General features: G+C 33.7%; 18 protein-coding genes and 1 non-coding gene across 28 annotated transcripts; 9 read left to right on the plus strand and 10 right to left on the minus strand.

The window, feature by feature from the left end:
- Positions 1-1,639: 1,639 nt before the first annotated feature.
- MIR399D (microRNA MIR399d) lies at positions 1,640-1,769 on the minus strand. The gene is given in 1 exon segment (NR_129318.1): positions 1,640-1,769. It is a non-coding gene; the product is annotated as a microRNA MIR399d (primary transcript).
- A 1,378-nt stretch (positions 1,770-3,147) lies between these two features.
- On the plus strand, positions 3,148-5,275 carry LOC102619943 (40S ribosomal protein S13). The gene is made up of 5 exons (XM_006490177.4): positions 3,148-3,313; positions 3,422-3,494; positions 3,604-3,742; positions 3,980-4,166; positions 4,978-5,275. The coding sequence occupies exons 1-5, from the start codon at positions 3,291-3,293 to the stop codon at positions 5,009-5,011; spliced, it is 456 nt and encodes a 151-aa protein (XP_006490240.1). The 5' UTR covers positions 3,148-3,290; the 3' UTR covers positions 5,012-5,275.
- Positions 5,276-5,944: 669 nt separating this feature from the next.
- Positions 5,945-26,610, plus strand: LOC102619652 (chloride conductance regulatory protein ICln). Of its 2 annotated transcripts, none has more exons than XM_052433089.1 (7): positions 5,945-6,203; positions 6,567-6,690; positions 6,943-7,060; positions 7,203-7,262; positions 7,372-7,431; positions 7,529-7,620; positions 26,312-26,610. In XM_052433089.1, the coding sequence occupies exons 1-7, from the start codon at positions 6,037-6,039 to the stop codon at positions 26,381-26,383; spliced, it is 693 nt and encodes a 230-aa protein (XP_052289049.1). In that variant the 5' UTR covers positions 5,945-6,036; the 3' UTR covers positions 26,384-26,610. The 2 variants fall into 2 exon arrangements, with proteins under 2 accessions (XP_052289049.1, XP_006490239.2); XM_006490176.4 differs by lacking the exon at positions 26,312-26,610 and adding an exon at positions 7,821-8,125 and having other exon boundaries at positions 5,949-6,203.
- LOC127899633 (ferruginol synthase-like) lies at positions 9,691-11,629 on the minus strand. The gene is made up of 2 exons (XM_052433088.1): positions 10,591-11,629; positions 9,691-10,502 (listed from the first exon to the last, which is right to left on the minus strand). The coding sequence occupies exons 1-2, from the start codon at positions 11,530-11,532 to the stop codon at positions 9,873-9,875; spliced, it is 1,572 nt and encodes a 523-aa protein (XP_052289048.1). The 5' UTR covers positions 11,533-11,629; the 3' UTR covers positions 9,691-9,872.
- A 1,707-nt stretch (positions 26,611-28,317) lies between the features above and the next one.
- LOC102620631 (carnosic acid synthase-like) lies at positions 28,318-30,941 on the minus strand. Its single transcript, XM_006495086.4, has 3 exons — positions 30,366-30,941; positions 29,213-30,182; positions 28,318-29,130 (listed from the first exon to the last, which is right to left on the minus strand). Exons 2-3 carry the CDS (start codon positions 30,152-30,154, stop codon positions 28,501-28,503), a joined length of 1,572 nt encoding a protein of 523 aa, XP_006495149.2. The 5' UTR covers positions 30,155-30,182; positions 30,366-30,941; the 3' UTR covers positions 28,318-28,500.
- An 11,049-nt stretch (positions 30,942-41,990) lies between these two features.
- Positions 41,991-44,028, plus strand: LOC102621104 (7-ethoxycoumarin O-deethylase-like). Its single transcript, XM_006495087.4, has 2 exons — positions 41,991-43,157; positions 43,245-44,028. The coding sequence occupies exons 1-2, from the start codon at positions 42,183-42,185 to the stop codon at positions 43,857-43,859; spliced, it is 1,590 nt and encodes a 529-aa protein (XP_006495150.2). The 5' UTR covers positions 41,991-42,182; the 3' UTR covers positions 43,860-44,028.
- Positions 44,029-45,946: 1,918 nt separating this feature from the next.
- On the minus strand, positions 45,947-47,944 carry LOC102621376 (40S ribosomal protein S20-2). The gene is made up of 4 exons (XM_006495088.4): positions 47,778-47,944; positions 47,351-47,487; positions 46,840-46,953; positions 45,947-46,373 (listed from the first exon to the last, which is right to left on the minus strand). The coding sequence occupies exons 2-4, from the start codon at positions 47,460-47,462 to the stop codon at positions 46,231-46,233; spliced, it is 369 nt and encodes a 122-aa protein (XP_006495151.1). The 5' UTR covers positions 47,463-47,487; positions 47,778-47,944; the 3' UTR covers positions 45,947-46,230.
- Positions 47,945-54,061: 6,117 nt separating this feature from the next.
- On the minus strand, positions 54,062-56,240 carry LOC102609348 (flavonoid 3'-monooxygenase CYP75B137-like). Its single transcript, XM_006490150.4, has 2 exons — positions 55,000-56,240; positions 54,062-54,790 (listed from the first exon to the last, which is right to left on the minus strand). Exons 1-2 carry the CDS (start codon positions 55,912-55,914, stop codon positions 54,164-54,166), a joined length of 1,542 nt encoding a protein of 513 aa, XP_006490213.2. The 5' UTR covers positions 55,915-56,240; the 3' UTR covers positions 54,062-54,163.
- A 1,778-nt stretch (positions 56,241-58,018) lies between these two features.
- On the minus strand, positions 58,019-59,911 carry LOC102618868 (UDP-glucuronate 4-epimerase 2-like). The gene is made up of 2 exons (XM_006490013.4): positions 58,296-59,911; positions 58,019-58,205 (listed from the first exon to the last, which is right to left on the minus strand). The coding sequence occupies exon 1, from the start codon at positions 59,554-59,556 to the stop codon at positions 58,315-58,317; it is 1,242 nt and encodes a 413-aa protein (XP_006490076.2). The 5' UTR covers positions 59,557-59,911; the 3' UTR covers positions 58,019-58,205; positions 58,296-58,314.
- Positions 59,912-73,449: 13,538 nt separating this feature from the next.
- Positions 73,450-74,808, plus strand: LOC102619166 (protein EXORDIUM-like 3). Its single transcript, XM_052434355.1, is given in 2 exon segments — positions 73,450-74,301; positions 74,303-74,808. Coding segments are annotated over 2 exon segments (1,017 nt in total). The 5' UTR covers positions 73,450-73,575; the 3' UTR covers positions 74,594-74,808.
- Positions 74,809-79,127: 4,319 nt separating this feature from the next.
- Positions 79,128-81,475, minus strand: LOC102619762 (protein LPA2). Of its 2 annotated transcripts, XM_025092149.2 has the most exons (3): positions 80,939-81,475; positions 79,401-79,583; positions 79,128-79,286 (listed from the first exon to the last, which is right to left on the minus strand). In XM_025092149.2, exons 1-2 carry the CDS (start codon positions 81,396-81,398, stop codon positions 79,438-79,440), a joined length of 606 nt encoding a protein of 201 aa, XP_024947917.2. In that variant the 5' UTR covers positions 81,399-81,475; the 3' UTR covers positions 79,128-79,286; positions 79,401-79,437. The 2 variants fall into 2 exon arrangements, with proteins under 2 accessions (XP_024947917.2, XP_024947916.2); XM_025092148.2 differs by having other exon boundaries at positions 79,128-79,583; positions 80,939-81,474.
- Positions 81,476-81,550: 75 nt separating this feature from the next.
- LOC102620220 (uncharacterized) lies at positions 81,551-86,078 on the plus strand. 4 transcript variants are annotated; one of them, XR_008051610.1, is made up of 15 exons: positions 81,551-81,959; positions 82,254-82,387; positions 82,492-82,641; positions 82,726-82,837; positions 82,992-83,295; positions 83,616-83,829; positions 83,978-84,067; positions 84,233-84,518; positions 84,580-84,692; positions 84,957-85,055; positions 85,145-85,192; positions 85,307-85,417; positions 85,547-85,637; positions 85,722-85,923; positions 85,970-86,078. XR_008051610.1 is itself a non-coding variant. In XM_052433228.1 (14 exons), exons 1-14 carry the CDS (start codon positions 81,707-81,709, stop codon positions 85,820-85,822), a joined length of 2,106 nt encoding a protein of 701 aa, XP_052289188.1. In that variant the 5' UTR covers positions 81,551-81,706; the 3' UTR covers positions 85,823-86,078. The 4 variants fall into 4 exon arrangements, 3 of the variants coding, with proteins under 3 accessions (XP_052289188.1, XP_006490082.2, XP_052289189.1); XM_052433228.1 differs by having other exon boundaries at positions 85,722-86,078; XM_006490019.4 differs by having other exon boundaries at positions 84,233-84,488; positions 85,722-86,078.
- Positions 86,079-86,142: 64 nt separating this feature from the next.
- Positions 86,143-94,040, minus strand: LOC102620869 (mitochondrial intermediate peptidase, mitochondrial). Its single transcript, XM_006490021.4, has 17 exons — positions 93,759-94,040; positions 93,315-93,396; positions 93,144-93,196; positions 92,961-93,015; positions 92,127-92,265; positions 91,986-92,040; positions 91,640-91,862; positions 91,254-91,349; positions 90,496-90,615; positions 90,259-90,384; positions 89,890-90,045; positions 89,388-89,504; positions 88,410-88,532; positions 88,248-88,315; positions 87,261-87,396; positions 86,984-87,149; positions 86,143-86,775 (listed from the first exon to the last, which is right to left on the minus strand). Exons 1-17 carry the CDS (start codon positions 93,938-93,940, stop codon positions 86,507-86,509), a joined length of 2,166 nt encoding a protein of 721 aa, XP_006490084.2. The 5' UTR covers positions 93,941-94,040; the 3' UTR covers positions 86,143-86,506.
- Positions 94,041-96,420: 2,380 nt separating this feature from the next.
- On the plus strand, positions 96,421-104,960 carry LOC102621160 (probable serine/threonine protein kinase IRE). Of its 4 annotated transcripts, none has more exons than XM_006490022.4 (17): positions 96,423-97,179; positions 97,373-97,440; positions 97,540-97,716; positions 97,909-99,246; positions 99,408-99,580; positions 99,826-100,075; positions 101,058-101,150; positions 101,234-101,374; positions 101,480-101,572; positions 102,283-102,484; positions 102,585-102,670; positions 102,874-102,962; positions 103,221-103,272; positions 103,353-103,409; positions 103,495-103,653; positions 103,918-103,998; positions 104,543-104,960. In XM_006490022.4, exons 1-17 carry the CDS (start codon positions 96,771-96,773, stop codon positions 104,630-104,632), a joined length of 3,558 nt encoding a protein of 1,185 aa, XP_006490085.2. In that variant the 5' UTR covers positions 96,423-96,770; the 3' UTR covers positions 104,633-104,960. The 4 variants fall into 4 exon arrangements, 3 of the variants coding, with proteins under 3 accessions (XP_006490085.2, XP_006490086.2, XP_052289814.1); XM_052433854.1 differs by having other exon boundaries at positions 97,099-97,179; positions 97,545-97,716; XR_003061934.2 differs by lacking the exon at positions 104,543-104,960 and having other exon boundaries at positions 96,421-97,179; positions 103,476-103,653; positions 103,918-103,953.
- Positions 104,961-109,872: 4,912 nt separating this feature from the next.
- LOC102621734 (MYB-like transcription factor ODO1) lies at positions 109,873-110,991 on the minus strand. Its single transcript, XM_006490024.4, has 2 exons — positions 110,612-110,991; positions 109,873-110,491 (listed from the first exon to the last, which is right to left on the minus strand). Exons 1-2 carry the CDS (start codon positions 110,872-110,874, stop codon positions 109,969-109,971), a joined length of 786 nt encoding a protein of 261 aa, XP_006490087.2. The 5' UTR covers positions 110,875-110,991; the 3' UTR covers positions 109,873-109,968.
- A 4,442-nt stretch (positions 110,992-115,433) lies between these two features.
- LOC102622017 (UMP-CMP kinase) lies at positions 115,434-119,191 on the plus strand. 2 transcript variants are annotated; one of them, XM_052433762.1, is made up of 9 exons: positions 115,434-115,661; positions 115,940-115,993; positions 116,591-116,630; positions 117,060-117,177; positions 117,270-117,426; positions 117,826-117,906; positions 117,991-118,098; positions 118,306-118,387; positions 118,667-119,191. In XM_052433762.1, exons 1-8 carry the CDS (start codon positions 115,593-115,595, stop codon positions 118,345-118,347), a joined length of 669 nt encoding a protein of 222 aa, XP_052289722.1. In that variant the 5' UTR covers positions 115,434-115,592; the 3' UTR covers positions 118,348-118,387; positions 118,667-119,191. The 2 variants fall into 2 exon arrangements, with proteins under 2 accessions (XP_052289722.1, XP_006490088.2); XM_006490025.4 differs by having other exon boundaries at positions 115,438-115,661; positions 118,322-118,387.
- A 230-nt stretch (positions 119,192-119,421) lies between these two features.
- LOC112499593 (pentatricopeptide repeat-containing protein At4g25270, chloroplastic) lies at positions 119,422-121,301 on the plus strand. Its single transcript, XM_025102856.2, has one exon. The coding sequence runs from the start codon at positions 119,502-119,504 to the stop codon at positions 121,080-121,082; it is 1,581 nt and encodes a 526-aa protein (XP_024958624.2). The 5' UTR covers positions 119,422-119,501; the 3' UTR covers positions 121,083-121,301.
- Positions 121,302-135,851: 14,550 nt separating this feature from the next.
- LOC107178608 (21 kDa protein-like) lies at positions 135,852-136,583 on the plus strand. The gene has a single exon (XM_015533970.3). The coding sequence runs from the start codon at positions 135,933-135,935 to the stop codon at positions 136,533-136,535; it is 603 nt and encodes a 200-aa protein (XP_015389456.2). The 5' UTR covers positions 135,852-135,932; the 3' UTR covers positions 136,536-136,583.
- Positions 136,584-138,752: 2,169 nt separating this feature from the next.
- Positions 138,753-141,197, minus strand: LOC127899719 (uncharacterized). Its single transcript, XM_052433432.1, has one exon. The coding sequence runs from the start codon at positions 141,195-141,197 to the stop codon at positions 138,753-138,755; it is 2,445 nt and encodes an 814-aa protein (XP_052289392.1).
- Between the last annotated feature and the right edge of the window lie 331 nt (positions 141,198-141,528).

Genomic DNA, 141,528 nt, shown 5'->3' on the forward strand with positions numbered 1-141,528 from the left:
TAGCTGAATTATGTATAGGTGTAGCGGCACAAAAATTGTGATGTTAGCTTTGAGCTATTACAATCTTGTCTTGGCTAGCTAGTTGATTGACAATATGTCTTCAATTTGATTATGTGACTGGAGTTGCAAGGTGTCTATAGAAACCTAGCTTCTGTTGAAATTAGGTTGGAATATTGCATGCATGTCTCGATGAAATTGATGATACAGCCTTCATGTTTAAGCCTTAGCTTGTCAGTTCATCACGCTATCTTATGTCTTTCCGTGATTTGGTCTCCGAGCTTTTGATACTTATGTGCAGGGTCTCTATGGACTTTGGGCTACTCATCATAAAAATATTAGGCTTGTCTTTTTCATTTAGAAAATTAGGACAATATAATTAAACACCTTAACGATTTAAGGTCAAATGAACATTGTTTCGACCCTCATCTTTTTAATTCATTTGTCGTCCTTCATTGAAATTTTTATCTATCAACTTAGGCTTTAGGTTAAGTGATTTCCCTAACAGTTTTCAAAGAAGAAAGGACTTCATTGGATCTGATTAATGCCATAAGTTAATTATAATTATAGATAATCTGTTGTCGCATAATTTCACAGGCTGACCTAGCTAGTTTGTTTTGCCTTTCAATAGAAATTCTCACGAGTGGTTCTTGAATGTCTTTAGCCTCTCGAGCAGCACAAGCAATTGACTTGCTTATTTACCAAGCTGAATAACGCTTCACTCCCGGTACAGAAATTATTGCTTTTTAATTTTGACACAGTTTCAAACATAAATTTGCTTTAATTTCTAAAAAAAAAAAATTCTTGTTCTTTTTCTTTTAATGAACAAAACAAATATCTTTTTTATGTTCCAAAAAAAATCTACATTTTTTTTTGTCTGAACCACAAGGTGGTCCTTAGTGGGCCCCAACTGTGGGAGGCACATTTAAGCTCGTACCACAACCCAGACTAATTCCCGCTCGCACCGGGTCGGCCCATAAGGGATAAAGTGCTGGCCAAAGTGGTGACTTCGTACAAGAGAGGGACTTGAACCCCTGATCTCTCTTAAGAAGTGAGAGTGCCGAACCACTCACACCAAAAAAAAAAAAAAAATCTACATTTTTAATTTAATTATTTGAGCAATTATCATCCAAGCTTTCTATAAGTGGTTATTCCCCATTTATGTAGCATTCAACTTGCAAAAACAAATCCGGAGACTTCATAATCTTGTTGTGGCAGTTTTTCTGTCCTTGTTTTCCGATGCCATCGAGACTTCAGAACTCCTTTTATGCCAGAACTTTTGCTATTATTTTAGCCATTGAAGCTAGCTAGGCTTGAAGCTGCTTAATTCTCAAAATGGTTAATTAATTGGCTGGAAAGTGATTCATGATCGCTGCAACGTTCGCTTTTTTACCATATAATTATGGAATTAGATGGCGCAATTCTCTCCTCTTAATCTCTAGCATGACATTTTATCAGTAGATGTAACATGAGTAGTTGAAGTAGAGAATTTATTAACTACAGAAAAGACGAGACAATATATGAAGTAATATTAAACCAAAGTACCTGAAGCATTATATGTTTGCTGAGCCTTCTTCAACCTTGGAATATCATCTTCATAACTGTGTAACTTATGCATGCATAGGATATTATATATTAAGCTGAAGCAGTCACAGGGCAACTCTCCTTTGGCATATCAGTGGGATTGGTATAGAATTAACCAATATAATGCTGATTATTGCACCAATAAATCACCATTGCATGCCAAGTAAGAGGTGCCCTAAAACTGCTTTGCTTATGATAACAGTATCAGAATATATTATAACAATTAAGTTTCTCTAATTGCTTCTGAGTCTTACCGTCAACCTTTGGACGAGCTTTATAAGCGCTGCAATTAGCTAGGGTTTTTGCAGCAGGCAGAATAAACCATTAATTGGCATATGCTAGGGATATCCTGTAGAAGCTGCTGCTTTTTTTTTTTTTTTTTTGGTTCGGTTCGGGGGTTGGGGGGTCTACACCTCTTGATTTTCTTTATCCTTTCCAAAGCCAAATGGTCGAAAAAATTTCAAAGCAAACATGATGATTAGATTCTCTTGGCTTTCTTTGTCCATGCTCAAGAGGTATAAGATGCAGAAAAAAGGCAGCCTAGAGGAGATGCTCTCGGCAGATGTAGCCCTTCATATGGTGAATTTAAATAAGATTATTGTATAGCATATTTCATATCATATTCCCTTCACTCTTCTCTTTTGCTTTTTAATGCTTACTTCACTGTTAGCATGTTGAAAGACACACTTTGCTATGATACATACCACTCATTAGTTAGATTTTCAAGTACAAAGAAGATCGCACTTTTATTAAAGATCACACTTTCATTATGAGTTATGATGACTAACAATCACTAAAAATTTCCCAAGTAAAATTGATTTGGTGTCCATTGCCATGTCTTTGATGATTAAAATCATAACTCATTTTCGTTTTCTTTTCTTGTTATATTTTGAACTTTCAAACTTTATTTAATGTAACATCACACTTTAAATAAAGTTTTGATCGCCCGTATTTAGAAAATAAAAGAAAATTATAAACATAATTTGAAAGCAACACGGTAATTCATGGGTAAAACAGAAGTGGTTAAGAGGACGAACGTGATTTTTTAATTGAAGATATTTACTCTAGAATATTGGAGGCATACAATTAATGGAGAGGATAAAAAAAAAATAGAATCTTTGTTTTAAGTTTAGTTTTAGTAACATTTTTGTTACAAAGGAATAGCGAAATTTCTAATATTATATTACAAAATACATATTGATAGGTGTATTAAAAGTCCTATCAAAACTTATATCAATGTGTTAACAGTTAAAACTTAACTCAAAAAGCTCGGCTTAAAACAACCTATAAATGAAGGAAAAAAAATTTACTCTCATCACTCGAGGAGTGATTGTCAATCACCTTTCAAGTGTCGGTCCAAAAAACTTCAAAGCGGACTACAACCGATTAAAATCGGATTAAGTTTTTATTTTGGTAAACTAGAAATGGGCTATAAAATTTCCTTTTTTGGGTTATCTGACGGGCCAAGGAAGATCCCTAACGAACCCATTAAAGTAGTACATGGGCTTTTTAAAACCTATAAAGCCCAAGGGAGTGCGGACATATTAGTCATTTAAACAAAAGAAAAGTGGTAAGCCGAAGACTCGTGAGCAAAATGTTGTATATTATATAAACCCTAAACTTATCATCATCTGATAAAGAAGCTAGGGTTTGGTGCGGCTTGTTGCAGTACAAAGTTGAACACAAAGCTCACCGCCGTCGCCGTCACCATGGGTCGTATGCACAGTCGCGGGTGGGTCTCTTTATTCACTTTTCCTCTACATTCACAAACATATGAATACGTAACCATTTGCAGAATCTGATTATGTGATTCTTTTTTTTTTGTTGTTGTTCGTCTCAGTAAGGGTATTTCTGCTTCAGCTTTGCCTTACAAGAGAACACCACCAAGTTGGCTCAAGATTTCCAGCCAAGATGTGAGTTTTATTTAAATTCAATTGAACTGGGATTATTTTATTTTATTTTATTTTATTGTGTGTGGGATTGTGAAATTTTGTTATGATGATGGTGTTCTTTGTATATTAGGTTGAGGATAACATCTGTAAGTTTGCAAAGAAGGGCTTGACTCCATCACAGATTGGTGTTATTCTTCGTGACTCTCACGGTATTGCCCAGGTTAAGAGCGTTACTGGAAGCAAGATTTTGCGTATCCTCAAGGCACATGGTAAATAAAAATAAACCTACTTGTTTTATGATTTTGTGTGTGCTTTTAATCCGGTAAAAGTTGCTAGTGTCACTTTCAGTTTCTCAGATTCGAGTTCTGCTTGGATTATTATTTCCGTGATTTCAAAATGGGAATGTTAATCATTTCTGTCTTTAAATTGTTTCATTAATTGATTAACAGTTGTCATTTTTTCCCCTGGAAATTTGCTTTGAAATGATTTTGGTTGTTGATTTTTAGGACTCGCACCTGAAATTCCTGAGGATCTGTACCACCTCATCAAGAAGGCTGTTGCTATTAGGAAGCATTTGGAAAGGAACAGGAAGGACAAGGATTCCAAGTTCCGCTTGATTCTTGTTGAAAGCAGGATTCACAGGCTTGCTCGCTACTACAAGAAAACCAAGAAGCTTCCTCCTGTCTGGAAATAGTAAGCCAAATATTCTGTTGCTGCGACACTGCATTTTTCAAAATTTTTTAAATTGATATTTTAGAATTGTGTGGTTTTGCTTGCTCTCAACAGTATTATATATTGTTTCTAATTGGTTTTGCTTGTGAGTATCTATCTGAATGTTGCTTGTTTGTTTAGTTTGTTGGAATTGATGCTTTGATTAGAAGATGCAATTAAGCTGTTATTAATAATCTAATTATGTATTTGGTTTCTGAAGCTTGTTACCTGTTGTTATGTTGTTATTTCTTTTTCTGTGCATTGGAACATGTTGATACGTGTGCAGAGCAATGATGCTAAAATCTATGACACACTTACCTTACATGAGCATTGGTATCCTATTGTCTCCGAGCTTGGTGCAAAAGGATTTCTCATAACCTAACTGCATTTTGAGCTTCTTTATGTATATTGTTTTGGCCTATGTTTTCTTTCAAAATGTGTCATGTGTAGGGAAGAAGTGATGTAGTGGTTGAGTTATTACTGTATGGAATTTTCATGTATGGCTGAGTGCACATGCATATGCCTGTACGCAAATGCTCATGTTATCCCTCTTATTGAAGGGTGGTTCCTTGTCCACATGGTTGTAACAAACATGGCATACATGTTTTGATAATTTCATGTCTGTATGTAACAATGTTTCTTTTTCAAAAATTGACCTTTGGCTTTCAATTAAGCTATGAAGCCTGCAGGGTTCCTCGTGATCGGTTCACTTTGTGATAAGTAAATATGCTGACCTAACTATTCTGATTTTAACTTTTATCATCAACTCACTGGATCTACCTTTGTCTTGCAGTGAGTCTACTACCGCCAGCACACTTGTGGCTTAGGCTAAGCAAGATGCTAGGCGTTGTTTGTGATACCCTTTGTTGGTATCACAACACTCTTTAAGGAGCCTGATGATTTTATGCTGGATTAGTATAAGTTCAGATGTAAGACCTTTATTCATAGTTTTTTTGGAAAGATTTAGTCTTGGAGAAACAGAAATTTGGAACTTGTTTTTGATTTTGTTGCCTAACGTTTTGTTTCCTTTCGAAATTTTGTATTTTTGATGCACTTTATATTCGCTAAGAGATGTTCTGTTTTGAGAGATACATCTGCCGTTGTGCATGAAATAGGTTATTACTTTTTAGTAGTATTATCGAATTGGAAGAAATAATTTAATACTTTGATAACTATACCAGCCAAAACGGTGCTGATTCAGATATTTGAATTTTCAAAAAGGACATTGTTAGAAAGGATCCATTCCTGGTTGTCTCCACTATCAACGCCTCAAATTTTCAAATACGTTCTAGCATGGCATCACTAGAAGTTGAAGAGGAATGGAACTGGAAATAAAATAAGTAATGCCGTAGCTTAAAAATAGAGGATGAATAAAAAATAAAAACAAATAAAGGCCATATGAAAAGCCAATTAGGCCGCCTATTTGAGGGAGAATTCTCCTCGTTGTTTGAAAGTAAATTTATAATTGCGCCGTAAAAACGTTTAAGAAAAATTGAATATTAAAAAAGATTGTTAGATAAAATAGAAGGTTGATATAATCAGATTCTCCGAGTGTTGCACTGGAATAGAATTGGCTTTGGGCAATCCTGAAGATAGAAGATTATTTTATCTTTGTTTAAAAGGCAAAAATGAATGAGCGGTGCGGTTGGGACATGGGCCTTGGGCCTTCGTCAAGCCCATAGCTACTATCCATCTTATGTTCCAGATCAACCACACACCGCAACTCCACAAAGGCGCGCGCATTTTGACAAAAGCGCAATTAGAGTAAAATAAAATAAAATAAAATTAAATTAAAAAAAAAAGCCAAAAACCTGGGCAACGGAATCGAAGAGAAATTAGGGTTTAAGTGAAAATGGTGGTAGGGCTTAGACAATTCACTCAGAGAACAGGCGACGGTGCCGGAGAGCCGATTCTTGATACCGAAAACGGCGAGGAGCTGATACGCGTGCAGCCCTCCGTCTCCATCGTCGTTGGAACCCGCGCTCCGGAGTCTCCCGGCACTCTCTATATCACTTCTAAGTACTCTCTCTTTCACTCTTCTTGCGAATTATTATTATTTTTTTGATAGAAAAAAAAATAAAGATTCTCTAGTTCACTATTTAATATTCAGAAGGTACCATTTTGCCATGTTGTGCTGAGGTTTTATTTAAAAAAGGAAAATAGAGTTTGCAATTTATTGTCTGTTCGGTAAAGTTTTACGAAGTTGTTTCGTTGAATGAAAACCAGAAATTAGTTTTTTTTAATCTTTTTTAATTATATTTTTAATATTTTAAATTGTGTGTGTCTGATAGCTTGACTAAATGATTTTGCGTTTTAATTCTCCAAATGCTGTTTTTGAAATTGTATAATAATAGACAGAACTGTGGTGATTGGCTTTTGCAGGCAGGTTGTGTGGTTGAGTGATGTTGATAGAGCTAAAGGTTATGCGGTTGATTTCTTGTCTCTTTCTCTTCATGCTGTGTCGAGGGATCCGGAGGCCTATCCCTCTCCTTGTATTTACACTCAGGTTTTCCTGTTATTTCTTTTTTTGTTATTTGTGTCAATGTACATTGGAATGCCCTATTGCATGAATTATTGTTTACTTGTTTATCTTTCTGTCGAAACTAATTTGCATTTTATATTTGTATTCTATTGTTATTTTACTCTGGAAAATGATTGGGCACCTTTAATTTATTTTTTCAAGTTAGTGTGAAAAATTTCTTTGCTTTCGGTGCTGCTATTTCTGATCAATGTTTTGCTTTTTTTTTTTTTTCCAAAGATTGAGACTGAAGATGATGATGAAGATGTGGATGAGGGGTCAGATAACGAATCTGTTGAAGCTTTAGACTTATCGAAGGTCACGGAGATGAGACTTGTTCCTTCAGATGCTAGCCAATGTAATTTTTCAATCTTGTCTGTGACAGATGAATTCTTTTTGTGGTCTTTATGCTGCTATCTCTATGTTTTCTGGATGCATCTTGCTTGCTATTTAATGTAAAGTATTAACCATAGACCATCGTCTTCATTGGTGTGTTGTAGTGGATAATCTGTTTGAGATTTTTTGCGAGTGTGCCGAGCTCAATCCTGAACCTATAGAAGGTGAGCTTGCTCTCATATAAATATTACAATAGTCAAGTAGCAAATTTTATTTATTATGTATGTTCATTAGTCGCACACTAATTTCTGCATCTTCATATGCCTTCATCAGAGGAAGAAGAAGGGCACAATTGGGTTTTTAGTGCTGACCAGCTGGAAAACGAGGGTACAGGTATGTAGTGGCAAACATGGTTCCCTTTTGAAATATTATGTTCCTTCCCGTTATTCTTACCAATGTTTTGTTCTTTAATAATTGTTATGTCCGTTAGGGGAAGATCCTGGGTGGCATTTTTTTCAGGATCCAACAAACCCAATTGGTCATTCAAACGGTGATAATGACCTAGCTAACAATGTGCTTCGGGTATGCCTTAACACATCCATTTTTCTTGTTGTTCATTCTTGGCCGTCAGATTTAGTGTCTTATTTTGTTGTTTGAATTCCAATTCATTACTGGTTTTCACCCCATTATCTATGACCTACGCAGCCAATTGAATTTGTCTGGAAATTTATATTAGACCTCAACTATGCCTTCCTCATTGATACCATTCAAATTGCCTGCAGCTTCAAATTAATGATCAACGCTTTGAGGATGCAGAGGAGATGGAGCAGGAGAATGAGAGTGACCATCAGTGAGCCTTCAACCATCATAGAATTCACAGAGTGGCAAATTTGAGTCAGGTGTTCCCTCTTAATCCATGTCCATTCTCTTGCTGTATACTGAGCGAACAACTTCTGATGTAAACATGAGTGGCATGAGGTAGTCACCTGTTAACATTCTAATGTTTTGTTGTATTAAATGATTAACATTATAAGTAGCAAAAGTTCGGATCAATATGCAATCAGATTGTGTTTTCACCTTGCATTAATGTGGCGCTTTCTACCTTCATGGGGAGGCAGGAAAAATGAAGATGGGGGCTTTTCTCCCCCCCCCCCCCCCCCCCCTTCTTCTGAATTTTGGAAAATAAACAGATATCCCTCAATGCTAATCGTAATTATCTTTAACCTACAGTACTTCAGTGTATTAAAGTTTTGTCTATATGCTTTTAAAATTACATGTACGTTTGCCGCCCTTTAAATATATCTGCATATCCTAATATATTTTGCAGCTTCAAGAATGCACCAAATGGTGAAGTTGCTTAGATTTTTTAACTTGATTTGCTTGGTTGAATGTCAGTGTCAATAAATGGCTAACTAGACACCAAACCTAAGAACCGTAATCAAAAAATGCAGACAATAAACAAATTTTATTACGCGTACAGCTAGTCCTTTGGTCAAAATTCCATTCGCTTCTCTTAGAATTATTAGCAGCCCTTTTTTTTGGTTATTAATAACGTTGTTATTACGCTTCGCAACACACGTTCCACAATTAAATAAATTATCCATTCTTGAATAAAATTATTACTGCGGAAAGTTGAAGTCAGTTCCAGGAAGTGCAGCTGTTGACCGATATGACTTGGAGATGATCCATTCGAACATACTGGATCCTAGCATATGTCGTTCTATAATTGGATGATCTTCTTTTTCTTTTTCTTTTCCAAGTTAATCATGAACATGAGATTCCTTAGCAGTGGTTATGTTTCATTTTTACCCAACCTACATCTATTAGGGATTCGTTTGATACAATTTTTCAAGTAAAGTTTATATTAGTAGAATTTTTATAAGTAGAGTTTTTATCTAAAAAACTTTAATTATTTGGCTGTCAATAAGAGCTTTTGTTAAAAATTTATGAAATTACTTTAATAGATAAATTTTTTAAAGTTATATTATAAAAAAAATAAAATAAAATTGTTAAATAAGTAGAGGGTGTTTTAAATATTTTAACATTTAAAAATAACTTTTCAACCTCTATTCTCAAAAGTCCAAAATTTAAGTTTTTTCTAGAGAATCAAAATAGCTTATTTAAGGTTGAAAAACTTTATTAGAAAAACAATTAAATAATAACAAAAATTATGATGAGAGCTTATTGAATTAAATAGACACTTATAACTATTCAAGAAACTGTACCAAAAAGGCACTAAAAATTGTTTCTGTATAATCCAAGAATAATTGACAACTAAATTATAATTGCCTTATTTAGAACAACTCTTGCGTGAATGTAAATTACATTATTTTGATCCCTATATTCTTTGTATTTTGAGCCAGTCAATTGATCCTACATCTCTGTCTTTTAAGTTAGTTCCTATGACGTGATAGTATTGATAACGGGTGAAAGCAGAGATTTGAACTTTATAAGCATGTAACGTACTTATACTAACATGAGTGGGGCGGGGAGCAAGATCAAAACCTCAAAATAGCCATGCCGACACCTCAAAGCAATTTTGGTTTAAGAAAATTCTTAGTTCGAGGTTACAGACAAAACAAATCTTTCAGATTTGATGAGCTTGTCCTGCTCAGATAGATGTCCCCATTAGGGCTTCATGAAGAGTGGTGAAACGAGGCAAAGCCACTAATATAAGAGTACATTAAATCTTGAAATCATGTACAAGCACAACAAACGTAGTTTATGGTAGAAAGCAATTTATTCGCAGTCTATAAAACAAAGTTTTTGCTTTCTTCCAGTACAAAAGCATGAAATGTGGTACAATATTTGCTTGAAATCGAAAACAACATTGACTAATTGCAATGCTCTAAAGCAGAGAGTGATCTTGGAGTTGGGATGACCGCAAGTGGCTCTGACTTTTTCAGTGCCATTAAAAGCTTATCGGAAAGATCAAGCTTTGTTTCCTCAGGCAAACTCCACTCAAAAAGATGCAACAGGTTGGCCAATACATGAGGAACAATCTTCTCTGCTAGAGGAATTCCAGGACAAACCCTCCTCCCCGAACCAAATGGAAGATAATTGAAATTGTTTCCTTGAAAATCACCTATCTTGACATCTTCCAGGAACCTATCAGGTCGAAAATCTTGAGGATTTTCCCATACCTCAGGATTCGTCTGTATCGCCCACGCATTGATGAAAATTGTTGAGCCCTTGGGAATTGTATACCCAGACAAGTTGCTTGTTGCACTAGGCCTTCGCGTGATTAGAAGCGGCGCGGGTGGATGCAATCGCAATGCCTCTTTTACAATTGCTTCCAAGTAAGGCAATCTGGCAAGATGAAACTCTTCCACAACACTGTCAGGTGCTACCACTTGCTCCAGTTCGTTGCGGGCTTTTCTCATTAGCTCCGGTTTGTGCAGCAGCTCTGTCATCGCCCACTCTACAGTGATTGATGTTGTATCCGTACTTCCAATAGCCATATCCTGTTGAGTGTTAACAATTCAATACAAAATCAAAAGAGGAAAAGACCGAAAATACTTCAAAGCAACCAAAAGTTGATAAGATATTAACCAAAAACATAGCCTTTATTTGGTCCGTGGATAAGGAATAATCTCCTTGCTGCTGAAGCTCCAACAAGGTTTGTAGAAAATCTTTGCTCGACTTCCCCTCATTCCTGTCCTGTCCAGTCTGACCAGGTCTCAATAATGACTCGAAAATCCTATCGAACCGAGCTGTAAGCTTTTTTGCTTTGGATTGATGTCCCTGTAAGTCAAAGCGAGCAAGAAGAGGAAAAAGATCAGAAAGGCCTCCCGAACCCAACAATTGAAACATTGCCTCGATTAATTCCCTAAATTGAATCGCGATAGGGTCCCAATCCTCTCCTCGCACTGAAGCCCCCCATAACATTCTTGTTGCTACATCTAGAAAAGTTAAGAACATCAGCTCACGTAATTTAATAGGTGAACCAACCCGTCCACTGACATCCTTCATTGATCTTAAAACTGCTTGTCTACGAATCGCAGAAGAAGCATTAATGCTTGTGTTACTCATAGTTTCACGAACAAGAACTTGACGCAACTTGGGCCATTCAGGACTCGCGGCTATAGACATCCCTCCGTATGCTAAAACTGATGCAGCTGCAGGTAGATCACGGTTGGCAAATACCACATCATGCTCTTTGAGGACTTGTTTGGCAAGTGAAGGTGAGCCGATCACAATGCACAATTTGCTGCCCAGATGCAATTTGAAGATTGGACCATAAATTTGGGACAATTTGCCAAAGTAATGATGCAAGTTTGGTTCAAGAGAAAGGAAGTTTCCGACTAAGGGCAGGGGTCTTGGACCGGGTGGCAGCGGCGGTGTGCTTCTAGTTGGTTTCTTAATGAGCCATGCATAGCAAGAAATTGCAAATGTTGCCGCCAAAAGAATTTGTATCACTCTGGAGCTGGTGATTGTGCGCTCATTGAATTCAAAGAATAAACCAACGAAATTATGGATAAGTTTTGATAACATGTTTGATACTATCAAGCCTGGAAAACAAACGAAGAGGAAGCGGTGGGACTTGTTTCGCTGAAAAGGAGTGCGAGTGTGGGTGCAAGAAATAATTGGTCAAATGACTGGTATAAATAAGTGAGGAGTGATATCGAAAAATTAAAAAATTAAAGTCCTTCTCGGACTTTAACAAAAAAAAAAAAAAAAAGGCTAAAGATGACTTCTTTTATTTTACATCATCACATGTTTCTTTTGTAGAATTGTGCGGGGCGTTGTCACTTTACGTTATTGTACATCTCAAGAAATGACATGCAAATTAACAGTATTACAGTTGGTATAACTGATTTGACCCGGTTAAAAACCAGTTACAAGAATAATCAATTCGGTTTAATCCCTTTTAATAATTTTGATACAACCTAAAAGGACATGAAAGTTTTCGTTCAACAAATTTCGGTGATACTAAAAATACTGTATTTTTCTAGAGAAAAAAAAGGACCATTTTATTTTAATCCTCAGTTTAACCTGTTCGACGCTCCGGTTGTCCCTTCTCTTTTTGTGCAGATATCCTTCATTCATTGTTTCCTCTTTGCCTTTCATTGCTTGCTCACCAACTCGATCATAATCTTTTAAATTTAATTTCCAAACTGCTAGTTCTAGCACCCCCCCCCCCCCCCCAAGGGGTAGCTGATAGAGAGTGCTTCACCATGGCACCGTGGTTGTGGCTAATGTTTCATTGATAGCCGTGATAGATGGAAAAAAGTCAGTCCTTATTTTCTTAAGTTAATTTAATTAATGAGAATGGATACTCAAAGGGATGGAAATTTGTTAATGGTTATGTCGGCATCTTAATTGCCGGGCTTGTGTAGTATCTTAAAAATTTGACATTTTTTTTCTTCCGATTCATGTTTAATCACCCAAACTCGCATTCCCTCTTCACGATTGCCCTCTTATTACCTTTAGTTGTGCAATTAATTTCCATTCGTCCGATTTCATTAGTTTAATTAATTTGACGAATGATATCTGCTTTATGTTAGTAAATCTATTATGTAAGATAATAAGGCCCAATTGTGCGGCTATGATTTTTTTTTTCTTTTAAATTTCGTACGAACTAAAACAATTCTTCTTCTACTACTACGGTACTATTATTACAAAGCCCGGTACTTTTTTTTCCAGACCCTCTTATAATTGTTTATGACAATTAAAAAACAAAATGAAATTTTAGTCATTCAACTTTATTAATACCAATAAAAGGATTTATAGATGAGAATTAAAATTAAGCGTGTAGAAAATGGAAGGTTTAATGGACGAATAAGAGTTGGGAGTATAGGATAATTAAAATTTCTAAATAAATAAAAGAAAGTTGTCCCTACAAAAGAAAAAAAAGAAGAAGGTTGATGCTGGTAAGGAAAGTTTGAGAGTAAAAACTTATTTACTCTCTATATTATGAGGTTAGTAACTATTCAGTTCCTTATTTTTATTTTTAAAATATATCGAAACATCCATACTAAATTATTGACATTTATGCCATTATTTTTTATTTGTTTTGATTTGTTTTTACAATAAAACCCTCTTTCAATAATGTTTCTTTCTTTTGGGATATTAATAAAAAAAATACCAATTAATGTATATTCTTTTTATTTTTATTTTATTTTTTGAGGTGAAATTGGTAATCTAATCTTTTTATTAACGTCCAAAAAATAAAAACATAATTGTAAGAATATTATTCTAAAAGCAAGCCAAAAGTAATAAAAAATAATGGCAGGTTATGGATGTTTTGAGTTATTTTTAAAAATACAGAGATTAAATGGCCCTAACCTTATAATATAGGGGACTAAATGAGCTTTTACCCTATCCAATCCATTAATATTAATAAGAGATAAATGATCTAAATCTTAAACTAAAAAAAATCAAGAAACAAATCTTAGCCACAGAACCTAAGAAATTGCAAGTGTAAATAAATCTTAAGAAAACTAAATAAAATAGAGTTCGCTCTAGTGAACGCCTTGTTGCGTAAGGCTTGTCCCATATAGTTGGAATTGTGTTTCGTTAGTCTCTCAGCGCAGGATAGAATTTTCTTCACATCCACTCCTTGCGAATATTTCTCTCCACCGACTATCCAGCGCCTTTCAGTTTTAACTCATAGAGTCAGAAGATTTAGTCAGGCACCAATGGGCCTTTGGTCCAGTGGGAGAATCCTTACACTTACAATATTGAGTGCAAGAGTTTGAGCCTCCATAAAAGTATTTATGAGGGTTATTTACAATCTTCCCTCAATTATCAAATAATTGAGTGGAGCCAGTTTATCCCTCACGAAATGTGAGTGGAGTGGACAACTCTCGAATATTTGAGAGGGTTTAAAGAATCTGGGCAGCGTTTCAAAAGAGTATATACCACGAAGAAAGTCCCAATTGTAGAATTTGTTTGTTAATATTAATTATAATACTTGATGTAATATCAGTAACAATTCTGTATAACAGTATTAAAAAAAAAAAAAATTTAGTCAGGCGGTGCCAGTCGCTTTCGCTGAAAGGGGAAGAGGAGCATTGATATAACCACATTGGGTAAGGCTGTTATTACCAGTGAGAAGCAAGTGTTAACCAACTCACTTGTGGGTAAGGTCTTTTCTGCAAAAGCCATCAATAGAGAAGGTTTTCGCTTGGCAATTTAAAAGATGTGGAACACTATAAAAGGGGTTACTGTTGAGAGTTTGGGGGACAATCGTTTCATCTTCCATTTTCATTCAAATATTGACAAGAAAAGGATTCTCAGAGCCGGCCCGTGGCATTTTAATAACTCTCTAATCACGCTGGTAGAGCCGCAGGGGCCGGTAGATATTTCTAAAATTTATTTCACAAAGACTCCGTTTTGGGTCCAAATTCATAACAGTCCCATCGTTTGTATGAATAAAGAAACATGACTGGCTTTGGGAAAATTAATTGGTGAAGTGGAAGAGGTAGATTCAGGGCAAACGGGAGAGTGTTTTGATAGATTTATCCGTGTACGGGTACAGATTAACATTACTCAACCCTTACAGAGGGTACTTGTTGGGAAGCTTTTTGTAGAGGAGGGAGATGTCATCATGCTACCTTTGCTTTATGAACGTCTACCAGAATTCTGTTATTATTCGGCATGATTGGTCATACTTACAAGGATTGCGAGATTATGCCCCACAATGCAAAAGAAGAAAATGTTGGCTATGGCGCTTGGTTAAAAGCCACCACGATGGCCATAAAGAATAAGTAGGGGAGACGCAACAGAAGGGGAAAGTTCCAAAACCACGTGAGTCGGAACAGGGGAACGATCATGGTGAGTTGGCTCACGTGCAGATAGGTACAAACGAAAGCAAAAAGGCGAGGGACTGGACGGAGGCACTCAACAATTCCAATTCCTTAGCGAGCTCAAAGATAATCTCCTAACCAAGAATTACGGAAAATCTAGCCGAAAGGAATGGTTGCGCAGTTGAAATCTCAGAGTTTAGTCCAGCCCATTCGCCACACGTCCAACAAGATAAGCCGTATGTTGTGCCCCAGCCTTGTTTGGTCTCGACCCAAATCATCGATAATTCTCAATCCAAATCCGGGAGTGCTAGTTGCCATGCACACAGACGGTGGAAATTACTAGCCCGGAAGCAAGCATGCTCCACGAACTCAACAACTTCTTTTTCCGCTGGCCAGGAATATCTGAAAAGACATAGCGAGGAGATGACGATAGATGGCCCAGGAAAAAAAGGGGTTAAAAGTACAGAAGATGTTTCCTCTGATGTTTCCATGGTGGTGGCTGGATTCCAGCCACGCCTAACACAATGAGGGCCTTATGTTGGGATGTTCGAGGCTTGGGGAACCCTCGAACATTCCATGATTTACAACAAGTTCTCCACCAGTATAAACCAAATTTTGTTTTCTTAAGTGAAACCAAACGAAACTCCTATCAAATGAAAATCATTCGAGTTAAGTTAAATTATGATTTTTGGCTTTAGGTGGGTTGTTTGGGTTATAGTGGGGTGTTAGCTTTACTCTGGAATTCTAGTATTAATATCAATATATTGTCTTATAATCTGCACCATATTGATATGTTGATTTTGCCCAATGATAACCTCACTCGGCGATTTACAGGATTTTATGGCCACTCTGAACAATGCAAAAAAAAAAAAAAAAAATTCCTAGAGCTTATTCCAAAGTTTATCTAGGCTTTCAATAGCCCCTTGGCTATGTGGAGGCGATTTTAACGAGATTTTGAAGACTGATGAGAAAAGAGGAGGTATCCCAAAAAATATAAACTTCCTGTGTGATTTCAAAGATGCTTTACAAGATTGTGACGTGTGTGACCTTGGATGCCAAGGTTATCCATTCACCTGGTCAAATAAAAGATATGGGGATGGGGATGTGTTAATTGAAGAGCGGATCGATTGGTTTTTATGTACTAGAGACTGGAATGACATCTTTACGGGGGCTGTGGTGTCTAATATTCAAGCATTCGAGTCAGATCACCTTCCAATCGTGATTGACATTTTTAAAAGGAAAATGAATTTAAGAGAAAAACGAGCTAAGTGGGGTAAACAGTTCCACTATGAGAATTATTGGAGATGATATGATGACAGCAAGCATTTAATAAGTGGAGTCTGGTGTAACAAGCATGTCGCTGATATCCTTAACCCGCTCGACAACTTCCTCAATAGAATAGAAATAATTAGAGCGACTTGGCAGAAGTGGAGCTCCCAGCGTTTTGGAAACAACAAAAATTGCTAAAAAGGCTCAATTGTCAGCTTATGGCCATCAAAAGTGGCCGCACATACATCCAGTGATTGACTGATATCCAAAACCTGGAAAGGCATATTGAAGACTTAATGAAGGAATGATGAGCTATATTGGTATCAGAGGTCTAGAATCTCTTGGCTATAGGCGAAAGACAGGAATACAAGATGTGAAAGCAAATTCAAGAAGACAACGAAATCTGATTGAAAGCATCCTAGATGGATATAATATATGGAAAGAGGAGCCTGAAGAAGTTGACGTAGAATTTATAAATTACTTCTAGTATTTTTCAATCTTCCAATCCAAGACCAGATAATGTAAAGGATGCTCTTGTTTTTTTACAGCCGAAAGTTATGAATGAGATGAATGAAATGCTTACTCAAGTGTTCACAAAGGAAGAGGTTCGGGATGTTTTGTTTCAGATGAATCCAAATAAAGCTCTAGGCCTTGATGGTTTTCCCGTCTCATTTTTTCACTCATACTAGAGCTTCATTGGTGATTCAGTGGCTGATGCATGCCTGAACTTTCTCTATGAAGGTGGAGATTTGCGCAAGATTAATCATGCCCAGGTTGTATTAATTCCCAAGGTTAAAGTTCCACTTAGAGTGGGCGATTTTCGACCCATAAGTCTGTGCAATGTCATTTACAAAATTATTACTAAGGTTTTAGCTAATTGGTTAAAGCCTATTTTGCAAGAGATTATCTCCTCAAACTAATGTGCCTTTGTCCCTGGCAGGCTAATTACAGATAACATTATTATTGGTTATGAATGCCTGCACAAAATTCGGAACCAGAGGCGAGCGAAACAATATTCAGTAGCCTTAAAATTGGATGTTAGTAAAGCCTATAACAGAATTGAATGGGGTTTTCTCAAGGCAGTCATGTTAAAGCTGGGCTTTTCTTTACAATGGGTACAGATTATTTACAGATGTGTCTCATCCTTCTCATTTTCTCTCCTGGTTAATGGGGAAGTTACAGGCCATATAATTCTTCAAAGAGGGCTAAAACAATGTTTTCCTTTGATCAATATTTCGATGCCATGGGTGTTCGAGATGAGGCATCGAAAGTGGGCACAACACCCACCTATCTTCGAGGCGCTGCACAACTATGGTGGCGTCGCAATCATGGCAAGATGGGCAAGGGCATTTGCACTATCGATACTTGGGCCGACTTCAAGCAAGAACTCTGAAAGCAGTTCGCCCCAAGCAATGCAGAGAAGGAAGCGCGAGCGCGCCTACGTCACCTTAAACAATCGGGTAGCATTCAGGACTACATCAACGAGTTCACTACCCTTATGTTGGAGATAAGCGACATGTCCGACAAGGATTCACTCTTCTACTTCCAAGATGGCCTCAAGGATTGGGCCAAGACCGAGCTTGATAGGCAGGGTGTTCAAACATTTGACGACACCATCGTCATTGCAAAGTCGCTCACCGAATACTCCACCCAATCCAAGGACAAAAAGGCCAACCAAGGCAAATGTGTGGGAGAGAGTAGCAAGGACAAGGGCAACAACCACAAAGATTGGGGGCAGAAAAAGCCGCCTAGCAACAAGAACGGGCAAGGCAAATCGGAGGGCAAGAAGGAGGCACCGAAGCCACGCAGCCCATGCTTCATTTGCAACGGTCCTCATTGGGTACGCGACTGTCCGAAGAAGAAGTCACTCAACGCTCTTGCAGCCCAACTCAAGAGCAACCCCACTATGTCCGCAGAAGAACCCCAACTCAGCATGGGTTCTCTCCAACACCTCGGCGCACTCAACCGCCAACAACCCACACTCACGAAGAAAGGGCTCATGTATGTAAGCGCAAAGATAAAAAGCCAGTCTGTTCGCGCGCTGCTAGACACGGGAGCGACGCACAACTTTGTGTCCGTAGACGAAGCCAAGCGCTTAAGCCTCAAGGCCACCAAGGAAGGAGGCACGATGAAAGCGGTGAACTCACCCGCCAAGCCAATTGCGGGGATCGCACAAGGCATGCACATTACGCTTGGGACATGTAGCAGAAAGCTTGACTTCTCCATTGTGCCCATGGACGACTTCAAGATGGTCCTCTGCATGGAATTCTTCAATCAAGTCCATGCCTTCCCGTTGCTTGCTGCGAACTCCCTTAGCATCCTCGAAGGGAGCAAAGCATGCATGGTGCCTATGGAATGAGGCAAGTCCAAAGAGAAGACACTCTCGGCCATGCAATTCAAAAGGGCTTTCAAGAAGAACCCAAGCTTCTTGGTCTATATTCGGGAACTAAACGAGGAAGGAGATTGCAAAAACAAGCCAAGCCAAGTCCCTCCGCAAATACAAAAAGTCCTCAACAAGTTCAAGGACGTGATGCCTCCCGAACTTTTGAAAAAGCTCCCACCTCGACGAGAGGTTGATCATACGATCGAGTTGGAACAAGATGCGAAGCCACCAGCCTTGGCGCCCTACCGCATGGCACCACCCGAACTTGAAGAGTTGCGAAGACAACTCAAAGACTTGCTAATCGAGAAGCTCAAGGCTTACTTAGCAACATTCGACAAAGTTGTCTAAGTGCCGCACGGGTTTGCTGTGCAAAATACTCATCCCGTGACAATATGGTGACTAATTATTGGTGGAGTCATTCTTCCACATCGAAAGGTATTCATTGGCTTCCATGGAGGTTCATTTTCCAACCAAAAAATGAAGGCGACATAAGTTTTCGAGATCTAATTGCCTTTAACCAAGCTCTTTTGGCCAAGCAGTGCTGGCAGATCCTTCTTCAACCATTTTCTTTGGTGGCTCAAGTTTTAAAAGCCAGATATTTTCCTAACTCGGGGTTTCTTGAGAGTAAGCGGAGAAGCAATTCGTCTTACATTTGGAAGAGTTTGCTTGAGGGCAGGAAGATAATTAAGAGTGGTTCGAAATGGAGAGTAGGTGATGGGAAAGATATTCTTGTATATTATCACAACTGGATCCCTCGACCTTATACAATCGGACCTTTATCTCCTCACACTCTATCTACAGACACCATTGTAGCCAAATTGTTAAGCACAAGTAGAGGATGGAATGTTGAGCTCATTCGACAATATTTTCTCCCAGTTGATTCTGCTAAAATCCTCAAGATTCCACTACCTAATGTGCTTACGAGAGATAATTTACTTGACACTTTAACAGAAATGGTGTTTATTCGGTAAGAGTGGGTACTAAGTTGCATTGAGATTGAGATTCCCCGACTTTTCTTCTAGTTCGACGAGTCTTGCTAGTTGGTGGAAATTTATATGGCACCTCCTAGTTCTTCCTAAAATAAAAATGCTTTTTTGGAGAGCCTTAAAAAACATTCTCCCCACACAATATAATTTGGCAAAAAGGAAAATCTTGAATAATGAATTTTGTCCAAGATGTCATGCCTGCGTAGAGGATGCCTATCATAGTCTTGTTGCTTGTAAATATGCGAGGAAAGTTTGGAAGCTTAAGCCTTGTTTTTCTTGGCTTGCCAGCTCAGCTAATATGTCATTCTCTTGTTTGGTAAAAAAGGGGCTGAAATTTTATCAAAGGAAGAGTTTGTTTGTTTGTGGGAATGGCTTGGTCAATTTGGAAATCACGAAATAAGGATTTATATGGTAGTTCAAGAGACGATTGCCACCAAGTTTTAAATAGGGCTGAAATTTTATTGGAATCTACCAAAGCTGGGCTACTTGGTCAATATATCGCATGCCAAAATGTTCCTCCTCAACCTGATATTTGGCACCCTCCAGATTCTCCTTTGGTATAAGCTTAATACTGATGTAGCTGTGGAAAAGGAAAGAGGTTTTTCTAGCCTAGGATGTATTATCAGAAATTCTGAAGGAGTTGTAATGGCTGCGACAATATCAAAGAAGCCTTGCTTAGGAGATCCGAAAATTGCTGAAGCTCTATCTATATTAAAGGGTTTGAAGATGACTGCAAATGTTGTTTTGGCTCCTCTAATTATAGAGTCTGATTCAAAGAATGTTGCAAATTTTATTCTCAGGTATTTCTAGTAGGGGAGAGTTGGATTGGATAATCTGTGAAATTAGAGCTTTGCTAGACCAGAAGAATCAGTATAAGGTGGTTTATACTCCGAGATCATGTAACTTCGTGGCTCATGGTTTAGTGAAAATGGCCTTGTCTAGTTGGGAATCTCGGGTATGGCTTGAGGAGGTTCCAAAACTAAATAAAATGGTGGGACCATTTGAACCCATCTAAAAGAATACATATTTGTTATTAAATTTTAATTTTTTAAAATTTCAAAGTTACCCTCACTAATTTCTTCCTTCTTCAATCTCGCTATAACAAAACTCTCTCTCTACTATGGTTGCCTCTAAACAACACTCTCTTAACTTTAGATAGAAATTAAATGGAAATATTTGTTAATTTATATTATTACCTTTAACTATAAATTAAGAGGTGTTAGTTTTTCTTTTTGAAAATTTAGACAAAAAAATTATTTATTCTTTATGGTGTGTGAAGATTGCATATAGATAGTGGATTTTGTTCCCCTTTATTCTTGATAAATTATAACAGAGTAAAAGCTTGTTTAGTCCCTATATTATGAGGTTAGTGTCCATTTAGTCTCTGTATTTTTAAAAACACCTCAAAACGTCCCTGCTACTAAATATTGACACTTATGCCATTATTTTTTTATTATTTTTAACTTGTTTTTACAATATTACATTTTTACAATAATGTTTCTTTAATAAAAAATTAAATTATCAAATTAAACTCAAAAATAAAATAAAAACAAAAAAGGTATATATTAATTTTTGTGGAAGCTCACGTATGTCTAAAAAATTAATATCGTAAAAAATTACATTATCAATTTTTTTAGAAAAATTAATATTTTAACTCAAGAGTGTGTTCCACAAAAATTAATATATATTTTTTATTTTTTTTTTATTTTTTGGTGTTAAACTGGTAATTTATTTTTTTCTTTTTAATAATCTCTAAAAAAATTATTATAATAGGGTTATTTTTTCTTTTTAATAATGTCTAAAAAATTATTATAATAGGGCAATATTATAAAAATAAGTTAAAAGGAACAAAAGATAATGGCAAAAGTGTCAATAATTTAATGATACGGATGGTTTGAGGTATTTTTAAAAATATAGAGACTAAACGGGCACTAACTTTAAAATATAGAGATTAAACGAGCTTTTACCCTTAAAATTAATATATATATATTTTTATTTTTTAAGGTTAAATTGGTAATTTAATTATTTTATTTTTATTAATGTCCAAACAAAAAATTATTATTAAAGGGTAATATTGTAAAAGTAAGCCAAAAGAAATAAAAAGTAATGATAGGGGTATTAATACTTTCACGACATGGATGTTTTGAGGTATTTTTTAAAATATAGGGACTAAATGGATACTAATCTTAAAATATAGGGATTAAATGAGCTTTTACCCATTATAACAATATCTATTTTAATTTTGAGTTGTTTGTCTCATCTATCAAAATTACTTGCAATCTATCAGTAAAAAGAAATGTAAAAATTTGTAGAAACTAAAGGTGCAGGAGAAAGAGAAAATAAGTTAGAGAAAGAGAAAATATGGTTATTAGGAAATTTCATCAAAAGAATATATTAATAATAAAAGATTAATTAAAAAGAGGGTACATAAAATAAATCGGTAGGTTCAAATAACTGCAACATAAATAAAAAGTAAAATTATTAAAAATTCTTGTTGAAAAAAATCATAAAGTGGAAGTGATCGTGATATTGCAATAAAGCTAAAGAACAAAACAAATATGTGATATTGGACACGGAATATAATAATATAATAATCCACTCTGAGATTTCTCTTAATGAGGAGGATATATTAAAAATAATACAACTAATAAATATATATATATAAATGACACGTATAAGTAAATTTAAAATAATTATTACTTATATAATACTTCTTTAAAATAATTATACACTTAATATAGTATTATTTATTTATTGCATAGTTAAACTGATACTACTCTAAAGTTTCTCCAGAATAATATAATAATCTACTCTAAGATTTCTCATAATTAGGAAGAAGTCTAGGATATATTAAAAATAATACAACTAATGAATATATATAAATGACACGTGTAATTAAATAATTATACACTTAGTATAGTATTATTTATTTATTGCATAGTTAACCTGGTACTACTCTAAAGTTTCTCCATAATCCGGACATTCTCAAACCTTGAATCAGCATTTAACGGTCCCTCCACTAATGCACCATTATATTACATGCATGGCCATGATTATGTTACCCCAAGGGTTAAAATATTGCTGTCACAGTTCTATAATGAGGAAGTGTCCAAACTCTCCACAGCTCCACTTGGTTATGTAAAACTACAAGCTTTTATTCATGATAACAAAAATTTCAGTATAACACCCGAAGTGAAAAAAAAAAAAAAAAGGGAAAAGACATTTGAAGCCTTGCAATAATTGTCCTTTTGGGAAAAAAAGATAAAAACTCGTTTAGTTTTTATATTTTGAGGTTAGTGTTTATTTAGTTTTTATATTTTTAAAAATGCTTCAAAACATCTCTGCTGTTACTTTATATTCCTTTTACCTTACTTTTACAATATTACCATTTTTGCAATATTGTTTCTTTTTTGGACATTAATAAAAAAATAAAACTACCAATTTAACCTCAAAAATAAAATAAAAACAAAGACAAATAAAAAAAAATTAATTACTAATTTTTTGGACATTAATAAAAAAATTAATATATTAACTCCTCGTGGAGTATTCAAAAAAAATAATATAATTTTTTTTGTTTCTATTTTTCATTTTTGGTTTAAATTGATAATTTAATTTTTCTTTCTAATAAAGAATAAATATTATTGTATGAGGAATATTGTAAAAGTAAGTAAAAAAGAATAAAAAGTAATAGTAAGGGTGTCAATACTTAACGATAAGGATGTTTTGAGATACTTTTAAAAATATAAAGACTAAATAAGTATTAATTTTAAAATATAGGGATTAAATAATATTTTATTAAAAAAAAGTAAAAAAGGATCAGCTAAGGTACATCGTCAGTATGTTACCTCCACGACCACGTCACAGCTTAAAACGTATTTCACGGATTTTCCGAATCCACAACCGCATCACAGTCATGTAAGCTTTTCAACAGTTGGGATTTAACTTCTAGTTTTTCCTTTTAAAACTTATAAAATACATAACAGAAATTAACTTCAAATTTCAGCTTGTTTCTCTGTCCACGTTTGTAATGCACTCTACGTCCTTTTCCTTTCTCACTTTTTCAAAACCTCAGGATTTCGTAATCATCAATTTTATCGAAAATTATGACCAATAATTTCAGTTTGTGACTTCATTAGCTACAATTCTATTCATTCAATAAGAGTATAAGTAAATTAAGATTTGAACTCTGTACAGATTTTTTAGAATTAAAATTATTTTATCTTTCTAAAATTAATTTGATTCAATTGATCACATAATTGTCAAAACTAACAAATTCAAATAAAAATAAAAAGAGAAGTTTAGGACCTGTTTCGTATCATTTTATGGGGTCTGGTTATAGTGCAACTGTGGTACCATACCACAGTTACTTTCAGCCATTAGATCCAGTTATGGTGACAACTGTGGTTGAATCCAATGGCTGGGTGCAACTGTGGTATGATACCATAGTTGCATCATAGTTTTATCCCATTTTATAATAATTATTTTCATTTTTGTTCTCGATTGACATAACTATCTTGTAATTTCCATTTCATTAATAAAGTTTTATCTTTCTGCCTTCACCTATAGATGTAGGTTAAAAGTCAAACTACATAAATTAAAATATTCCTATGTGATTTTGGTGTTTTAATATTTCTCAATTCACTTTAATAGTGCGTCTGGTTCACCTATCAATTTTCTGACAGGAATTACCAGGCAAAACCAATCTCTTAAATTTGATGAGTATGCGCAGATTGATATGCCCCCTAAGGCTTCATGAAGAATGGTGAAACAAGGCAAAGGCCACATTAACATTAAGTAAATTCAATCTTAAAATCATGCACACCAAATGAAGTTTATAGACAGAGCAGTTTATTAATAGTCTATAAAACAAATTATTGCTGGATTCCAGTACAAAAGCACGAGACATTATCTATTTAATTTGAACTTTGAAATTTAAAACAGCATTAATTAATTGCAATGCTTTAAAGCATAGAGTGACCTTGGAGTTGGGATGACCACAAGTGGCTTTGACTTTTTCAGTGCCATTAAAAGCTTATCGGAAAGATAAAACTTTGTTCCCTTGATTAGCATATAATATATACATATTTTACCCTTAATTATATAATTGTTAGTTATTTTTATTTGTTATTTTTAATTAATTAAATTATTTTATTGAATAGGAAATTAATTGGAGATTATGGATAAAAAGAATATGAAGAAGTTCAATTTAGGAAGCATTAAAGATGAATTGATTTTGGAAGCAATTAGACATACATGTATGAGGATGTGAAGCCGAGGAAACCGAAGCTAGTAAATTAATTGATCCAACCACGTGAAGAAGAAATTAACCACAACATAGGTGGCTTTAGCTTAATTGGAGTGCACGTGCAAGACCAAATCAAATTAAAAGGCCAAGCCTTTTGACTTGAGAATTGAAAAGATCGGTGGCCCATTTTCAAGGCTATAAAAGCTGACTTTGGCTTTTGAGAGGGCAGCCGCCAGAAGGAGCAAGAAGACGCAATCGCAAGGCAGAGAAGAAAATTGGTAGCAGCAGTTTAATTTCCTTGGTTGGTTTTATTTATTTTATTGTTTCCAATTCAAGTATGTCTAGTTAATTTTCTTATACCGAAGTTAAGGATGAAGCCATATTTAATGAAATAATTATCTTTTTTATTTAATTAATCCCCTATATGCGTGTTTTAATATTTCTGGTTCTTATTTTACATGATTAATTGGATGTTATTAAATCTTTTCACCAATTCCGTCATGCATTATTGTTCGCTAAGATTAATAGTTGATTAAATCTATGCTTAGATTTATGAAGTCTATACAAAATTATCTTTGATTTCGTATCTTTCATTAAATTATTTACAGAGAGTGTTTATGAAGTTTTGACTCTTTGTTATTTAATATGTTTACATGAGATGTTTAGATATCATACTATTAAGTAGAAAAAGAACATACACAAGATTAATTTTAATTGGGCTTAATTGTTATATCCATGAGATGACATATAATGATTTCGAGTTGTCACTCTAAAATTGGGGATTAATTAATAATTAGATAATTACTAGTTGAATAGTGGTGGATTTTGAAACCTTAGTAATGTTTATCTTATTGAATTCTCATTTGCTTTATTGTTTTCTTATTTTAATTAATTTTATTTCCCTTAAAAACTCAATTTGCTCAACTAGGTTAGTAATAATAATAATTTTAAATTTAAATTAGACTTTTCAATTTATAACAATCTCTATAAATTTGACTCGTTACCACTATTCTATTTCTAGATTCGTGTGCTTGCAAGTATATTAAATTTTTTCATAACATCCCTCAGGCAAACTCCACTCAAAAAGATGCAATAGGTTGGCTAATACATAAGGGACAATCTTCTCTGCCAGAGGAATTGCAGGACAAATCCTCCTTCCGGAACCAAATGGAAGATAATTGAAATTGTTTCCTCGAAAATCGCCTACTTTGACATCTTGACCAGCTGGATACGAGGGTACAGTTATGGAGTGACAAACATGATTCCATTCCCTTTTGAAATATTACGTCCCTTCCTGTTAATCTTACCAATGTTTTGTTCTTTAATAATTGGTATGTCCGTTACGGGAAGATCCTGGGTGGCATTTTTTTCAGGATCCAACAAACCCAATTGGTCATTCAAATGGTGATAATGACCTAGCTAACAATGTGCTTCAGGAATGCCTCAACACATCCATTTTTCTTGTTGTTCATTCTTGGCCCTCAGATTTAGTGTCTTATTTTGTTGTTTGAATTCCAATTCATCACCGGTTTTCACCCCATAATCTATGACCTATGCAGCCAATTGAATTTGTCTGGAAATTTATATTAGACCTTAACTATGCCTTCCTCATTGATACCATTATTTAAATTGCCTGCAGCTTCAAATTAATGATCAACGCTTTGAGGATGCAGAGGAGATGGAGCAGGAGAATGAGAGTGGCCATCAGTGAGCCTTTAACCATCATAGAATTCACGGAATGGCAAATTTGAGTCAGGTGATCCCTCTTATTCCATGTCCATTCTCTTGCTGTATACTGAGTGAACAACTTCTGACGTAAACATGAGTGGCAAGAGATAGTCACCTGTTAACATTCTAATGTTTTGTTGTATTAAATGATTAACGTTATAAGTAGCAAAAGTTCGGATCAATATGCAATCAGATTGTGTTTTCACCTTGCATTAATGTGCACTTTCTACCTTTATGGGGAGGGAGGAAAAATGAGGATTGGGGCTTGTCTTTTTGGTCTTTTAGGATGCCTCAGAAGTTTGGCGAAAACACAGCTTGATCTCAGCATGTTTAACCCTCAAATGCATTTACCCCCTCTGAATTTCGGAAAATAAACAGATATCCCTGAATGCTAATCGTAATTATATTTAACTCACAATACTTCAGTGTATTAAAGTTTTGTCTATATGCTTTTAAAATATGATAGCCCCAGTACAAAGACTTGGCTGTTTACAAGCCCGTTTGCTGTCCTATAAATATATCTGCATATCCTAATGTATTTTGCAACTTTAAGAATGCACCAAACGGTGAAGTTGTCTGGATCTTTTAACTTGATTTGCTTGGTTGAATCTCAGTGTCAATAAATGGCTAAATAGACACCAAATCTAGGAACCGTAATCAACAAATGCAGACAACAAACAAATTTTATTACGGGTACAGGTAGTCTTTTGGTCAATTCCATTCACTTCTCTTAGAAATTTGGCAATCTAAGGTGCAAGTCAACTCCACTCATAGCAGCATTTCACTATGGGGAAAAGAGTCTCTTGTTCGCATCACTTCAGAAATCCCTTTAAATCTCAACCATCTGTAGAAAACGACTCCCTAAAATCACTTGTAGATGTCAAAATTTGGTAAAGACAATTGAATTTATTTAACGGGAAAATTTACAGGACTCGCTGCGTCTGGTTCATTTGTAACAAGCGTTAAATTCGAAAATATTATAAGTATTAACTCCTCCCCTCTTTTTCTGGTTATTAATAATGTTGTTATTACACTTTGCAACACACATTCCACAAAAAAATAAAATAAATAAAAGGCTATGGCTATTTTGAAGTTGCTCTAAGGTAAAGTATAAATTTTAACCACACACGCAAAGTGATAAATAATAAAAAACTCATTATAACTTTGATCGTATAATTATGAAAGGGTGCTCTACCTTATAGCGATTCCAATATAACCAAACCCAAGAAGAAATTATACATTCTTAAATAAAATTATTACTATGGAAAAGTTGATATCAGTGGCAGGAAATGCAGCTGTTGACCGAAATGACTTGGGATGATCCATTCGAACATACTGGATCTTAGCATATGTTGTTCTATAATTGGATGATCCGACGTGGGATTTCCTTTCTTTTTCTCTCTTTTTTAAGCTAATCATCATGATAAGAAACAAAAGATTCCTTAGTAGTGATTAAGTTACATTTTTAACTAAGTTACATCGACAAAGAATTGTTCTCCATAATCCAAGACTATTTGGCAACCAAATTATACTTGGCTTACTTGGAGCAACTCTTGGATGAATGCAAGTTACATTATTTTGATCCCTGTATCTTTGTATTTTGAGCCAGTCAATTGATCCTACATCTCTGTCTTTTAGGTTATTTAGTATGAAGTGATAGTAATGAAGTATTAATAACGCGTGAAAGTAGAGGTTTGAACACTATTAATAAACTTCATAACCATATAACGGACTTATACTACATAAGTGGGGCGGGGAGGAAGATCAAAACCTAAAATAGCCAAGCAGACACCTCAAAGCAATTTTGGTTTAAGAAAATTCTTGGTTTGAGGTTACCAGACAAAACAAATCTTTCAGATTTGATGAGCTTGTCCTGCTCACGCGTAGATGTCCCTATTACGGCTTCATGAAGAATGGTGAAAGGCAAAGCCACAATAACATAAGAGTACATTAAATCTTGAAATCATATACAAGCACAACAAACGTCGTTTATGGTAGAAAGCAAATTATTAGCGGTCTATAAAACAAAGTTTTTGCTTTCTTCCAGTACAAAAGCAAGAATATGGCACAATACGTGTTTGAAATCTAAAACAACAGTGATTAATTGCAATGCTCTAAAGCAGAGAGTGATCTTGGAGTTGGGATGACCACAAGTGGCTCCGACTTTTTCAGTGCCATTAAAAGCTTATCGGAAAGATCAAACTTTGTTCCCTCAGGCAAACTCCACTCAAAAAGATGCAATAGGTTGGCTAATACATGAGGGACAATCTTCTCTGCTAGAGGAATTCCAGGACAAATCCTCCTCCCGGAACCAAATGGAAGATAATTGAAATTGTTTCCTCGAAAATCACCTATTTTGACATCTTCCAAGAACCTATCAGGTTGAAAATCTTGGGGATTTTCCCATACCTCAGGATTCCTCTGTATCGCCCACGCGTTGATGAATATTGTTGAGCCCTTGGGAATTGTATACCCAGACAAGTTGCTTGTTGCACTAGGCCTTCGCGAGGTTAGAAGCGGCGCGGGTGGATGCAATCTTAATGTCTCTTTTACAATTGCTTCCAAGTAAGGCAATTTGGCAAGATGAAACTCTTCCACAACACTGTCAGGTGCCACCACTTGCTCCAGTTCGTTGCGGGCTTTTCTCATTACCTCCGGTTTCTGCAGCAGCTCTGACATCGCCCACTCTACAGTGATTGATGTTGTATCCGTACTTCCAACAGCAACATCCTGTTGAGTGTTGACAATTCAATTCAAATTCAAAAAATGAAAACGCTTAAAATAGTTCAAAGCAAGTTGATAAGATTTTTACCATAAACAAGGCCTTAATTTGGTCCATGGATAAGGAATAATCTCCTTGTTGCTGAAGCTCCAACAAGATTTGCAGAAAATCTTTGCTCGACTTCCCCTCATTCCTGTCCTGTCCACTCTGACCAGGTCTCAATAATGACTCGAAAATCTTATCCAATCGAACTGTAAGCTTTTTTGCATTGGATTCAAGTCCCTGTAAGTCGAAGCGAGTAAGAAGAGGAAAAAGATCGGAAATGTTTCCCGAACCCAACACTTGAAACATCTCCTCGAGTACTTCCCTAAATTGAATCGCGACAGCGTCCCAATCCTCTCCGCGCAGTGAAGCCCCCCATAACATTCTTGTTGCTACATCTAGCGAAGTTAAGAACATCAGCTCACCTACTTTAATAGGTGAACCAACCCGTCCACTGACATCCTTCATTGATCTTAAAACTGCTTGTCTACGAATCGCAGAAGAAGAATTAAGGCTCGTGTTACTCATAGTTTCACGAACAAGAACTTGACGCAACTTGGGCCATTCAGGACTCGCACCTATAGACTTCCCTCCGTATGTTAGAACTGATGCAGCTGCAGATGGATCACGGTTGGCAAATACCACATCATGCTCTTTGAGGACTTGTTTGGCAAGTGAAGGTGAGCCGATCACAATGCACAATTTTCTACCCAGATAAAATTTGAAGATTGGACCGTAAATTTGGGACAATTTGGCAAAGTAACGATGCAAATTTGGTTCAACGGAAAGAATGTTTCCGACTAAGGGCAGGGCTCGCGGACCTGGTGGCAGTGGAGGTGTGCTCCTAGTTGGTTTCTTAATGAACCATGCATAGCAAGAAATGGCAAATGTTGCTGCCAAAAGAATTGATACCACTCCGCAGCTGGTGATTGTGTGCTCCTTGAATTCAAAGGACAGACCAACGAAACTATGGAACAGTTTTGATAACATGTTTGACACTTGTGGAGGAGAGTGAAGCCTGTGAAACAAATGAAGTGGAAGCGATGGACTTGTTTCAATAAAAAGGAGGACAATTCGTTGTTAATAGCTTAAGGACAAAATAAAGAGAGCACGGCTAAATATTTCTTCCACACAAAATCGTGCTCCCTTCGATATATATAATATGGGAAAATGCATGAAGTCTCCTCGGTGTAAGTCTAACCTGTATTCGCGAGGTGACTTTCCTAAGTTACGAAGACGCAAGCAGATAACTCTTCGAGGATGTTCAAGCAGGGATCTTGTGAAGAGACTTAAATTAAGCCAACCCACTAACGATCATGATTAGACGAGCAGGAAAACAATGTATTTGAGGGCATGCAAAGTTTCAAAAGCTCAAAACCTCCTAGAGGTGAAGTATAAAACCTGAGACTTGCTCAAATTTCTTGCCCATGGCGAGATTAATTTCGGCAATCCCGAGCTGACGCATGAAAAAGCGAAAGGACCAAAGAAAGCCGGAGATGTGCCAGGGGCGTACAGAGAAGAAGGCGCAAGAACCCTCGAACAAGCCTTTTGGACTAATCAAGAAGGCCTTTAAAAAGGCTTTATGGGATTTGCTCACCTCGAGGTCACTCCAAACTTTATAATTTCCACGATCGTTTACTTTCAATACTAGAATTTTGGTAGACTAGTGTTTGGTGGATAAAAAGGAGAGAAGAGGGAAGGTGGAGGGACCAGGCGCGAGAAGCTAAAGGAGAAGAGAAAGGAAAGTGGAGGGGCCGGGCGTGAGTTAAAAAAAAAAAAGAAGTATGAAGAAAAAGGAAGGTGAAGTGGACAGCAAAGATGGTTCAGCTGGCATTATACTTAAAAGGAGGACACGTACCACAATTTTTGTCTTTTTGTAACTTCAGCTCTTCACCGTCCGATTTAATGAAAAAGCAGCGCCCATGGTAAGGATATGTCTATTGGGTAATTAATATTATGGTCCCTACTTTTTTGAAAATTCAAAAACAATAAAGAGTTACAACTTTTAATGCATAAGTCCGAATTGTCTCAAAATAATAAATAATTAGACAATTAAAATTAGGAAAATTTTCATTAACATAATCATTGTTAAAAATACCAAATAAAAAAAAGTAAATTTAATTTTTGAATAAAATTAAAATTAATTCAAAAATCATTCCAATTTCTTCATCTTATCCATCTCATGTACCATGAACTAGAACCGGAAGTAATTAAAAGGAAGAATAAAAAAATAATCATAGAATGAAATAATAGATATTGTCAGTTCAAGTTAGAAAAGCATTAACCAATTACTCCTTTCATTAGCCTAAATCAGTAATTTGGTTTAGTACCTGGAGGCTGGAACTTCAATGTAAAATAATAAAAAAATGTAATTCCAGATTATTAATTTAATTTTCAACCCAAATTGTAGTGAAATTTTCCAATTACTACTATTTTTTATGATGTTGTGTTAGTATGTCAATGTTTAATATTCAAAATAGTAAGAATATGTTTAACATATTAACATTTGCAAAAGAGTAGAAGAATAAAATTCATAATTATGATACTTCGATTCTAATTAAATTATATTGATATGAATTAATTCAATAAGCCTATACACCCAAACAAGTTAAATACTAGGAGCTTTGTTATTCCTAAGTTATACATTGTAGATTATTATAACTTTGTTAATTAACATAACATTGTCAAACAACTAATTAAAACTCTTTTGCCAATTAAAGTTGGGAGAAAAAATTGAATCCCAAATCCCATACCAAATGATATATGATACAATATATGACTTAAAAGTAATTAAAACAAATAGGAATTTGAGATTAAAATTATTGTCATTAAAACTCAGGACTAGTCAGGACTTCAATTGGGATCCCGATGGAATCCTAATTATACCAAATTGTTTTTATTTTCTAACTTAATTAAAATGTTAAAAAAAATTCTAAAATTTGGCTAAAGCCCAAACTCAATGCTTGCTTGTGGACTCCTTCAGGCTAATCATTAATAGCTTATGGTTTATATTTTTGGAAAATTATCATTCGTATACCCTATATTTACTCTGTTATCAAAAATACTATAATACTTTGAGGGTGTATCAATCATCCACCCTTAGTTGACAAAATATATCAGCTGACCACCAAACCGTTAGTTGCCGTTTGAAAGTTAACGGAATTATAGTGAATTGACGATTTTACCCTTGAAAATTATCACTTATATACCCTTAAATTCTTTTTGTATCACTTGTATCATATGAAAAAACTAAATTACCCTTCTGACGTCATCATACTTAAATGGTAACTAACGGTTTGGTGGTCAGCTGATATATTTTATCAACTTAGGGTGAACGATTGAGACACCCTCAAAGTGTTGTAGTATTTTTAATAATGGAGTAAACTAAGGGTATACAAATGATAATTTCCCTATATTTTTTGATTCATTAGGTTATTTTAATTAAAATAACAATTAAGCAAATAGTAATAATAATAATGTCAAGTTGAATCTTGTTGATTTTAATTTGTTGATTAATGATTTGAAAATGGAAAAAAATTGGGCCACCTATGGAGTAGAGGGAAAGAATGAGAGAGGAAAAATAAAATTATAGTTAAAAATAAAAAAGAAAGTAAGGGATCAAATGAAATTTAACACATAAAAAAAGACAAAAGTTGTGGCACTTGCAACTGTTTTAGAGTCCTAAAAGAAGACAATTCAACTTTTCTTTTCTTTTCTTTCTTATCCATTATTGCAGAGGGTTGAATACTTGAAATGAAGGTGATAATTGAACAGAGTACTTCATCATTACTTTGAGCACTGCTAGGGTTGCTTTCAACAACGGAACAGAGTACTTCACCATTACAATGAACTCTGCTGGGGTTGCTTTCAATAACTGTCAGCAAAGATGGTTTAGCTGGCATTATACTTATAAGAAGACAATCGAACTTTTCTTTTCTTTCTCATCCATTATTGCAGGGGAGGATTGCATAAATTAAGTATAACACCAGCTAAGCCATCTTTGCTGACCTTTATGGACATTATACTAACAAATAATTGAAAGCTTAAACATCAATATATTTCCTGGCTAAATGTTCTCTATATTTTAATGCTAATTTTCTTAGCTGTTTGAGCCAAAGATACAAGGAAAAGATAAAGATGAACAAATATTTCCCTTACTTTATGGGGTCTGCGAATCATTTGATTTATATGCAATCAAACTACAGTTAAAATAGAACCCCTTTTTATTCAATTTCAAGAGGTAAGAAAGGGAATTAATAGTATCTTTAAAGTAGACCATCAACTAATACTAGTATTTTCATTCTATATCTATATAATGTAATAAAAAAATTAAAATAAAACCATTATCCACCAAAAAGATGACACATTATATGTTATTTGATTCACTTGCTTGGAACAGGTACTCCACCTTCGCTTTTCTGTTTATTGTACAAGTGTTTTTATCTTTATGGTATTTACAATTTCTTAGGAACATCTAAAATTTTAAAAAAAAAGTTGCGTAAAAACTCCCATTCTATTGTGATTAAGGTGGAATTTCCACTCATAAACAGACAAAAGAGGTTGTGTGAATGAAATTTATGGATTTGTGATGGCTAAAGCCGTCTTTTTACTATGACGGTATGACCTCTGCACCTCTTGCGAGTTGCGAGTGGCCGAGTGCTATTTGCGCTGAGAAATTTAAATAGGTTCGTCCCACCAAAGCGGGACCCATTCGTGGGTTCGACTCAGGGCGGAGCTACTTGTACAGCCCATCCAAAATTTTGAAGAATTTATAAAAACACCATTGTGCAAATTTTATAAAATTATCATTATTTTATACTTTTATTTACAATTTTATTATCTATTAATTTACAATTTTATCATTTATATAAATAAATAAATAAAAAGAGCATTTACTTTATTCTTCCAAAAAGGGCTCTCTTTGTTTCTCGGCTTTTTCATGCTGACGTGCTCTGCTTCTTCTTTAGTTATTTATCTTTTTTTTGGTAAGAATATATAACAGATTTTTTTATTATTTAATCATTTACAATATATTTATTAATTGTAAGGTAGTAAAGACTAAAAGTCATATTCTTTAGTTAGTTCTTGTTCTATTTTTATTGTGTAAGATTAAATTATTGCTAGGTCATATAATTAAATTCTAATAATCAAATTTTTAAATTGATTATTGATAGATCATAGATTAGAGATAGTTATCACCATAAAAGAGAAGAAGAAATGTCAGGAGCTAAACCAAATGACATGGTTTAGTGGGTTTTCTCAATTTATGTGCATAATGCATTGCCGTTGCCAGGGACGTAGCCAGGATTTTGATCGAGACGGGGCACATTTAAAATCAAACATGACTCGAATGCGTGATTGCTCGTGTGATATGTCCTCATTTGGGAAACTGTATTGTGAGCCCCATAAACTCCAAATGGGAGCTTGCTACATGTACAATTGTACTCCGTATAGAGTGCGTCTGTATGCATATAATTGAAACCCTATTTAAAATATAATACATTTCAAAAATTTAGCTAGCAATATATAACATTACAACTATAAAATTAATTGATAATAAATTTACTTATTACAATGGTTCTCCATGAAAACTCCTCAATAGAATTTTATGAGTTGAAAATAATACATTATCAATATAAGCAAACATATATTTTTCAATAGACAAGATTAGGTTATTACTTAATTTACTCTTAAAATCTTTTAATAATAACAAAAATATTCATATATTGCAACACACAGAACAAATATGAAATGCATGATAAAATTAAAAATTTTAAAACTAGACAAAAGATTAATTCGAAAATTAAAAATTAAAATTAGGTAGACTTACAACTTATGGTTCAATGTTGAAAGACTAAATAATTGATTTTACTTGAATAAAAAATAAAAAGATTAAAGATTGGTCCATTAACCATTATACTAACATTTTGTTATGATTGTTTTTTATTTTAATATTTGTTCCCGTGTCTTTAATCAATTTTCATGAAATTTTAATAACTAATTAAATTATTTATAACTAGAAATTTAAACTAGGGACAATATGAATATTTTAAAATTATTGGAGTCAATTTCAAATTTTACAATTCATGTGGGGTATTTTTCATAAATAACAAATAAAATACAATTTTTTAATATAATTATAAAAAAAAATTTAAAAGCCAGCTGGGGCCTGTGCCCCACCTCGTCCCATGCTGGCTCCGTCCCTGGCCATTGCTGGCTTGCAACTATGGCACTTAAAAACATTCTTTGAGAAAAAGAAGCTTATTTATTATGTTTTCAGATTAATGTGCTTCGTCTTGTTGAGTTTAGTATATTTCTTCACTTTCTGAATTATGTCGACAATTAGTTGAGAGAAGAAAGTATCAAATTTACTTTTTGATATACAAATTAATATCGTTTAGTGTTGATTCTTCATGCTTCGATTGCAACAACCGAGCAAGCGTTTTCAGCTATAAAACTTATGAAGACACCACTTCAAAATAAGATGAAGAAGGACTTTATACCATGTTGTATGGTTATCTACATAAAAAGAGAATTTGTAGACACTATCGATTTACATTCGATGATAGATGAATTTAATTCTCAAAAGTATCGCAAGGCATAACTTAAATAATACTTAATTATAATTTGAATTATTTTTTGGATTTGATGTATTTTCTTATGTATTAATGATATTTTTTTAAGATTTATATTTGTAATTGCGATAATATTTGGACTCGGAAAAAAATTCAGCCCACCTAGAAAAGTTTTTCTGGTTTCCCCCCTATCTTCAGCTATTCGTCTTCTCTTGGTAAGAATATATAATAAATTTATTTTTTATTTAATCATTTACAATATATTTATAAATTGTAAGGTAGTAAAGACTTATAGTTAGCTCTTCTTCTAATTTTATTGTGTAAGATTAAATTATTGAATTCTAGCAATTAAATTTTTAAATAGATTATTGATAGATCATAGATTAGAGATAGTTATTTCCATTAAAGAAAAAGAGGAAATGCAGGAGCTGAATCAAATGGCCTGGTTTGTTGGGTTTTCCTGTTTATATATGCATAATGCTCGAAAATATAGAAAGGCACAAATTAAATAGTAATTGTTAGCCTATATGGCTATAAATATTGATTTTGATGATAACAAACCACATGTATTTTAAAAGCTTTGATAATGTTTTTAAAGTTTTCGGATTTAGACTTATTTGAAATTATTTAAATGTTTTTGGGGTCATTATATAATTTCACAAAGTTTAGGTAAAGTCATAATTTCAAAAAGTTTTGGGATTATCGAAGCATTATTTAAAAATTCTGAAATTGGATTTATTTGTAAAGTTTCATAATGTTTTGGGCCATACTACAGTTTTTATAAAGTTTTGGGGTCAAACTGAAAATATGGGAAAAATTTCACTGTAGTAGGTTACTGTAGCAAGCAGCTTACCGGATACTGATAAACGGCAGGCCGAATTCGGGCAGTAAGCATCAGAACGAAAACGGCTTACCGGATTCCGAATCCGGCAAGCCGGTTAGGCAAAATTTTGAATTTTGCCTTAACAGTAACATAAATCCGATTTACCGGATTCCATTAAACGGCAAACCGGATAGCCCAGAATGTGAGTAACGGCTAGTTTTCGAGCTCAAGCTATAAGAACTCAAAGCCAACTCATTTTGAAGCTCTAAAACAAGCAAAAACAAAAGGCACACGTGATATCTTGAGTGTTCAAACTTGCGAAATACAAACATTGAATCTTTTCTTGTTCTTCATCATTGTATATCTACTCATTGAGTGAATTTCATTGTAATCATCATTTGTTCATCTCATTTGTAAGAATTTGAGTGTGTGAGACACTTGAGTGAAGAGATTGGGAGATAATCTTTTTGTTGTAAAGGTTTATTGACACCTCGAAGTCAATTGTAATTGTTGAAGCCTTGGAAAGGCTTGGATAGTGAAATTCTCGAGTTTGGATCGCTTGGAGGCGTGGACGTAGGCGGGGATTGCCGAACCACGTAAAAAATTCATGTGTTTGTTTCTCTTCTCCCTTACTCTTTAATTATTGTGCTATTATTGAACTTATTATTTTCAATTATTGTTAAAACATTAGATTGCTTGTTGTGTGGATTTGTTAGGATAGATTTTAAAAATCCAATTCACCCCCCCTCTTGGGTTGCATACTTGTATTTCAGTATTTAATTTTAATTGAATTGTTTTGGGATTTGATGTATTTTCTTATATATTAATGAAATTTTCATTAAGTTTTATATTTTTAATTGCGATAATACTTGGAAAAAATTTAGCCCACCCAAGAATTTTTTTCTAGCTCCGCCCCTAGGGGTGTTTGTTGATTGGATTTTGCGGATTGCACATCAATCCATATCCGATTCATAATTTTGAGGATTGTAAATTTTCAATCCAATTTAATCTAAATCTAATCCATATGTCTGCGGATCGGATGCGGATTTGACCTAATTCATATCCAATTCACTATTTTACAAATTGGTTTGCGGATTAAAATTTTTTTTATTATACTCATTTTACGAACTAATTAGATAAAAAATCTAATATAAAAATAATTTTACTACCAATCAAATTTAAAATTGAATAAGATTTAAATAAATTAGGTGTTTAAATAAAATTAGAATAGTACATTTAAAGTCTTAAAATATAACACATTAAAAAGAAAAAATCTCATTTGTTTAAATCAATACATGAAAATTAACTAAAATTATAAAAATTAATTGTTTAGAAAGCTATATTTGTTTATTTAATTATTCAATTATTTAATTAAGTTTATTATATATTACTATTGGATAAGATATGTATAGTGTGAATATAACTATATTTTAATTTATTTATTATTAGTAAATAGTAACGTTACATTTACAAGTTTTATTTTTTAATTAAATAAATAAATATTTTTTATTTTTTGTAAATTTGCGGATTTTTGACGATTTACAAAAGTAAATCCATATCAAATCCACTGATTGCGGATTTTCAAATTTTTAATCAAATTCAATCCACCAATCCATAGATCGGATTTTTGCGAATCAAACGGATTGAGCGGATCGGATTGGATTCTAAACACCCCTAGTCGCCCTTACCTTCAGGTATTGTAGCACTGCTTATGTTAAAATGGGATAGGCCATAATGCTATTTTGACAGAAGAAATGTTATAAAACTTTGACAAAAATTTTAAAATGCAGCGTTTCAACATGATGCTAACTAGCCAAGTTTTACGAAGATAATAAGCCACCATATTCTAAAAGCTTGTACCTTCACCAATCAAACAGTCCATGAACAACATAAATACGAGTAATACACATTACACCAGTATTTGTAGTTTTTACTAGGGGTGTTTGCGGATCGGATTTTACAGTGTTGGACATCAATCTATATCTGATCCATGATTTTACGGATTGTAAATTTTTAATCCAATCCAATCCACGGATTGACGAATTCAATCCAAATTTAATCTATATGTCTGCGGATCGGATGCGGATTTGATCCAATTCATATTTAATCTACTATTTTTGCTGATTAGTTTGCGGATTAAAATTTTTTAATTATGTTCATTGTACGAACTAATTAAATAAAAAATCTTATATAAAAATAATCTTATTACCGATCAAATTCAAAATTAAATAAGATTTAAATAAATTAAGTGTTTAAATAAAGATAGAATAATACATTCAAAGTCTTAAAATATAACACAGTGAAAAGAAAAAATCTCATTTGTTTAAATCAATAAATGAAAATTAACTAAAATTAAATTTTAGAAAGCTATATTTGTTTATTTAGTTATTCAACTATTTAATCATGTTTATTATATATTATTATCGGATAAGATATGTATAGTGTTAATGTAACTACATTTTAACTTATTTATTTATTAGTAAGTAGTAACGCCACATTTACAAGTTTTATTTTTTAATTAAATAAATATTTTTTTTACGGATTCGTGGATTTTTGCGGATTTACATAAATAAATCCATATCCAATCCACCGATTGCGGATTTTAAAATTTTAATTCAATCTAATCCACCAATCCACGGATCGGATTTTTGCGGATCAGAAAGATTGAGCGGATCAAATTGAATTCTGAACACCCCTAGTTTTTATGATTACACTTCAGGTTTTTTTACAAGCTTTATAGTCATCAAACATGTTAGCAAAGTTTCTTCACGAGTATACTGCGTTAGTCATGGAATATGGTTGCCGAGGTGGGATGTAGCTGCAATATTTGCTGTTTCTCGGTAGGCATTGTGGATTAAGAAATCAACTGGAAGAATTCAGCCATTGCCACAAGTACCGCAAGGCTTGCCCTTGGTAATAAACCTTCCATTTATTCAACCTGATGTTACATGTTTACGTTGCAAACTGTGTCAAGTTAACAGTCGCCTCTTCAAACTTTAACTGGTAGAAAAGTTTGCATTGTGATAAGCTCATTTTCAATTTTTTCACGTCACATGAAGAAGTGCCAGAACTGTTGAATTTCAGAAATAATCTGGAATGTGATATTTTCCAACCGCTTGCAGCAGCATTTCACGTCACATAAAGAATTAAATATGGAATGTGGTATTTTCCAACCGCTTGCAGCAGCATTTCACGTCACATAAAGAAGTGCAAGAACTGTTGATTTAAGAAATAATATGGAAGCTCACCCAAATAATGAAGATTGTTATAAACAAACATTCCAGAATGCGAGTGCGTGCTAGAGGACCTCCGTGCCCAATCCACAATTCCTGAGTAATTGAATACAAGCTTTTTATGCTTTATCTCTCTTTCCCATGTGGGATAAATGTACTTCCTTGAATTTTTTCAATTCCATGGGTGTAATCGGAGCGACAATTTCTCAATCAATCAAGCATCATTTTGAGATTATAGATATACAAACCCAAAGAACTTACCAAGTGAATCTCACTTAAAATCATGCCTCAAAATAGCCGTTTGTACGCTATTTGTCCAACAAAGAATCCTCGGGTATGGAAAAACCCTCAGGATTATCAATATGGCAGGTTCCTGAAAGATGGTGAAATTGGTGTTTTTCAAGGAAAAAATTTCGATTATCTTCAATCAGAAAAGACCAGGTATATAGTCATTTTGCTGGTTTCATGATATTGGTTCAGGAAACACGACTTTGGAAGTAACAATTTTTCGAAATGCAATAATCAACTTTGATTGATCACATTAATATTGTTGAATTAAGGTAAGAATTAACTAATCCTGCAAATTTTAGATGCTGTCTAATTTAAATACTTTGCTTCCAGTTGATTTTCTTTTATCACAAGTTTCGTTCACCTGGTATCAATCATTGCGTCAAAACTCAACAACAAAGTTGGTGGTTTAGTCGTCTTGGGGATGGGATGTTCTCAATATATGAGTAAAGTACTTAAGATTGAAATGGAAATAAAAAGAAGGGTAATTTTTCATTTTATTCTTTGGGTTTGGGCTGATTACCGAGTTAATTCCTATATTTTCAATTCAAAAATTAGTTAAAGCAAAACTACAGAAATGTGAATAGTCTTGCAACCTACCTAATGATAGCAGGGTATTAATGTACTGATTTCAAAGTAAAACTAAAATCAATCTTCGGTAATTTCCTTTTTACCTTCGATACAATTAAAACAAGAATACCAATCTGGCCCGGCATTGCTGAAACTCTCAAACGGCGTCATTTAATAAGAACAAACTTCTTCTAAAGATGCGTTTTCTTCATGTTGTTTAATACCTACAAAAGCTTGGCAGGTTATATGTCCGTTCATAGTCCTATAAACAGATATACATTTCCTAATGTAATATTTCTCTCATTTTTTTTATATTCTTACAAATTCAGAAGTTTCCATTATTGATATTTTGCAACTTTAAGAATGCACCAAAATAGTGAAGTTGTCAAGATTTTTTAACTTGATTGGCCAAACTCCTAATACAAGTGAATGAAATTGACACCGAATCTGAAAAAACAGTGATCAACTGGGACAAGATCAAAATGCAGATAAAAAACAAGTTTATACTGTTGGCAAATGTACTCTTTTAGCCAATTTATTCACTTCTATTAGGAATTTGGCAAATTATAATTTTGTTATCTCTGCTCCACAATAGAGAAATTTCGGCAAATCCAGCCCTCCAATCCATGTGCTAGCACTCGACATTTATGACTAATTACTTGTTCAGCAACATTTAGTTGCTTGTCTCACTGATTGGCTTACCTTGTGCAGTCTATAATCACATTGCTTCCACTTCATTTCTTTTACAAGCTAGCTTTATTCTACTGTTGTCAAGCATGATACTAGAACTTCTCAATGAGTTTGTTTACTGCCGGGTTTATTATTTCTTGAAATCTGGTCATGGAGGTGGGATGTAGTCAATGAAAAAAAGAAAATTCCGAAATCTTTTTGGATTTTGTATCAATAATTAACAAAAGTAAAATTGGATGAATAAATGTGTTCTATTTATTTTCACTGATATTGTGATGTTATGCAGTTGTAACATCAGTAAAAGTACTGTGATGTTACGTACTTGTAACATCTCGAAATCATAAATACAATAGAATAAAGATTACACACAAAAAGAAACACTCATTTTAACCCGCAAACACTCTAATTCTAGAGGTGTGCTTTTAACGGTTAGAAATGGGCTTACATGTAAATTGAAAAAAGACTAACCATCAGATCCAAATTTCAAAATTATGGACGCTACCAGATTAGCTGCTGCGGCAAGTTACAGCTTGGGGATCATTATCTCAAAGAGTGCTGAAGATTGATGCATATCAAAACAAAGCGAGCATATATAGCCAACAAACATAGCCGCATAGAGTCACACAATATGAAGCCAAAAACAGCAAAGGCACGGCCTTTGCTTACAATTACGCTTTACCAGACGTGTACACCAAGTGTTACAAAGATAACAAGCCACATTTGCAAAACCTTGCTCACCGAACAGCCAATAGGACTATATATTCACCGCTTGTAGTCTGTACCAATAATCTAGCACTAACTAGCACATTGCTTCCTCTTCAGGTTTTCTGCAAAGCTTTATGTTTTCGGTTATCAACATGTTTCCGAAGTTTCTCTCCGGGTTATTTGGGTTAGTCCTAGAAATCTGGTCACGGTGGTGGGATTTACTCAATAAGCACACTACCGTTTTGGCAGCTGCAATATTTGCTGTTTCTTGGTACGCATGGTGGGTTAAGAAATCAACTAGAAGAATTCAGCCACTGCCACCAGGACCTCGAGGCTTGCCCTTTGTAGGAAATCTTCCATTTATTGAACCTGATTTGCATAGTTACTTCGCAAAACTGTCTCAAATTTACGGTCCAATCTTCAAACTTCAACTGGGGAGAAAAGTTTGCATTGTGATAAGCTCAGCTCCATTTGCAAAACAGGTCTTGAAAGGACATGATGCGATATTTTCCAACCGCGGTGACCCACCTGCCGCAGCATTTCAAGCCACGTACGGCGCAATAGACATAGCATTTAGCCCTAACTGCCCTGAATGGCGTACGTTGCGCAAAGTTTTCGTTAGAGAAATGATGAGTAACTCAGGCCTGGATGCTTGTTATGCAATTCGTCAGGAAGAAGTGAAAGAAATGTTAAAGGAAGTGTACGGGAAAATCGGTTCACCAGTTAATATAGGTGAGCTAATGTTCCTAACTACACTAAATGCGACCACAAGAATGTTATGGGGGACTTCGCTTCGTGGAAAGGATAGGGACATCGGTGATGTTCAAATCAGGCATGTAGTGAGGGAAATTATCGACTTGATAGGAGCACCAAACATTTCTGATCTTTTTCCCGTACTTGCTCGATTTGATGTACAAGGGGTTGAATCAAAAGCAAAGAAGCATATGCTGCTGTTCGATAAGCTTTTCGAGTCCTCAATAGGCAGTCGGATGAAAGATGAATTAGCCTCTGGAGAGGAAAAGAAAGATGGGAAAGTGAGCAAGAACTTTCTTCAGTTTCTTTTGAAGCAATCTTCCTTATCCATACACCAAATTAAGGCTTTGTTTGTGGTAAATATCTATCTATTCCTCTGTTTCATAGATTATACTAATACAGTTAATGCCGATTTTTTTCTTATGAATTTGAATTGTAAACAGGATGTCATTTCCGGAAGTACGGATACATCATCAACCACAGTAGAGTGGGCAATGGCAGAACTGCTTCAGCATCCGGAGATAATGAGAAAAGCATGCAAAGAGTTGGAGCAAGTGGTAGGCAATGACAACATTGTAGAAGAAGTTCATACTGTTAAGCTGCATTATTTAAATGCAATACTTAAAGAAACATTGCGGTTGCATCCGCCATTGCCACTCCTATTACAGCACAGCCCAAGTACAACTTGCAACTTGTCTGGGTATTCCATTCCCAAGGGGTCAATAGTTTATGTTAATGTGTGGGCTATACATAGGAATCCTGAGGCTTGGAAAAACCCCCTGGAGTTTCAACCGGACAGGTTCCTAAAAGATGGTGAATTAGGTGATTTTCGAGGAAACAATTTCAATTATCTTCCATTTGGTTCGGGAAGGAGGGTCTGCGTTGGAATTCCTCTAGCAGAAAAAATGGTACTTCATGTGTTAGCTAACCTATTGCATCATTTTAAGTGGAATCTGCCAGAGGGAATGAAGCTTGATTTATCCGAGAAGTTTGGAATTGTGTTGAAAAAATCAGAACCCCTCATGGCCATTCCAACTGCAAGATTATCCATTTCATAGCTTTACTATTAATGGTTTTCAAATAAATCTTGCATCATGCTTTGGCTCTGGAAGGAACTTGTTTTCTAGACTACTAATAAGTTGCTTTCTGCAGTCAACTTCATCTGTTGTATGAGCTTTCTAGATTTCCATCAAGAAATAAAAAGTCGTGCGCATTTTTCAGTTTCTATTCCCTGTTTTTTGCTGTTTGGCTATGCCTAGTTTCACCATTTAAACTCCATACAGCTCTAGCAGGGAAGAAGGAAAATCTACATGCACAAACTCATCAATCCTGAGAAATTTGTTCAGTTAAAATACAAATGCAAGATTAAAAGAACTACACCTCTGCAAAGAAAATACGAAAGCAATAAGCACAGAACAGCAAAAATCATTTCATTCTTCAGCAAGTAATTTATAAAGAAAAGCAGGGCGTAGTACAACTGTAAATAAATCCCACAGTTTATAACAAGCTTGTTCCAGTGGCCGCTGTGCATTATCCAGCTGCATTTGTCTTGATTTCAATCTTCGACTCATTTTCAAGGGATCTAGAGCACTCTTGATCATTTGCTGAGCCACTTTACATGTCACCAACATTTGCTAAGTCACACCATGTCACGGCCTGAAGCACAAAGTATAAAGCTTCAGAAGCTTTGTACGGTTTAATACAAACTCCAAGAGTTTGGTATACATGATTACTTTAAAAATGACTACATACTCATTGGCTCCCTATATGTAGATAATCAGCATCTCATCTACGACATGTTAAAAGATTTCAAAACAATTAACGCATTATTTTTCTTACGATTGAAATAAATCAAGAAAATTACGACGCTTTCATATCACAGAAGAAAATACATTGAAGTATTGAACCACTCTCCTGAAAAATCAACATAAACGAAAACTTAAAAATTGCTGTGCCACTTGTGGTGAATGAAAAATTAAGAAAATAAGATTGATAAAATGTGTGAGGATGCTTCATGTTACATAAACCTCATTGAAAGTCAGCTTTATTTGTTTGCCCTACAGACACATATCATGTATGCCAGTTGCCACTGGTTATTGTCAAGATTTCTGTAGGACCCCAACATAAATTCACTATTATATAAGGCTGCAAAACAAATTCTAAGATGCAGAGATATGTGGAATCTGCAGATGGAATGAAGCTTGATTTATGCACCAAGTTTGGAACTGTGTTGAAGAAATCAGACTCACTCCTGGCCGTTCCAGCCGCAAGATTATCTGGTTCTGACTTCAGAGCATTAGTAATTTAGTGGTAATTTTGTTTTAGATTTGCAAACATTGTGTAATAAGCTGTGCGCTCAGTTTTTTTAGCAAATAAATCATGAATCATATGCTAGATTCCTGAGAAATTGCAATGCTTTCAAGCTTCTACAATTAACTCCATTTGTTGGATTCGTACATTATCTGCAGAATTCCATCAACAATCATATGTAAAGTGCATTATTGCAGTTTCTATTCTTCGTGCTGATGTGGCTTTTTGGTATTTTGTAGTTCCACTAATCAAGCCGCATACAACCTTACCAGGGAACATCTAAATGTACAATTACCTCAATCCTGAGAGATTTTGGCTCTGCAGGTAATTTCTAACTGAGAATTTAGTATCGGATAGTGAGAAACCACGTGAAGGTATATCATGTGACTTCTGGTTTGGATGGACACATTACTTCCAGTAAATATTTCCTCTGGCATAAAAGTAGGGGTGAAACTGAAGCTCAAAAACAAGTATTCAAATGGGGCATTGCCAATACAACAACTGTTAAGAAAGGAAAACTGTGCTTATATACAATATTCTAAAGAGAAGTAGAAGACGTCAACCCATCCATTGAGTTTCATCACAAACGATTGTTGTTCAGTAAACATGGCATTCCAGGGAAGATTCCCTATTACAATTAGTCTCAAGACAATTATTTCAGCGTGAGATAACATAATAACTAAAATTTGGCTCAAAGTTTATGCAAAATTAAAACTAGTTCAGTTGTCCTAAAATCATTATGATGCATCTTCAAGCAAATTCATGAAGCATGCACCCCCATACTAACAGTTACATATATCCATAGAATCCAAGCAATATCTCAATAGGAATGATCTTGTGGGAAAACATATGATATTAACGTCTATTAGAGATTCAAAACAAATATCCAAACATTGCTTAATATAAAATGAACAGTAAACAAAATCCCTCTCCACATAACCCAAAACATAATTTTTAACTTGCAAAATAGTATGACAAAAAACAAACTAACATCAACCCTACATCGATTGTTCAGTCTTAAATTCTTGACAAATTCTTCCAAGCAAACAGTGTCATGAGGGAAGATTACTTCTGATTTCACTAAAAGCTAAATGGACACAAAAATAAAGTGCCAGACATTTAAGAGTCGGCAATGGTAACCTCCACTTCCACGCCAGGTTCAATGGTAATGGAAGTGATCTGCTTCACGACATCAGGGGAGCTAAAGAGATCAATAACTCTCTTGTGAACACGGAGCTCAAATCTGTCCCAAGTGTTGGTTCCTGCAAACAGAGTATAAATGCTTTCATGACTAAATAACTCAGCAACACAGTTGTAATATAGCATTCCGAGTACATGTTAAAGGACAGTAGATCAAATACCCTATTACTCAAAAACAGCATACTTATGAAACACAGGGAAGACCATTCTTGACATTTAAACAATAAGTAACTGTACATCATTCAAGTGTCAATTCTATAAACAAATAATCAGATTATGCAATCCCACAAATGTTAACAAGAGAAACAAGAACAAGAGATATAGTGATCAAAACTGTCAAACGGCACATCTGTACGTCGAGAAAGTTTATGGCAGCATTTGAGGATTTTTTTTTTTTTATTGTTACAAGCAAGAAAAAAAAAACATAGAAAGCACATATGAAGAGTACAGTTTCAAGACTTAAATAAAATAAATAAGGAATTCAAAGGATGCAATAAAATGCTAGTTAATTAGACTTCAGGTCATTACCTTCACCACAAGGGGACTTCCTAGTGGTGATGTGAAGAACCTTGGTAGGCATCCTCACTGGACCCTTGACCCTCAATCTCTTGTCCTTGGCACCACGAACTAAATCCGTACAGACTAAATAAACAAAAACATAACCGTCAGAATAACAAAACAAAGAAACATAATGCAAACATAAAATTATATGAAATGAATCCAGGCATAAGCAACAATTAGAAAGACCATTCTGTGACCGCAATCACCCTTCATTGAGTGATAAGGATAAACAATGGCAACTAGTACAAAATAAAAATTTAAAATCATTTTCCCAACTAACAATTTAATATACCCAGCAGAAACAAACTACAATTGCAAGACCAAAATTATAACAGTCCAATACTTAAATGTGGGCAAACAGAGAAAATCATCAAAATTATAACAAACATAACCATTCTTAGTATACAATTACAATTATGTCAAACATAAAAAAACATAAGGGTATTATCTAATGATGAATAAGAGATAAGTGATGAACCTTTCTCAAGATTTTTAACATTCTTGGAGGAAAGTGTGATTCTGATCTTATGAATCTGCTCCTGGGCCTCCTCCAAACCCGGTTTGGTGGGCTTCATTGCTGCATACGCCATTGTTTCTTGCTTCTACTAGATTTTCCTGAAAAACAATAACCCAATTATTTTTTGAGAACATAGTAAAAAAATACATTTTTATCACCCAAAACCCTAGATTTCAACATCTTAAAAAAAAAAAACAACTACGAAGCACTATAAACCAAACCGTAAACTAAATTAAATCAAATGGGCTAGTGCTTTTTATACTTTGGTTTTATTATCCACGTATTTCACAGCAACTGATATGAAGAATTAAGCATGCCACGGAAACAAAAGCAGAACGATCCAAATATTCAGTTATGAGCAAATAGAGATTGAGAGCGAGAAGAAGACCTTATAGGATTTCGAGAGACCGGAAGAGTGAGAGCTGCTGCTGCAGTTGCTGCTTCTGCTGCCTCTTCTATGAAACAATGGCTTGTTTCGATCAATTGCTGCGAGTGTTATATATGTGTCGAGCGTTTAGGGTTTTTTTTCAATCTCAATTGGCTTCAGCTGAATAATGGGCCGTTTCGGGTCGGCTTCAAACATTTGAGAATTTGGGCCGGATTTTGAGCTTACCCAAGTTTAACGGACATAAAATATAAATGTCACGTAAATTACATGCAGCAGAAAAAAAAAAAACATATGTCAACGTGTAATACTTTTTTGATGAAAGGAATGTGTAATACTATGAATAATAATGTACACCCTTTCTAGGGAAAATTTACAAGAATAGCTTTAAAAACTTTTGTAATTTTTAAATTTAACCCACTTAATTTTTTTTTATCATAATTAGCCAAATACTCTATTTTTGGACTAAATTACCCTCACCACTTTCATCAAATTTACAAATGCATGCCACTCAATAAAATACAACACAACTATAATGCTCTCAACCATAAACAACTTAACAAATCTTCATCACTCTCAACAAACTTCAACACTCTTAATAACTCAACAAATTCCATCAAACAAACATTGCATAATTGAAGATATAATCATCAATTGGAGAGCTTATTAAAGTTGGTTTATACTCTTACACAATATAAACCTTTAATCTATTGATATCAACTAAGTACGAAATTAAAGTGGATTTTGTTACAAATGTTGTTATTTTTCATTTATAAAATAATGTGATTTCTTAAAGTACTTAATTTGAGTTGAGAAATGAAGAAAAATCATTGAAAACGCAGAAAAATCGGGCAAAAAACGAAGTCCAGAACAAGTGAGACAGGCAGTGGGACAGATGTCTGTTTCACATAAACGAACTGCGTTTATGTGCGATAGGCACCTGTCCTACTGTCTGTCGCACATAACTTGGTGAGGCAAGCACCTGTCCCATTGCCTATCTCACTAAATTTGGTGAGATAAGCAATGGGACAGGTTTCCGTCACACATAAACCCACTGGTTTTATGGAGTATATGATTTTGGATTTGATTTGTCTCATCATAAGTTTCGAAACAGTAAATTATATGCCTAAAACAGACACATATAGCCCAAGTTATGGCTTTTGAAAAATATTTGAAATTTAGTGAGACAGGCACCAGTCCCACTACCTGTCTCACTAAATTTGGTGAGACAAGCAGTGCGACAGGTTTTTGTCTCACTTGTTATGGGCTTCATTTTTTGCTTGATTTTTCTGTGTTTTCAATGATTTTTCTTCATTTCTCAACTCAAATTAAGTACTTTAATAAATCACATTATTTTATGAATGAAAAATAACAACATTTGCAACAAAACCCACTTTAATTTCGAACTTAAGTGATAAAATCAATAGATTAAAGGTTTATATTGTGTAAGAGCATAAACTAACTCTAAGAAGCTCTCCAATTGATGATTATATCTTCAATTATGCAATATTTGTTTGATGGAATTTGTTGATTTATTGAGACTGATAAAGTTTTTGAGAGTGATGAAGGTTTGTTAAGTTGTTTAAAGTTGAGAGCATTATAGTTGTGTTGGATTTTATCGAGTGGCATGCATTTGTAAATTTAATGAAAATAATGAGGGTAATTTAGTCCAAAAATAGGGTGTTTGGCTAGTTATGATAAAAAAAAAATTAGGCGGGTTAAATTCAAAAATTGCAAAAGTTTTAAGACTATTCTTGTAAATTTTCCTCTTTCTTCTTCTTTCTAGTACGTAACACTTTAAGTGGCGTCGTCAGTGTACACATATTTCATGTTAAGAAATACTTTGAATTACATACATAATACATGAAATATGTAAATTTTTTGTCAAATTTTTTATTGGTTGCTTTGTACTGAGTCGTGATGATATTATTATTGGAAAAAAAAAAAGTTTCTGACAATCGGTTATTATATAACTTGCGTTTTTATTTACTGGAGGTCGTTTAGTGGAAAGAACAGCCGAATCCAATTTTTTAAAAACTGAAACAAGCAATAGTGATGTCAAGGATAAAATGCTACTAAATCTATGTTAATTTTGCTATTAAATTACACTGCTGCCATAACTTGCAGTCTGCATGAAGCAACAAGACGGAGAATCCAAAATAAGAAATAAATCTACACGCATCATCAATGGTAGAGTTCTGGAGTAGATAGTCTTGCAGTTGGGATGGCAACAAGTGGATAAGATGTCTTCAAAATTATCCCAAATTTATACGATAAATCAAGCTTCATTCCTTGAGGTAATTTCCACTCAAAAGAATGCAGCAGTGTGGCCAACACATATGTTACCATCATTTCTGCTAGAGGCATGCCCGCACGCACCTGCACGGTGAAACTCCAGTTGGTTCTGCCATTACCGCAGGATCCCGAAGCATCAACCACGCGTTAATGAAGATTCATGATCGGGGAGGAATTCAATAATATATAAGATGTAATAGAATTAATTAATGCATGTATGATATATGTAATTAAATTTAATATAACCACTACTTGTATGGTGATTTTTCAAAATAAATACACTTCTATTATAGCATCATTTTCTTGTTGTATAATTAACATGGTACTTCTAATGTATTCTACAATTTCAGCATATATCCCGCATAGTATAGGATTAACAGGGGGGCACGATACCAAAGCGGTATAGGTAGGCTCTAGTGGAACAATACACGTAAATTAGGTGGGTTAAATAAAAAAAATTAATTTAATTTGGAGTGCTTGATTTCTTTCACGTTCTCTTAAACAATATGTAGCTATTGAGATTCGCACTGAGTTTCCAAAACCTTTAAATGGCACTCTTACAATTAAATAATAAGTACTTTGTGGTATAGAAAATGTGCCTAAATTTTTTTTATTTAACTCTTTTAGTAAGGATTTAATAATGGATCTACCCATATAGGTGGGTGCAATCTGTAGGTTTCTTTTACTACTACTTGTAATTAACGGCTACGTAGTTTTGGTATATAAGACTCTTTAACAAGAGCCAGGCTATTAACACTCTTCCAAAATCCTATTGATATCTATTTTTTAATTATATTTCATTTAATACCAAAATATCTTTTTTTCTAAATGAACATTCTTTTTATTTACGAATTTTTCAATTTCTAATAATTTTCTCACTCTTTTAGTCTTAATACTTATATTCCTCTCTTTAAACTTTTTTTATTTTAATTTCTAAAGAAAAAAATCTAAAAGAAAAGGTGAGAAAAACATTATACTTAGAAAATAATGAATATTTCATGGGCTTAATACAATTTTATCCTACCTATAAGTTTTGGGTTTATTACTTTCAGCAATTAGTTTGGGAATCCTTAAAAAATTAGTTGCAATAGGATAAAATTTTATTTAATTTATTTTTCTACTATGTTGTATCTTAATTAAGTTGTTATGTTTATTACAAGAATTTTGTTTTGGCATAGAGGATTACTTCTTAAATTCAAATTATTTTAATGATAATAAAAATATATATATTGTGAAAGCATAATAAAATTCGAGGAGAGAAAGAAAATATAAATAATTTAATTATATTTATATTTATCCTTAAATATAATCGTAATATAACATGAGTTTTATGAAATTAATGAAGGGGTGCCAATAATCTAACTCCTTCAACAAATCAACAATGATGTAGTAAGTATGCGACTGAAACAGTAGCAATCACTCTGATAAGTGATAACTGTATCTTCAAAAGTTAAGCTAAAAATCTTGATGAGAACGTTTGAAATCATGATTAGTGGATTACAGCTCAAAAAAGACTGATTGATGAAAACTGAAAGTTCAATGAATGTAGTACAATTTGTTTGCTAAAACCTAAGACTACAGATAAAGAGCAGAGGTAGAGAGACAAGTTATTGAGAACAAATCAATATTTCTTTTTTCCTATAGAGCCAAAGAAATTATTAGATTTGGGACCGATTGATTAAATTATGAGAGACTGTTAAAGGCAGTGAGACTTAGAAATGGACAATGGGCTGGACGGCACGTGGCATGGCACGTGTCCGTATAGCACGGCATTAGCACGTTTTGATGGGGGCACGCGGCATGGCACAGCACGCACGTGAGTTGGGCTAAACTTAGAATTTTAGGCACGCATGCCTTAAAAGCACGGCACGATTAGAGATGAGCTAAACACGACACGATGAAAAAGCACGCAATAAGTACGTTTTATTTTTTAATGAAAATAAACTTAATATTTTATGATTTTACAAATAACTTGAAATTAAATTTTTTGAATTAATTTAATTCTTAGTTTTAAAAAAATACTATAATTGATTTATATTTATGATTTATTGCATAAATAATTGATATCATGATTTTAATGAATAAAATTATAAATATCATGATTTTATAAATATACATTAATATTATTGTGAACTATGATTTATAACTCTATGTAAGTCCAAGTTAACAATTAAATCAACACTTAAGAAAAATTTATTATTATTATTGTTATTAAGTATTAAAAAAAATTCTAATACTATAAGATCAAACTTAGTAATTAATATTACATTCTCTTACTATTATTATTTAATATAGACTTGAGTTTTGAATTTTCAGTTTTATTAAATTTGAATAAAGGCATAGGCCTAAAAAAATGTACATAGAGTTGAAAAAAGTATGCAAACATTTTGGCATGTAATCTTAAAAAATTAACAAAAAAATTATTGGGCCTTTTTTTATTAGGCATGGCACGGCACGGCACCAGTGGACAAGACACATGTGCCAGATTAGGCTTAAGCAAAAAAAATAAAGCACGGCATAACACGGCATGCATGGGCCTTATTTTGATGTCGGCCTGACCCATTGACCATCTCTAGTGGAACTGATGAATTTTCTTCAAGTTGGACTATTGGCACCCCTCCAAAATTATTTTAAAACCCCTCTTATGTTACAATTACATTTAAGGACAAATACTCTAAAATATCTCACATTTATTTTATCTCACTTCAAATTTTTGTATTTTCTCTCTTAAAAAAAAATCTTTTATTTTCTCTGCTATCAAACTCACACGTAATTTTTTTTTCTCAAATTCTCTATAATTTTTTCTTCAATTACTAAATCAATCTATTGATAATAAACAAAACACATTCTGACAAAATTATCTTTCTTTTTTTAAGGCTCATAATAAAATTTTTACATCACAATCTTACAGATATTTTATTTAATTAATTGATTTTTATCAAGAAGTTTATCAGCCATAAAAGTTTGTTTATGAGGAGTGAGATAATAATAGAGAATTAAAAAATTCATAAATAAAATGTGTTTTATTTAGAAATAAGGGTGGGTTTGACAAGCATTTTGGAGGGGTGCCAATAGTCCCACTCATTTTCTTCTAGTAAACAAATCAATAATTGGTATGGACAAAAGTCATAGAATAGTTTATGAAATTGGTCCAAGTAGATCAGAGCCGACGACCTTGCCATCATTTACAATAAAATTTTCATCAATTTAATTAGTTTAAAATTCATTAAATAATTGATTAAATTGGGGTTTCATTTTTCAGGGGAGAAAAAGATTAAGAAATAAAACATGCAGCGACCAAAAACTAAATCTATGTACAAACACCCTAGACCATTTCTCTGTCAGCTCCAAGAATTATTATTATTATTATTATTATTTTTTGGTATACACTCAGATTTTATAATTGGGACCATTCTTAATAATTTTAATATAATAGAGCCTAAATTTTTACTCTCACACAATATTAGAAAGATATCTATTTCAATCGTATTAATAAGAAAACATTTTTATCTCTACTCAATTTAATTAAGAGAAAAATTGAGTCGCAGTATGCTCTGTGCCAAGCTAAGGAGAGAGACTGAATTTAATTCTTGAAACGTAAGAAGCGATCAAACAACAATAAAATTAATTATTAATTCAATTAATAATTAATATTCACGCATGTTTTTGCTCAATCGCTTCACTATTATTCGAAGGCCAACTCCAATCCAAATACAGTATCTTAGCATTATTAATATGTTTAGTAGTAAAATCTCTTCTTTTTTTTTTTTTGACCACGAGGTATCCTGAAGAGAGCCCCAACTGTGGAAGGCACCTTTAAGCTGTACCACAACCCAGATTAGAAGTCCCCGCTCGAACCGAGAGACACAGGTTCTCCCAACAAAGACGACTTCCCTGCGACTCGAATTGAGAAACAAACTCAGTCAAGCCACTTAAGGGGACTCCATTGCCAATAGAGTCAACACTCTGTTGGTTAGTAAAATCTCTTATGGTTGTTCGAAAAATAGCATAACACACTTGCTCAAAAGTAAAAATAAAATAACAGTCTGCGAAAAAACAACAATAATCCAGAATAAGAAATAAATCTACACCCATCAGTGGTAGAGTTCTGGAGTAGATAATCTTGCGGTTGGGATGGCAACAAGTGGATCAGATTTCTTTAAAACAATCCCAAATTTATCTGCGAAATCCAAGCTCATTGCTTGAGGCAATTCCCACTCAAAAGAATGCAACACTGTAGCCAATACATATGCTACCATCTTTTCTGCTAGAGAAATTCCTGCACATATCCTCCTACCAGACCCAAAAGGAAGATACCTGAAATTGGTTCCTTGGTATTCCAATTTTCCAAGTTCTTTCAGGAACCTCTCGGGATGAAACTCTAGCGGATTCTGCCAAGCCTCAGGATCCCGATGCATTGACCACACGTTGACGAAGACTCTCGATCCCTTCGGGATGGTGTATCCACCTACGGTACAGGACTCAACAGGACAGTGTGGCACCAAGAGTGGTAAAGGTGGGTGCAATCTGAGGGTTTCTTTTACCACTGATTGTAAAAAATGAAGTTTTGGTATATGTGACTCTTCAACAATGCTGCCATTCCCTACCACTTCATCCAATTCTTGTTGAACCTTTCTCATTATCTCAGAATGTTGCAGCATTTCTGCCATTGCCCATTCCAGTGTTGTGGATGTTGTATCTGTTCCTCCAAGGACTGTGTCCTGTTAACAAAAAATGAGTCCAGTTCAAGTCCAATGTCAGATGACCTTATCAACTATTATACGTTGTATATTAGACTTTAGAAGAAGGGTCACATACTTGCGCTGTGAATTTCTTCTGTTCAATCTTCATTTGGTCAATAACTTTTTAGTCAAATTATGGCAGAAAAGTTAAATCAATAAACAAAATTTTGTTAAATGAAGATACGTACCAATAACAAACCCTTGATCTGGGTCATTGACAATGAAGTTTTATCCTCTCCTTGCTGCTTAAGCTCCAACAAGAAATGCAGAAAGTCCTTATTTTCCTCATTTTGTTTACTGATCTGCCCCTTGGCTGCATCAATCTTCATCCGCTGAACTATCACTGAGTCAAAAATCCTGTCAAACCACAACACTAGTTTCTTCGTTTTAGATTCGATTCCTTGCAAATCAAGCCAAGCAAGCGTAGGAAACAGATCTGAAATGTTAGGTTTTCCCAACATTTCAACAATCTCCCCTACCACTTGCCTGAACTCCACTCCCACGCTGCTCCTTTCTTCTCCATGCAATGAAGAACCCCATAACATATTCATTACTACATTAAGTATGGCTAGGAACATTTGCTCGCCGAGATTGATGGGTGAACCAACCTTTTTATAAACTTCCTTCACCATTTCTCGTACTTCAGCTCGACGAAGAGCACAGTCATCAAGATTCAAGCTGCTCATCATCTCTCGAACAAAAACCTTGCGTAACTGGCGCCATTCGGGGCCGTTAGGCATCCATACTATGTCATGCAGGCCATAAGAGGTGACCAAAGCTGAAGCAGGAGGATCGCGATTGGCGAAAATTGCATCTTGGTCTTTGAGGATTTGCTTGGCTAATGAAGGTGAGCTTATGTGAATACAGATCTTGCTGCCTAGTTTAAGCTTGAAGATTGGTCCATAAACTCGAGACAATTTGGCACAGTAGCGGTGAAAATCAGGTTCAATGGAGAGAAGGTTTCCTAGCACTGGTAATCCCAGAGGTCCGGGCGGCAATGGTGGGGTCCTTGATTTCTTGATCAGCCATGATACGGCAATTATTGCGACTGACATAGTAGCTATCACTCTGACAACAGTGTCTTCAAAAATTATGCTAAACATTTTAGAGATAACGTTTGATATCACGGCTCCGGGAAAGGGTTTAAAGCTTCACAAAGATTCGGAATATTTTGCCACAAACTAAAACGACAGAAAAAGAGCAGAAAGAGAGCGTGGGAAATAAATAAAACTTAGATTTGATTCTGATTTGCTCAATTGCTTGGCTGGACTGACAAATGTTTTTGACTAAAGATATATCATTTCTCAACCATTTCAAGAGTACGGAACGAATAAGTAGCCACCACAAGTATTTAATAGTATTTCAGAATTACCTCTAAATTTTAATTTTCTATCAACCAATCACTTTTCTGTTAATTCTATTAACTGATAATTAAAAAATTTAAAATAAAAGAATATTTTGTCATGAAACTTTTTAAATATTATTTTTTCTTATTAAACGAATTAAGGGATAAAATAATCTTCTATCTTAAATGTTTTAACTAAAACTTATGAAATTAGTGAAAAAAATAATTGGTTGATATACAATTAAAATTTGAAGTAACGCTAAAATATTATAAAAGACTCATAATGACTACTTGTATTTTCGACGTTCTTTTAAGTGATTGAAACATAATTTTCCTCCCATTGAATTATGTCAAACGTGATAATGTAAATAGGTACACAAAGTGGCCTGTAGAAATTTCTAGTGATGTGATGGATTGACTACTGAGTGCCCTACCTCCATAATTGAGCGGTGGTTAGACGATGAAGTCATTGATGAAGTAGTGGTTGTCAGTGGCAACACCTTTATCGGCCATGCCGTGGCATAAAACATGCGCCTCAGCCTGAGACCTCAATTACCCATGCAACTTCAGGATCCAGTGTTCACAAAGATAAAAGAACAATTTCGGAAAACTCCTAAAACTGTAAACCACAATTATCGTATATTTTTTCTGTGACAAAGGGGATACAAGCGACTTCCTGTGGAATGTATCAAGCAGCAAATGTTAACAATAGCTCAACAACAGCAGTTCTATTAATAGTTCGGGGTCTAATAATAAAAAAACAAAATGGCTAGAAAAGTCAATCATATGTCTAGCTATTATCAACCATTCCCACAGGTATCTAACTTGTAGTAGTCCAAGCTGTGTTGTTTGAAATCTATTTGATTTTAAATACATTAAAAAAAACTGCAAATGCCTAGCTGTTACAGAACTTGATTTCAGATGTCCAGCAATAGGAGATGAGTACACAACAAAAATAAAACATGTGCAAGTTTCGGTATCAGGTGCACTCATAGAACCACCCATGCAGATTCCAGAACAGGCCAAGTATGCACAAGAAGAAGAAGATCACAATGGCCTAACTTACCACATTTTTGTAGCGGCCAGCCTCTAAGACTAAATGTTTGCCCGTATTTCTCCAATTCATTCATTTCAGTACACTGCCTCTAAAGTTTGCATATTTACAAATTGAATAGCTCACAGGCATCAATGTCCTTTATCGTCTATCATTTTCATGTTTGTCCAGCCTACTTAATAATGCAATGCAGTTCAAGTGAGCTAGGACGAACAGATCCTCTTAGGTAAATGGCAGTCAACTAATTCTCACTTCAAACAAATATATACAACTGAAATTTTTTTAATTTTTGTCTTTCAGCAGCCTAAACAATGCAGAATACTAGTTAAGATATATGCAAGGTGCTAGTAGAAATACCAACACTACTGCAAGAAAGCAAAAGGAGAACATCACAATACATTTTTCAAAAGTTTCATGAAAAATGTACACGAAATCATAGAACTAATCCTCCCAATGCAAGTAGTACTAAGATTACAAAACCAACCAAAGCAAAAACTCATCCATCTGTTTGATTAGAGTACATTCAAATTCTCAAATGTTTTAGCATATGCTTTTTGTCGCAATGATACTTTACATAAAATTGCAATGCATCAGGAGAGACATTTCCAGAAAACCCACACAATAATTCCAATTATATTTACCACAAACAAGCTAATTCACAGAACATGAATAGACTCAGGTAAAGATGTAAAACAAACTCTCAAAATTCAACAAAGAAAATGACTTGAGTAAACTAAAAACACCATTTAGCATCCTCTCTTAGAGCAAGATGGTGAAGACAATAACTTAGACAGTGAAACATCAGATGAGAACCCAATATAAACACAAGTTGTTATTAAAACTCCAATTATGACTGTAGAAATTTGTCAACCAGATTATGTCCCAAATTAACAAGTCATGATTATAATAACTAAACTACAGATTGCAACCAAAAAAAAAAAGTGGGAAAAAAAAGAGGAGATTATTCTGGTTTCTCAATACAAGTCAGTTAATACCTGCAAAGAATGAACATCAACCATTAAATCCCTTATATAGGGGTTCAAGAATTGAGGATCAAGTCAAAACAAATACTCATAAGATCCTACCATAGCAAAAAGGACTCATTTATACAGCACTCTTCTTCCCAGAATCTGAATAGTAATCTAGATACCACCGAACAAACTTCTTCAACCCCGTCTGCAAATTTGTGGTGGGCTTATACCCAAGCTCCCTCCGTGCCAAGCTAACATTAGCATGAGTGAACAAGACATCCCCGTTTGCCGGCATTGGCAACACAATCTTTTTAGCCTTCACTTTCAACAACTTCTCCAATATACTCACAAGCTTCCCAACAGGCTCTGGCGACTTATTCCCAAGATTAAACACTCTCAACTGCGCTGCTCCCTTCTTCTTCCCACCACTCCCTGTACTCTTCTTGGCCGTATCCAAAGCAGCCAAGCAGCCCTTCACAATATCATCAATGTAGGTAAAATCTCTTGCCACTGTAGCATGATTAGGACCCTCAAATATCATCACCGGCTTTCTTTTCAAAATATTCTTAGTGAAGAAGAAATACACCATATCAGGTCTACCCCACGGTCCATAAACCGTGAAAAACCTCAAACCAGTAATCGACAATCCATATATATGATTATAAGTATGAGCAATCTCTTCACCAGCCTTCTTAGTGGCAGCATATAAACTAGAAGGCTGATCAGTTCTATCTTTTTCCGAAAAGGGTATCTTTTTATTCAGTCCATAAACTGAACTAGAAGATGCCCATATAATAGCAGGCTGTGGATTCGCAGTTTTACAAGCTTCTAACAAATTAACAAAACCGGCAATGTTACTATTAACATAAGACATTGGATTCTTCATTGCATAACGAACCCCAGCCTGTGCCGCTAAATGCATCACGTGACTAAATTTCACTAAATTAAAAAGCTTTTCTAATAAAAGAGAGTCATTTATGTCACCTTCGACGACAAACACTCCGGCGCGTTCGAGCAACGAAGCACGGCCGCGTTTCAGTGACGTGTCGTAGTAATCGTTGAAATTGTCGAGCCCCACGACGCCGTCGCCGCGCCGTCGCAGTGCAGCCGAGACGTGGGTGCCGACGAAGCCTGCGGCGCCGGTGACGAGGACGATATGGCCGCCGGCGCGGGAGCGGGGGCGGGAGGAGCGGAGGACGCGGTACTCCCAGCCGGCGCCGCCCCACAAAACGCGGGGAGAGGAATCGGAGGGAGAGGACGTGGAGTGGTGGAAGAAGAAGAAGTAGAATAGCGAGAGGGAGAGGAATGCCCAGAAGGAGAGCTTAGCGGGGGAAAAATGGTAGCGGAATCGGTGAATGTAGATGGGTTTGTCCATGGCGGGAATTTTCTCGGGAAAATCAGAAGGAAAGTGCAGTGAAATGTAATGGAGTGAATGAGTGACGTTAGTTGATCATGCTTGATCACCAATGTGAGTGGTTTTTTTGAACTTCTTTTTCTGTTGTTTATACTTTTAAGGAAAATGCTATTGCTTTTGTTTCTTTATTTGGGCATTTTTTTTTCTGATGGGTGATATTGTTTATGAAGTGAGGAGTGATTAATTAGTGAAGAGGGTGTTGAAGATTTGGAGGTTAACTGGAGAAGTTATGAGGTTTGTGCTTGTGCGTGTGTGAGAGAGAAACAGAAATTAATGTGGATTTTTAATGGCGGAGGAGACCTGGTAAAACAAGTTTAACTTGAGTCAAAACACTGTTTAAAATTCATCAGTTTTGGTTCCATGAGACCGCTATATGTACAATTTTAGATATTTGTGGGTATTTTAGATGCAGACACTTGTAACACCTTAAGTTTGAAAATTTAGTGTATGTTTGGTAAATCTTATCTAATGTTTATAAGTATTTATTTAATCTTATAAATTTTTATTTATAATTTTTATTATTATTTAGTTATTTTTTTAGTAGCACTTTTAAAGTTTAAATAAGTTATTTTATCTTTACTATAAAAATCTTAAATTTTGAACTTTTGAAAATAGATGTTGAAAAGCTTTTCTTAAATGTTAAAATATTTAAAATATTCTCTACTTATTTGACAATCTTATTTTATTTTTTTCATAACATAACTTTAAAAAACTTGTCTATTAAAGTAATTTCATAAATTTTTAATAAAAATTCTCATTTACAACTAAACAACTAAATTTTTTTGAGCAAAAACTCTATTTGTAAAAGCTCCACTTACATAAGCTTACTTGAGAAGCTATATCAAACGGAATCTTAATCCATTAATATATAATTATAGATTGGTATGACTTATCTAACAATTGTAATTATTTATTTTTTTGTTGATTTTTAATTTTTTAATAGAATTTTTAAAAATTAAATAAGTTATTTTGTCTTCATAAGTAAAAGTTCAAATTTTGAACTTTTAAGAGTAGAGATTAATTTTTTTTTAGAAAAAATAAAATATCAAATATATCGAGAATGAACCCCATAGAACTCAAAATTATTATGATTATTTTTACATTAGAATATTATGATTTTGCCACATAAGTTTTTTGACATACCATTTTACTACAAAAGTTTTTTGACAATTATTTTTTCTCACTTAATGTTTCCATTTTTTTTTCATTTTACCACCGAATTATTAAAGTTAATAGAATTTTTAACATAAATTAGAGTAAAAGTCTATTTTACCCCAAAATTGTAAAAGTGTAATTTAACCCTCTAATTAAAAAATGTAAAATTGATTATATACAAAGAAATAATACTTTTATTAATTGATTATTTCTATATCTGAAATCATTAATTGATGATATTGTAAATATTATACCTTATGAAAATTTTAAAATATTGAATATGTTGACATTCCTAAAATATTCTTATAATATCATCAATTTATTAATGGAGTTAACGGGTTAAGTAGTAAAACAGTGGTTAAATATATATAAAAACCTATGTTTTAGACAATTTAGTCACTTTATGTTATAAGGATAAAATAGTCAAATTAAAATTATATTAAAATAACTTTAGTGATCAACAATGACAAAGAGACTTGTGTATAAAAAAATGACATAATTGATCGGTTACCTAAACTTTTTCTTTATTTTAACTTTAAAAAAAAAATCTGAATTTTTATTTTAATGGGGTGGATTTTATACAAGTTATAGGGTTGACATATCCCCACCCCATGATAAAAAACCTTCGCCCAAGTGTTGAGTGAAAAAAATTTGTTGCCAACGATTCGCTTAGTTTTCTGGGAATATATGGAGACAAGAGCAAACTCTGGTTGTGTGACAAGCCAACGCATCTCTTATTTTTGTTTCTGACATCAACTTACTGTTAGTTTATTGAATATTTCAACGGAGTTATCGATAAATAAATGAGAAATTATCAGCCGAGTTTACCTGTTATTAAAAACAATGTAACAAATTTTAATTTGCTCCATTTTGTATGTAATGTATATAATTGAATCAATCGTTCATCAAAAAGACTAATGGTGGATGGTTGATACAATTAATAGACAATAGTGCAAAATCAAATAAATTAAACATTTGTAACACTTTTAGTAACAAATATATGTAAGTTCTGCTCCCTCTCCCATTTTTTTTTTTTTAACTTACTTAAATTTTTTATGCTGTAATTTATTATATGAGCGATGATATTCGAGCCTCTTATAGTATCTCACCGGTCCTCACTTTATGCTTAACCCCACTAAAAATTTTAAATTAATTTTTATTTCTCAACATACCCCACCTAATCTCGAATTTACACTTAGTATAATTTTTATTTTTTTTTTCCAAACATCGACAGTATAAAACTTATAAAATCTATTTAAAAAAAAAGAAAGAAAATCTCAGAATTACTCTACTCTCTCTCTCTCTCTCTCTTTAAAGGTTTTATCCATCATTGCCATAACCATTTTAAAAAAAAAATTGATACATTTTCATCATCCTCTATTGAGTACTATAAATTAATTTCTTCTATAATTATAAAAGTAGAGCATGCAATATTTGAGAAGAGATAATAATTTAAAAAGTAAAAAAAAAGTTTAAGAAATTGAATTAGTTAAATTAGATATCAATAGAAATTATCATTTGGGTGTATTTAAAAATTATTTATTTTTTCAAGTTATTACATATAAAGATAAAATAAGTATTAACAAAAAAGTGGTTAGTAGAGATTGATTAAATAAAATGAAGGATCAAATATCACAACCCGTATTGCACATAATATTGGGCTCATTCAGTCATTCTGCTAAACAAAAACCCCAAATTTGAAACCCAACCACCCGCCACCAGGCCCCGGCGTACCCATTAAGAGAGGAAAATTGGATGTGCCCCGAAATTTAAGAAAAAGAAGCCCACATTGCTCATCGTTATTTGATTTTCAACTTTACAAAAAAAAAAGAAAAAAGGTTAATCCCAGAATTACGAGGACAAGTTAAGATGATTTGATTCACGAAAATATCATAAACAGTCTCAATGCATGTAGCAATTAGAGAAACACGATCGAAATATGCTAGTTTTTGAGTAAGCAGGAAAAATATTTTTATTTCTTTGTATGGGGTCTCGATGGTAAAATACCATTTCATTTTTCACCTGTAGTTTTTTTCTTGCTTTTTTTTTAATTGACGTGGGATTCATGTAAGCTGTGTACATCATTACTCTTAAACATGCATCATTTAGGAATTAAACTCATAACCTCTTATCTCTATTATAAGAGTTTCTTTTCTTTTCTCTTCTTCTTTTTTTTTTTCAATTACGAATATGTATTGTATGGTTAGAGATCTATTAATATTTACATCAAATATCTATTGGGACTAGTTATATTTACCCTGTGATAATACAGTTTAGATATCTACTCATACTGAAATGATATCTATTACATCTACAAACCAATGAAAGAAATATCTACTTTCATTCAAATTTCATTTTGAGAAAAGATATACGAGTCTCATAAAAAAATCAAATTACAATCCACTCAACTGAAAGTTGAACGACTTCCATTATAAGAGTTAAGTCAACTAAAGTATTCTTGAAATTTTAATTTTTCAAAAAAATATATATGTTGATTGGCAATGGCTATTTTAGAACTACTTCAAGATAAAGTATAAATTACCGCCATACACGTAAAATGATAAATAATAAAAAATACGTTATAATTTTTATCTTGTTATTACGAAAACGTGTTTTAGTAGTTTTAATATTAGCCGAACCCATGTTGATTTTATAGGAAATCGTTTTAATCATTAATGTCTCGAAAACATGATTAGGCTGATTAGATTTTGTGATTTATCCACATGTAATCAATGATTTACGGTGGCTTTCGGTTCTTTTTGATTCATAAGGACGCTAATTTTGGTCGCTTGATTGATTCATTCATTCATTCACCAGCATCATTCCGTGGATAAGCTTTCTGTTCAATCATAGGACCACAATTTTGAGCTTTTTCTCTACGTGATTCCCAAAAAATTATCACAATGATGTTCGGCTTACAATCGCCATAGCCACACACTACATCGAAAAAATCAAAGCATTTTATTTACCATCAAAATATCTTAGAAGGGTAAATATGATTTGCGTAAAATATCATTCTGCTGTTCTGTTGATTGAGATTTGAGAGAACAACAAAATGGGGGGCATACATACACTTTTGATTTGAGAGGGGTTTAAAAAAAAAAAACATGTTACATTATCATAGGCTCCTCCAATAAAATTTTGTCGCGCATAAAAACAAAGAGAATATCACAATACTCATTGGTTTTGTCTAAAGGATCAGGATTCTCTCATGTTCTGAGCAAATAACTTAATTGTTGATCGATAATTAATAAAGAAAAAAAGTAAAAGAAGTTGAATCTTACCCATACATTATCACTAAAAACACATGATAAAAGATCTTAAAAAGATCATAAAAGATCATATCAAGAGAGGATAATTTTCCCTTGTCTAAGACCCTCTCATATCTCTTTACATTTTTTTATTTTTTATTTTTATTTTTTAATTACATATTAAATCTTTTTTTAATACTGTTATATATGATTGTTACTGATATTACATCAGGTATTACAATTAATATTTACAAACATATTCTACAATTGAGATCTTTTTCGTGGCATGTACTCTTCTGAAGCGCTGTCCAGATTCTTTAAACTCTCTCAAATATTCGAGAGTTGTCCACTCCACTCACATTTTGTGAACGATATACTGACTTCACTCAATTATTTAATAATTAAGAGATAATTATAAATAACCCTCATAAATACTTTTATGAAGGCTCGAACCCTTGCACTCAACATTGTAAGTGCTAAGGGTTGTAAGTTACATATTACATCTTGATGCGTATGGAACTTGAACTCGGAATTAATGCATTTCAGTTTTGTTGGGGGCTTCTTAAATTACTTGCCGTGGCTCTGTTGCATCCAAAATTCTGAAATCTTTTCCTTGGGTATGGTAACGAAATGATTTTCAGTAAAACCAATCGATTTTCACATGAAAATTAATTAATCATATACAGAAGCTTCTGTTTTCTGCATTTGCCTATACTCACTGCATTTAATTGTGCACCTTCGCAATTCATTGCCATAATAAGAAACTCCAACCACCATGGCTGCGTCAATAGTTATTACATTTCTCTTTCAACTTCATGCTCTTGTCTTTTCATATTTCTCCCTCAAAAGTTTAAGCTTCTAAGATTACAATCAAGAAGTAATTACAAAATTCAATAATTTGGTTTGTATAGGACAAACGTTTTAATAAGTAAGACTCATCGTGTCCCTTATTAGGTATATCTTTATTTTCTTATTAATAATTCCCTCGTACAATAGAAATGCATTTAATTTAAACAAAAAAATCCAACTCGTCCAAAAATGAAATTACTAGTCTTGCCACTAGTTTTATCGTAACATAATTCATATATCGAGACTCAAAAGTCCAGAGCGAGCCAAATCTACAACCAGATAATTGAAAGAAAATCTACTACTCCACACTAAGTACATGAGAAAAATTGAATCTTTATTTACAGCACACTATGTGACAAAACTGTCACACCACCATATCAATAAGTGGTTACCACAACATAATCTCTAATCCAATTCAATCATTTAGTTGAATTTTGAAATTTTATTGAACCTCTGGTCCCTTGTGGGATGAAATTGAAGTTTTAATAAATGCCACCGAGTTGAATTTCTCATTTAACTAAAAGGGTCATCATCAAAGTCATTTTCCTATAAAAGCCTATAATGTTTTGCCCATAATTTTCATATAGGCCTTTAAGAATAGATTACTGACAAAATTTTATTCAACGACATGGGTCATTTAATACCACTTCTAAGTTTATTTATTTTGTTACCAATATACTTTTAGTCCAACGAAAAAAGTATTGCACTTACAATATTGAGTGTAAGTGTTCGAGCTTCTATAAGAATTTTATGAGGATTAATTTCAGTACTTCCTCAATTATCAACATAATTGAGTGGAGACAGTCTCTCTCTTACGAAATGTGAGTGGAATAGACACCCTTCAAGTATTAGAGAGGGTTTAAAACATAACATCTGCGTATAACAGACTTAAAAAAAAAAGTCTATTTATTTTGTTGGAAAATACCTTGTTGAAAGGTGTTGTGAGTGTATTTATATTTTTATATCAAATGATGCTTTGCCAACACAATTGCTCATATATCCTTATAATTATAGTATAATTCAATAACCTATCAAACATAATTCATAATCTACATTTAATATAGACTAGATATAACTATTTGTACTTATAAATATTAAAAAGAAAATAAATTTAATTTTTTTTTCTTTTAAATTGAACTCCTTCGGTCCTTCCTCCGGAATTCAAAAGGATTTTTTTTAACCCGGCCAATGTCATTGATGGTTGCCCACTTGCCTTCAATTATTTAGAAGAGAATAAAGGGGGGATTATTGATAGTTGATAAAAAGTAAATAGCCCACAAAGACACAGCGGCATGGACCTCTCGGGACCAAGGTGACTTTTGAGGAGTACATTTTACCGATATTTGATATATTTTCGTGGACCCCTAGCAGCTACTTTAGACCTTTTTAACAAAATGTCATCAGAAGAGTAGGCCATATGGTTGTTCCTCATATAAATTAATTATATGTCAATGTTTTTCCAATGTAGAACAAGAAAAAAGCTACCATTGTTTGACTCAACACATTCAAGCTCTTGAAACAGAATCATAAAATAATCACTCCGAACAAATATCTACGAGTTGAAGTCAAGGCTACAGCTTCTCAATTGGACCACTAATTGGAAGAGAAATTAAATAACATTCTCAATATAAATATATATATATGTTTTCTCCCACCGTCGCCAGTGCGAAATAAAATATGGATTTAATATTTTATGTTATTGTTAATTATTTTAAAAAATGGAAAAAAAATTGTTTTGTTAAATCGGTAAAACGCTGAATCTACACTTTACTTCATGCGGAATGTTCGCAAGAGAGAATTTGTATGTAGTCATATTCTAACGAAGATATCCTTACTTTAATAAATATATGCTACTAAAATATATTTTAAAAAATATTTTAATACATTAGAGACTATATTTTTTTATATCTGTTAATGTGTTAAAATTTGTTATTTTTTTATTTGTTAGTAGCATCAATGTTTTGTTAAAATGACAATGTCTTCATTAGATAATACATATATATATTTAAAGGTACAATAATGGGCGCCAGCTAAGTTACAACATATATAACTTACATCGACGGTCAACCTATGAGTAGTTTCCCATAACACATTAGTTGTTTGGCTAACTATAATTGAGCCAAATAAAAAAAACTACTTATTGGTTATAACAAGTTATATCATATGTAACTTAATAAGACCCATGATAATGATATTAACTAAAAGAAAAAAAAAATCAAATGTGTAACTGTTATAACATTTATACAACTATTATTTTAATGTTAAAATTCTTATGATGTAATTGTATGGAATAAAGAGGCGCTACCCTCCAATAGTTGTATCTTACATTCGATACAAATTTATCACATGGTAATAAGATCATAGTGAAAAGTTGACGAGGACTATTATATATAAGGTTCGGTTATGGTGGAGTACGAATTTTAGCTAAGTGATAAATAATAAATAATGAGTTATAATAAATTTTTTATTATTATTATTTTACGTGTATGGTTGAAATTCGTGTTACACCGTAGTGAACTCCGATACAGCGATAGCCTTATACATAACATACAACTGTCGTAAGATTAATGAATGGATGAAATTTCTTGTAAAGTCGTTCTCGAAACCATCTAGTTTGTAGGTGACAGGCTACAAAACCCTAAAGAGCAGATTAAAATTATGTACGTAGATTTTTCTTACCAAACACTCGTAGACTTTTATCATTCCCTGCAAGTTGAAGCACTTTCTTTGACACAAAAAAATGGGTAATTGCACAGTTAACGAATGGCTTCAAATAATTGTGATGAATTCGGTGGAGATAACGAGTTAGAAATTTATAATCATTGTCAAAGACTCATCATACGTGATTGAAACAAAATTAGAAAAAGAAAAAGGCCAAAAAAAAAAAAAAAACTGTTGCGTTGCAATGAATTCCGTATTCACTGTCGCTTTCGTTCGTTCACGGGATTGTAATCCAAAAAAATAGAAATAATGGTTTCTTTGGTGACTGATGTTATCTATTACGTAAAATCATAACCTCAGTTTTATCTGCGATGACTCATAAGATTGTCAACATGTTTGATAATAGACCAAAGTTTGATGACCCCTCTCATAACATTTAAGTGAAAGTTTGCTTTCACGAAATATACAGGTGTTTTTGATATTGAGGTTACACAGATATAATTTTTAAGTTATTGATAAATAATATCTGTTGTAGTTTAAAAATTATATTGATATGATATTTCATTTGTATGATGAAAAATTTATTAGATCTTTAATGATTTTATTAGTTATTATTTAAAATTTATATTTACTACAAATTATTATCTTTAATTTCATAATTATAATTTTTTTTCATAACAATTATATTTTAAAAAATACAACACCTCAATACCAAATATGAACTTAATAATAATAAAATTCATATAAATAAGTGATTGATTATTATTGTGTGTGTGTGTGTGTGTATATATATATATATATATATATATATATTCAATAGTCATATGTTAATGAAGGGTAAAAGTTCGTTTAGTCCCTATATTTTGAAGTTAGTGCCCGTTTAGTCCCTATATTTTTAAAAATACCTCAAACCATCCATACCATTAAATTATTGACACTTTTGGTATTATCTTTTGTTCTTTTTAACTTATTTTTATAATATTGCCCTATTATAATAATTTTTTAGACATTATTAAAAAGAAAAAAATAAATTACCAGTTTAACACCAAAAAATAAAATAAAATAAAAATATATATATTAATTTTTGTGGAACACACTCTTGAGTTAAAATATTAATTTTTCTAAAAAAATTGATAATGTAATTTTTTACGATATTAATTTTTTAGACATACGTGAGCTTCCACAAAAATTAATATATACCTTTTTGTTTTTATTTTATTTTTGAGTTTAATTTGATAATTTAATTTTTTATTCATATTAAAAAAAACATTATTGTAAAAATGTAATATTATAAAAGCAAGTTAAAAATAATAAAAAATAATGGTATAAGTATCAATATTTAGTAGCAGGGACGTTTTGAGGTGTTTTTAAAAATATAGGGACTAAATGAACACTAATCTCATAATATAAAGACTAAACAAGTTTTTAGCCGTTAATGAACCATTAAAATAGGAAACCAATCAACCTGCAAGTTGCAAGTTGCAAGTTGCAGCTAGGAGTCTGGTGGTGCGGAAGGGTCCCACTATCACCTAATCCTTCCATTATGAGATTCTTGAATTTAACCGGAACGTGATCTCCACGCGCCTATGAGGAGAGTAATCGTTCCACCGATCTCTGGACTTGTAACCCGATTGCCCGCCATGCACCCCAAAGTTTTCGCGACGATGTCTCACCAAAGCGATCAAAACGCGCGTGAGGTGAGAGCGTGAGTGGGACACACGTGTCAGTGCGGGCGCACGCGTGTAGGGCATATTTCTTTTATGTTTCTATCCGATCGATTCCTCTGTGTTCACAAAGAAACTAAGAAAGAAAGAAAGAAAGGCCGAGGTGGTGTGACGTTACGTTCAACGGCGGGCCCGTATCAGCGTTTGATCATTGGAATAGAATTCGCTCTTAATTTGAAATTTATTAATTTTTTTAAATTTTTTATTATATATTTTTTTAATAATAATATTTAAATAAAATTTAATTTTTTTATTTATTAATTATCAATTAATAATTAAATTATTTATTATGATTAAATTATTAAAGAATCTTAATTGTTGTCGAACTATGAAACTGTGATGGCAGGCGGGTGGATCCAGTTGCGGACGCTGGGTCCCGCAATGGGTCATTCTCAATCTGAGCTGTGCGATTGCCATTGGCGTTTGGCGCTATCTGTCATGATTAGGAGCCGCGCAATTTCCTCCGTGACCAGTAGCGCTGCCATCATCCCCTGTCTCACTCAAGTGGCTGTGCCTCCCTTCCACTTGATCGATTGATCACATACTCCCAAGTCCATCGTCCTCACTGTGCTTTCGGCTTTCTGTTTTTTTAATCTCTTTTTTTTTTTTTTTGTAATGAAAAATTTCAACTGGGTACTGTGAAAAACCGCCTATTAAATCCCTTAAATTAATTAAGAACGGCTCTGAGTTTTTTCTTTTTTCTTTAAGAAATATCTGTGATATAAAAAAATAGTTGTTAAGTTTTTAACAAAATTATTCACCATGTGAAAGCGATGCACTTCTTGGTCGTGTTGTTTTGAATAAGAGAATAATTAAATTAAGATTGATAATTAATGAATCTTATTTTTAAAATTATATTTAACTTTCTTTAATATTATATTATAATTTGGTGGGTAAAAGCTCATTTAGTCCCTATATTTTAATATTAGTGTCCATTTAGTCCCTGTATTTTTAAAATAATTCGAAACATCTATGCCGTTAAAGTATTGATACACATACCCTTACTCTTTTTTTTCTTTTAGCTTACTTTTACAACATTACCCTTTTATAATTATTTTTTATTTGGACATTAATAAAAAGAAAATAATTAAATTACCAATTTAACCCTATAAAAAATTATATTAATTTTTTTGCAAGCACCATTTGAACATTTGGTAGTTTGCATATAATTTTTGACAATTTAGTTTTTGACAATTAAAAATTAATATAATTTTTAAGATTAAATTGGTAATTTAATTATTTTTTTATTAATGTCCAAACAAAAAAATTATTATAAAAGGGTAATATTGTAAAAGTAAGCCAAAAGAAATAAAAAGTAATGGTGGGGGTATCAATACTTTAACAGCAGGGATGTTTCGAGGTATTTTTAAAAATATAAGGACTAAATTGATACTAATTTTAAAATACAGGGACTAAATGAACTTTTACACTAATTTGGTTGAAATCTACAGTTACAAATCTTATGAGACCATGTTTAGATAATTTTTTCCTAATATAAAGTGGATGTTTGAGGAGCGAATTGGATTTGCTTCTCACAATGCGTGCAAGAACTTGAACCCTACTTATATTACGCTCAATTATTGATTGCCCGCCCAGGTTAAGTTTACCCTACCATGACTTGACATAATGAATTTCTATTCAAAAGCTCATTCTTATTTCTTAAAGGTTTATATGATATGATGATTTGTAGGATTTGCTAATTAGCCTTAACCTACCTTTCTTAAAAGTTGATTAAAGTTAACTTAAGCATTTCATTTTAATCATTATTCACTACAATATCATCTTAATTTCGCAACAGTCGTTACTCTCACGCAAAGATTTGATATAGCTATAAAATGCCTCATCTAGGGACCAAACATGGACGGTCTAGATTATGGCGCATGTGATTGCGGTGTAACGGAGGTCACATATTACATCCACTTTTGCATTTGCGATTTCCCGCCACTCCAACCCCACCCCCCCGGCCGACGCGCGATGCAGCAAATGTGAAAATTCAACAATGCCCTCCAATTTCAAGGATTGTCCTCATTTGAGAAGACAACAAAAGGGTTCCTTCCTTTGGAAAGAAAAGTAGAAGACAGCGAAGGGTCCCATTATTGTCACCATCTGCATTTTTGACTGCGATGAAAGCCAAATGAAGGGGTATTATTGTAAATTAGATGAAAAGGGCTATCGGCCTTTATCCTTTTGTGTGAATCGAATGCAGGGCTGGACCCTTTTATGTGTATGGTGTCATTTTGAAGCATGAGCGGACGGTTATTCTTTTACTCGTGGCTTTTACATGTTTGTTAAATGACATAAATGTCATGTTTTGTTACTGTAGATATCCATCCACTTCGGCTTGGTGAGTTAGGCCGGTCAGCGAAGTTATCCATAAAGACTTAAAGCAATTAGGTCAGATAGTTAAGTTAATTATCCATGAAGACTAAGAGGTTGTTTGTTAAATGTTTGAAGTATGAAATTTTATTAATTTCAGATTTTTTTAAAAATATATTTGTTTGTTTTTAGAATTTATGTTTGATTTTCAGACATTTACATCTGAATAGAAAAAGTAAACTTTTATAACTTTTATCTGAATATAATAATGTCTGAATGACAAGTAAATTTTATATTTTAAAAATATATCCGTAAAACAACTTACTTCCCAAACTAAAAAATCTAATCCTCTTTTTTTTGTTTTAATTTATAAGGACATAAATGTCAAATAACTACGTTTTAGATTTTTTTTATTATAAAAACAAACAAGATGTCACTTATATTCACATATTTAAAAAAGAAAAACAAACACGTGATTCAAGTTTTCGTATTCAAACCCATTCAGACTTTAGAAAAATTTAGACTCATTTGGATTTCAAACAAAAAAACAAACTCTACCTAAGCTAATTAGGTCAGTTAGCTAAGTTACGTATAAAAACATAACTAATTAGCTAAACGAAGTATCTACATTATTTGATCAAGATAGCTTATAAATAGATTTGTAATGCTTTGTATACAATACAATTTAAAATCAATTCAAAATTTCTCTCTTTAACTATTACATCTAGTTCCCATTTTTCTATTAACATCTATAACATGTTTATTATTTTTGCTTAACAGTCGCATTTATAATACATGCCAATTGGCAATACCATGCATTTAAGATTGAGAGCATGGGTGTCCTGTGTCCCAACAATGGTTGAGTATTATTTTTTCCTCTCAATCTAACTAAGTAGGATAGATATCTATTCTATGAATATAACTAAGTAGGATAGGTATCTATTCTATTAATATAGGTGAAACAATATAGTCCTCTAATATTAAATAAATTTTTACGTGTAAATATCAATAAATTTTTAAATATAAGATAAATATTGGTGTTAAAAAAAAAAACACTCACATTTATAACGAAGGTCCATTTATGGCCTTGAGATTAATTTTTATTCATATTTATTTCAATTGGTTAGACCCATCATATAAATTTAGTAGGTGTATAGGTGCACTTTAACTGATCATATGAAAAAATTTATTATTAGTAAATTTTACAAATGAAAATTCAAATGATAAGGAATATATAAATAAGAACAACCAATGACGAAATTATAAATGAGACGGGCAGTCGGTCAATCAATCTCCAACAACTTCCTCATGCAAAAACCTCTTCATATTATTATTATTATTTTCATGATATTGTAGACGAATTAAGCCCAGCAGGTATCAACCAAATTGTGTTGCCACAGTTGTGTTACCTATGCAAGAGGATTGATACGATGCGTATCATAATTTTATTATCAGCGTTGTGAGCCCTTCGGTACAATTTTGCCAATAGAATCTTAATGCCCGTTCTGGTCGTGCACCGTAAGTGCGTGACAGCCCACATCAGATCATGATTCATGGATGCAACAGTACAAAAAAAATCCCCTAGAGCAAGCTTGTAATTCCGAAATTACTCCTGACAAACATTTTCCCGCGCGGCTGTAAGCCCGTAACAAATGAGATCAGAGACGACGACCATCATCATCATCATCATCATGATGCACCCTGATTTCGTCTCTGACTTGTTGGCCCCACCTCCTTCTCCCAGTCTCTTTTCACTTTAAGAATCTAACTGTCCTCCATTACCCGCAAATCAATGCCCCTCAAAAAAACAAAAAAAAAAGGTAATTCGTCCAATAAAAATAAAAATAAAAATCATAAAACCGAATGATTTTAAGCCCCAAAATTTAAATTTTAAATAGGTAATAATTTATTCCCTCTATATATTGCCTTACAGACACGACACCAGGCGTTTCAAATTTCTTTCATTCAAAGCTTCGCACTCGCACACAGCGCGCGCACACACTCACTCACTCAGAAACTGAAAAATGCCGCCGGTTACGGTGGTCCTCAGCCTCACGTTACTTACCATACTCCTCACCGTGTCACCGTCCATTGCCTGGCGCCCATGGCCCAACATGAAACACAACAGCTCTGAATACATCTACGGCAACTCCAAAAAATACGAGGGCTCATCCGAGTTCGTCCACATGAAGTACCACATGGGCCCCGTCCTCACCGCCAACATCACCGTCCACCCAATCTGGTACGGCACGTGGCTGAAGAGCCAGAAGAGGATCATCCGCGAGTTCATCAACTCAATCTCCGCCGTCGAGTCGAAGCGCCCCTCGGTCGCCGGCTGGTGGAAGACCGTACAGCTGTACACGGACCAGACTGGCGCGAACATCTCCCGCACGGTGCGGTTAGGCCAGGAGAAGAACGACCGTTTCTACTCCCACGGGAAGTCCCTCACGCGCCTGTCGGTCCAGTCCGTGATTAAGAGCCACGTCACGGCGAGGTCAAAGCCGCTGCCGATAAACCCGAAGGGCGGGCTCTACCTCCTGCTGACGTCGACCGACGTGTACGTGCAGGATTTCTGCGGGCAGGTGTGTGGGTTCCACTACTTCACCTTCCCCTCGATCGTCGGGTACACGCTGCCGTACGCGTGGGTGGGGAACTCGGCGAAGCTGTGCCCCGGGGTGTGCGCGTACCCGTTCGCGGTGCCGCAGTACATGCCGGGGCTGAAGGCCGTGAAGTCGCCAAACGGCGACGTCGGGGGTGGATGGCATGATAAGCGTGATCGCCCACGAGATTGCTGAGCTGGCGACGAACCCGCTGGTGAACGCTTGGTACGCGGGGCCCGACCCGGTGGCCCCCGTGGAGATTGCGGATTTGTGCGAGGGTATTTACGGAACGGGAGGGGGTGGGTCGTACACGGGGCAGCTGTTGGACGGTGAGGATGGTGCCACCTATAATATGAATGGGATCAGGCGCAGGTTCTTGGTTCAGTGGGTGTGGAATCATGTGGTCAATTACTGTACTGGACCCAATGCCCTTGATCAGTAGTATTTTTGGTTTTAGTAATTTTATTTCCCTTTCCCTTTTCTTTTTCTTTTGTTATTTTGTTATTTATTATTATTATTATTTGGTATATGCCATGGTGAAGGGTATTGTGGATGTTGTTTGAAGTGAAGTAAGGTGGTTAAAAGTTTGTTAAATATGTTGTAATAATTAATTAATTAGTTAATTAATTATTATCGGTATACCGTTTGTATACAAAATAGACGGTGTTATTTCCCGCCTTTTATTTTTTAAGTTACCAAGATTAGATTAGCAGATGGGTGTTTTATTGAATAATTTGACCATCTTTGGTCTTTTATTTAAATTGATTTATATTTCATTAAATTTGCTGAAACAAATCAATCTCAAATGCAAAGCAAAATTCATCTTTTTTTTTTTTTTATCAGATGAACTTAGAACTGAAGAGCTGTTCAATTAACTCCAAATCTTACCAGTTTCGTGTATCTCGGTGGTGCCCATGACTTGTTTCGCTTTTACTTATGAATCTGTAACTTTATTGGGATCTGTGATGCGAGGCTTATGATGTACTCTTTAACTTTTTTTTTTTTCTGTTTTTTTCCCCGTAAAAGATTTTTCTCCCATTTCGAGATGTTAACAAATTTTATTATTAAAAAACAAGCAGATTTTATTATGCACTGTTTTTTTTCTCTCTTCTCCGGCTAACTCAAAAGTTCTTGAAATGTTCACATCGGGAGTAAGAAATTGCAAAATCCCAGGAATAAATAATTATTTGTCTCTAATTATTTTTCGTTTCTTTGCCACTTCCTCGCCGCATAACCTTCGGGTGTTTGTCTTTTAAAACGAAGTCTGAATTTAACTTTTTTAGATATTTATTTATTTATTTTAAATTATTATTATTTTTTAACTTATCACTTATTGTTTTTGTTTTTTGAAACCGATTAAGCATCAGTTGATTATGAAGTACATGTCTATTACTGTATATATTATTACATTTTTATTGTATAAAGTACATGCACGTTATAAGAAGTCTCCACATAATTATGTTTAATTGAGAAAGGTTAAATCCGTGGGGATTCGAACCATTGCCCTCATAGTCATGCTTAACTTTGAGGGTAATGGTTCACCACTGGGCTATAAGCCCAGGTGGCAACTTATCACTTATTGTTAAATAATGTTATTTAAATAAAAAAATTCTACTTTTATTTAAAGTAAGTTTAAATAGAAAATTTTAATTTCAAATATCAAAAGTACCCTTAACAATTTATGTATTTCTAATATTATGTATAAACTTAATATTTTTATATTATTCTTGAAGTTATTTTTTTAATTACTTTAACTTTTTATTCACATGATAACATTAACTAAGCTGAAATATTGAACAAATCAAATTATGTCTATTGTTATGAAAAAAAAAATAAAACAACAATATTGACTTTATAATAAAGGTTAATATTATAATTACATCTTTTATTAAAAAATTAAATTAAGATCAACCATGATAGTATTTTCTTTTAATGCTACCAAATAAATCAACGTAAAAATTATAAATTATGAAGAATAAATATATGCACTACTTAAAAGAATATTTTTGTCAAACTACTAACTTTTAATTTTTTCTCTTCATATGTAGAAAAGACAAAACAAACATGTCATTCAAATATTTTCATACAAACCTATTCAGATTTCAAATTAAAAAAAAAAAACAAATGCAACCTTAGTATCAAGATTTTATAATTTTTTAAATTAAAAGCTATGGTTACTATAAAACAAATTCTAATTATGAAATAAATATCAATAGTGTATAGTTAATATGATTTTTTAAATAATAATTTTGATAAAAATAATAAAAATATTATAAATTATGCAACATACCAATAGTAAATCAAATTAACTTAATTTTTAAATTATAATAATTAGTATTTATCAAATATTTTATTATTACCGTGTTTAAACTATAATCACCTAATTTCAATATGAAATAGGACCTTAAAACTCTTGCCTTACAAATATATATACACGTATCTTGCAATTATTTGATGAAAATCTATGAACTAAGTTAAATAGACCTCTAAATTATAAAATAACTATATGAATTCATATAAATTAGCAAGTTTCTGTATTTGTAATATAATAATCAAAAGATGAAGAAAGGTTTCCACCAGATTTCAATCTAATGAATAATGATGGTTTCTTTTCTTCAAGCCCTTATAAATAAATTTGACTAGCTGGCTTCCAATTTGGGTGGCATTGATGATCGATGTTTCAATCAAATTAAAAATGGATGTTTAGTGAAAACAAACATTTAACATTTGATCCCATTAGGAATATAAAATCGTTTTGAGAGTTGGTAGAAGTAGAATCTTCTGAAAAGGACACGAAACATTGAGAGGAAGGAGCTTAGTGAATAAAAATATAAATAATCTAATAGTTGAGAGACCATTTTTATAATCTGATTAGTGACTTGAAGCGGCGGAAAAGCAGAACCGGCGCATGACATAAAATGAAAGCTCTGGATTCTTTTGACCTACAAAGGCTACAAGGTCTTGTTTGGATAAAGAAAACAAATCCCATGGGCTTATGCTTTTGTCTTTTCCATTAGCAATTTAGTGGCCAAGAGCATATTCGGAATTTTGGAAATAGGGTGTTTCTTTGACTTTAGGGGGAAAATAAAATAAAGGTTTTCTTGTTGTACTTTTATTTTTAGTGCTGTAAAACAAGAAAGCATTTTTGGTATTTGAAAGCGCTTTTGGCAATACCAAAAATGCTTTGAGTTGGCGAGCTAGCATTCTTGTGCACTGTGTGAACTAGATAAAAACGCCCCTAGAGAATCGAAGATGTTGCAATTCACTGTCCTGATAGATTCTCAAGATGTTTTAGAAATGGACCTTTTGACTTTCTATGTTAATAAATTTCGTCTATTTAAATAGAGATATTGTGCTATCTTAGTCTCCGTCCAAATCGACAGAATTCACTAATGAAAGCGAGTCTCAAAATCTATTTCTAAGACGATAAGAGTCTAATTGTTTATTGAAATAAATCACATGGTCCGAGTATCTTTTGCCCTTAACACAAAGATGCTAAAAAATGCTTTAATTCAAAACAATTTCCTACAGAAGCAAGTCAAATAGCACTGAGATTTTGCCTTCGGGGAGAAAAGATAACAAGGGTTGTACATAAGAGCATATAAAATTTGAGCACAAAAGAGCATATAAAACTAGAGTGTTGGTGCAAATTGATTAGCAGTGAAAGAGAAATTGGAAATAAGAGGAGACAGGAACAAGTCATTTCATTTTCAGACAACTTTGATACAGTCAGCAAAGCTTACTTCGGAATATTAGATTCAAATCAAGTAGCCAACTTGGATGTAGCAAGCTGAGCTGGTAATCTGGTGGTCCAAAAGAATAATCTAAAGATGTAACAACATTTGGCAATTCAAGAACTTGAAAAAGTTTATGATACTTAACCACAACAAACAATACATTTAAAAAAAAAAAACATAATAGGTTATGCTTCAGATGGATTCATCAAAGCCAAATAATTGTAGGTGGTTTAACAAATGAACAATCTGTCTTTCTTTATTGTTGTTACCATTTTTTGGTTTAGTTATAAATGCACTTGCTTGACACAACAAAGCTTTTATCTCTAGAGTATCGGTGCTAAACTAGAATAATAAATGAACATGCCTATCACATTCTCAATCTATACGTTTCATGTTACTTGATGAGAACATTTATTGACCTCACATGAGCATGGGCACTGTTAAGGAAGAATGCAGAGCATTAAAATTAAAGATCTTAGAGTAGATTGTAATTCAGGGCAAGAAGTGAAGGTGAAACGAGCAAATCACAAGCATGCAGATAACTCCAGTCCATGGCAGGACACGGTGCGGAACATTTTTCAGAGAGTTGCTAACAACCAAGTTGACCATGTCACAAGGATCAAAGAGAGTGCCAAAATAGAACAAGATTTACTTTCATGTAGATACAAGCTAAGCAAATATACAGGATCTGAAATTTCAAAAGTTCCATTCGGTTGAATTTTCTTTAGGATCAGCATACCACACAATGAGCCCCCATCGGTATATGTCCTTTGGTTTTTTATTATTTCCCATAGCATGCTTTAGAAGTAAATGGATTGCTGACAGCATCTTTTTGGTGATGACAGATGAGACGATATTTAATAGGGTGTAGCTTTTCAAGATAAATTCCAGAATAATAACTCAGAATATTATTAACTTACCAGGATCCCCCAAGCAATGCACATTGCAGCATTCATGTCTATAGATTTGATAGTTTCCAGAGCTTTACATATGTTAAAAAATGCAAGAAAGATAGCTTCTTCACTGCCATAGCACAGAAGAGAAGAATAAGTATATCCTGCCGAGAAGTACAAAAACAACATGTAAAATATTGTGCACTGACTCATACATTTGATTTGATGTCATCTTCATCATTATTTGATCCCAGCTGAAGCATGATGCATGGTGAAAGATTATCAAAAACAGAAGTCACGGTGTTCACATATTTATACCTTCCATTTCCAGAGAAAATCAACAAAATGAAAAAGTACACATTCATTGGTAATATAATGTGTCTTTGAAAAGAGGTTCCAGCCATCATATTAGACCCAGTAATTACAGCCTATCACAAAGGGAAAAGAATATCCATAATTCTACTGCATAGTCCAAGGCACAGTCCTCAAGAACTTGTAGAAGAATCTGCAAATACATCTACCACAGTCAACTTTTTTCATCAGCCACCAAACATAAGAAGCAAAAGTCGTTTTCATCACAAATTATAAGTATTTAGCGCTGACATCCAGCAGTAGTCACCTCTTACAACCAAAACTATCAGATTCAATACGTGACATCATTTTTGTTCTTTGACTTTCTCATTTTGCAGGTACTTCAACACTCCATATGCTACTGTTCCAGCAAAGAACAAGCCAACTGTTGGGGTGAAAGTTGGGTAAAGATACTTCACGAACAACTTATCCAACTCTTCTGGCAGGAAGCCTGTAGAAGTGAAAAAAATTGGAAGCAACATAAATTATGACTTTCAATATCTCAGTTCAACCAGCCTAATTTAATTTTGCTATAGAACCTCTCCACATGATCACATCTGATACAGTAACATGCAATAAGTGGAGAGGTAAACAATTTATCCACTCCCTCTACCCCACTAATAAGTGAAATCAATTCACTAGGCATCTTCAGGGAAAGACATGTCCTCAAATACAAATAGTTGAACTAGGATGCCACTAAGCAGGCACTGCCAATGTCTGTTAGATTGAAGAACTTGCAACTGACAAGTTTTATGAAGCAGCCAAACAAGTGACATTGTTTCATTGGGGCATCTGAAAGTAAGAGCTTCAGCTCTAATGATTCTACTACATATATAAAAGCTATAAATATTGAGCTTCATAAAATCTCTGAAACCTATATGGAACATATGCACGTCAGTTAAGAACTCAACTTCCAACTTGGTTTGTTTTGCACAGCTGGCCTGACTATATTTATGTGATCATGCACCTAAAAGTTATGCTGACAGACAAGGTTTTATATGTTTAACCAACTGGTTCATAATAAGTGTGTGCACGATTGCACTTTTGTGTGGACTTCCAGGTTTCTCAGGTTTACTGGATCAAGATCCTAAATATCTTAGCTATTAAATAGAGCTTTTTTCTTTTTTTTGTGGAAATCTGATTGTAGTCATTTGTCTGGACTTCAGCTCAGATGTCAGAAGAAACGAAGGGAAAATATACTCTAGTAGAACTCTAGCACCAGACACTACCTACAGCAGCTTAAACTTCTACTTCTACAGCATGCAAAAGCAACTGATTGGCAATAAGGTTTACAATTTTGCAGAGCTGTTATTTAAAAAGTTAGTCTTCATTCCATGAATTTGAACAATCAAGTCTGCTCCTAAACTCTGACGGCATGTTTGGTTTGGAGAAATGGAAGGAAAGGAGAGTAGAGGAAACGAGGAAAGGGGAAAGAAATAAAGGGAATAAGAGATGATTCCACATCAAACCAAACAATGAAATTGAGATTGACCCTCATTTTCTCTCTCTCTCTCTCCCCTTTCCACTCATCTCCTCTCCTCCCATTTCTTTCAACCAAACAAGTATTAAATTTACAGTTTTAAGGATAAGAATTGGCACATTAGTTTCTAACTACTAACTAGTCTCTATAATCAATCTAATGAACTGTACTAATTGTTCAATTCAAGGAATCTTCCAGCCAAAAGGAAAAAAAAATCACAAAAATTCAACTAAATTACCAAATTACTAATCAGAAATGCAAAAAGCATAGCTATAAATGCATCAACAAAATTTAATAAAGGCTCCAATTTTCATCAATTTTTATACCCGAAGCCGCAAGAGCAATCCCTTGAAAAAGAATGATTCCACCAACACCCAACCAAGCAAGAAGAAAAGCACTCTCATTCTTCATCATCTCCTTAGCTTTAGCCTCATCTTCTTTGCTCATAACACTCAGTTTCTCAACGGGATTCCGCCTAACAACCGATGCCCTCTCTCTTCTACCCTTTGGTTGTTTCTTCTTCTTACTCCCATCCGCCACACTAGGTTTCCCAGAAGTTGAAGAAGAAGAAGATAACGTTGAGGAGCCAAAGCCTTGGCCTGGTGAAGTGGGTTTGGGTTTCTTGGCCGGTGCTGATGCTGATTCTTCGATGGGTTCGGTGTTGATTGGAGTGTTCTGAGATTTGATGAGAGTGAGAGTGAGATTTGATTTGGGTTTGGGTTTGGATTGAAGAGGATGATAGGGTTTGGTGGTGAAAGATGACGGAGAGTGGATTTGTAGCGCCATTTTCAGTTTAGTTGGTTATTATGGCCCGTTTGCGTCAGTTCATTTATCTTCTTTGGTCTGAACTTGAGGAAATAACACTCATAAGAGTTAAAATTACACATTTTGCCATTAACTAGTTTTATAAAAGAAGTGAAAAAGAACAAAACATGAGTGTGCGTCGTGGTCCATTTCCCTCCTCAACAAAGTTGCCTAATTTTATCCTCCACAATTTTTTCCCACGCCATGTTTGTTCTCAGCTTCACTTGACCCAACTCCCCTCTCCTTGAAAATGCATAGATTTTATTTTATCAAAAAACCCACTTCTGTTGATGGCCCTCATCTCTTTCCCGCGCTTTCTTTCTCGACCGTTGGAGTCCAATCATCGTCGGTCTCTCCGAAGCAGACACAAATGCGTTTGTTGTGTTTCTCCAACAGCAGCAGCAACAAGCAAAGGCCGAAGTGGGTCCGCTGTTATTTGGTTCAAGCAAGATCTTCGCGTGGACGATCATCTTGGACTTGTTGCTGCCTCCAAGTATCAGGCTGTTGTTCCTCTTTATGTCTTTGATCACAGGATTCTTTCTCGTAAGTGGGTTTATTTTCTTTTCTTTCTTTTTTTTATTTGTTTTCATTATCGGGTTTTAAAATTTGGATTTTGTAAGGACAAAGGAAGATTCTTGCCCGCAACACCTTGAGTTTTATAAAATGATGGGCCATTCAAGAAATGATGCTTAAAATTTTGTTTGATGCTTAAAATGATGGATTATTCAAGAAATGCTGCATATGTGGAACCGACTATCGAGCGTGTCTATAATCCTATTATGATGATGAGAAAATTTTGTTTCTTTGTTGTGCTGACGCATGTGATAATTTATTCAGGTTATTCCAATGAAATGCTAGAATTGGTTATTTTTGCTTTGGAAGACTTGAGAAAGTCATTGAAGGAACAGGGATCTGATCTGATGATTAGATTTGGGAGAGTAGAGAATGTCATTCGGGAGCTCGTAGAAGAGGTTTTTACATGCTATATTTGCTTAGTATAATTATATGTTAATGAGGTCTAGTTGTAGTACTCATCCACTCACATTGTTAATTTTGTCAACAAGGACTGCAACAGGTGAAAGCTACCAGTGTATTTGCTGAAGAGGAGGTTGAGTACCACCTTCGCCAGATGATGGCCATTGTGGATGAAACCTTGGCAAAGGTCTCTCTTGTAGATGGGAAACCAAAGATTTGTTTATGGCAGACTCCATTTTATGATATTAAGGTGGCGATTTTTGCCTTGTGTGAGTTTTTAATATGTGATTACTTGGGTGTGCAATTTGATGGTACATATTCATATGTCACGCAGAATCTGAATGACCTGCCTGTGTCTCACAACGAATTTAGAAAACTTCAACGGCCTCTTACTTCACCTATCTTGCCTCCAACATTAGCTGGTGCAAAATTAGAAGCCGACTGGGGTAAGGTCTCAGTTTAATAAAACTGTATCTTGTACTACTACTTTCCCAATATTTTCTTATCTCAATTTTAACTTTACTAGGTTTAGTGTCTGAAAGCTTATGATATGCAATTTTGGTTAACCCTAGGGACAGTGATGATTGAACTATGAATCAGGTCCTCTGCCGACATTTGATGAGTTGAAGGAGTTTGTGAATGAGAATCCATGGAAATTAGAGGAGAGTTGGACTTTGATCAACAATATGTCAGCTGAAACAATATTGACAGACAAGTTATCAAAGCTGGGGAAAAGAAGTAAAAGAAATTTGAATAACCAACATTCTCCAAGGAAGAGACTAGATAAATCTTTTTTTGTCACAGATAAAGGAAACACTGTAGGAGGTGGGACAAATGCTGTATTGAATGCATTGCAAGCATATTTGAGATACTTGGAGGGAACAGTTCGAGATGACTGGCAAGAGTATGTGGTGACACTATATGCCAGTTTATTTTGACCATGCAATAGATTTTCTAAGATGTGTTGAAAATCTCTTAGTAGGACTCTACTAAGCACTATTCATACTTTATTAAAGCAATATATCTTGATCTCATATTGTGAATTGCTGCTGCCTTATTTTATCATTCTTGTCACTCATGAATTGGATGGTGTAAAGCAGAATAATGTTTAACAATTAAGTTGTAAATTTTAGTGTTTAAAATTTCGTGTTAAAGCTAATTAGATTCTATTAAAATGTGATATGACATTACAAGAAATTTCTTTTTGGCTTGATTTGGTATCAGGCTGCAAGAAAAGCTACGCAATGCCGAAAGTCGTGATGGAGCTTCATTTGCTACACTTTTTGGCCCAGCCCTTTGTCTCGGCATCATATCTAGAAGGGGAGTTCACTATGAAGCTATCAAGTTTGAGAAAGAACGGAACGCTGGATTTTTATCTCCCTTTGGATATTCTGCTGCCACTATTGCTGCAGCAGCTGATGCTGTTTGCTCAATGGAGGTACGGTGATGCACAGTTGATGCTATGGTTGTTTCATGTGATTCTTTTGGTCACTAACTGTTAGGTGGCGTTTTCCTTTAATTTTTTTTATTTAATCTATGATTTTCATACAGAGCCTTTTAAGAATTTCAGCTTTTTTCTGGTGCAGTGGTACTGGCTTATGTCTCTAAGAAGTCTAAGAAGTAACGAAGGAGTGTATTCTACACGAATTTGGAGATGGAATGGCTATCAAATACAGGTTCACAGTTGAAGACTGATCATGCATTTAATAATCACTTTACTTAAAAATCATTGGGGTGTAGTTTGTCATTCTTATGGGGGGTTTATTGTCCTTAATTCTGGATAAATACTTAAACAAGATTAAGTTGATTTCACTTATTTTCCCTAGGGAATTATTTTGCAGTATACAGTTGCTGGTAAAGAAGGTCCTGCCATTTTGCTTGTGCATGGTTTTGGTGCATTCTTGGAGCACTACCGGGACAACATATATGACATTGCTGATGGTGGAAACCGTGTTTGGGCAATTACACTTTTAGGGTTTGGCAGATCAGAAAAGCCAAATATTGTCTACACTGAATTAATGTGGTCTGAACTGCTGCGAGATTTTACTGTTGAAGTTGTGGGTGAACCTGTGCATCTCATAGGGAATTCAATTGGTGGTATGTTTTTAAGTACCAACCTGACGAGAGGTAAATTGTATGCTTTCTTGCTCTCCATCAATTACCTATTGTCACGATCTATTATCTGCAGGCTATTTTGTTGCCATTGTTGCTTGTCTTTGGCCTGCGGTGGTCAAGTCTGTTGTCCTTATCAACAGTGCTGGCAATGTTATTCCTGAATATTCGTTTCTGCAGTTCTCCAATGTATGTCTTGAATACTTGCTGCACAAATCCCTATTCTATTGACATGTCGAGCTGAACTACATTGGCTAGTAAATTAATTTCTAAGATTTCATGTGTCAGATTATTAATTTCTATATCTTTTGCCCCAAAATTATGAATAGTAGGATTTTGATCTGCATTTCAATGCTATTAATTCTAAAGATGTCTGGAGTGTCTGGTAATGGTGAACTGCTTATATCTATGATCTATGAAATTCATTCATCTAAGTGAGGTACAAATGTCCAGGAGAGACAGGCTTCAGGGCCCATACGGCTAGGTGCTCAGCTCCTCTTGTTCTATTTGAGATTGAATATTAGCAACTTTGTAAAACAATGCTACCCAACTGTAAGTTTTTCCCTTTTCCTGCTTCCATCTTTGTTATGTTGGTCCTGGATGTTGTATGGTGAGGAATTTCGCTCTCTTTCACTTTGCAGAGAAGAGAACGAGCTGATGATTGGCTTATCAGTGAAATGCTAAGAGCTGTATCCTCTTCAATCTTCATTTATTAAGTTCATATATTTGTCTAGAATCAGTTTTAGGGACTGCAGAGTAATTGGTCTATCTTAAGGGAAAAATCACCTTAACACATATTGAAGTCCTATGATCCCGGTGTGCTAGTGGTGCTGGAAAGTATTTTTAGCTTCAATCTCTCACTTCCTCTTAACTATCTTCTGGAAGGATTCAAAGAAAAGGTTTTAATTATACAGGTAAATCGTATATGGTCTGCATGCTGAAGAACTAATACAATCTGTTTATCTACCTGATCTGTTAAGATGGGGGCTTCATTGTTCATTTCATTTTTCATTGCTAATTATTACCATTTTATTTGCTTTTAGGGAATCAAAGACCCAATATCCGACTCAAAGTCCAAAGTGGCTATGCTTAAAGAACATTGTGCTGGCATTGTAATCAGGGAATTGGATGCTGGTAATTTTACTACTGTATTCTCAAAATTTGTTTCCTTCTTTCCTTGCTTTTTCCTCTCTCCTCACATTTCCCTGTGCATTACAGGCCACTGCCCCCATGATGAAAAGCCAGAAGAGGTGAATTCTATCATCAGTGAATGGATAGTAACTATTGAAAGTAAAGTACCAGCAGAGAGCTTTTTGTAGTAAATGAGGAAGTGATTGCTAGATAGATTCTGGAGTTAGAAGGGGAGGGCCTAAGTTAACGTATCTTAGCGCCTGCCGAGTTAGAAGGGGTATCTTTCTACCTGATGGTCGCTATAGATTCTAGAGTTAGAAGGGGTATCTTTCTACCTGTTGGTCGCCCTTGTGAGACTATCATTTACTGAGATTGTATGTTTTATGTAGAATTGCAAATGCAGCCATCATTTATTATTCTGTATATGATCATTGAGTTCTTTCATTTGCTTCCAACACTAAATTCCATAAGCTAGCTTTTTGAAGAAATGAAAAAAGAAAAAAAAAAGTGAAAAACATAGTGAGTATTTTCTTCCATTATTTGTTTTTCTAGCAAGTCAACAAAGTTTCAACCTCCGCAAAAAGGAACGAATGAGTTTGCAAAAGGGGGGAAAAATGGCATCACGGATCCAGCCTTCTCTTCTAGGCAAAAGAATCGCTATTAAAATGTACAAAAACTTGGAGCTTCAGTCTCCGCTCACACTGAGTATGTAAATTTCCCAGCAAATGGTTGGCGGCTTGCTTGACTAGATCTTAAGCCACACTTCATATAGCCTTGTCGACTTTCAGCAATTTCTCTCGTGCAGCTCTATTTCTTTTCTCTTCTCTCCTTGGCTCTAACTTTAATTCTATAATTTTCTTTCTCCAATTTAGCTATAGGAGAATCTGCTCTTGCTTATCTTCCATGAGCTTCACTTCATCTGAAAAGCTTGTAATGTCTGGAACTATCCCTCCATTGCAATACCTTAGAATCCCATCGCCTACTAGATCATTCAACATATCAGCAGGTTCTTTTGCTCCACCATGCTGCAAAAATTTTGTCCTAATTGTGGTTCCTGTGGTTAATGACAGTGGATCCTCCTGGCATAGCTTTTGCCAAATTGTTGCAGCAAAACATTTGGCGTACAAGTAGCTATAATAGCCTACATGAATAAAGGAACAATCATCATAACTTGCACCAGATTGTTCTGCATAATGTTCAAACAAATTAAAACATTTCTAGATTACGAGCAATTCATGCTAGTCCTTGGACATGACATCAATGTTGCTTAGACAGACACTGCACACAACCACAGACAAGCAAAATCGGATAATGATTAAGCACCTAATGAGACATGATGTCAGACATACCAGCACCGTAATTAATGAAGTGACTAAATCGGATATGCCAATGAGTGCCCTCAACATGATTCCAGCTGGTATGTTGCCTTTTCATATCTGCAACAATAGAACTTGTATCTCTGGTTTGACCTAGCCGTTCCCCAAATAGTGTTTGGTCTACCAAAGCATAAAATATCTGATGAATGCGAAACAAGCAAACAAACATCAGTCCACACTTCTACCTACTCTTGTTAATTAAACACAGTAAGCAACAATTATTGACAAAATCTTGGCCTTGACAATGAACCTGACGTTGCAATTCAGTTGCGGCAAACATGTCTCTGGCCCCTTGCATTGACTTCACCAACTTCTCGGGTACTATTTCACCTGTTAAATAGTGTTTGGCAAATCTCCTTAAAACTCGGTAATCCCATGCATAGTACCTGGGGATATCACCAAACACGACGTCAGGATGACATTACAGCACAGGATGTCAGGATGACATTGCAGCACAGTATCCTTATTCACTTCTTACACACAAATGAATGAGAAATATGATTAACCATTTTGTCAAACAAATTGGAATTTTAATGTATTCTAGATACTGATAAGTTGCAAAATAAAAATATGCAAAAATGCCAAGTCATTTCTACAAGTTTTGTTTGATTGAATTGGACAGAATCATGTACGTGACAAATAAAAAAAGGACGAAGCTATTGATAATGAAGGGAAATAAGGAAACGAATGATAGTTGAAAAGTTGAGACTAGCTTATATTTCAGTAGAAATTTCAAGTAATTGTGAAATTAACTCTCCCCTTCATTCACCATTTTTGTAGCAACCTGAATCAGTTCCATTTGGACAGCTACACCAATAAATTGTTAGGTAAGGTCAACAAGAATTGGATCTACAAGTCTGTGAACCATTGTCTGTTTTATGGGAGATGTATCACAGGGTTGGTATGGGACATTCACGGATAAGAGAAGAGGGTAGAAAAATAGAATGATCTCATGTATGGTTTTCAGTGTACAAATGTAAACTGTGATCCAATGTCATGGAGAAGACTTTTCATAGATCATCTGACTTCTCATAATTTTTTTCCTTCATTTTCTCCGGCCAATTGGAAGACACTTATTAATGAAAACAGGCATATTAAAAATACTGGACCATTATCTATTAATCAAGAACTATTTCACAGCATTTTATCCCAAATATTTTCTTTTTTTAAGAAAAATAATTAATTAAAAGCAGTTTAAAGAAAGATGATACTGTAGAACTTGCAGCATTCTACTCACTCAAATAGGTTTGAAGGTGTCTCAGCAAAGTCAAGAGCCACCCGGGTGCCAGAAAAGTGTTGGTAATCCTACAGAATAGTTAAAATATAAATTGCAACGTACAAATCAGATGCACGCAAATCGCATTTTTGTTCACTTAGTAGTAAGTTATTAATAAAATACCGTTCTTGAGAGCAAGGAATGAAGAGCGTGTCCAAACTCATGAAATAGAGTTTCTACTTCATGATGGTTGAGCCTTACAGATAAATTATGTGAACCTGGAAAGTTGCATATCAGGGCGACAACCTGCAGCATATCAAACCAAAACTTAAGAAAAAAGGCACTAATTTTCAGCTCAAAAACATTCTTCAGGATTATCAATGCATTAAACTTTATTCTCAGAGAACAGAATTTCCAAAAACACGCATCCTGCCATGAATGAATCTGGTACAAGCAAGGAGACTAAAATAGGGCTACTTATTTTATAAGTTCACCGACTGTCTCATGCTGAAGCTGGGATTATATCTAGGTAGTCTTCCTCAGACCATAATTCAGTAGAGTACTACAGGTTAATGACCTATTAGATGCACTTCCCGGAAGAATGCTATTGAATAACAAACTGATCTTCCAGCTCTCATGAATCATGAAAGAGATGCAGACATAAAACCATGTCAATATACTCTCACATACATGCTGACATTTAATGGATAAACAAATGAGGATAAAGTCATTGAATAACTACTAAAATTCTACCCATTGTGCTAAGAGTCCGCATGACCTAAAAACCAAAATCCAGAAATTATGTTCTTTAAGGTAATTCACAGTATTATAATGAAAATTTTGTAAAACACATCCATCAGATCTAGCATGGCTGCTCAGGAGCTTAAATTCTGCATGGCTTATCCAGAAAATGCCTTCAAAGGAAGATGTTGTGAGAAATTAGGTTTTCTCAGCTGTTAGGCTTTTTACCAATGTCAGTAGGCCCAAAATATTAATGGAAAAGCTTGTTGTGCACAAGGTACAAAATCTGACTAGTGATCATTTAATTACCAGAGAAAGTCAAACTGCGAAAACTACTTTTGAAACCATCTTGTATTATAGCAGGAACATATAAAAGGAAACACCAAATTCTCAATATCTGTGGAATCTACAAAAACATACAGGAAGCTGGTATTCTGTCTCAGATAATCTTCGTCCACCTTTAATTGCAAAGTTAGCACAACCAGTATACTTGCCGGCCCTCGAGTATAAATCAAGATACAAATACCCCATCTCACCCTGAAAACAAGGGTGAAATGATTCAAATCAAGATTGGAACAGCAGAATGAAGCCTAGAGTATAATCAGACATGCACAGCAGTTAATAGTAAAAACTGTTTATAGCAGTCAAAGCCAGATTCTGAATGTCTTTGAATTTAGAAAAAGAGGAAAGCAATGCACATTAAGACTTCAAACACAAATGTGTGTGTATTTCTACTCTCAAGTGGCTGGATAGATTTAAGATTATCTCTGATAAAAAAGCATACCCAAAATATTGAATTCTACACCAAAACTTAGGAACATATACAATGTAGTTTACGATCAAATCCAATATGATTAAGGTTTTAGTCAAAATGTTTTTTAAATATTGAGAAATTTTCATGTCTTATCATCCATGGACACACTTCTTCAGGATGTTGAAGAGACAGTTTCAGCACATCCGGGTGCCATGATTCTCCTGGTGCAAGGGGGACACTATGAAATGTCACACCAAATAATGACTCTGCCAGCATTTTCAAACCCTCAATGCATTGCCCTAAGGGAAAATATGATGCCACAACCTGCCAAATAAATCATTGCATTCAGAAGAACAGGAAAAAAAAAAATTGAATATCTCAGCAAGGAAGAAACACTATTCCAGAAGATAATGTGGAAATAAAGAAACAAAAAGAATATAGTCACCATCTGCAGTCGTAAGAGCAATATTATTGTAAAAAAAAAAAAAAAATCTGCGCACATTCAACGCACAGAATGAGTAAAATAATTTTACTTACACAAGCATCTAAATTGTAAGTAGATGACTTCATCATTGCAGTGTAGTATGCTTCATCCCATGGCTCTAAATGTACGTATTTCTGACCACAACTTTTCCTCTTAAAATTCTTAATTGCCTCAAACTCCTACAGGAAATGTATATCTCATTAAAATTCAATAACTGCAACACAATATACACTAAAATGAGAATGTAGAAACACTTTAAACCTCACAACTGTGTGCAAAGAATATTATACCTCATCAGCCTTTGGCTTGATCATCTTGCTCATCTCAAGCAGGAAGGACATCACAACTTCTGGAGATGAAGCCATGTTTGGCATCACGATAAATTCAGCATAGGATCTGTACCCCATTATCTGCATATCTCAATTTGAAGAATAATGATAAATAAATAAAAAATAGCATAAATAAAACATATGGTTTGAAGTCAGGAAGCAAACGGTCAAAGGATAGCATATGACCCACTGTCTTTTCACTCAAAATGGTAAAAGCTTGCAGAGAAATGCTTTTTTTTTTTTGGGTTACCGAAATGCTTGTGTCTATGCAACTACAATGTACTTTTTAAGTGAAATACAAACATAGATGAAAGTCACTTTGTTTAAGTTCTCATTTTGCGAATTATGTATTTATCTTATTTCACAATATGTTACTGATGAGTTATTTTTGTAACTTCCACCAATAATTTGGCCAAAAGAAAGAGCAACAAAAATGTGTAATATAACTTGATAATCCACCAATGAAAGTATAATTCATTAGTTATGAGTGTTTCACCCCTAAATACATACAGCAAATGACTTCCCAAGAAAATTAGAGAGATTTCTCCATTGTCAAAACTTTAAGAATATTCAGTTTTAAATATTATAAGATATACATCCATTATGGAAAATCATACAGACATAGGTACAGAGAATTTATCAGATCAAACAATATCTCCTAATATCCAAATGTCTCATGGCACTATATGCATCTTCCGGACCATATTATAGTTACCAACCTGAGCAAGCTCATTACGAGCAGCTACAAGCAAATCAAGAACTTCATGATTAGCCTGTGGGACAGAATGACCTTGAATATACACCATTTTTCTGACCTGCAGAAAGAGAAGAAAAAAGGGGGAAAAGCACATTATGAATTCTAAATGCAATAGTAAATAACTTCACATGGTTAGCAACTTAAAATTCTGGCATCTGTTCCTTGTCAGAACAAAATCTTACTAAGTAAGCACATTCATTTGCATGAACAATGGGGAAAAGTATCCAGCCAGGAGACAATTTCTATCCAGCCAGGAGACAATTTCTAACAGCCACGATCAACCTATCCTATGTTTACAAGAATGTTGAAACAATGAAAGCAAGATATTTGCAAAAGTTTAAAAGGCACCTCATCATCGGATGTGCATTGCAGAATCGACTGCAGAGTGCGTGAGTCAGTTGTTATGCGAAATCCTTTTTCTTTCTTGTTATCCCATGATCTTAACGATTCCCTTGATGGTCCGGATGTCAATCGACAAATAGGCTTAAGGAGATGGTGAATATGTTTCGGGATACGTGATTCTGGAAATATATCCACATGACCTGGATCATTTATAATATTTTGATTGAACCTGACCCGTTGACATTGCAGGCATAATATGAATAACAATCAATTAGTTAACAATTCAGACATAGTTTAACAATTCTATATGTTACAGAATCTAAGATATCAGGGGAAGAGACATAATACTCACTCTCTGCACAGTTGAAAAATATCCATATTTAGCTGATTTACACGATCTAGTTTATCTGCAGAGAAAGTAGGCTGTTCACTTTCTGAAAGTTGTTAATAGTCTGTTGACAGAGCCAAAAGATAGTAGGAATGAAATAGATACCAGCACAGAGATGAATTCCACCCTTTTCAAAGTCACTACGTAGGTGATTAGCAGCCCTATGAGCTTCCTTAGAAAGCAAATAACCATCTAGCTCGGCTTTTTTTACCGCATCATACAGAGTATGATTTGTATTCAGATACTGTAAGCCAGAAAACACGCCAATAAATTTAAATCCAACAGTCAATGAACTCAAAGAGGTTTGTCTGAAAAAGGTAAAGAACAACTTTAAGGACCATACTTAAAATCAAATCCACAGCTGATTGCATTAGAGTTGAAAAACTTTCATGCAGCTCCAATCACACAGATTTAACTTACATGCTATAAAGTATTGAAAGAAATTCATTTCAGCAATGCACCAAAATTTAATCTGCCTTGCTTTCAGTTTAACAACACTATAACAAATCGGGCTTTGCTTGGCCTTTCTTGATCATAAGTTGTCAGCCAAAAAAAGCAATGTGATGCAAGATCTTCCTTCCAATTCTAGGCACAGACTATTAATTTCATATTATTCTACTTCACTGATATTTTCTACCAAACCAAGGAACCATAGTCCATGATGCTTTGTCTAACGATATTGTGTCAGGATAACCTTCTACTCATGGGATAGAATGCCGGTTATCAATCTCCCCAGCAGTTAGTTTTGAGTATTGGTTCACATTCTAACCCCCCTCGATGGGCAACATCTATCATTTTAGATCATGGGAATATATCCTAATGTACAATGCAGTATAAAAATAATAATAACTATGTTAAATTATTCTGTGCATAAAAGAGACAAATGTGTGCATCAACTGATCAAAAACCAGAAACTAAATGGATCACTGGTCACCTCACATGTAGATATTCACTGATTCTCATTGATGCCTTACTAGCCTCCTCAACAAATTCTCTGATACACTCAAAAAGAAATTATAATAAATAACTGTAAAAACAATGAGCATTGGCATCTTAAAAGGGGGAAAAAATTATCATATGTGTTACTAGGAAGAAAGAACGGCACAGAATTTAAAAAAGAACCTGTCAGGATGAGTTTGTCTACATAGCTCCGCAGAATCAACAACGGAACAGACCTTAAAAACAAAACTTCGCCAATTACTCGAGTATTCTCAACAAACGAATTAACAAATTGAAAAAACAAACGAGTCATATGCAGCAAAGAGAAGATGCTTATAGAGAGAGGAAACTGACTGCATCTGAAATCTCATCCATTGCTCGAATAATTTCCACAGATGAAGGCATTTCGGATATATAATTAACCAATTCACTGGACCTGACAACAATAAATTTTAATAACGACTTTAAATAACAAAATTTAGAACTAAAAAGAAACAGTGTCATCTGTACGAATCAAACACTAATGCAAATTGCTAAAGTTGAAAAATTTAACTTCCAACCCGCTTCACTGTATTAAAAAAAATTAATTCAAACTTAGATATATTACGTAACAAAAAAATCAATCATTCCGCTTCCTAGGCTGCAAAATTAACTTATTCTAATCCAAATTTTCCGGAAATATTTCAAAATTTTTATGCTTTTAGTTTCAGTAGCTTCACCGTTTAAGAATACTCTAATTAAGCTATAAATATGTGCACATATTTGTTTTGTATGATTTATTATTATTATTATTTTAACCTCTCGATGGCGTCATCGACGAAACGTTGAAAGCCATTGGGAGACTTCAAGTGGTCAAAACCGTAGAGACCGGTAGGGACTCCGTTGGAGGTCCGTGTGTAGAAATGGCGGGTCGTGGAATGATCCGAATAACACGATTTGCAACGGACGAAAGGAGCGGTTCTGCGGATTAGGGTCCACATTTGATTTGGTGCTGCGGCAGTGCGGGGGAGGCGCCGCTGTGCGAACGTCAAAACGTGTGCGATGATAAATTTTGAAACTATGGACCGGATTCGGGTTACTAATACTAGGTCCTGATACGCGAAAAAAATGGGCTAGTGCAAAAGCAGGCCTATTTCGTGGTTTTTGAATAGAGTATGGCCTCTGACACACTCGAAGTTTGTCATAAACCCCCTCTTTACTTGAAATTACTTAAATAACCTAACATAAATTAATTCATTTTTTATTTTGAATGAAAATTCAGTTATACATTTATACAAATTCTTTTAACAAATTTTTTAAACCCACCCCATTTCATAATTTAAATTTTAATTGAAAAGAATTTTAAAAAATTATAAAAAAGTTTAGAGTTATGAAAATAGAAATTATAAAAAAAGAAAAAATTTAAGATAATTTTAATATTTTAGGATTTTTATGCAATTTAAAAATATTTTTTTAGTAAAATTTTATGGGAAAATGGTTGATTTTAATATATGGATTTATATTTTATCAATTTAAATTAGGGGCTATAAGAAAAGAAATTCAAAAGGGATTTTTTAAGAATTTTAGAAGAGTGTTAAAGGCTCTACTCTTTTGAATAATAGAGTTTCTATCTAGCCACCAATTTTGATATTTTCAAATCGTTATTTTCTCATTTTCTGACTACAAGATTTATGATTGAAACTAGGGTTTAACATTTTATAATACTTGGAGGAAGATTATAAGGTGTAATGGACATAGATTATATTTAATTTGTGTATGTGTACTTGGAAATAGAAAGTTGAATATCAAAGATTAGACGTATGATCCCATATAAGATGGAGCCATGTGGACTACTTGTTGATCCAAGAATTTTTGTGCACCGGTAGGCGGCTAGATCACCTAGGTGTCCTTGGTAAAATACTAGAGATGGAAAAGGTGGGTGCTCACTTTTGGTTTGTTTTAATAGTTACAAAATATATCCAATGATACAAATACAACAAGAAAATAACACATAATTGCAACAAGCTAAGCTAGTTTCTCCTTTACAAGTTGACCTTAATCTCGGCCACCTTATTACTAAGGTCCTTCATGGTAGAAATAGAAAGGAAGAGGTGAGAATCTTCTTCTAAAACTCTTTTAAAGTCACTAACTAATGATGATATGTGACAGTTTGGTGAGATTGTTCCCTCTTAGTTGATCTTCCCCATCTTCTCAATCATCTATTTAGTTACCTCGATGTGATATCTTAATGTATTATTTACCTTGCTGTCCTTAGAATGAGAAGAATAAAATGGGCTAAGAATGACATGGGCTCTAGGTGGCAAGTCCACTTTGACGCTCAATTCAACAATGAGACTCTTTAAGGTTTATGCTAGATTTTAGACAAAAAATAATGTATTTAAGCTTAAACACGCATATGGAAATGATATGAGAATAAGAGAGCAATAAATGAAAAATAAGTGTTAGGGAGCTAAGAGGGGGATTAAGGGGGCCTAAGGACTCTTTTACCATGCACGTAAGTTATATAATCGTATTTCCTTGGTTCACCCACTTTCTCGAAGGTTAAAAGACCCATTTGGTTTTGCTAAGGTGATTTGTTAAGATCACCCTTTTCTCTCTAAGTCAAAAGACCCATTTATTTTCTTGTTTGTAGATAAAGAGGAATACTCCTATGGGATATTCATTATCTTTTATCCATAGTTCATCTTGGACATGTGTCTAATTTCATTAGTTGTTGATATTTCTTGATATATTTACTATAACTTTGGTTGAAATCAATAAAGATAATCTCACATATTTTATCAAGATAAAGATAAGCTAAGTACTTTAGAAGTAGTCACCTTTCTTTAAGATATTTACATATCTAGGTGCATGTTTGTTGAATTTTTTGATGTGGCATAATGAGGTTGGTTATATAAAATCATTATAGGTCAACATAATGGAAAAATAGCTGTTATAATTTTTTAGCCAATTTTTTCATGTCACATCAGTTTGTACACATTAATTTGTACAAAATTATTTGTGGCCCTATCCTCATTGATTTTTTATGCTATAATACTAGTTACTATTCTATCATATTATTTGTATAAAAAAATGTTCATATCAAAATTATGAGCAATTTTAAAATATCTATGAGGTATTGTGTCAACCATACAATAAATAAATAATGTTATGATATGTATGTATTTACCTTAAAGAACCAACATGCAACTGGTAGTTATATAAAATTCAACTAATATTTTATACATATATTAATTAATTGTATTACTTCTCTTGTATTTTAAAATTCCTTCAAAATTAATCCCAATGTATTTCAAAGACCAGACCTAAATACTGGGCCGTGCCCTACGTGGGCCGGGTTCTGTGTAGTCCTCTATGGGCCGCGTCAGCCCAATTGAGGAAGTCACAAGAAAGTGACGGTATCCTCTTACATCTTGAAATCTTCAATAACCGCAGGTGACATTTTGACTAACATCCAATAATACACATGCTTCAAGTTCGCGGCATGCATGCACGTTCCCAAAACAGAAAGAATAAGATGAACACAAAACACGATCTCCTCTCCGAAACCAAAATAACAACTTTTATCATTTTTTTTCTTCTTCTGTCGTTCTGATCTTCGTGTCGTGCGAGTCACCCTCAAACCCTCCATTCCCGCGAAAACCTCAAACACACACACTCTCTCTCTCTCTCTCTCTCTCTCTCTCACCTCTTTCACCTTTCCTCCCCTCTCAAGACTTCCATTTTCAATTCTATCTTTTAAAACTAAATAAATATAAAAATATAGAAAATTAAAGAGACAATTTCACAATGCAACGGAATTGACGATCAATGTCGAGCTCTGCTGAGAACCAAGATCCGTTATCACCGACGCCAGCGTCAACGCCTTCTCCGACGACACGTACCAAGCTAAGGAAGATTCCTCCGATCCCGATTCGGCGCGGGAAGCATGATCATTCGGAAGGGGAAAATCAACGTCGTCATCATGACGACAGTAATGTGGAACAAGCAAGAGGAGACGACGAATCGTCCATACTCGTAGCTTCTTCTCTCGGTTTGAACCACATCCGAACCAAGTCCGTTTCGTCGTCTCCTTCGCCTCTCAGGTTCTTTTCCGCCGCTGGCACTCCCTCGAGTTTCACGAATGAGGCTAAGAAGAATAATACTGAGACTGCTGCCGCTGACGTCAAGCCTAAATTTTCTGTTCCTCCCAGCAACAAAACGCCGTCGTTGGAATCAGGTTGTATTTTTATTTTTATTATTTTAATTTGTTATTTGATTCTAAACGAATAGGAATTAATGCATTTCTTTTCTGCTCGTTAACACGTGAAATTAATTAAATAATGACGTAATTACAAATAATCGGGGAAAAATATTTTTTGTTAAAATAAAATTGGTTGCGTAATTTGAGATTGTATGGTTGTTGTGTATAGGCAAAAAGGGGCAATGGACTCAATCAAAATCGTTAAGATTTCCATCACCTCTGAATCCGGAGTTGGAGGTAATAAGATTTTTTTTTAATAATCTTAATTAATTGTAATTGGTTGAAGGAATGTAGGTGATGGGGGTTCATAATTTAATGGTGATGTTTTTTAAATAGGTTAGTCATGCAGCATTTGCCAAAGAGATGCAGTCGCCTCGTTTCCAGGCTATACTGCGTGTAACAAGTGGGCGGAAGAAGAAAGCGCCAGAAATTAAGAGCTTCTCGCATGAGCTCAATTCCAAAGGTGTACGGCCTTTTCCCGTTTGGAAGTCTCGCGCATTTGGTCACATGGAGGTATGTCTTCCTTCCCTTGAGCTTATTAATGCAATTGAAATCAAACGTGTAATTTTACAATACATGCTAGGAAAAAGTTCTCACGGTAAGTATTGGGTTAAAAATCATTTATATTCAGTTTTAATTATGTAACCGAGTATTACATTATATTTTTATAAGGTTCACAATGTATATTTGTTAATTATTCCGCAGGAGATTATGGTGGCAATCAGGGCAAAGTTTGATAAGTTGAAGGAGGAAGTTAATTGTGATTTAGGAGTACTAGCAGGAGATTTGGTGGGTATACTTGAAAAGAGTTCAGATTCTCATCCTGAATGGCAGGAGAGTTTGGAGGATTTGCTGGTGATCGCTCGAAAATGTGCCACGATGTCACCTAGTGAATTTTGGGTGAAATGTGAAGGTATTGTTTTGAATCTAGATGATAGACGTCAAGAGCTACCAATGGGAATTCTCAAACAAGCTTATACTCGCCTTCTTTTTATTCTAACGCGATGCACTAGGCTTGTTCAGTTCCAGAAAGAGTCTGGTTATGAAGAAGAACACATTCTGGGTCTTCATCAACTTAGTGATCTTGGGGTTTACCCGGAACAGATTTTGCAAATTAGGCAGCAGGACTTTAGTGGTCCATTGACTGGGGGGAAGGTAATGAATGAGAAGCAGAGGAAGAAGTCACATGGACAGGAACTAGGAAGTCTTAATTTGAAAGAAGATCAAGTTGATCAACACGAAACTGAGAATGTGGAGGTTGGCACGGCCAAAAGTGGTGATTCAACTACAAGCAGCTATAGGATGTCTTCTTGGAAGAGACTTCCTTCTGGGTCTCGGAGAAAAAAAGGTTCTGAAGCTGCTGCTGATACACCCCCCAAGGATAAAACAGAGGCATTTCAAAATAAAGATGAACCCAAAATTGGTAGTGATGATGGTAATGACAATCTGGATGGTTTGTACCATCATGCATCCTCGAGAATAACAAAATCTTGGGGATTCTGGGGCGAAAATTCGATGATCTGCCGTATTTGTGAGGTTGAAATACCAGTTGTGCATGTTGAGGGGCACTCTCGGATATGTACAATTGCCGATAGATGTGATCTGAAAGGTCTAACTGTAAATGAACGTCTTGAAAGAGTATCAGAAACTCTTGAAAAAATTCTGGATTCATGGTCACCAAAAAGCACACCAAGAAGCGGTGAATCTCCTAGGGCAAGTGTTGAAGTTGCAGGAATGTCTACATTAAGTACACACGACGATCTAAACCTAATGTCACCAAAGCAAAATAGCTTGTCTCGTCAAGGCTCAGAAGAAATGCTTGATCATGTTCCTGATGATGATAATGCTTTTGTCATTGAAGATCTAAATGTTTTGCCCGAAATTTCCTGTGACAAAAATCCTACTGCTGCTGATATTGCTGCAAAAACCTCATCAGCGGGAAGCTTGACACCAAGATCACCATTATTAACACCACGAACAAGCCAAATTGAATTGCTGGTGAATGGACACAGAACAATAACAGAGCTTCAAAACCCTCAGCAGGTATGCTATTGCATTAACTTGAAGCCATGTTTGTTTTCCGATCATACTGTATTAACTCTTCAGGAGAACCTCTGTTGGATATCCTGATGGCTGGTTTTGTTGCAATTTCAAGGGATTTTTTGCTATAATTTTGATATTCTACTACTATTCTGGAATGACAGATAAAAAAGTTACTGGATGTAAGTCGATCCATTGCAAGTGTAAATGACTGTGACTACAATTCATTGGAGCATATGCTTGATCGTTTAGAAGAACTCAAATACATCATCCAGGATAGGAAGGTGGATGCTCTTTTTGTGGAAACTTTTGGAAGGCGTATAGAGAAACTACTTCAGTAAGTCCATTTTAATCTTTTTCTAAAAACCTTGCTGTTAACATGTTTCTTGCTGTTATACAAAATGTGATGTTCACCAGTCAAATTTCTTTCTGGTTCAATGAATCTCTTCATATTTAACAACAAGATGTACTGTTTTACTTAGTTTCTGTTGTCAGTTCATTTTTATTTTTTCCCCCAACGATTGGGTTAACATTAAGTAATAATATCTCTAACTTTGTCTAAGTGATATTGTGAAATTTCAGGGAGAAATATGTAAATCTTTGTGGGCAGATCGAAGATGAAAAGTTAGACTCATCAAATGCCATGACTGAAGAAGAGAGTTCAATGGATGAAGATACGGTTCGTAGTCTGCGTACCAGCCCTATCAATCCATGTTCTAAAGACCGTACATCTATAGAAGACTTTGAAATAATAAAACCAATCAGTCAAGGTGCATTTGGGCGAGTTTTCCTTGCCAGAAAAAGAGCAACCGGGGACTTATTTGCTATAAAGGTCAGTATATGCCTCCAGGAATAGGATTGATGCATAAATTGTTATGCTTTTACAATTTCTGTGATTGAGCATACATTTATCCCTTTTTATTGTAGTAGTTATGATCTTAGATACACTCTGTACCACAAATAGTTGTGAAATGTTGATTCAGTTTGGGTTAAATTTTCATATTATCAAATGGTCTCTTGTTTATGCAAATGTGGTTTAAAATATAACCTTAAGTTGTTTTTTCACGATACCAATTGTTTGTTAGGCTTATCTGAGGATACGTGATTTTGAAAAAGAAATGTAGCTCATGACTAGTTGTTGATTAGAAATTCAATAATAGATATTAGTTATTATTCCAATTTGAACTGTTTTTTAATTAACTCTTAATAAAGCTGAAGACAACCATTATGTCTTAAAATTGCCAAGAAAAAGAGAATATATATAGGTTTCCAACATTCTTCTTTAAGGAGAGATGTCAACCAAAGGTGTTTATTCGATGGCAAGGCAAGTCTAATGAGTATTATCTTGGAAGCCAGAGAGATGTTACCCCTCAGAGAAAGAGATATTGGTGCTGCTGTTTAAACAGAAAGGGAAAATGTACACAATGTGCATTCAAAACTCTTCCCCCGTTTGTTTTATGAGGAAGCTTAAGTTAAGATTGGTATTCAAGAAGGGGGGGACAAATTAAAAAAAAAATGCAATAGATTTCTTAATTTTAATGTCATCAACAACGACATATATTAGCTGTGAGTTAAAACTATATGAAGTTTGTAATTAAGGTGCAAAGCATAACTGATCTTATGAGTAGTTACTTGCCTATCTTTTGTTCAAAGGATAACATTTATGTGTCTGATCAGTTGAATTGATTTATCTATTGTCTGATTATCTTAACAACAGTGTAATAACACTGGTTGTAAGTGCCCGGTTATGCATGAATGCTTGTCTAACTGAGATGATCTTTGCAGTAACTAACTTGATAAAAACATTTCTACAGGTTTTAAAGAAGGCTGACATGATTCGTAAAAACGCAGTTGAAAGTATTTTGGCTGAGCGTAATATCCTCATATCAGTTCGAAATCCTTTTGTGGTAAGTAGATCTCAGAATGTAAAATCATTTTAAGATGCAGATCTCACATTTCTGATGTCTCAACACGACTTCATGATGAACAGGTCCGATTTTTCTACTCGTTCACATGCAGAGAAAATCTTTATCTGGTGATGGAATATCTAAATGGTGGAGACCTCTATTCTTTACTGAGAAATCTAGGTTGCTTAGATGAAGATATGGCCCGTGTCTATATTGCAGAACTTGTAAGGACGCATTCACATTTATGATTCTTCGAGGATTTATCTGTTTGTGCTAACTTGATAAAAAATTCTCACAATGGTACAAATAGTTTGTCTACTATTTCTCAGGTCCTTGCTTTGGAGTATTTGCACTCTTTGAATGTCATTCATAGAGATCTGAAACCAGACAACTTGTTGATTGGTCAAGATGGTCACATCAAGGTCAATATTTTGTAATTTTATCTCATTGTTTACTTGTCAAATGATATTTTCAGAATTGTAAAAGTAGATTGGCTTCTATATGAAGCACTTTCTGTTTGTATTTGTTAGGTAATTTTATGCCAGTAAGCTGAATCATGCTAAAAGTAAAGCAAATAAGAGAAAGTGTCTCTCACTTTCAATTACCAGTTTAGGGCGATTAATTTCTGACATAAGTAGGGGGAATTTCTCATTTTTTATAGCATATTTATTTACTGGTTAATTTCCTCATTGACTATGTTTTGAACTGAAAATTTTGTTGCCTACTTGGGAAGTATGTCAAATCCGTGTAGCTGGATCATCATTTTCAAAGAAAGCTTTATTGTATAAACTTACTGCTAAGATTGGAATACTGCATTGATATGTTTCTAGCACTAGGCATTTTTATGTTCTCGCTTCTATGCATCCAACAATTGCATCTATGTTTGGTGACAGTGAACAGTCAAACATTCAGGTTACAGGAATGGTCAGCACAAAAACTATTCATAATGTAATAAATTCAACTTTTTGTGTCTGGGACCTGAGTCGATCTTGTCCAATTAGTAGTAAGATTATGTAATAACTGTTATTTTTTCTTTTTGTCTTTCCACTATTTGCGATCTTGGGGAACTGTTTTATTCTCCTGTACTGCTGTGATAACATTACTGGCCAGCTCTCACTTCCTAATATTACAGTTGACAGATTTTGGGCTCTCTAAGGTTGGTCTTATACACAGCACAGATGACTTATCAGCTCCTTCACTTGGCAGTGGTGGGTTTCTTGTAAATGATGAACTAAAAGATCAACCTCCATTGACTAGAGAACAGCGCCAAAAGCATTCTGTTGCTGGCACTCCAGATTATTTGGCACCTGAGATACTTCTTGGAATGGGACATGGTTAGCAAACTATATGCTAATAGGGTAGTATATGTAAATAAGTAATGTGGATTTCTTTCTTTAATAGACTGATTGATGTTCCACACTGTTCTTTTTGCAGGAGCAACTGCCGATTGGTGGTCCGTGGGTATTATTCTTTTTGAGCTGCTCATAGGCATTCCTCCATTCAATGCCAAAACTCCTCAGGTGGGCAATCAAACTGTCACTGTCCCTAAGCTAAATGACTTCAGATGCTAATTCCTTTCTTTTGGTTGAACAATCATTAACATATTCTAAGTGAATATTCTTACTGATATTTCGACTGATAATGTTGACTTTTCAATTTTATACTTTTTGATGTTTATTGGGTAACATCCTGCCATCATTGACCAATGTTCTGTTGTCTGCAGCAAATTTTTGATAATATTATGAATAGAGATATACCCTGGCCAAACATACCAGAGGAGATGAGCGTTGAGGCTTGCGATTTAATTGACAAGTAAGATTTATAAAAGAGATTCATGCAATATCTGTCTGTTGAAATTGCAGAGCCATTTTTAATCATGTCACTGCATGCAAAGTTTTATATATCCATATTAGAAAGAGAACTATTTTATGTTTGATGGCAACTGATGTAAGAATTATTACTGGCATAACCTGCTGGTTATTTTCATAATAAAGGCCCCCCTATCAATCAACAACTGAGAGCTGGCTTACCTTCATATTCACTAACAATCAATATTTCATTTTATCTCAGATTATTAACTGAAAATCCAGTTCAAAGACTGGGAGCCACTGGCGCCAGAGAGGTAAAGTGTTGAGATTTAGGTACTAGCAAAGACTTAAAATTGTATTATGACTTAAAGGACTAAGCAGAATTTTCTGGCAGGTGAAGCAACATCCTTTTTTCAAAAATATAAACTGGGACACACTTGCAAGACAAAAGGTCCTCTTATTACAAGCTTATTAACTTTGTTTACACTGTAATTGACCTAATTGCAATATCGAGTAGCTTCTCTTATTGGCTGCAGGCTATGTTTATACCAGCTGCAGAATCACTGGACACAAGTTACTTTGTGAGCCGTTATGTATGGAATCCAGAAGATGAAAATGTTCAGGGAGGTAGTGACTTTGACGACTTGACTGACACATGCAGCAGTGGTTCGTTTAGTAACACTCTGGACGAAGAGGTGCACACATGTTTTCATTTGTTTATCTATCAATCTCTAAGCACAAAAGCCTCTCAGTGAATCAGATTATGATGGAAGTATCTTTTGATGACAGCTTTAATCTGATTAATCTAATTTAGAGAATGCCAATTTGAATACATTTGGAAGCACGTGTGAAAGAACTTAAATCAAAGTTTATGAGCATGAATTTGAGGAGGCTTACTGCTATGGGATCAATATTTCATTTTCCTGACCATTTTTTTTTATTTTTTTCCTGTGAAGCAGGCTGATGAGTGTGGTAGCTTGGCAGAATTTAGTGCCCCTGCTCTTGCTGTGCAGTACTCGTTTAGTAATTTCTCATTTAAGGTAAAACCTACTACTCCTAGATTCTTCCAATGCCGTTAGAAAACTCTTAAATATTAGTTAAAAATGAATTAAGTACTTGAAAATGAATTAATTTCTTGCATTTTACATAGCTTCATAAAAACTAGCTTAATAAAAATTTATTTGGAAATTGTTTCCCAAGTACCTCATATTTTTTTTAGAGCTGCTTTGGGTTGCTGCGCATTACACTCATCTCGTGATATGCTGTTATCTAATCCTATTATCACCATAAAAAACGTATACTTGGAAACTCTTTGAATCCTAAATTAAATTCTTCAAGGTTGAATTGAATAAATTTGGCTTTTGCCTAAATCTCTGAACCAAATAGAACCAATTTCAGAATTTTACCAACAAAATTAAGTCTATTTCAATTTGAAAGACTACTAAAACTAAAAGCAAACTCTTGAGGACCAAAATTTTATCCTAATCAGAAGTTTTTAAATGAAGATGTTGATGAGCATCAAATATTTGCTCATCAGTTTGTGAACTGCAATAGAAATTTTGAAATTTCTTCTTGTTTTCTCAGAACCTGTCTCAACTGGCTTCTATCAATTATGATCTGGTGGTGAAGAGTGCCAAGGAATCGGCAGAGGCCTCCAAATCATCTGTTCCATGACAAATTTATATGGTTACTTTAGCACACATATATAGTTCAACTTATGACACTTCTATTCGTATAGCTTCCTGGTTAATTCTACCTGCATCACGATCAGATTCCTATATAGATTGAAGAAATATAGGTAAATCTGGTTGCAGGATCATCTTCCTGAACCTGCTTAACCATAGTTGTAGTGGTCTTATCTGCGTCATTTGATCATCCATATAAAAGTGGCAGTTTTTTATTTTATTTTTTTGATTTTCATCTTATTCCTTACATCTTTTGAGCGCTTTTCTTCCATGTATATATTTGCATATTCTTTCTAATAGATGAAATTTTGAGTCCATATCATTGTAGGCTATGTTAGTAGTCTTTTACCTTCATATGTCTAAATTTTTTCATATTGGCCTTTCTTTGAAATAACCTTTTGCCAGATTTGAGTTGGCTTATAATATAATCTGTGCTTATAAGTATGCAGTTTTTAAAAGCTCCCTTTGTTCTCTTAACAAACGCGAATAATTTCCGAAGGGACTGTTACTGGTGCCATTGGTTCGTCAAACATGGTTTTAACCAATTTCCACGATTCTTCTTCGACTCCAATTCGGAGAAAACAGTGCAATTTGGTTTCTTGATTATTTCCAAAGTTTGTGGGATATGTATAATATAGATAGATGATAAATAAAATGGAAGCCCGCCAATGCCTGGTCAATTAGATGTATATACGTAGGCTGTGTTTGATAGTGTGATGTTGTAAGCGTTATAATCTACATCATTAGAGAGAGTTTTTCTACTCTACATCACTAGCAGGAGAATTTCTTTACTAGTTTATAACTTTAGTTCCCTTAATTCAGTATACGGGTTTTGGGTTAGAACGTTCAAAAATGAAATGGTGATAAGCTGTGCCCAAAGCGAGCAATATCTAATTGTGAATTATTATAATTTGTAAGTTTTCTTTTAAATAATAGAAACATATCTAACCTATTTTGAGCCATTATATCTAAATGATATCTAAGTTTAATCTAGGCATAATATATATAAAAAAAATGAAAAAAAATTCCCAGCCATACAATAGGCCATTTTCATAGCCAATAATCTAAACAAATCATTATTTCTTGCAATGCACTTTAACAAATATAATATGATGAATGACGATGGCAGGTAGGTAGAGTACACCACAGATTAGCCTCCTTTGAACTTATTGGTGGCCAATAAAAATGAACTGCAAAACTTTTAAGAATCAACTTCTTCTTTGTTGCAATGATAAACCATTACTTTGTTTAAGAAACAACGACCCAATTGACATCCCAAAGCGAATTATCACAGTGAGTCGGCATTCCACTTCGCCCACTTTTGTACCCACTTTTGTACACATTTGAAAATCATGGGCACTAGCAGCCAATTTTATGATACGTTATCAGCATCAAAGTTAGAGAATAATGATAGGGGGCCTGTAATCTTTTTCAACTGAACCAGCAAAAATTTCCTGAAGTGTATGAATAACCTTAAGGTAATGATAATAAGTTAAAACAATAACAATAAGTCATCTATTTGTCCTATTTTATTTATGACGTAATGATCGTTCATGTATCATCATCAAGATCAAGTCATTAGGGTACAATCTTTTTGTTTATTTAATCAACTAAATAAAAAGGCTTGGCTTTTGATAGTATTCAATTGTATGGGCTTTATGAATACTAATTACTAAATTTCATAATTAAAATACTTTTACTATTATAAAGATATAAATAAAGTGAATGCCATTTTTGGGACCTCAACTTTATATATGTTGCCGAATATCCCGTGACAACCTAATATTTCACAATCTGTCAAAAATACACCAATTTTTTTCTCTATAGAAGTTTTTCACCCGATAAGTTTATAAAATATATCATTTTTCTGCTTTTCTAATAATACCATTAGAGGATTAAATAGAATCTTAAAAAAATGCTATTTCACTCCCGAAATAAAAAGATTATTTATTGATTGTTATTCTAGATATTTTCAGAATGTGTTGTTGTTTTGGATTAATGGTAACAAATTGTGAACTTTGAGTTCCTAATAACTGGTTTTATATTTTTACCTTTTTTATGGGAACAAACTATAACGTTCAACGTTTCCCAAAACTGATTTTAGGATTATTTTGAAATATTTTTTATACCTATAATTGTTTCTATTAGTTATTTATTATTGCTGAAGATTTGTCATTGTTGTCCAAAACATGTTATTCAAGATGGATGATATGAGGCCTTTTTTTTTTTTTTATCATGAGCTATAAATTAACTAGGATGCTTATTTTAATGATTTTATATCCTTACATTAGTAGATTTGTTGAGTTTATATAGTTAATTTTGTGGTTATTATTGGTCCCAACAACTACAAAATAAAATATATTTTTTTGTTCATTTAGCTTGGATTAAATATAATTTTTATGATCAGGGGCAAAATAGTTATTTGATCAATATTTTGTTAACCCCTCTTATGGTGTTAATGGAAAAGTGAAAAAGTGATGCACTTTGCAAAACTTCAAGTGAATAGCTGCAAAAGAAAATAGTTTTGGTACATTTTTGATAAAGTGCAAAACATTAGGTGGTCAATGAATATTTACCTTATATACAGTAAAACCTCTTATAATCATAATGTTGAGACCAAACTAATTTTATTACTTTGAGAATGTTATAACTTAATAGAGATGTAGTTATAAAAAATATTGTTTTGACTTAATTATCCTTCATACAAGTGATATAGAGGTAAAATATGTGCTGCATTAATAATTAATTAATCAAGCATGTCAAATCCAATGTATAGACATTGATAATAGAGATATATATGATTTAAAAGAATTAGCATATAATTTTGTAATATATAGATAATTATTACTATGTGGAGGTAGGTTTGGAGGTTCCTTCAAAGGAAATTTAAAAAAATTATAACATATTATAATATAAAACTTATTATTATTTACAACTGGTCCAAATTATTGAGACCATGGTGTTTTATGACTAAATAAAAATTATTCATATATAGAGTATTATTACACAGAAATTTTACTATATTATCGAAGAAAAAATATCATAGCTTCTCTAAATGAGACAACTCGAGATATTAATTTGTCTGTTTCAAGCGCAAGAATCTTTGAAATATTTTCCAAGTTAGGTTTACTTCTCATCATTGGACTCTCAGTTTGAGTTTCAATTATGTTAATATTGATATAAATGATCGATCGTGATAAATATCCCTTTTGCCAAATTAATACAAAATTCGTCCATTGTTACAAGGAAATAAGCTTGATTAATTTGTTTGTTAATTAAATCCCTTCTTGGTGGACTTAATCAAAGATTGATCTGTATATGATGTGATTAATTAAGATGACTTCATGTTGCTTATTAGCTGTAAAGGCCTTCAATAATGTAATAATCTCATTATCAGCAACTATATATAGAGCCAACAAATTTGTTTAGTAAAGAGATTTTTTTTTTTTTATTCCATGATATAATATATCTGGTTGTTGATTGATTTTGTGTTTTCTTGAAACTAAGATTAAAACCCTGATGGAATTATTGTGGGCATTGTCATCGCCAAATACCTTGTACCGCAGCATCTTCAAAGGTTGATGTTGACACAGTAAAAGGCTTTGGTGAGTCTTCTTCTTTATAATTTTATAAAGACAGGTAGCTAATTTGATAAATACTAGTTGTTATGTCGCGTCTTTTTTTTTTTTTTTAACTAAGAAATGAGAGTCTTAACCATCAATCATTTGACCTAACTTCTTGAAAATTGATCTCTTTAAAAACATAGATACGATAAAGATTTTTAGTAGAAAAAAAATTAGTGATCGAGCCAATGACAAGATTTGATCAAATTGCATGGATAGCAATTATGACCCTTAAAACAAAATATTTTAGTCTTCATGAAGATATAACATTATTTTTGTATTTTCTAAATCGAGATATTGATACTGACAGTGATATATATGTTATATTGATGTTTATCAGTAGTTCATATGTCCATGTTGCTTCTTTAGGATGTTGAAGATTTTTTTTTTTTTTTTTTGGTTCAGTTTTAAATATTGGTATATATACTGACAACATAAGTTTCTTGAACATTTTGATACTGTCACACTTGTTATTATCATTTATGTATACAATTGTTAAGTTTTTGCATATTTTAACTTCCAAACTGTCAACTTAAATCTTCTAAAACGGTTATAATTATTTATGGTAAATACAATTACGGAATAAACTTCTATATGTCTTACGTATATTTTCCAACCTCTCATACTCTGATCACATCACAAGTAATATCATGATATACTAATGTTTATCAAATTTTTAATTTTTAAATTGACATATTACCGTATTTTTTTTGAAACTTGATACCACTTTCTCATATTGATATTATTTTCCTTTTACAATGTAAAATGGAATTTTTTTTTTTTTTACCTTCTAAATTACACATCTTACAAAAAAGTTGGATATATAAAGTTTTTTTCAGTCACCTACGGTTAGGCATCATCTAAGTGGTCCTTAAATTCTTAAAAATAAACTGAAATATCCTTGTCATTACCTCGAAAAGCTACTATAATAAGTGGTAACCATCCTAGTACTTAATTTTTAAATTATTAATATATATATATATATATATATATATATATATATATATATATATTTAGATTGATCAATTATTGAGCTAATTTTTGAATATATGAGTTAAGTCATGAACTTTTATTGTTCAAAGAAATAGCTGAAGTTTAAGATCACTTTGTTTCCAAACATTCACGCCAAACATTTAGATCGCTTTGCCAATGCGGTACTTTTTGGCCATTGGTTGAAAGAAAGAAAAGATTGTACCACAATCACATATTCTAATAATAATCTGAACAAATTTCCTCAGTTACTGTCATTAATTTCTTCACTTTCCAAAAGGTTTCAAATAAATTAGAGGCAAGTTTCAATCACACAGCTCTCGTAGATTGGATGACTTTTCTTTTAAGATTGTGGTGTAGCCTTTGTTAGCAATAAAAAAGATTGAAATCCCAAGATTTCTCTCATTGCGTTTGGCACAATATTGACAGTGACAACTTACTAGCCTATGCTTATTAGCTTTTACGATGACGTGAGAATTTCCTTTGCAGAGGGGGAAAAAGAAGTTGATTTGCGAAAGAAATCTTTATTTCCTAAGCATATTATTGACCCTTTTCGTTCTCCTCCTTAAAAGGATCCAAAAAGAAAGTAAATAGAATTGTAATCAAGACTAGAAAATATGTAAAAGCCAAATTGTGCTTTATCCTTTGTTTTTTTTTTTACACGTGGTTGCATAATATAGTGTTACTCCATTAAGAGCGTGCACCTTTCTTGTCATAGCTTGTCTGCCATGTCCAGCACTGTATTAATGTCACCTTCACTAAAACGACCAAACCCTAGTTCCCCATCATCACCAAAACCCTGATGATAATCCATCAACCATGGTGATGATGGATTTCCCTCTGATGACGAAGCTGTAGGGAAATTCCATGATGTAAATGTGTCAGCAAGATCAAATGTGTCGGATGACCACATGTAGCTCATCAGATCATCATCACTAGTAGTAGGTCTGTTCTTGGATTCATGATCTGTCGAGTAATTTTGCTCACTGCAGATTCTTGGTTTCTCCTGCTGCTCACCAACATTAGCAATATCAAAGTTGCTAGCAGCCTGCTGATGATCGTCATGAGAATTAATAGGTGCCTGATCTTCTGTAATGTTGGCTTGTTGTTGTAGAGGCTCGTGCGTCACGGGATCAATTCCCATCTTAATAAGCTTTTTCTTGATGTGTGTATTCCAATGATTCTTGATTTCATTATCTGTTCTTCCCGGCAATCTTGCTGCAATTTTTGACCACCTAAAGAAAGCGAGACCATTCAACATTGTGTTGATAATAATAAAGCAAATAATAAACTTTAGTACATATCACTATAGCTATAAGGCATTATGGTATAATTAATAATTAATTTATATAGACCTATTGCCAAGGCGGGCGTGGAGATCAATAACAAGTTGCTCTTCAGCTTCATTAAGGAGACCCCTTTTCAAGTCAGGCCGGAGGTAGTTAGTCCACCGGAGACGGCAGCTCTTGCCGCATCGACGGAGTCCGGCGAGCTTCGGCACGGCACGCCAGCAACAATGGCCGTGGGTGAGAATGAAAGTGACCAATTTCTTGTCCTCATCAGCTGTCCAAGGGCCTTTCTTGACACCAAGTTTGTCGCAACAAGGTTGCCTCCCCATGACTGATTGTATGGATGTAATAAGCAGAAGTGAAATTAATCACTCACCATTCACCAATAATAAAGCCAAGAACAAAACTCCCACTCACCCACCTTTATATACTAGTTTGATTTCCCTTTCTTTGGGGAAAATCAAATGTTAATTTTGGAGATGTTACTATATATTATGTCACGCTTGACTTGTGTGCGTGGCTAACACTTGATCCTCTTTGGCATGAAACTTTATTATACGTGGTATTTTATTGCACACTTTAATTTAATCAAACATTATTAAAGTTTAAGAACCAACCACAATACATATATATGTATACCTTTTTAAATACAGAAGTCTAATTTTGAATGTAAAAGGTTACTGAAAAAAAATAAATGAGTTTGAAGGTATTATTGATTGATAAATAATAAATTTTGTATTTTTGCATACGAAGAGTTAGATGTCTGCATTTAAAAAACGTTCGAAGTTCATAATTGAAAAATTTCATAAAAATTACTTGTTATTGTGTGAATCATTTATACTCCAAGTAAAATGTTATATTGATTAACATGACTATTTTATGATCTCTTATGAAAATATGATGAGGTCGAAATACAAATTTATGTTAAAAAAAGAAAATAAATTTACATTTTCTATGTGAAAGTCATGTAAATTTAGTTTGAAGAGTGGAAATAAATAAGATTAAATAATAATGTGGAAATTTGAAGTGATTTTCACAAAACACATTAAGAGTATATGAAGTAATTGCATGAAACATGTTACCAAGCCATCCGTTTAAATGGCTAATTTTCAGAGCTCACGCAAATTGGAATGTGATCATGACAAGAATATGTAGCTGGTTAAAAAAACAAATGAAAAGAGTAAATTCAATATTGCGCGTGTGATTCAAACGCTCCATTGGTGTGGCAATCATACGAAAGAGAAACGCAGGACCCACCACCAGTTTACGATAGCAGCCGGGGACCAAAATTGATGATGTTCCAAGGTGCTAGGCTCTACTGAAGTGGGGTCCATGATTGTGATAGTGCAAGCATGAGCCGGCCAATCACGTACTTCCAGCGAGACACATTTCAATTTGCACATTTCCTTGTTAGTATTTATATATTTATTTCACACTTACTTAAGCATTGCATCAGCTGTTTCATCAGCACCACTACTTACTGTGTGCACAGTGCGTTTAGCAATAAATAAAAATATGATCAATGGTCTCATCCATTAAAGAGGACCTAGGAAAAAAATTGTGTGAGCGGACACATTCTCTTAGCATGTTAAAATATATAACAATAGAAAATTTGACCTGTCATTAGATAAATTAGTCTCTTGATAGAGGTTACATATTTTTTATTTTAAATGATCATATCATTTATTTTGTAAATCTTACGACGGAACTCACCAAACCGAATAAAATTATTGGTCCACTGAGCTGACAAAACTTATCAAACATACTGACTGATTAGTCCACGATAGTGGATGGTACTATCTCAACATGATATGATCCACCAGCGCCCTGAACAAGTCCTCCTCTATCCGATCTTCTCATGTTAATTAATAACATATTAGCTCGCAATTTTAAGGTGGTTTATATATTTTTAATTATTCTTAGAATATTATCATTATTTTTTTCTTAAAATAAAAACAGAACAAATTTTCTTTCATCCACCAACTAAGATAGAGTATCAATAAGAGTGATTTGCATAGACACCACACCATAGACAAAAATAATATGATATGTTAAACTAATACCACGCACTAACGAACTAAGAGTATTGAATAAGAAATTGTTATCGTACATTATCATGTACTATATCAAACCCACACAAATTTTTTTTTTTGGATAGACCCACATAATTACTATCGGTGCACAAAAATATAACCAACAAAAATTACACGTATATTATTAGTAGTAACTATAGAATTGATGTATAGTACACGATGATATACCGTATCAAGATCCTAATGAATAGGACCTGATATTTTATACGGACATTTCCATTAACAAATAACATACACAATAAAATAGAGATACCCGAACGTTTCGGTCACCCTTTATCAACAGTTTGGTTTTTTTGACTAGTAAGTAGTAACCAGTAATGCTGTAACAGTCAATCTCCTCCTGCAGCAGCTTGAAAAATCATCCGGCTATTCGACATTAATTGTGTCAAACATTAAATTAGTGATGTAATATTGGAGTAATGCAATTGTCATTAAAGTCTCACATGGAAAAGTGGCTATTCATTAAAAAATAATTTTAAAAAAAATACTAACATCTCCTTAGGAGACATCAAGTATAAAAGAACATAAAAAGCGTGCATGATGGCTTTTGTTGAATTTAAAAGCAGGTTTAAAATGACTAAGGGATTGTTTGATGTGTGAGTCTAGGAATTAGCAACCTCCTTTGCCATCTAATCCAAAGTTTCTTCATTGTTTTGCTGAAAAAAAGGGGGTCTAATAAAAAACAAGCCTCTCATGTAACAATGTTTTTTTATGGAAAAAAAAGAAAAGAAATCTTGGCTTTGATTGATGGAATGATGGACTAATTGTAAATTGATTGTTTTTGACTTTTGTTTTTCTTGGCATGATTCATATATGCCAAAATGTGGCCTCTTGAGATGTCTACTTATGACGATGATGATGATGATGACCGTCGGCTGTGTTGTGCGGAGTGCATATATATGTCATTTTTTGGGACGATTTTCATTATTATATTATTACATAACAAAGTTGAAAATCATCACCGTACATATACACAAGTCTTAAAATTAAATTTAAAAAACATAAACATTTAACAATAAATTATATTTTAAAACGTGCTGATATTAGCATTGTATAAAGACTATACAAAAAGTATGGTCTCTATTTTCTAACGTACGACACTTCATTTTGCTAACCTTTCTTTTTAATACTAGCACGGTTTAAATTTAGGCATGATTTGTAGATAGAACCATACAATGGAATTTATTTAGTGATGTAATATTATGTATTCTTTGATTTTTTAAAAATAATTTACTGTTTTCAAGCAATCAAAATCTAAGAACAAAGATGCTTAAAGACACGTTCAAAAGTTTAGAAGGAAAAGGGGGAAAAAAAAATAAAGCATGGAAATTTAGTGATATAAATAGGTAATTTATAAGGTCATAAAAACATTAAAGAAACAATAAAAATTTAAAAGATATATACTTTTATAATTTATAAAAGAATCATAATCTTTTAACTTTTCTTCATTTTTATTTTTTTAGAGAAAGAGATAAAATAAGTACACTCATTTGGAAAAGTAACGGTATATATCCTAAAATTCATATGACGGTGACCATTCATTATGAACATTAAAAATAAATACACTAAATTACTTTAGAGTAAATATATATTATAATTAAGCTTCACAATCTAATATTGAGTAGTGCTTTTCACACCTCTTTAATATTATTATAAAATCCTATTTTTGAAAAAATAGAAGTATAGATAGAATACAAATCATGAATCCTAACTATCTTGAAGTCCTAATATGTGATATTATTAATTTTTTAATACATACATATTAGTTAGTTAATTTATTGTAGATGATAGTAAAATTAATAAAAACTCTATTGTAAGAGTTTTTAAAAGAAAAGTTAAAAAAATGAAAAAGTCGGGTTTTGCAAGAGTTTCAAAGGGGTGTTGGACGCTCAACTCTTTCAGATTTTCAGCCCAAATTAATATAATACCGGCCCAATGAAGTAAAGGGCCACGAACTAACCTAGCATACTTAGGGCCCGTTTGGGATTGCTTTTAAGAGATTTAAAAGTGATTTTGAAAATCTAAAAGCTAGTTTTAGTGTTTGGTAAAAAAAAATCAAAATCACTTTTGTCAAAATCAGCACCTCTTACAGCTGATTTTGAAAAGCAGTGAAGGAGTAGCTTTTAGATTCTGATTTTGAGAATCAATTTTATCATTTAATACAATTCCATAAATATCCTTAAAATTATTACATAAACCCAAAATTATCCTTATTCAAATTGGAAACAAAATAAATATTTTAATAAATTTGTATTATAATTAATCAATATAAATTTATTACTATCAATTTGTTGGTCGAATTATTATTAAATTTGTTTCACTATATTATTAATTTAATTATCAATTGTTTTAAGATAAAAAAATAAAAAAGTAAAACCAATATATTATAAATTTTATTTTTAATAAAAATTATTATAATACACAATTAAAAATATTATATGTACATATTTTTATATATATAAATAAATTTTATCTTATATTATGTATATTTTAGTCATTTATTTTCTCGTAACAGTTTAACAGTAAAATTTACCAAACGTCCATAATTACTTTCAAAACTCACAGTACTTCTTAAAACAAAATTTACCAAACACTTAACTGATTCTCTTCACAGCTGATTATTTTTACAGCACAGCTAACAGCAATTATTTTAAAAGCTACAGCATTCCCAAACTGGCCCTTAAGTGACACGAAATGGAAACTACTGGTTTGTTGAATTTTGAGTAAACAAGAGGGACTTCAATGTTAATAACCCCATAATTTAATTCTATTCCGTGTAACCTAGTTGAGCGTGCCTCGTAGTCATGGCATGGCATGATTACTCATTGGCCATGCGTGGGGTGGAACGTTACGTGTTCGATGAAATGCGTAAAAAAAAAAAATTATAGACCAGAAAATAACGTGAAATAACCGAGTCAGAGTCAAAGAGACCGAACTGGAGAGAACCCATTACGATGTGGAGGCGCGCGGCTTCGCTTTCTCCTTTCATCTCTTCCTCAGGATCATTGATTCGCAATCATCAGGTACAGTTACGAAAACCAGCCTTGTATAATTCATTCTTTATTCATATTTATTTGTTGAAGCTTTTATACATACACATGGAAAATTGAAACATGCTCGGTCAACAAAGATATATTATTTTGGCCGATGCTTCTTATTCAATTGTCTGTTATTCTTATTTTGGAGCTGCAGATTTTTATTTTCCTTTTAATTCTTGCATTGCTATGACTTTTTGCATTAATATTGATAACTAAAAGCCTTAACTTGCTTTTTGAACTTGGTTATTTGTTACTCAATGCAGACAGCTTACAACTTGAAGATTTGGGAATCATTTACCACGGAAATACCCACCCAGGTATTTGGTATGCTAGTGTAGTGTTTTTGGGAACAATTTAGTCATCAAGATGTCTGGTTATGGTGTAGCTAATACCAAAATTTGTAGAAGTATCTGAATAAAAACAAATTGTGCGCTTTATTTTGCTAATATTTTTTGTTCTAGTAATTTCATAGAATTTATATTGGTACAGAGATAGCTATGTCTCAAGCCTATAGTAATTGCGATTTTCTAAATGGCTCAGCGTCTTTCCTTGGTCTGAGGAACAAACATAGGGATGAAACAAAAATCTGGCATCAGAATCCATATGCTGGCTATTTTGAACATCGCTTTTTTGGGTTTCAGCTATCATAGTCTAGAGTACTTTTGCACGCTAAATTAAGTCAATAACAGTGGAAAGTTTTCCAATCAGCATAAAGGTTGGAAACTTAGGTTGAACTCTTAGGAATATTAGTTTCTATGATTTATTTGCATATCTTAACATTTTTGTTTTGCAATCGTAGTTGTGGTCAGTTCTGATAATCTATGCTCTAGTGTGCTATGGTGCATGCATAAAGTAAGTAAGTAACCTTAGTTTTGAACTTGATTGTGTTGATCTTTTGTGCTACTTTGATGCAGGTAAAAGGAGGCAAGGGTCCATTCATATGTTTCGTCTTAGGTAATAACCGTGTTCTACTTACTGGCACGATAAAGGATCTGGATAAATGCTTGTAGGCTGGTATCATGAAAAATTACTTTGATGTCCTTACAATTCTATAAATTCAAACATACTTAAGAAATTCTCATTCCTATAAGGAACTCAAGTAGAGCTTAAAGGAATTATTTTCGAGGGTGTATTGATGTAGATAACATGTTCTTTGGTTTTTTGTTCCTGAGCTTGTTTGCATCTTCCATAGATGATAATCAGTTTTCAAGACTAAATAGCTTTGAAGAATATTAAATACATGTAGTAACCTTAAAAAGGTTAGAACTATGCATGTTCCTGGCAATCTTCCTTTGATATTGCTTGCGAAGGTGTCTTGTGATGCATATATGTGTTAGCTTTGTATTGCTTATGTATGATAGAATTTGCTTCCCATACTCTCAGGTGGCCCTGGTAGTGGAAAAGGTACGCAATGTGCAAAAATTGTGAAGAATTACGGATTGACACATCTAAGTGCGGGAGAGTTATTAAGGAGAGAAATAGCTTCTAACAGTGAATATGGGTAATAATGTCTCATGCTCATCATTGAAAATTGTTTTGTTCCACTTAACTTCAAAACTGTTGCATCCCTTGACGATTGGAACTGGATTTCAGCACCACAATTCTCAACACAATCAAAGAAGGAAAAATTGTCCCTTCAGAAGTAACAGTCAGCCTGATCCAAAAGGAGATGGAATCAAGTGATAGCAAAAAATTTCTAATTGATGGTTTTCCCCGAAGTGAGGAGAATCGTGCAGCATTTGAACGGATTGTGAGTATTCCTCCTTCTTGCCTCATTTGTGATATTGGTTAAAGAAACCTACGCAGATTTGTTTAAATGATTCGCCAACATATCTAACACCTATCTTGGCTGTGAATTTAAGGTTATTAAATTTTGCTTAGACCTTTCAAGATCAATGAATCTGTTAGCAAAGCCGTGAGATTTGTTTGTCATGAAAGGTAAGCAAAAGAGTGGTTTTTCGTTGAGGAGAAACAACAGAGAGAAAACTGTAAAGATTGTGCTGATATAGAGATTTGAAGCAGTACTAAATCTTGTCCAAAAAACCAAAATAGAACAGTCAGAAATCCATTATTGGATTTGGACCATTTGATTTTTATTCCTTTTCTATGATTTTTTTCTTGAAAATAAATATTCTTGATTCTGACATAGATGGGAGCAGAACCAGATATTGTTCTTTTCTTCGATTGCCCTGAAGAAGAGATGGTGAATCGAGTGCTGAACCGCAATGAGGTGCTTGTGGTTAATTATTTTACTTTTCAATATAGTAAAATCATGTTTGAACCATTATTAAAATGAGACGATGCCCAATTCCAGGGTCGAGTTGATGATAACATTGACACAGTCCGGAAACGTCTCCAAGTGTTTAAAGCATTGAATCTTCCTGTTATCAATTACTATGCAAGGAGGGGAAAGCTTTATACGGTGATTTTTTTCTTTTAAACTAACCTTGCACCCTAGGGGTTGTTATTTTTTTACCTTAATATTAAAATTGTAGTTGAATGTCACAGCTTCTGAATTTTCTTTGTTAAGGAATTTAATAGAATCTGAAAATAGATAACTCCATTCGAGGATTTGTGTTCCCTTATTTTTTTAGTAGATTGATTGAGAAATACTCAGTTGTTGTAACAGAAGGTTTTGCATTCAGATCAATGCAGTGGGAACAGTAGATGAAATTTTTGAACAAGTTCGTGCAGTTTTTGCTGCACTCAAGGTAGTTTTCTTTCTGTTAATTTTTAAATTTCTGTGCTCTCTGTCATCTGGCTTCAATTTTAAACTTTATTCTTGTAACTGAAATGGAATACTATGTTATTTGACTATATTAATAGTTAATTGATGATATCACAATTTTTTTAAGCAACACCTACTAAGTCATCTCGTTCTTTATGTTTCCCACATTATTTTCTTTCATTCTTTTTACTTATAATGATACGTGCACATGTTTAGTAAACATTTTTAAAGGTCATTGATTAGAGTTGGTTTGGTGCTGCAGCTGGCGACAGAATGATCCTTGATTATACGAACAAAGAGTTGCACAAAACATGGAATATTCTTGGCATTGAGTAGAGTTGGTCTTGTTCTGCAGCTAGTATTTCATGGGCAGATGGAAGTTGCCGTGTCTTTCTGATACGATCACATGATTAATTGGATAATGACAGCCTTCACTAGGACTGGATATTCCTGGCATGGAATCTGAGATGCTGTGGAGGCCGGCATTTACCTCACCAGGGATGACAATTTCTTTGTCTCTGTTCAAGCACTTTGTTTCTGAAAGTAAACTAGTGCACTGTTGTATTTCAACAACCGTTCTTTCAAGGTGAAGAAAAAGGAAAAACTCTGGGGTTTGAGCTGTATCATTCAGTCAATGACTCTGAATATTCAATTATATTCTCTGCAATTTCGTTTTCGGTCATTTACATTACAATCTGTAACTGTAAATTTGTGACAATGGTTTTGGCAGCTAGTGTCATCAGAACAAGCATCAGCCGATCCAGTATTGAATCACCGGCTTATTCAACTTCCCTTTGACTTGATGGATCTTTAGCTCGAAATGCTTTATGAATGTTACGAAATGATATTGTCCATAGATTTTGCAACAGATGTTGTTAAGTGGATGTGAAGATCTTGAATGTGACTAAATATGTGGCCTAACTTCAGTAAATATTCAGTAATGAAGATGTATATTCTCTTATGTTATGCACGCAACATATAAATAAATTATTTATTTTATGCAACCGAATTTGACAAATAAATAATAACATATTTGATACGCGTTCTCATAATGCCAATTCCCTCTCATTTGGCACTCACCAATCTCAAGTCTAGAAATGGTGACAATTCTTTATCCACCAAGCAGCTTCCACACTTCTCTGGTCATCATCCACTGCGGTTCCAAAAACAAGAGAAGTAGGAAACAGAGACGACAAAAACAACAACAAATTTCTCGAAACAGAATCACCACTTTCTCCTCTTATCCAAAATCATCCCCAACCCCACTTCTAACTAATCAAAAAGCTTTCCCCAAAACTAAACTCCAAGCCTTAGACTCCATCATTCAAGACCTCGAATCCTCTGTTCAAAACGGCATCACTGTGCAAACTGAAACCTTCGCTTCTCTTCTTGAGACGTGTTACCAATTAAAAGCCGTAGAACATGGAATTAAGCTTCATCGTTTGATACCCACAAATCTTTTACGCAAAAATAAGGGCATTTCGTCAAAATTGCTGAGGTTATACGCAACGTTTGGCCTTATCGATGAAGCGCACCAAGTTTTTGATCAAATGTCTAATAGAACAGCGTTTGCGTTTCCTTGGAATTCGCTTATATCAGGATATGCTGAATTGGGTGAGTATGAAGACGCCATAGCGCTTTACTTCCAAATGGAGGAAGAAGGCGTTGAACCGGACCAGTTCACATTCCCTCGAGTGTTGAAAGCTTGTGCTGGACTTGGGTTAATTCGGGTTGGTGAGAAGGTTCACCTTGATGCGGTGCGTTTTGGGTTTGGTTTCGATGGTTTTGTGCTTAATGCTCTTGTTGATATGTACGCAAAATGCGGTGACATTGTTAAGGCTAGAACGGTTTTCGATAGGATTGGTAATAAGGACTTGATTTCTTATAATTCAATGTTGACAGGTTACATTCATCACGGGCTTTTAGTGGAAGCGTTTGATATTTTTCGTGGGATGATTCTAAATGGATTTGATCCCGATCCTGTGGCTATATCATCAATTCTTGCTAATGCATCCTTGTTAAGAATTGGTGCTCAAGTTCATGGGTGGGTTCTTAGGCGTGGAGTTGAGTGGGACTTGTGCATTGCTAATTCTTTGATTGTAGTTTACTCCAAGGACGGGAAGTTGGACCAAGCATGTTGGTTGTTCGATCACATGCCTCAAAAAGACGTTGTGTCGTGGAATTCTATAATTCATGCTCATTCAAAGGACCATGAAGTGTTAATTTATTTTGAACAGATGGAAAGGGATGGGGTTTTACCTGATCATATAACGTTTGTGTCGTTGCTATCGGCTTGTGCTCATTTAGGATCGGTGAAAGATGGGGAGAGGTTATTTTCTGTTATGGTAGAGAAGTATGGAATTAGCCCTCGAGTTGAACACTATGCTTGCATGGTGAATCTTTATGGAAGAGCAGGGTTGATTGATGAGGCTTATTCGATGATAGTAGAAAAGATGGAGTTTGAGGCTAGTCCAGTCGTGTGGGGTGCACTATTATATGCTTGCTACCTTCATGGAAATGTATGTATGGGGGAGACCGCTGCACAAAAGCTTTTTGAGTTGGAGCCTGATAATGAGCATAATTTCGAACTTTTGATCAAGATCTATGGTAATGGAGGGAGGTTGGATGACGTAGAGAGAGTAGAAAGAATGTTGGTGGACAGAGGATTGGAGTTTTAACGTAGTAATGCATATTTAGTTATGGGTGCTTTAGGTCTTTTTATCAGAGATGATTCGAGGAGCGCCAAGATACAACTACTTTTTAGGGATGAAGAAAGTGGTAAAAGTTGAACTTTTTGAAAGACTCCCCTAATGGATCGAGGAGAAATTTTTGTAGATATTTAATGTAAACATTACATCTTTCTTCCAAAATTGAATATGATCATGTCATTCATTCAATTCCAAAATTGATTATATGCTCTCTTTTATAAATTATTGTTTGTGTTTAAAACTAAAAATATGTAAATCTAGCAAGCAATAAACACTATTTTTCTCCAATTTCTAGCATCCACCTTTGAAAAAAAATTAAATCCATCCGATTTATCTCCAATTTCTATTTATTTTGGGTTAAATTATAATTTTGAGAGGTAAAAAGGTCATTTCGTTAACATTCCGTTAAATCCACTAACGGAAATTAGATGGAAGTGGATGAATATAGCAAAAAGCAAACTTTAGGTGGCGCGCTGAAAACAAAAGTGTTTGTGTATTTTTAAAAAAATCAAAACAAACAGGTGGACCATTGTAAATTTTCCTATATAAAATTACTAGAAGGAGTAGGTTAAATAAAACGATTTGAATAAAATGATAATGATGATGAATGGGTTCAGCTTTTTATTTTTTATCCAATAAATTAATGGGTGAATTCGAATTTATATAATTTAATACAACTAAATTAAAGCAAACATGGATTTACTTAAACACGACGCATCATCAGAACTATCACTAGGTGAGCTCCCGTAATAATAATATATATAATAATTTCGGATGTATATTGGGATCTAGGGCAGAACAACAATTTTTTATTTTATTTGAACTTTGCAGGACCCAAGTGAAGATATTAGGTAGTTTCTTGCTGTATATATACAACTATGTATAGGAGTATCCTATTACGAATTTGTTCATCTTTTTAACCCCTAAAACAACGTAGAAGAAAAATAAAAAAGGAAGAAAGAAATCGCCGCCACCGTATTAACTAATCTCATTCTCTTTTCATGGCAGCCTATTCAACAGTACTGGTTAAGCCAAATCCGTTGCTGTTACGGAATCGAAGAACAATCTCTGATGGCAACTCTTGTAGCATCAGATCCTGCGCTGTCATTTGTGCAAGTTCCAAGTTATTCGCAACTCTTAAATTCGAAAGCTTTGCGATGAACTCAGCGGCCTCATCAAGGAGTATTTTTTACTTCAATGACTAGCAATAAAGTTACTGCAGTTCCGTTTAATCACATTACCACAAGCTCTTGCTATTTAAAAGAAAATCATTCTAAGAAAGATGGTAGTTTAAACAATGTATTGAAATTTATAAAAGAGTGGTTGAGGATTCCTGTAGTCTTACTGATGCTGTTTATGACGACGCATGGTCGTCCATCATCGGCCTTGGCCTTTTCGGGTGGTGCAATGGGTGGATACTCGTTTTCGTCGTCTAATTCATCATCTAACTGGGGTTCATCGACATCGTACACTACTTCACGAAAAGAAGTAGACCTTTGTCAGGATAAAGATTCGGATACAGCAGCCGCAGTAGTTTTTCTTATAGCGCTCTGTGTCGTGATTTACTGGATCAGGGACAAATTACGGTATAAAACAAGAGTTTTCAAGGTTCATGTATAAAACATATTGCATATATCGGGAAATTATCTAATCAAGGATACTTGCCCTTGTTAAAGTTATCATAATTCTCAAGGACAGAGGTCGGCATGAATTTTCGTGCAGACTTAGGGTTTTACAATGGTGTCGAAACCTTTCACATCATTGTAAATTTCACAATGTTGTAAAAGTCTTTCACACTATTCGTATGGATATCTAGGGGGAAGAAGGCCTCCATAAATACCACTTTTAATTTTTTTTTTTTTGTGTCTTAACCACGATATATCCTGGGGAGGGCTCCGACTGTGGAAGGCACCTTGAAGCCCGTACCACAACTCAGATTAGAAGTCTCCGCTCGAACCGGGAGGCATAGGTTCTCCCAACAAAAGAGACTTCCCTGCAACTCGAACCGGGGAGCAAACCCAATCAAGCCACTTAAGAAGACTCCATTGCCAGTGGAGCCAACACTTTGTTGGTAAATACCACTTTTAATTTCGTGCTGAGCATACTCCTCAATGAGTTATTACAATAGTTGCTTATCTTCTTTTTTTTTTTTTTTTAACTTGTATATGTATGTGTGTGTGTATATGTATATAACAAAAAAATTATTTAGGTGGGTTTGGTTGTCGATGGACAAAGTCTTCAAAAGGATCTTAATAGAATTGCAAAAACTACAGATTCATCCTCGGAAGCTGGTTGGGAACATATGCTGAAGGGTAAAGCTATTTTCAGTTGTAATTATTTTTTGATTTCATATAATTGCATATGTATGGTCTCCAGTACAACATTATTTGCTTTTGCTCGGATAAGTTTAGTTGTGAATTAATTTATGTTAGAGTTCCTTGAAATTACCTTGGTTTTAGTCATAATAATTGAAAATTTAATGGATAATTCCACAAAGGTTTCATGCATTTTAATGGGTTAAGGATTCAATATATTTGCTAAGATTTAACTAGTTACAATGTGCCTTCATTGGTGTTCACCTAACATTTTTGATAGATTCAACTTTAAAATTTAATTAAGTAAAACTATTTTCAAAATATTCAAAATAATAATGAATTTAAGTTTTGAAATTAAAATATTTCAATGATGACAGAACCTACTAAGTGTTAGTATTTGTCATTATATATACAAAAGGTAAAACCTTTCAAACTGATTTTTTGCGGTGTTTTTTTTTTTAACCTTGGAATCCATTTTCAATTATATAGATATATATAGGCTATACTTTTCTCTCTCATAAAGGTTTAGAAGGACTCCAATATTATTCATTCAATATATAAGATGCATCTTCTTCTTCTTCTTCTTATTATTATTATTTATTTGTTAGTTTGTGCATCTCTATTATCTGCCGATCGGTTTGCTAAATCTGTGCGATTCAGCTTATTCTGTTTGATGTTGGTTGTAGGGACAATAAGTTCTCTTCTACGGCATGAGAAGTACTGGATCTCTGGTTCTTCATATGTAAGTTGATGATTAATGTTTACTTTTGACATTTTTTCGTTACCTGAGTTAACACCCACACGCTCTTTTGTATAATTATTTCCTTTGGTGCTCACTTTTCTTTTTCGTACTTTTACGGTTAGATAAAATATTGAGTTATGCTACTGGGGGTGCGTTTGGGATTGAGGCGCTATAGCTTTTAAGTTACAGTTGCTGTAAAAAAAAAGCTGTAATTATGAAACAAAAATTAATAATATATAGTAAATATAAATTTTAAATAATAATTTTGATAAAATTATTAAAGATATAATAAATTTTATATTATACAAGTGAAAAATCATATCAACATAGTTTAAAAGCTACAGCAGCTAGTGTTTACCAAACACTTTAGTGCTGTAGCTTTTAAGCTACAGCTGCCCAACCTCAATCCCAAACGCACCCTGGCACTCCTCTACATCTACTATGAAACCCCTTTTATTTTGTATTTACAAATTTATCTTTTATATTGTAAATTATGTTAAAATAAAATTTATTTAATTAAACACACTTACATTTTTTTTGTCTTTTTCTCTATTACAAACTCATTAAATCTATAAAATTTGAAAAAAAATAATGAATTGTTATAGAATAAGAATTGAATCTAAATACAAATTAATCTTTCGTAGGAAAAATAATTCTGTGAAGTTTGTTTACTTAGGGTAAGGTTTTTTTTTTTTTTAAAAAAAAGATATGCATTACTTGTGTTTATGTGTATATTCAAGTTATTAGCTACTAACAAATAAAAAGAGATGGAGATAAAATTAGAGTTTCTCAAACACTATAACAAAAAGGAAATTGAAAGTTTTTTGAAATGGAAGATATTTTTTTTTTTCAAAGTATTGACATAGAGTTTATTAAGAAAATGCATCAAATGAAGGTTATTTTAGGAATTAAAAAAATCTACAGAAAGGACGTTTGAAGAGAATGTTAAAGGTGTTCTAATAGTCTAACTCTAAAATATTTTAAGGTGTTAAAACATTTTATTATGTACAGCGCCCCGATAATGACTATTGTTTTGGTTACTAGGGTTTCTTTGGAATCCCATAATTATTGGATTTCTGGGTTAATTACTTCCTCTAGCATTAATTCGAAATGTAGGTGACAAGGGAGTGCAAAAACGAGAAAAATGCAGAGGAGCACTTCAAAAAACTTTCACGCAAAGATCGGAAGAAATTTAGTGAAGAGACACTTGTTAATTTAGATGGCATGGAGAAAGAACACATCATTAGCAAACAAGCTAATAAGCAATTCAGCAATACGTATGTGGTGGTAAGCTTTAGTCTAATTTTAAGTGTAATATTTTCTTGGTGCCTTAATTATATATTAATCACATAAAGATTGTCTACAAATGCTTGGCTTTTTCACCGAAATAATTTGATTATTCCCAGGTGACAATTGTGATGGCAGCCTCCAAAATGTCAAATCTTGAATCACATATACCCACCATTTTTTACCATGAAGATGTCAAAAAGGCCTTAGACGAGCTACTACGTATTAATGACACCAGCATAATAGAGGTGTGGACACACACACACACAAACACACAAACACAACAAGCTCTTCTTTCTCAATCGGGTCTTGGAATTAAATTCTGTTGAGTAATTTGATTCTATATGCGCCTTTTATATATATATGTGTGTGTGTGTGTGTGTGTGTGTGTGTGGTCAATTTGTGTTCTTACACGGATTACATATATTGTGGACACCGCAGAAAAAAAATGAAGTATTATCGCTCAAGGAATTTCGAGAAAATTATCCAAGTTTAAAGGTATTATTCCAATCAGTGCCTGCTCAATTGCTAGGCAATGACAATTGAGCCGATATCTCTCGGCCCTCTGACAGTAGTATATAATTAATACGCTAATTAGTTTTTGTTATTTTAGTCAATTGATCTCTATATTAAAAAAAAAAATTCTCATTTTTATTTGAATGATATTATAAATTATAGTTCCTCCATAGTTTAAGTTCTTCCTGTTTCCAATTAAATAAGATTCTAGAGCTAAATAATTCATTCATTAACACTGTGTTATTTAAGAACCTCGAAGTGGTCTGCCATATAGCGATGGTGATTTCTTGATTGATTTCCGAAGCGATTTTCTTTTTCTTTTTTTGGGGGATAAATTAAGAAAATTTAATAAAAAAGTATCAGAATATTACTAAAAAATAAAATTATTTCTATTCGGTCCATATTAATTTGCTCAAATTCATTTGCAAATCATAAATCATAATTGATTAACTAGGACTTGTTATTGAAATCTCGTGTTCAATATTTCCTCTCTTTTATTTTATTTCTTTAAATTCAAGAATTTTTTTTTTTAATAGTGCTACTCAAGATGTAGTGTTTGTTTTCTCCTCACTTTTACAATCAGTCCAAAATAAGAAAAACTTCAATTGATTAATGAAAATAAATCAAATTGTTTGCAGGAAACAAATCACCTTCAAAGATAATTTATATAATACCCAAAATTCGTAAAAAATTTGAGAGAGGAAAAAATCTCCAAGTGCAAAACAAAATCTTTATTATATTGCATATAAAAGTAACCAAGTGGGCAAACCAAAGCCCATGAGGACAGCCGGCACGGCATGGCCCACTAAATTGGTGGGTGCGCTGTGTTGTGTCATACCTAACTTTTTTTTTGTTAAGTCTAGCACGGCCCACAGCACAAGCGCAAGCATACCATGCTCGGGCCGTGCCGTGGGTCTTGCTGAAAAAAAGGTTTAGCTCACGTGTTTTATTTAAGCTCACATGTTTAGCGTGCTTTATTTAAGCTCACGTGCCTAACATGTTTTTCCAAGCCTATCAGTCCATTTACTATTACTACTACTAATAATAATAATAATAAGAAGAAGAAGACGAAGAAGAAGAAGAAGAAGACGAAGAAGAAGAAGAAGAAGAAGAATTAAGAGAACAATTAATATTTTATTATCAGTTTATTATGATTTTGCAGCTATATATTTAAATATTTATCTTCACAATTACCAATTCAATTATAACAGAACAATATATATTTGAACTGTAGTGAAGCAAATTACACCTAATTTTATTTGAACTATTAATATTATAATTGGACTTGAACTCCATTGAATGAAAATGTAACTTTTAATTTATCATAAAAAATAAAAAATCGTTCATAATTTTATTTTTTTTGTGTATAAATATGAACAATATTTTATTTTCAAATCACAAATGAAACATATCCCCGTTAACTAAGTTACGATTTAATAAATGAAATATCAATTGTCTTAAAATTTTGATATACCATTTATAAAATCGTGATATTTATAATTTTTTTGTTAAAATTATGATGTTTATTTATCCATTTAATAAATGATGAACATAAAACAATTAGAATTTTTTTAAAACTAAGACTTAAATTAATTTAATAAAATCTACTAAAATTTTAATTTTGAAATATTTGTAAAATCATAACATTTTATTTTTACTTTTTATTAAAAAAATTACTTTGATATACTTTGGACCACGTACTATTGATCGCCCACGAGTCGCGTGCTAACCCACCAATGAATTGTGCTTATTACGTGCCTTTTCGCGAACCGTGCTCTAGCCCACCTCTAATCGTGCCGTGCTTTTAAGGCCTACGTGCCTAAAAATCTAAGCCCGGCCCGGTCCACGTGCATGTCGTGCTGTGCCGTGTGCCTTGCCCAAACGTGTTGGCGTTGTGTCGTGTTGTGCTGTACAGACACGTGCCTCTAGGCTCATTGGCCACCTTTAATTACAAACCACAATGAGGGAAGAAAATTAAATTATCATCATCATCAATTTAGCCCCTTGTAATCATGTTGATAAGGTACGATAATGCCTGATTAGCAAATTAGTGGTGATGTAATGTTTGACTCCCTCCATTGCTCATATAGTCACACATATAAATTTTAAAATGGATTTTCTTGCTTGATTTACCCTATATAACTTTCAATTTACCCTTAAGGCCACGTTTGGTTGCTGGAAAATACGGCTGGAGAGGAGAGATTTTCCATTTCCTCCGTAATTTCCTTTGTTTATTTGGCAAAAGTGCAGTGGGAATTAAGTTCCGTCATACTCCCAATTTCTTGTATTTGAGGAATTTGATTTCTATATTGAAGAGTGAGGAATTTTGGATTCCACACCATGAAAAGGCCTTGTTTTGCTATTTTTCCCTCATTTAATTTTAATTTTTCAATTTTATCCCTAAACAAATCTAAAATGAAAAAAAGCCCTAATTCTCTTGTAAGCCTCTAACTCAAAATCGGACGATCTTCTCTCTCTCAACTTCCCGCGTTTGTCACCAGCGATAAAGAGCTCCAGTGACAGTTTTTGAGCATAACCAAGTTTCAACAGCCTCTCACATCTTCCTTATAGCTTCAATATCTCTTTATTCTCGGCTTCAATTTCAAATTCGATTTAATCTAAGTTTTTTCTGGCACTTTCCTGCATTTTCTCAACAACCATATAAGCCTTGAACCGAACAAATCCAATGAATTCGAACCGAACAAAACTAATGAAACCCGAGTCGACAGTGATGATCTTTGAGTTGTCAAAGAACAAGGCGAGTTGACTCAGAGTGATCAGACTGAGTCAAGAAGCCGGAGTCGGGGCGAGCTGGGAAAATGGAAAAGGTTAGAAGAGAGGAATGAGGTTTTGATTAGGTTTATGAAAAGGAAGCGCATCAAAAGAGATGGGGGAAGAAAAGAAAGTGCCATCGAGTTTGCGCCTGTGTAATGCATTTTCCTTTGTTTTTTATTTTTATTTATTTATTTTTTGTTTTTCTTGTTTCTGTTTCTAGGTTGTAGTTGGTAGGGGTGTTCAGAATTCGATCCGATCCGTTCAATTTATCTGATCCGTAAAAATCCGATCCATGGATTGGTGGATTGGATTGGATTGAAATTTTAAAAATCCGCAATCGGTGGATTGGATATGGATTTACTTTTGTGAATCCGTAAAAAAAATATTTATTTATTTATTTTAAAAAATATTATAAATATGACATTACATAGTTACATAAGCACCATAATATAACTTAACCATTATCTAATAAAATTATAAAATAAAAAATGATTAAGTCAGTGGTAAAAAAAAATTGAAGTAAAGTAAAGTCATCCAAAACCAAAAGTAAAGTAACATAACAGCCGTTATCTAATAAAAATATAAAATAAAAAATGATTAAATCAGCGGTAAAAAAAATTTGAAGTAAAGTCATCCAAAACCAAAAGTAAAGTAACATAACGCTTTTGTCAAAAAAAAAAAAAGGTAACAATAACATAATGCCAAAAGTAAACTAGATAACGCCAAAAGCCCAAAAGTAAGCTAGCACTAGCATAACGCAAATCAGTGGTCACCAACAATATGCAAACAAAAAAAAAACCCTAAGCTTCCTGCTTCCATGCCGTCGCAGTCACACGCACTAGCAACACCCCGCGTGATTCCGGCGAGTACTCGTAAACCTTACCACGGTGTTTCTATCTCCTTCTCCAGGTACAATACTCGTAAACCTTCTCCTGATTTATTATTTTGATTTTATCTTCGATAACATTTGTTCTGATTTTTTTTAATTATTATTATGTATCTTTTTTTTGTCAATGGTGACTTGGGATAATGATTTTGATATCCTTTTATTAATAATAAGGTTGTTGGGGATCGAGGGAGAGAATTATTTATTGATTGCATGTCTTAATCCGGTTGCTTTTGCTTTTTGTTCTGTAGTAAAACTGAGAGAAATTGCACAGTACCTGGCTGTTGTGAAATATTAAAGACATTTTGATTAGTCTAAATTATTGGTCAGTGTAGCCAAATATATAGATATATTGGAACACTTAAAATACTGATTATGCAACCACAAGGAGCAAATTAATTTAGATTGTAGCTGGTTGAGTGTACAGTTGTAATAATGTGGCTGAATCTGTTAATTTCTTGTTTGATGGGCTATTTTTTTAAAAAATGAAGATTAAAGAGTTGTTATGGGGGGTGGTTGAATCATGTTGCTTCTGTGGATCTAACAATCATGTTGCCTTTTCTGGATGTAACACACGAATTTCATGATTTTTCTTTTTGAATTGGCTTATTTTACTTTTCCTAACTGAACTCTTTTAAGCTTAATTTATTCTTGTCATTTTCATAATTAATTTTAATGATTTTTCATATTGGTAGTGTAGATGACTTCTCAACTTGATAAAGGAAAACGCATAGCTGTAGATTCAGCTCCCCCAAGTTCTAAATCATCCAGTAATGCTGAAGGTACGCCCAATAAATCCATTACTTCAGAAGCTTGGGAGCATTTTATCCAATTAAGTTCTGATCCACTACATCCTAGATCCAAATGTCGATATTGTGGAAAGAATATAAATGTGGTTTTAATAAAGGAACATCTAATCTATTGGGTCATATAAGAGAGAGATGTCTAAAATATCCTGGTCGAGCTCGAGTGGACAAAAAACAAAAAACTTTGTCTTACCAACCAGTGAAAATTGGAGAGCCATGTAGCCTTGTATCAGCGACCTATAGTGTTGAGGCTTGTAGGGAAGCAATTGCTAAGTTTATTATAAAAGATGAGATGTCATTTAGAGTTGGAGAGGGTGAAGGGTTTAGGGAAATGTTGGGAGTTTTTGAAAATAGATTTAAAGTACCATATCGCACTACTATTGCTCGTGATATTTTGTAACTTTACAAAAAAAAAATAAAGAAAGATTTGACTGATTTTTTTGTTAGTAGTCATCAAAGAGTTGCCTCACTACAGACACATGGACTTCAGCTCAAAATCTTTGTTATATGTGTCTTACAGCTCACTTTATTGATGATAATTGGACATTGCACAAAAAAATATTGATTTTTTGTCAAGTTGCTGACCATAAAGGTGAAACAATTGGTAGGCAAATTGAAACATGCCTATTAGATTGGGGCATTGAGAGAGTTTTTACAGTAACGGTTGATAATGCTTCTTCTAATGATGGTGCTGTTTTTTATTTGTCAAAAGTTGTGAACAATTGGAATGGTGCAGTCTTAGGGGGTCAAAATATGCATTTGAGGTGTAGTGCACATATATTAAATCTCATTGTTGCAGAGGGGTTAAAAGAGTATCATCAGTCGATTTCTAAAATTCGTAATGTTGTAAGATTTGTTAGATCTTCACCTTCTAGGACACAAAAGTTTAAGGCATATGCAGAGCAAGAGAAAATTTCTTCAAATAAGTTGTTGTGTCTAGATGTCGTAACTAGATGAAATTCCACTTTTTTCATGTTAGAGGCTGCTGAAAAGTATGGAAAAGTATTTGATCGGTTAGAGCTTCATGATGCACAATACATTCATGAATTTTGTTTGAGTGAGCAAAAAAGTGTCCTTCTTCAATTGATTGGGAATATGTTCGTTATTTCATTAAATTCTTGAAGGTTTTTCATGATGCCACTTTGACATTTTTGGGTTCTTTATATGTGACATCCAATACTTTTTTGCACCAATTATGTTTGATTCACACACAATTGCAAGCTTGGAGGGATAGTAAGGATTTATTTTTGAAGACAATGGCTGAAAATATGAAAAAGAAGTATGATAAGTATTGAGGAAATTATGAAACAGTCAACCCTTGTTTGTTTGTTTCTATTTTGCTTGAGTCTCGACATAAAGAACGGTTTTTGAGATATTGTTTTGTAGTGTTATTTGGTGAATTTAAAGCTAATGAGTTGGTTGTTAAAGTGCAGAATAATTTACATAGTTTATATGAGGAATACAAATTGCTTTATGGTGTGATGTGGAAGTAATGGATGCTGTCAATGATGAAAAAGAGTTAGAGGTTGATACTGAGGTTGATGCTAGGCAAGTGTTTGATTCGGGTTATATGAGGATTTTAAAAGACAATACTTTTGTAGAGTGCAAAACAGAAGTGGATCTTTACTTGTTAGAATCATGTGAGAACCCAGAAAATGAGAGTTTTGATGTTTTGGATTGGTGGAAGATTAATTCTTCCAAATATCCAATTTTGTCTTATGTTGCTGGAGATATTTTGGCCATGCCTGTTTCCACTGTGGCATTTGAGTCAGTATTTAGCACTGGTGGGCGTGTTCTTGATCCACATCGGTGCTCACTATCTACAAGGACGGTGGAGGCATTAATTTGCACACAAATTTGGCTACGTTCAACTCCGATAAATCTTGATGAAGCAATAAATGAGATTGAACATATTGAGACAGGTAAAATGTAGCAATTTAACTTTAATTTTATTTTTTGATTATTATTTGACTTTATATTGTTATTCTATTTTAAAAATTGACATTTTTTTTTATCTTATACGTATAGAGATTTTGGGAGCTGACAAGAACATATTTGATGAAGCTTGATGGCATTTGATGGGATATAAGGGTAAATATTTATTAATTTGTTTACTAAATAAATTTTTTTATTTAATAAAATTTTTTTATTTGTTATTTATATCAATTATGTTTATTTTGTTTAGGTTAAAGTACGAAACACAAATTGGAGATGGACGTTTTTTTTTTTGGTGTGTTTTATTTTGAGACTTTCAATGTATTATTGTGGCTTTATTTGAACAATTAATTTTTATATTATATTAATGTATTATTGCAACTTTATTTGAACAATTAATTTTGGTGTGTTATATTTTAAAACTTTGAACGTATTATTGTAGTTTTATTTGAACAATTAATCTCGATGTGTTATATTTTGAAATTTTGAATGTATTATTAAAACGAACAATTAATTTGTTTAAATTTTATTCAATTTTAAATTTAATTGGTAGTAAAATTATTTTATATTAGATTTTTTTAATTTCATTAGTTTATGGATTGGAGAGAACTAAAATTTTTAATTCGCAAATCAATTCGCAAAATGATGGATTTGGATATGGATTGAGTTAAATCCGCATCCGATCCGCAGATGTATGGATTGGATATGAATTGAGTCAAATCCGTATCCGATCCGCAGATGTATGGATTGGATTTGGATTGAATTTAATCAATCCGTGGATTGGATTGGATTGGATTGAAAAATTATAATCCGCAAAATCATGGATCAGATATGGATTGATGTCCAATCCGTAAAATCTGATCTGCGAACACCCCTAGTAGTTGGATTTGAAAATGTGAGAGAAGGTTTCATCAAGTTGGCTTTTTGCCTTTTTATGGGCTCTACAATTATGGGGTATTTTTGAAATAATATTAATATTTCTTGTTTAAAAAGAAATACATTTGATAAAAGCACTTGGATAATAACTGATTTTATAAAGTAAATATAGTTAGGACATTGAGAATGAAACATTAAAATTGAGGTTAATTTTAAAACAATTAAATATATTTGTAGTTTTTAAATTACTTCAATAATAAATATTAAAAATCCAATACAAGGGTATATTTGTCTAGATGAAAAATTCTAAAATTCCTTTCTTTTACTAATTTTATCTTAAAACGAACAAAGGAAATTAAACTCCCTATCCTTTTCTTCTTCTTTCCTTTCTCCACCTCTCTTTTCCTCTCCTCTCATCTCCTCTCTTTCCCTACAATTGAACATAGCCTTAGGGATTGTTTGGTATGTTGGATTGGATTACATTGGATTGGATCGGATTGAATAAGATAAGATTGGATTGGATAATATTGGGTAATATATAATATTATGTTGTGTTTGGTGCAATATTAGATTGGATTATAAATAATCATGTCTTATATTATAATATTACACTTTACAAGTTGTTATTATTATTATTATTATTATAAACTAAAATTTTGTATTATTAATTATACAAATCAACCTCAATGATATTAATGAAATATAAATCATAATTTAAATAATTTTTATTTTGTTAAATATATTTATTATATTTTTATTATTTTTATTCAATAATATATTATTTTATAAAAATTCGAATTTTTGAATATTAATTTTATAATTAATTTATAATGTAAATTTTAAATTACAAAAATATTTAATAATTAAATAAATTAAAATGGAATTTTAATTTAATCTGAAATTAATAATGATTTTTAGTTTATTTGTTATTTACATGATTAAAATCAAATTTTTATTACATTTATCACATATTACTATAATTTTAATATTTATAAATTATTATGTTTAATTGAGTTATCAATATAATTCAGTACTAACTAATCCCATGAGTCCCCGGGATAATTTCTTTTCCAAAATTAACATTAGCTTGTGAGCTCGGAATAACTAAATCCCAATACTCTTGACAGAACTAAGCATGAGACTAGGATAAAATTTTTTAAAAAAATTCTCATACACCATCGAGTTATGCTAAAAAACATTTTGTTTATTTCGATGAGATGGGTGGACGAACCATCCCAATTCGAAAGGTCTTCCTGCTATTTAGTATTACATCGATGGCTTCGCTTGCATCACCCGGCATCAATGGTTTTGATATGGAATTAATAGTATTTTTGGAATAATTACTAGTCAATAAGAATTTTTAATACGTTTTCCCTAAGATTTGTTAAATTAAGAATCAAGGGCAATTGTTTTTGGAAGTGCATTAATTGTGATCTATCCCACCACCACCGATTATGATTCAATTTTGAAAGGTAAACGTAAATGTGAAAATATGCTTTTATTAAAATGTAACAACAAATTTATATACAATGATGAATTAACTAATGTACCAATCTTTTAACATTCTTATGTCAAGTGTGCGTTTATATTCATAATATTATGTGCGGTTGAGAACTAACTATCTTCTTTTTATTATTATTATTTTTTATCTTAATCAAGAGGTATTCAGGACCATTTTTTTTTTTATTATTTAATAACTTGCAATCACACATCCTTATAAAAAATCAACAAGAAAATTTAACACTAACTACAAGTGATGTGATACAAAAAGAGGAAACTGAAGCCGTCCAAATCTTTACATAATAAAGAGAGAATATATACGATTAATTGTAGAGCTTGATTTGGAAGGAAGATATTCATATGCAGGAGAATCTTCAATTTGAAAGCGGATCGTCGTAAGTTTTGAAAGGGATCACATCTTAATTTGTCCTGAATAGCTGGAAATCCATACTAAAATCTTTATATTCAATTAATCCTCTCAATTTCCTTTAGTATGATCCGTAATTATCTTTATATTTATACGTTATGCAATTAGTAAAATGAAATAGACTATTTAACTAGAATACTGGGTGGAGGTGTGAACAAACATTGTGAAATTGATATTACACGCACATATATATAAAGTATGTGAAAGAAAATTTCTATAATTTTATTTGGAATTTTCCTTGAACCGTTTAGCGCTATGCTTGGTTTTCTTGTCTAAGTTAGATCGGCCTCTTTTATACTTATTATTTTCCTAATTATTTAGTTATAGTTACGGGATAAATGTTCTTTTTAGTATTTAAAATTTTAAAAATTACTACAAAATGTCAATATCGTATATGTTTTCGTTAAAATCAAGTTAATTATTTTGAAGTTTTTACATGATGCATTTCATGTTTGTTTGAATTTTAAGTTATATTAGATAAAAAGAAAATTAATTTTTTTTAAAAAAAAAAAATTAAGTCCAAAAGTAATGACAAAGACGTTCTAAATAATCAAAAAGAAGAGGACTAACAGGATAATTGGCCCAACCCCTGCCAGGACCAAAGGGGAATTTTACCTTTTGCAGGAAAGAAAATCCCAACAAGGAAAGCAACTCCTCTATAAATATGTCAATCTGATTACTCGGTAGCCACAATCCCCATTCAGTTCTCAGTTCAAGAAAGAACAAACAGTTGCTATCTAAATCATAATAAAATCATGGCAAGAATTGCCAATCTCTTGTTGGCACTCTCTGTTTTATGCATTATGGGCATGGCCAAAGCAGGCACAATCACTGAGCTACCTAGTCATAATGGTGACTCAATCTTCATTGAAACATCATGCAAATCCACCAGATATCGCACAGTCTGCGTGCAATCTCTCTTGCCTTACGCCTACAAAATCCAACGAAGCCCGCTGCAGATGGCGCTGGAAGCCTTGTCCGTGAGCCTCTCCAGGACTAAGTCCGCAGACTCATTTGTGTCAAATCTTGTAAAACACAAGGACTTGAAGCCAAGGGAGCAACAACCAATTGACGACTGCCTGCAGTTGATGGGTGATTCGATTGACCGGCTTAGCAAGTCGGTTCAAGAACTGAGAGGAATCAGTGGAGCAAATGATCGTGACTTTTTGTGGCACATTAGCAATGTTCAAACATGGGTTAGTGCTGCTTTGACTGATGATGATACTTGTCTTGATGGGCTGGCCGCCTTGGATGGTGAGGTGAAGGATTCCATTAGGACTAGGGTTTCAAATGTTGCTGAAGTCACCAGCAATGCACTTGCCTTGGTTAACCAGCTTGCCAAAACACATTTAGAATAACGGTGAATGTTTGTTGATATTTGATAATAAAGCTTTATTGCATTTGAATTTGGGTACTTTAATTTATGACCTCAGTTCATTTGCGATTTTGAACAATATCGTAATATGTATTATGATTTTTTATTTTTTATTTTTTATTAATATTATATAACTTTCCATATTTTTGTGTGTGTAGAATTTCAGTTTTCCACCTAGTCTACAAACAGATGTTCTTCTAACAATGGGTCTCCCATTATTTAAGAAATTAATTACCAATCATATATACACACACACTTGACAAAAACTTGAACTATGATCCTTGGCCTTGACATCTCTTCAATGCTCCTCTTGCGCTCAAACGGTGTACTCAATCTAAGTCGCATTAATGAAAATAAATCTCAATACTCAATGTTTGCCAATCAATTCATAGATATTTGGTTGATTAATTTTGGTCCATAATCAAATTCTTCAATTTATAATTGTATTATTTTGTATACGTTTTGTGTTGTCAGTTCACAAAGGGGAGTGAATCAAAGATACGAAAGAACTAACAACCATCATGAACTGGCCCACGTATGATCGATCAAAGCCATTGGCGAAGAATTTGCTTTCGCTGGCAGAGATCAGAGGAAATGATAATCTCGCCAATGGATTATTAAATAAACTAAACATTACAATCATAATCATTGTATACCTAAAGATTATTTGTCAGATTAAAAAAAGAACCATACGCGTCCATTCCTTATTAGCTTGTTATTGTTATGAAAATATTTTTCTATATAAGACGTATCATGGTACCCTTTTTTTATGTATATATCATAATCCGCAATTATGTTCACGTTTACAAATTCAATAATGATAAAGGAATTATAGTTTTTCTTTTTTTAAAAAAAAAAAAGAAAAGAAAACTCATGAATTATTATTTTATTTAGAACAATTCTATACGCAACAACTGTATCGGATACCTAATTTCTTTTCCACCCCCGGAAGAAAAAATCAGTGAGCTAGGTTGGCGAAATAAAAGGTTGGAATGATTTAATTTGGTAGCAAAGCCAGAAAATTGACCTAAATCAATTGGTCACATGCTACGGAGACAGATGGATACCTAGCTTGTCCAATGTTTTATTAGTGCATTACTTTTTATTTAATTAAACATGCGCTAACTACACTCTATACTTTTTTATCTATAGTGTATTAATGTTTGAAATAAAGAAAAAAAAATATGGAGATGCAGTTTGTTTAATTAAATAGGTTAGAGAAACTATTTTATCCAAAATTTTAGTTTAGATAGTGATGCAGCGAAAGTTTAATGTTCAAAATATTCCGTTGATTCTAAAGAATACCGGAACAAAAGAACAACTAAATTCACGTTGATTCAAAAGAATACCGCGAACTTAGGGGTTAAGACTCGTTGATTCCGTAGAATACCGAGAATTAACTAAACTCAAATACTCACAAAGAGATTTGAAAATTGAAAATATTATTGAAATCGAACATATATATTCCAAAAGATACAAAAGACACTTATTTATACTAACTAAGAGACTTATCATAATTTGATTAGAAAACCTATTTTAATAAGACTTATACCTAAATTAGGAATATTACTCAAATAAGCAATGCCTAAACAATAAAACTCTAAATAGGAAACCAAATTAAAGTAGAATACAAATTAATTAAAATATTCCTAAATATTATAAATTTAAATCTAATTAAGATTTCTTCAATTTCTTGCTCTGCATCATTCCCGCCAGGCTTGAGAGAATTCGTCCTCGAATTTTGTATGTTGTAGTCTTCAAGAACATCTTCATGTGCATAAGGATTAATTTTTAAAACAGAGCTTCGACATAGACAACGAACTTTAAATTTTCCAACTTTTGTAATAACGTCCATCCAATCAGGGGCGGATCTCAGGAGAAAATTTAAGGGGGGCCAAATTTAAACTTATAATTTTGATACTATTAGAAGTAATAAATTACAACGAGACCAAATCATCCAAAAAATAGTAAGATACTAAATGAAAACAATTTTACATTTATAATTCATTAAGGAAGATGATTACAAAGCAAAAGAGCCTCCACCCATACAAAATTTCAAGTCTTAAAGTACTGAAGCTATCAAAAGAAAATAAAAAACTTAAACAGAAACCATCATAACTATAAAGGGAAAAAGCTTCCTCAAGCAACAAAATATTCTTAACATAAGATACTAAACCCACCAAAATCAGGATCTCCAACATTAAAATGGAATACGACGTTCTTTCATATCTCGAAACTCGTTGACTATTGATTCAATACTTAATTTTTCTGCAATTTCCCTTTCAATGTACATAATCAATGAATCTGTAAGAAATTCATCCTCCATTTTATTGTGAAGTCTTGTCTTTACTATACGCATAGCCGAAAATGATCGTTCTGTAGTTGCAGTAGACACTGGAAGAGTTAGCACAAGAACAATTATTCTATAGACAAGGGGGAATATTGTTGCTTTTCTAGTACTAACCAACCATTGGCTCAAGTCAGAAATGGTCGACAAACTTTTGAACTCTGGATGTTGAACTACATTATACTCATAATGCTCAAGTTGGATTTTTAAATTCATTTTATCAACGTCTGTAAAATCTGCTAGATAAAACTTGTCAGCCAATTGACAAACATCACCAATTCTAAATGACTCCCTACATTCACGAGGATCAAGTGCTGAACTAAGTATAAGCAATTGCACTGAATGTTCATTAAATCGACTACTTAACTCTTGTAATTGGCAATCTATAACAACATAAAACAAATTTACCCTATAATGTTCAGCAACAGTGAAGTTATCTTCTTGACGCCGAGCTCGACCTTGTCTTGCAACATACTGAGCATTCATTTCTGGAATATCTATATTTCTAACCTCACAAAATGATTTCACTTGATTAAGCAAAGTAATCCACCCATCATCTCTAAATTTCTGTATAAGTGCTTTAGTTGATGAAACAAGATGCTTAGCATGTAAAATATCTTGAGATTTAGATTGCAAAGCTTGGCAAAGTATATCAGTGATTGCCATAATTTCTTTCATGAGGTGCAAGATAAAAACAAACTCAAAACTAGTCATTGCCTCATATGCAGCATCAACATCTCCTCGTTGGAAAGCATTAGTGCCATCTTCAATAATATTAAGTAGAACAGAACATGTTGCATTGAACATTGTTATTAAATTGGAGACTGACTTGAAGTGAGAACTCCATCGAGTATCCCCAGGCCTTTGTAAAGTGCCAATTTGATTAAGCCCTCTCCCACTCTCAAGCTCATCAATGGAAATCATGTACTCAATGTCAGTAGCTTGAGCACATTTCAGTTCTTCATTGCGCTTACAAGAAGCACCAACAATATTCACAACCGAAGACAGTTTAGTAAAGAAATGATGAATAGGAACAATCTCATGAGATACTGCAACTAAAGCCAATTGTAGTCGATGGGCCAAACAATGAATGTAGTAAGCATATGGACAATCTTTCAAAATTAAAGCTTGTAAACCATTCCACTCACCCCGCATGTTACTTGCACCATCATATCCTTGCCCTCGAATATTTTGAATACTTAAATTATTATGAGACAGTAGAGAGTATATCCCATCTTTCAAAGTCACTGCAGAAGTGTTAGAGACATGAACAAGTCCAAAAAAACGTTCTCGCACAAAACCATCTTTGTCAACAAATCTCAAAACTACAGCCATTTGTTCTTTCTTCGATTCATCACGTGATTCATCTACAATTAAACAAAACTTTGCATCACCTATTTCTTCACGAATTGCCTTTTTTACTTTCATGGAAAAGACATGTAAAATTTCTTTTTGAATATTTGGTGATATATAGGAGGCATGTTTTGGAGCTTTATCAAGTATAACATCTGTAATCTTTTCATTATTAGAGGCAAATGCTTTAAGTAATTGCAGAAAATTTCCACGATTTAATGAATTTTTGCTCTCATCATGGCCTCTAAAAGAACAACCTTGAAAAGCTAAGTATCTAATTGCTTCAACTGTAGTCTTTAACCGCAGTCTATTATTTTCAATTTCATGAGAGGAATAACAATTAAATACCTGTGGCAGATGCTGAGATTGCCTCATCAAATCCTCACATGATTTTTCAGCCTTTTTATGAGATGAATTCAGATCCTTTTCCACATGATTAAGGAAGGCACAATTTTTCCCATCTTTAACCTTTCTCCAGACATTAAACCCATTAACAGTATAAGCCTTACATTTTGGATGTGCAGATGGTGTATTAAAGAGATAACATGGTAGACAAAAAGCAGCATCTTTTATAGGTGAATATTCCAACCAAGAAGGAAAAGAATCGAACCATGAAGATTGAAAACGACGACGGTGCTTTTCTGGTCCAGATTTGGGATACTCTGAAATTCTTGGTTGATATGGACCGGCCATTATGTATGCTCTACGAATTTCATCCCGTTGATTAACATCATGAACCCATATTTGTGGACGCAACCCTGGATCACGCTCCAAAAGTTTAGTAATAACTGGATCTGTCTCAATTCTTTGAGCTTTTAAAGGTGGATTTCCAAAATTTGGTGAATTGGTAAGTGAGACTTGTGAATTTTCAATATTTGGAGATTTGGTATTGGCTTCTGCATTTTTCCTTTTGAAGTATTGATTAATTTTTGATGGCTTACTCATGTTTGCTGCTGGGAAATTTAGGGATTTCGGTTGAGTTGCAGGTGATTTTTGAGATATGATATTCGCGATCGCGATTTTTGGCTGATGTTCTGAGTTTTGTGGCTGATTTCTTTTTTCTTTTTTGTTTTAATCATTTTGATGGCATTGTAAGTGGCTTTAGTGGGCTCTCGGGCTGTATAAAATCAAATATTTTAACGAAAGTTTGCTTTCATTTTAAAAATAAAAGTTGTTTTAATCATTTTGATGCCATTTTAAGTGGGCTCTCGGGCTGCATAAAATCAAACACTTTAACGAAAGTTTGATTTCTTTTTAAAAATAAAAGTGGGCTTTT

Source organism: Citrus sinensis, chromosome 9, assembly GCF_022201045.2.
Source record: "Citrus sinensis cultivar Valencia sweet orange chromosome 9, DVS_A1.0, whole genome shotgun sequence".
Taxonomy (NCBI): domain Eukaryota; kingdom Viridiplantae; phylum Streptophyta; class Magnoliopsida; order Sapindales; family Rutaceae; genus Citrus; species Citrus sinensis.

Bases quoted from the DNA above. Each gene is read 5' to 3' on its own strand.
- LOC102619943 (XM_006490177.4), top strand. From the start codon at position 3,291: ATGGGTCGTATGCACAGTCGCGG. The intron at 3,495-3,603 runs GTGAGTTTTATT...TTTGTATATTAG, and splicing joins TCAAGATTTCCAGCCAAGAT to GTTGAGGATAACATCTGTAA. The intron at 3,743-3,979 runs GTAAATAAAAAT...GTTGATTTTTAG, and splicing joins GCGTATCCTCAAGGCACATG to GACTCGCACCTGAAATTCCT.
- LOC102619652 (XM_052433089.1), top strand. From the start codon at position 6,037: ATGGTGGTAGGGCTTAGACAATTCACTCAGAGAACAGGCGACGGTGCC. The intron at 7,263-7,371 runs GTGAGCTTGCTC...TGCCTTCATCAG, and splicing joins CAATCCTGAACCTATAGAAG to AGGAAGAAGAAGGGCACAAT. The intron at 7,432-7,528 runs GTATGTAGTGGC...TATGTCCGTTAG, and splicing joins GCTGGAAAACGAGGGTACAG to GGGAAGATCCTGGGTGGCAT.
- LOC127899633 (XM_052433088.1), bottom strand. From the start codon at position 11,532: ATGTTATCAAAACTTATCCATAATTTCGTTGGTTTATTCTTTGAATTC. The intron at 10,503-10,590 runs GTTAATATCTTA...AACACTCAACAG, and splicing joins AAATAAAGGCTATGTTTTTG to GATATGGCTATTGGAAGTAC.
- LOC102620631 (XM_006495086.4), bottom strand. From the start codon at position 30,154: ATGTTATCAAAACTGTTCCATAGTTTCGTTGGTCTGTCCTTTGAATTC. The intron at 29,131-29,212 runs GTAAAAATCTTA...AACACTCAACAG, and splicing joins AAATTAAGGCCTTGTTTATG to GATGTTGCTGTTGGAAGTAC.
- LOC102621104 (XM_006495087.4), top strand. From the start codon at position 42,183: ATGTTTTCGGTTATCAACATGTTTCCGAAGTTTCTCTCCGGGTTATTT. The intron at 43,158-43,244 runs GTAAATATCTAT...AATTGTAAACAG, and splicing joins AAATTAAGGCTTTGTTTGTG to GATGTCATTTCCGGAAGTAC.
- LOC102621376 (XM_006495088.4), bottom strand. From the start codon at position 47,462: ATGGCGTATGCAGCAATGAAGCCCACCAAACCGGGTTTGGAGGAGGCC. The intron at 46,954-47,350 runs GTTCATCACTTA...TTGTTTATTTAG, and splicing joins TGTTAAAAATCTTGAGAAAG to TCTGTACGGATTTAGTTCGT. The intron at 46,374-46,839 runs GTAATGACCTGA...CTCTGTTTGCAG, and splicing joins GAAGTCCCCTTGTGGTGAAG to GAACCAACACTTGGGACAGA.
- LOC102609348 (XM_006490150.4), bottom strand. From the start codon at position 55,914: ATGTTTAGCATAATTTTTGAAGACACTGTTGTCAGAGTGATAGCTACT. The intron at 54,791-54,999 runs GTACGTATCTTC...TTTTGTTAACAG, and splicing joins AGATCAAGGGTTTGTTATTG to GACACAGTCCTTGGAGGAAC.
- LOC102618868 (XM_006490013.4), bottom strand. From the start codon at position 59,556: ATGGACAAACCCATCTACATTCACCGATTCCGCTACCATTTTTCCCCC.
- LOC102619762 (XM_025092149.2), bottom strand. From the start codon at position 81,398: ATGGCGCTACAAATCCACTCTCCGTCATCTTTCACCACCAAACCCTAT. The intron at 79,584-80,938 runs GTATAAAAATTG...TCACTTCTACAG, and splicing joins GATTGCTCTTGCGGCTTCGG to GCTTCCTGCCAGAAGAGTTG.
- LOC102620220 (XM_052433228.1), top strand. From the start codon at position 81,707: ATGGCCCTCATCTCTTTCCCGCGCTTTCTTTCTCGACCGTTGGAGTCC. The intron at 81,960-82,253 runs GTAAGTGGGTTT...TAATTTATTCAG, and splicing joins TGATCACAGGATTCTTTCTC to GTTATTCCAATGAAATGCTA. The intron at 83,830-83,977 runs GTACGGTGATGC...TTTCTGGTGCAG, and splicing joins ATGCTGTTTGCTCAATGGAG to TGGTACTGGCTTATGTCTCT.
- LOC102620869 (XM_006490021.4), bottom strand. From the start codon at position 93,940: ATGTGGACCCTAATCCGCAGAACCGCTCCTTTCGTCCGTTGCAAATCG. The intron at 92,041-92,126 runs GTATCTATTTCA...CTTTCTCTGCAG, and splicing joins TGGAATTCATCTCTGTGCTG to ATAAACTAGATCGTGTAAAT. The intron at 91,350-91,639 runs GTGCCTTTTAAA...CTCTTTCTGCAG, and splicing joins AATGCACATCCGATGATGAG to GTCAGAAAAATGGTGTATAT.
- LOC102621160 (XM_006490022.4), top strand. From the start codon at position 96,771: ATGTCGAGCTCTGCTGAGAACCAAGATCCGTTATCACCGACGCCAGCG. The intron at 101,151-101,233 runs GTAAGTAGATCT...CATGATGAACAG, and splicing joins CAGTTCGAAATCCTTTTGTG to GTCCGATTTTTCTACTCGTT. The intron at 103,410-103,494 runs GTCCTCTTATTA...TATTGGCTGCAG, and splicing joins ACACACTTGCAAGACAAAAG to GCTATGTTTATACCAGCTGC.
- LOC102621734 (XM_006490024.4), bottom strand. From the start codon at position 110,874: ATGGGGAGGCAACCTTGTTGCGACAAACTTGGTGTCAAGAAAGGCCCT. The intron at 110,492-110,611 runs GTCTATATAAAT...CGCTTTCTTTAG, and splicing joins CACGCCCGCCTTGGCAATAG to GTGGTCAAAAATTGCAGCAA.
- LOC102622017 (XM_006490025.4), top strand. From the start codon at position 115,593: ATGTGGAGGCGCGCGGCTTCGCTTTCTCCTTTCATCTCTTCCTCAGGA. The intron at 115,662-115,939 runs GTACAGTTACGA...TACTCAATGCAG, and splicing joins CATTGATTCGCAATCATCAG to ACAGCTTACAACTTGAAGAT. The intron at 115,994-116,590 runs GTATTTGGTATG...ACTTTGATGCAG, and splicing joins CCACGGAAATACCCACCCAG to GTAAAAGGAGGCAAGGGTCC.
- LOC112499593 (XM_025102856.2), top strand. From the start codon at position 119,502: ATGGTGACAATTCTTTATCCACCAAGCAGCTTCCACACTTCTCTGGTC.
- LOC107178608 (XM_015533970.3), top strand. From the start codon at position 135,933: ATGGCAAGAATTGCCAATCTCTTGTTGGCACTCTCTGTTTTATGCATT.
- LOC127899719 (XM_052433432.1), bottom strand. From the start codon at position 141,197: ATGAGTAAGCCATCAAAAATTAATCAATACTTCAAAAGGAAAAATGCA.